A 144,179-nucleotide genomic window follows, 5' to 3' on the forward strand; every position below is an offset into this window, starting at 1 on the left:
TGAAAATTTAGGCACAGATGTATCAACAGACTCCAAAAGGAATGGCAACTAATATAATATCCGGGAAAATTATATGAATATTATATGTTAAATAAATAAATATTATGTGTTTTATAAATTTGAAATGATTATTGCCATGATATTAGATGTTATAGCTGTTATATGTGTTCCCGGGCAGACCAGAAAATTTTTCGACTGATTAATATGTGTTAAAACTGCAATTATATGAATCGGTCTGCAATTTGGACTCGTATTTAATTGCGTCTTTATCAAGGTACCTGTTTTAATTTGATGTATGTGCATGTGATTGTATTTTACGTGTTTTGGAATTTTCTGGTAATTTAAGTATCATTGTATTTTTGAAAAACGAATAGACCGGGACCCCACCGGGACGTCAAACCCCACAAAATATGTGTTTTTATATTTATAAAAAATTTCGTATTTCAAATACCCAATATTTTTGCATTTTTGCATTATTCGCAATTTTTGGGAAATTTCGATATAAATTTTATATTTTACTGTTTTTTAAAATTATTCCCCGTATTTATTATTATTATTTTTTTTATTATTATTTTTATTGTAGGTAACCCGCAACCGCTACCCTTCGGATGCGCACTGGGTAAATCCTACGGGCTCACGCAATAGCCTGCAAACCACGTGAACCAAGGTAAACCGCATTTAAGCGACAGGCTCTGACTTAGGAGGAATAATTATAAATTCTCCTCCCGTGGGATTCGAACCTGTGACCAAGAGGATAGTTATCCCCTCTTTAACCAGCTGAGCCAACCCTTGCGGGCCGTATTTATTATTTTTGGCCCTAATTATTATAATTAGGGGATAAAAACACCATTAATTTATTTTAGGATATTAATTTCTGTAATAATATAAATAGCTGATCAGAAATTATTTTATTCATTTTATTTTATTAAATTTCAGAAAATAGAATTATTCAAGAACAAACTTTGGGGGTGAAATCCTTTTCTTCAACTTCAATCAAGGTTTTTGATCGATCTAGCAAACCATATCAAACGCTCTGCATATCAATTTGATCCTCATTTCAAGCCCTTTCTACCCATACCAGTTTCAATATTTGAGGTACTGTAAATTGAAAAATCGATTTTTATGCTTTTGTTCTTGAAATCTTTTTTGGAGTTTTGCTGATTTTTGATTGATTTTGATGCTACCAGTAGCTTTAGAATAATATTTAGGATCGATTTATGTATTTGGTTGCATCGTTTTAGTCCAGAATTGTTGAACCCGAGTTTTTAAGTTTTGAGTTTTTTTATTCGAATTTCTGATTAATCCGGATGTTCTTGATGATTTTTAATGATGGGGATAGTTTGTAATTACTCTAGGCTTTATTTTGGTATGTAAATATTGATTTTTTGTTGAGTATTTGGTGACCTCGAATTCTCGCCGGTTTCTTGGCTGGAGAAGAACTTGGACTCGTCGGAGAAGACGAAGTAGAGATGGGTTCTTGTTGTTGTTGTGCGTTCTGGGTTGTTGGGCTTGTGTTGTACTGATTCGAGGGGTGAAACGAAGAGAACGAGTGCTAAATGGGGGAGAGTTTGAGTCGCCGGAAACTTCCGCTGTGGCCGGAAGTTGTGGCCGGAAGTTGTGGCCGGAATCTGGGCTCACAAGAACTCTGGTGGATGTTCTTGATGACCCAGAAACCCGACCCGTTTGTTTTTATTAAAAACCCGAGTTCAATCTTTATAAACCCTAACCCATTTCCCTAATCTGTTTCCTAGTTTTTTTTATTTAAGATATTTCAAAAATCCTTTTTCCTATTTTCAAAAATTATTTTATTTATTTCTAAAAATCATTTAATAATTATTTTAAATACTAAAAATTATTTTCTTAATTATTTTAAATTCCTAAAATTATTTTCTTTTAATATTTTCAAAATTCAATTTGGTTTAATTATTTATAATTTATTTTAGTTAATTATTTATGAGTTTAATTAATTGATTAATTCATTTAATCAATTAAATTTATTTATAAATAGTTAAATAAATGTAAATTATTTATAATTAATTAAAATAATTCCTAAAAATTATTTTTAAGCTTTTAAAAATTATATTTTGGTACTTAAAAATCAATTAATATTGTTATTAATTGATTTAATTCTATTTATATCTTATTTTATTCGTAATAATGAAACCGTTCGTCCGTTTAATAAAAAAAGAACGTGTATAGACTAAGAAAAAACATTACGCTTTCAATAAAAATACTTTTGATTCCTACTTTCTTTTGTATTGCAATGTCATTTGATTTGTTAGTTCTTTTGAGTCGGTAGGTGATCGGTAAACGCTAATATTGACCTGATTTTAATTCTGAACGTACTGAAACCAATACTTTGGCAACCTGACTTATGTGGTACATGCGGGATATATGAATGACATGATTATGTGTTACGTGATATGCATGTTATCTGTTTACAGTTTTAAAATGCCATGATTAGTTATAAACGATTGGGTAGATGTCAAGACGTATAGTTACGTCGATTGAGTTTGGTTCTCTCAATTAAGATAGTCCTTTTGTTTATAGAATCGAGTTGCAAAGAGTGCGGTCAATTGTTAGATGGGGATAGTAACCAGCAGCTATAAGCAGAGTTATAGTAAGAGGTCATCGAGCATACCAGGCAAGTACCTCTAACTTCACTTATCGTTCAAGTGACGTTTATTTCAAATTATATGATGCAAGTATACCTACCTTCACTTATTGTTCAAGTGATACTATTATAAATTTTATTCTGTAAATATCTATATCTTCACTTATCGTTCAAGTGATGATTATTTTGACTGTATTATTCAATTTCTATATTATTCTAAGTTTAAAATAGTTAAACGTTTTTACATTTTGCTACAAATTACTCTATATAGTAAAACTTTGATTTGAGATTAGCAAATAACTAATTGTTCTAGTTATTTCGCCATCGGTTGTTGAGATAACTCGGGACCATGAGAAGTGGGGAGTTATATGGTTAAGGATGTCATTTGATTCGACTCCTTTGATTGAAAATTGTTTTATGGATTGGATAGTAGCGTAAGAGGCCGCGACGGCGGTCCAGTGTGAGCCATGTATTATACTTGATTATAATACCTCACTAGGCCAATATGTGCCTTAGGTGCCTTGTTTGTTTTGTTGAATATGCTTTGGCATACCGGTGTTGCTCCGCGGCTGATCACCAGCGGCAACATACCGTCATTCGAGGATTCTAATCCAAAATAAAAAGATTTATAAAAGTATTATTTATTATCAAAACGTATATCAGTTTTTGATATTATTCAGGTATTGTTGTTTGGTTTTGCTCCTCAAATAAATTGTTTTTCCTAAATCATTAGTTATATACTGCTTGTTGAGCATTTCTTTCACTCATGCTTGGTTATTATTCCGATTCTTTCAGCTAGGTCAGGGCAAGCTTGAGTTCCAGGTATGACCAGAAGTTGTGTCGTTGTAGATAGTTTGGTGTTTTTCAGGTAGACAGTTTGGGATATTTAGCTAGTCTAAAGGTTTGTAATAAAATTTGAATAAGTTGTAAAACTAATTAGACTTATAGTTTGTGATAACATTTGGTTTGTAATAGTGCATGTTCCATACTATAACCTGTGATCGATCCAGTTGCATGCAAGGGGTCATATTTATTATATTATTCCGCTGTGATTATTTTATTATAATTTATTTTGGGCTAGTGACCCCCTATTCTAGACCCCGGGTTTGGAGGGCATCACAGGTTGGTATCAGAGCTACAGGTTATGGTCACTGAAACAAGCTTAGGATTGTCACAGGTGAGTCATAGGAAGATCACATAAGATAGGCGAGTGTAATTTAGCTCTTATAGGGTTAAATTTAGGTTATTAGGCTGGGTTATAGTTAAGTTGTTCAGGTTCCCTGTTTTGTGTTTAGCTCTTCAATTTTGTGCCATTGCTTTGCTATCTTTTTGGTTTCCGACAATAGTAAGAATTGATGAAAGAGGTTGGAAGGTTGTGTTGCAACCCTATCCACTGCTTGTTGGTTAATTTGAGATTTCGAGCAAGAGTTGGAAGGTTTGGATAATTCTTTGTCAATTTTCTTTGTGTTATTATTCTTTGAGATAATAAGCAGGTTATGTGATAATCATGTCGCATGTGTTAATATGGTAGCAAGTTTATGATATTTTTGGAAAGAGATAATGCTTGAGAATTTTGATATGCTAAAAGATTGCTATATATTTGACACCATGCTTGACAGATTATTATATAAGTTGCTTGTTTTCTTACCCGAATAATGGGTTCGAAGAAGAAGAGTAACCTAGCAGAAGGTCAATTTCAGGATCCCAATCAGCCAAATTCCAACTATCCACCGCAGCCATATTACAGAACTTGTAGAAGAAGGCACTTTGGGGTTTGTAAGGCTAATATATCATGTTTTAAGTGCAATCAAAAAGGACACTATGCGAATAGATGTAAAAATCGAATATCTGCTGAAAAGTCGAGGATTACATATTTCAAGTGTGGGAAGGTTGGACATCGCTACGGGAATTGCCGTGTATCACCAAGAATTAAAGGACTAGCAGCTGGAAAGAAAGGTCAAGGTAATCAATCTCAGAACCCGAATCAACCAAAGATTAATTGTCCATCAGTTCCAGATTGTAGAGTGTGCATTAAGAAGCATTATGGACCTTGCAAGGCTAACGCTATTCGCTTCCGGTGTAACATGAAAGGACATCTTGCTTATGAGTGTCATAACCAGATGCCAGACATTATATATTTCCGATGTGGGAAGATAGGGCATTATGTTAACAACTGTAAGGAGCAAGCTCCAGGAACAAATCTGCCAACGACTGCAGGACCATCTCAGATGATGCTAATGAGTGAAGGACCATCAGCTCAACCCAAAACTGGGAAATTCAATATGACCATGCTAGATGTTGTTCAAAGTTCCGATGTGGTTGCAGGTACACTTCTAGTCAACTCCGTAGGTGCTAAAGTTTTAATTGAGTCTGGAGCTACAAGGTCATTTATTTCTCAAAATTTTGTCGATAAATTGCATTGCAAAGTTGAATTGTTAGAACAAGCATTAATGATAGAACTAGCTAATAAGAACCAAGTTTTCGTCGACCGAGTGTGCCTGAAATGTGACATTGAGATAGGGAGACATCATTTTTATGCCAATTTAATACCTTTTAAGTTGGGAGAATTTGATGCTATCTTAGGAATGGATTAGGTGTCAGAGAACAACGCTCAGAGTGATTGTAAGAATAAGAAAGGGGGACATCAGACTTTGGATAGTAAGATGGAAGTAATATTTCGAGGGAGTAAGCAAGAGAAAGAGTTCTTAACAATAACTCAAGAGAATAAGTTATTGCGTCAGAATTGTGAGGCATATTTGGCCCATGTGGTAGACACTAACAAAGAAGTTCCAGTACTCGAAGCGATTCCAGTTGTCAATGAGTTTCCAGATGTCTTTCCAAATGATCTACCAGGATTACCTCCTGACAGAGAAATTGAGTTTGCGATTGATTTAGCACCCGGAACAGAATAGTTTCAAAAGCTCTATACCGGATGGCTCCAGTGGAGATGAAAGAAATAGCAACTCAACTGCAAGATCTTTTAGAAAAAGGAGTGATAAGACCCAATATATCCCCGTGGGGCATTCCAGTACTGTTTGTCAAGAAGAAAGACAGGAGTATGCGACTGTTTATTGACTACCGAGAATTGAATAAGCTAACTATTAAGAACAAGTATCTGTTGCAAGAATCGATGAATTGTTTGATCAACTGAGAGGTGCTGTATGGTTTTCTAAGATTGATTTAAGATCAGGATATCATCAACTGAAGTTTAAGCCAGAAGACATTCTGAAGACCGCATTCAGAATCAGATATGGGCATTATGAGTTTCTAGTGATGGCATTTGGATTAACCAATGCACCAAAAGTTTTCATGGATCTGATGAATCGAGTATTAAGGAAGTATTTGGACAAATTCGTGATTATGTTCATAAACGACATTCTGATCTATTCCAAGACGGAAGAAGAGCATGCAGAGCACTTGAGGATAGTTTTGGAGATACTGCGACATGAGAAATTATACGCAAAGTTTTCTAAGTGTGAATTTTGGTTAAAAGAAGTAAGATTTCTTGGGCACGTGATTAGCAATAAAGGAGGGGAAGTGGATCCGGCAAAGATTGAAGCCATAATCAACTGGGAGAGACCAAAGACACCAACGAAAGTAAGAAGTTTCATGGGATTGGCAGGTGACTACAGAAGATTCGTGGAAGATTTTGCGAAGATAGCTACGCCGTTGACAAATCTCACCAGGAAGAACCAGAAGTTTGAATGGGATGAGAAATGCGAAGAGAGTTTCCAGGAATTGAAGAACAAATTAGTATCCTCTCCAGTGCTAGTCTTACCAGATGATCAAGGAAACTTAGTGATCTACAGTGACGCGTCATATAAAGGATTAGGATGTGTTTTGATGCAGCATGACAAAGTAATAGCCTACCTTTCAAGATAGTTGAAACCACACGAAGAGAAGTATCCAACTCATGATCTGGAATTGGAAGCTATAGTGTTTACTGTAACACCCCCAAATCCGGGGTCGGGGATCCGGGTTGTCACGAGTTCCATTTCCCTTAATAACACCCAATCTTAATAAAGAATCAACTACTTCGTACTGTGACCCCACAATAAACACACACACCACAAGTTATAGTCTCAGAGATGAATATCCAAAAATAACACGAGTCATTTTATTCCACAATTATATGCCATTACACCTTAAAAGCGTTTCTGAATAAATTTACATTTCTTTGCCATTATTACAATTCATAAAGAAACATAAGTCTGGTACATCAAAAGTTGAAAGCCTAGCCTATTGGTAGTTCCTACCTCAGCTACAATGACATCAACTCCTATAGGAAACTGCGGAACATTTCCTATCCGCTCGCGAATTGGGAGCTTGGTCCTATTCATCTTGTCTATCTGATGTTGTGTGATGAAAGAAGAAAGAAAGGGTGAGCAACAAGCCCACCGAAATAGTATGTATGATAATTTACAATATATGAGCTTTCTCATAGTACTCAAGAAAGTCTTGGTTAAGAAGAAATGAACCAAGTTGATATCTTAACGCGACCAAGTCGCAAAATATTCAGTATATACATACATATATACTTTTCACAATCTTTGAAATCCTCTGACATGTATAATATACACAGAGTTCCAGTTTATAACTGTATAAAAATATTGTTGCAAGGTGATCTCATATATCTAACCTTGTCTCAACATTTTTCTGAAAATCTTTGACATGCATAAGATAATCATTTACTAGATATAAGTTCAAAAGATGAAGTTACAAGATATTCCAATATACTTATATCTTTTCCGAATACTACTTGAACTACCACTATTCAAGTTATAATTAGTTTCAAAAGTTCATCACACTGATGAGACTACAAGATAATACTTGAATAGATTCAATCTTTGAAATATCATTTGAAAGAAATGAAGTTACGAGATACTTCATTAAGTCCCGATATATATATATACATTTCATTCACTCCTTGAAAACCTCTATTATGAAAATTATAAACAGAGTTGCAATATCCAATGAATTTTGGAAAGGAGAAAACCTTGGCATAAACCTGATATCTTGCTGATCGGGCAAAGATACCAATAAGTAACCTTTTCTACTAGTAGATGGATGAATTCCCCACTGGTCATCACCCTGGCCGCAATAGGACCTTATGCTGGACTGCCACTCAGCCACTTACGCATTTGATGGACTCCCACTGAGCCACTTACACTTTCATGGATACCCACTGAGCCCATGTTGCTTATGACGACTCAAATAGATGAACTTACTTCCCGAACGATGGGCAAGTAATCAAGATATTTTCTCAAAACAGCAACCTCATTGCGAATGCCACTGAGCCGGATCCCTCAGGTTTTGAGCAAGTATTTAAATCCCCTTCGAAAGGAAGATCTTAAATATCAAAATGAGTTTTGGGATCCGCTCTAACTTTTAAAAATCGTTTTGAAGATTCGAAAACATTTTTAAGAATGTTTGGAGTAATACTGATTTAATGAAATAAATCAGTCCCGATATATTAGAAAATATTTGAATATTATTATTAAATAATATTCCCATAAAGGATAATCTTTATAAAAATAATTGAAGTAGAAGTTTTAAAAAACTCATACTTGAAATGAATAACGAATAACCAAAGATATACTTATACGAAAGTAAGATCTTTATTTGAATAATCGAAAATAAGTTTGATTATCGAAACACTATTCTTTAATAAAATAAAGAATATTATTTAATAAATAAGCGGAGTCATAAGTCCTCGAATGAATATTTGAAATAATATTCAATAAATAAAATAAACGGAGTCATAAGTCCTCGAATGAATATTCAACTAATAATATTCATTGAATAAAATAAAGTTATCGAATAAACCATATTCAATTAATAGTTTTGAAAACTATATCCATATATATATAAATATATATATATATATATATAAATATATATATATATATATTATACTCGGGAACATCGACTCCCGGTTTAAAAAAATGTTCACCTTTGGGTCCCCTATACTAAGGGTATACGCAACTACTGCTTATCTCTAACATATGTATTATGCAACTTATAAGCATTTAAATCAACAATTAGATATCAAGATTACGAAACAGACATGCATATATACCATATCAGCATGCTCCAATATATCGCAAAATTTGCTAATAACAATCATGCACTTATCACAAGATAATGCATATACATATATTTACATCACAACAACAATATAACGGGTAGAAAACTTGCCTAAGTGCTCCGGGGTAGACTTAAGCTTAGAGTGGGTCCGGTAACCTATGAAAAATAACATTAGCCAGAATTAAACCACGGTCGCTTAAGAAACTAGACTTTAACCAATTGAACCCTAACGTTTGCTTATGGTCATTTCTACGCTTAACAAATCACATAAGTCGTTCGAGTACCCTCGGCTCCACCCTTTTTAATAAATTAACCCTTACGAATTTTAAGGCGACGCTTTCGCGAATACCCTACGAACTGCCTAGTCCACTTTACATAATTGTTTCATACTCCAATTAGACATTTAAGGGCCTTAACCAAGGTTTCAAAGTAAGGTGAGGGGTAATGGTTCATTCGCGAAATGTCGTTACTTAAAACGGTCGTTTCTCCTAAACCGTACATCGGATTCAAGCGAACCACATATCAAAACGAAGCTCGTAACATTAACTATCTAAAAATGGCAAAGGTTAGAATCTTTCAGTGAGTTTATGGGTCCTAAAGTTAAGAACAGAACAGTTAAGGAAAATTGGGCATTATGACACTTATGTTTACGCGATTTCCAATTTAATTAACACTCTAAATTATCATCAATTCACTCACAACCACCAATACAACAATATTAAACCATCATACTACAAACTCAGTCCCCAACACCAAGTTTTACCAATTTATCCAACCAATTAAAGACCCAATATTCAAAACCAATACAAATCCACCAAAACTACTTATAATCAAAGATCAAGCCTTAATACTAACAATGCTTCAATAAAACTTAATGGAATAATAAAATCAAAGCTAGGGTTTGAAGTTGATACCTTCCTTGGTAGGTGTTAAGTTGCTAGGAAGCCTTAGGGATCCTTAATCTAACCTCCTACAAGCTTGATATTTCCAAAGAAATCAAGAACACAAAGTTAGGTTTTAAAGTTTTTAAAAATCCAATTTAAAGACCTATACAAATGAGGGTCTTACATGCTTATTTGGACGAGACTTATGAATAAGAGTTGTAGGCCATCTCAATACCTTTCCAACGAGATATAGAATACAACATTTGAGTGAGTATTGAAGGAGATATGGTAGTTTTAAGTTGCTGCTCTAGTTTTGGCCGAGAGCAAGGGAAGAAAAAGTGAAGTAAAAATGTTTCTAGTTTGATTAAATGATTTGTGTGGTGTTTAGCTTGGTTAGTTCCTTTTGTTGTTAATTAGATTGTTACCATGGTAAAAATTGTGTGTCTCACAATCAACCAACCAATCCCTCCATTTATCATGCTTATGTCACCATGCCTATGTCATCTTTCTCATGTCATGCTCTTACACTTGTCTTCTTCTTATTGGTGTGATGACATCATCATCCACTAGCCTCTTTGATTAACCCCTAATTACTTGGCTAATGACCGCTTATCTGTTGTAATACCCCTAAATCCGGGGTCGGGGATTCGGGTTGTCACGAGTTCCATTTCCCTTGTCAATACTTAATCTTAACAGTCAACCAACTACTGCGTACTGTGACCCCACAATATACACACACACCACAAGTTATAGTCTCAAAGATGAATATCCAAAAATAACACAAGTAATTTTATTCCACAATTATAAACCATTTCACCTTAAAAAGGGTTTCTGAATAATTTACATATTCTTTGCCATTATTACAATTCATAAATATACATAAGTCTGGTTCATCAATAGTTGAAAACCTAGCCTATTGGTAGCTCCAACATCAGCTACGGCGGCATCAACGCTTCCAGAAAACTACAAAACATTTCCTAACCGCTTGCGAATTGGAAGCTTGGTCCTGTTCATCTTTTCTATCTGTTGTTGTGTGATGAACGAAGAAAGCAAGGGTGAGCAACAAGCCCACCGAAATAATATATATAATAATTAACAATATATGAGCATTCTCATAGTACTCATGAAAGTCTTGGTCAAGAAGAAAAGAACCAAGTTGATATCTTAACGCGACCAAGTTGCAAAATATTCAGTATATATATATACATATATACTTTTCACAATCTTTGAAATCCTCTGACATGTATAATATACACAGAGTTCCAGTTTATAACTGTATCGTTGCAAGGTGATCTCATATATCTAACCTTGTCTCAATATTTTTCTGAAACCTTTGTCATTCATAAGACTATCATTAACTAGATATAAGTTTAAAAGATGAAGTTACAAGATGCTCCAATATACTTATATTTTTTCCGAATACTACTTGAACTACCACCGTTCAATGTATAAATAGTTCATCCCATAGATTAAGCTACAAGACAAAACTTGTATAGAATTAATCTTTAAAATATCATCAAAATAAAATGAAGTTACGAGATACTTCATTTGATGCAAACATCATTTTGAAAACTCGACCCTGCCAACACTCAACAATCGCCCAACCGTAGCCTTTCTATCGAAGTGCTCTGGGTAGTGTTGCAGAAATATCCAATTGGATGATGAACTCATTACGGGAGTTTGCCGCGCCAGGAAGACCACTTACGATGATCAGTCGTAGTAGTGCAACCCCACCATTTTCTACATGTAGAGGAGAACCTGTCGGATTTACTTGTAAACCGAACACTGGACTCCTAAGGAATGTACCGTCTTAGCGGAACTTCCAGGCCATTCGGGCCAATATAATAAGGCTGGGCCGACGCCACTCGACCACTTACGCCACTCCTAGTTCAGATGAAATCCATGACTCTGAAATGTAAAGCTCGTCCTCACTTTCCCCAAGTAGAAACTTGTTGATACGGCTCCACCAAGAAGTCGTATCTAGTTGGAAAGGAAAACTCACCAATATTTCCCAGGCGATGCCTGCTAATGGATTAACTTGTTCCAAGAATTTTACCATGCTTATGTGGACGAGACTTGTGAACAAGAGTTGTAGGCCATCTCAATATCTTTCCAACGAGCTATAGAACACAACATTTGAGTGAGTATTGAAGTAGATATGGCAGTTTGAAGTTGCTGTGTTTATTTTGGCCGAGAGCTTCTTCTTGCCAAGTCAACTCTTCTCTTTTTGATTTATGTTATTTGCTTGGTTGATTCTTCTTTTTGTCTTGAAATTTGTTTTAACCTTTTTACCATGGTTAATTTTGTATGGCCCAAAATCACCCAACAAACAAAACTCCTTTGTCATGCTTATGCAAGCAAGCTTGTGTCATGTGATGACATCATCATCCACTACCTTTTTGATTAATCCCTTAATTACTTGGCTAATGACCGCTGATCTGTTATACGGTTCGCTTATCTTTTGTTTTCGTTCGTCGTTTGAGGGATCATATCCGAGATCTTATTACTTGGGTTCCCTTAAACCTTTCTCAATATTTTATATTCCTTTTATGTTCCTCTCTTATAATCCTTGAATTTAAATCCTTTTAATCATGTTACCTTATACTCAATTCTTTCGGTATTTGGTGGATTTTCGGGAAAAATCAAAGTGTTCGGATTTGGATTCTGACGATCTTTACATACACTTATATATCATATAGAGTACTAATAAGATCTCAGAATAACAATAAAAGAACCCCTACATAGTGTGGCATGAAAAGTTTTTCTTATTCAGCATAATTAGCAAAAGCACTATTCATAAGGGTTTCAAAAATTCCAAAATTTGGGGTTATTACAGTCTCCCCTCCTTAAAAGGATTCCATCCCGGAATCAGATAGAAAATGAATAGGGATACTTTCTTAACATTGCACTTTCTAACTCTCAAGTAAATTTTCCCACATTGTGGTTCTTCCATCAAACTCTGAATAGTTTGATAACCCTTCTTCTAAGTACTTGTTCCTTTTTCAATCTATAACCCTTCCTGGTTGCTCCATATAAGTTACGTTTGGTTACATGTCTATGCGCTTATAGGCCCTTATTTGTCTGGCATCCGAATTATACTTCCTTAACATTGATACGTGGAACACGTTATGAATTTGCTACAGGTTCGGGGGTAGGGCTAGCTCGTATGCTAACTTCCCAATACGTCTTAATAAATCCAAGGGTCCAACAAATTGTAGACTTAGCTTCCCTTTCTTTCCGAACCTCATCCTTCCTTTCCAAGGGGATACCTATAACAACACTAGGTCCCCTACTTCCTATTCCTTGTCCTTTCGTGTCAAATCAACATACTTCGTGTTCCCATCTTGGGCTACTACCAGCCGTCCTCTGATTAAATCTATTATATCCTTGGTCCTTTGGACCACTGCTGGTCCGAGCATCTTGCGCTCTACAACTTCATCCTAACATAAGGGGGATCGACATTGTCTTCCCTCAAAGATCTTATAAGACGACATCTCGATACCTGACATACGATCTATTATCGTGAGAAAACTCAATCCGCGTTAAGTGATCATTCCATTTCGTCTCAATACCCATTCTTTTCCAGTTCGTAATCGCTACTACCTTTCGTTCCTAATATTATACTGGTTATACTTTTGCTCGTTAGCGTTCTATAACGTTTTAATAACCACGTCAACCTTAGTATCACGAATGTGTTTCTATTCCGAATACCACCACAACTTTACTACTCCTTTTTCAGCTGTTTATATTTTCCAAAGTTTGATCAATCATATAGAAGTAAATGAATTTTTTGAGAGATCACTATGATCATGAACACTTGTTATATCGCATAGTTAGTACAGAGTGTGGCCAGCTTTTAGTACTTGACAAGCAATTAAACAATAAATGGTATCCTACTAGGCTTCTATCACACAGATAGATAGTCATTCGGTAATACCTCCCCTTCTTGAAGGGTAGTTCTTCTCAGCTTATATGAAATGAAAAGAAGAGAAAAGAACGAATTGAAGAGAATTGTATATATGAAAAAAAAATATACTGCCACAAAATATCTGGCTTGGAACCTACCTCTGAACTATAGAGGTTTGTCATAGGAGAACAAAACATATGTGTATTTATATCAACATCAAGTATTATAGCATTGTATTTCACGTGCTTAAAGATTATTTTTTTTGCTATTCCGTCCATCATTCTACGGACCCATGCTCTTGCTCGAGCTCATAAACACTCACCTTTGAAACTCCCTCGACATCGAAACTCGAATAAGGGATTTCATTCTAGACATCATAGTTACTAGAATCCATTGCTATTCCGTAACCTTCTTCGTATAGTAATATTACTCTTTATCGATAAGAAGGAATAAATATATCATAGGTAAATGATCGCCTTAGTTAGTCTATCGATGATTACTTATACACCACCACGACCCGATTAGTGATACTCAATCTCAACATCCATTTCAATACAACTCTCACGGTTGTAATCGACTCATTACTCGCAGAATCATTGTTGCATTACTATGGTTCATCGCTGACCTACTGTAGTCATTCATTTTCCTTGGAATCTTAAAACCTAACCATACGGAGTCCATACCTGTCGTATCAAATTCTTCTAAGGAGTTAACATAATCACCATTCATAATTCATGAAGAACACTCCTGATCCTGACGTACTTTCATGACATGAAGCATATAAAATTTCAGAAGAGTTTCAATCAAAGCAACGATAGCAGGTTAATACCATTCTTAATCATATGCCTTCAATAGAAGACTTAACTCAAAGATTCCTTTAGTCTTTTTGAAACATGGTCCTGCATTATTCTCAAGATAGGACCTTCTAAAATAGATAGCCCGCTCACAGTGCTAACACGAATTAAATCTTTACCAAACTACTATTACGGTTGAGTATCGTATAATCATCAGAAGAAATGTCAATCTTTCAAACCATAATACAACCTTCACGGCTTTAACCATTATTACTGTATCCCTCTAGCACATGTGCTTATAATTGTCCTCTTACACTTAAAGTGTCGGCCACCTCTTTGACCTTTTCTGATAGTAAAATTTCCTTACAATCAATGTCATTTTTTTTAACCACCTCCAAATAAATTTTCTGCCTCATTTCAATCACTGCTTATGTGAAAATGCTTTTCTTAAGTCCTGGTGAGAAGAAAAAAAAATAAAAAAATCACCATTTTTTTTCCAAAAGTCATTGCCTTAGTTATTAGATGTGAACATTGCCACGACAGACTCTCGATCATACTTAGGACGTCTCTTATCTTGGGTCCTTCTTCTTTTCACCAATCTCGACCCTCATTGGGTCGATCTACACTTTCTTATGGTTCAACACGTGCCCCACCTGACATTATTATAATTACGTCATATTTCCTTTATCAAAATTTCTATTCTTGAGAACTTTGAATATTACCTTTTCTCCTTGTAAGACCTCTAAGGTTATCCTTGAATTGTTCCTCCTGTATTCCCTAGATACAGGGCATATCAAAATACCATTTACTAATACTAGAACCATTGTATATATACTTTTGAAAAATTTATCCACTGATCCTTAAAGATTGTTGTTACCTTAATCATTTCCAATTCATACTGTCAAAACTCATACTATCCCTATTAAGGGTGAAATGCCAACCTTTATGCATTCCCCTAGGATTCATTTTAAGTTACTGAGGTTCTATCCTTAATTCCACCTTTAAAAAGGTACATGCATCCTTCCAAGGATAAATCAAGTCATATATCCCTGATAAGGGTGTCTTATTCAATCATTTCCACCTCGATAGTATATGCCTAATTTCAAAATAACATCTGTATTCAAAATGAGGTCAATCAATATGGCCTCCAAAAGATAACAGTGGTTATCCATTTTCTTGTCTAATTTGGTAACGATAACAAGGATGTTCTGGAAGATATTGGTCGTGTTCAACATGAACCTCTTCTTAATAATTCCTTATTTACTTTTGTTGTTTATCTCAACAGTCATCTCAATGTTGGGATATCTTTCATACATGGCGTCTCCCTTTCTGGGTATCAAGCCACCAGTCTTACACTTCACATTCTTGAAGGTCACTTCCTTCATCCAATTTTCCTAATTTTTTACTTTCTTGTCTCCTTAGTCTATCCGCGTCTCATTATTTATCCTTCGAACTATCTCAAGGTTTCCTCGAATCTTCTCAACCTACAGGGAATAAAACATATATATCTCTTATGCCTTCAACCATCAATTTTAACTCATGGTGAATCACCCTCATCCTGACGATTACATACTTTTCTATTTCTATTGCTACGAGTCTTTAGGGTTTCCTCATACCCAACTCCCTTATCATTCCTCAAACTATATTGCCTTTATATTCCTTTCCACTTCAATTCCTTTTTATTTTCCTTTCTCTTATCATTATTTCATGAACCCACTAATCATTGGCTTCAAACATCACATCATTCTGGGATTCTTGTCATCAGAACGAATCTTGACAACTTTTACAACTTAGCTTCATATTTCATCATACTCGTCTGCCTTTGTTCTGGCTCTAAAGCTTTTACACTATCTCCATAACCTTGGGAAGTACTTTCCTGAAAACAATTGACTGAACTTAAATCAGTTTATTATAATCTCTTGCTCCGTGCCTTCCTTGGCCTTTCACCAGCGGGTGGCCTCTCTCTTAGGAGGGTAAGTGACAAAAACAGTCTTTTGTGATTCGTCAATCATTTAGAATCTCAAATGATTCCTATATTTCCTCTAGCCAGGCTCTTGCCTCGACTGGGTCAGCTTGTTTCTTGGAACTCTGAGAGCTTAGCGACTTAAAGGTCCTGAAAGAATTTCTCACCACATTGTTTCCTCAGGGTGGTGGTTGGGGATAATAGTCTAAGTTCTGTCTAGAAAGGTCCATAAATTGTCGTATAGGAGTACCGTCTCGGTTCTCCTTTCCTTACTCGACTTCTGTTTCCTTACTCTGAACGTTTCCTCCTCCTCCCCGTAATCGAGGTCATCCTTCATGTTTTAAATCCTCATTTTCCACTTCATTATGTTATGGGTTCTTTCTATCTTGATGGCGACCTCTCTGACTATCACGTTCAGGGTTTGCTCTAAATCTTATTCCTCAAACTATCTTTCATCTAAGATCTCATCTTTAAGCTCTTGAACATTTGGAACCCAAATTCTGTAGGAATACCTCATTATTCCCTTATCATCTTTCTCGGTATTAATCTCTTATCTATTTGTTGGATCTCTGCCTTCATTCATCACTTTCTCTGGCATAATATGTTCTTTTCCAATAATTCGGGCTGTATTGCAATCTCAAACATCTTTTCGATACCGGCTCCGGTTACCTTCACTTCTATTTCCATTTTCTCAAAATCTCTTATAAACTCTCCCAAAGACATTATCATCTTGAGTTTCTCCTTTTTACTAAGGGCATCAGCCACCACATAGGCTTTCCCCAAATGATAAAGAATCTCCCAATCAATATTCTTGATTAGCTCTAACCGCCTCCTCTGACATATGTTGAGCTCTTTCTACGTGAAAATGCACTAGAGCACTGATGGCTTGTGTAAATCTCGCACTTCTCTCCATACAAGTAGTGCCTCAAATCTTTAGGGCAAAAACTATTGCCACGAGCCCAAGCTCATGGGTGGGGATATCGAATTTTATATTCCCTTAGTTGTCTTGACGCGTACACGATTACCTTGATGTGCTGTATAAGAAGCACCTTAATTCCTTATGCGAAGCGTCACTATAGATCACAAAATCTTCTTTTCCATCCGGCAATGCCATCATAGGGGCCGTCACCAATCTTTGCTTCAGTTCTTAAAAGCTGTTCTCGCATTTCTCTATCCATTCGAACTTCTCAGTCTTATGAGTAAGCCGCGTTAAAGGGGCTACTATCTTTACAAAGTTGAACGAACCTCTGGTAGTGACCGGCCAATCCTACCTCTGGTAGTTACCCTAACCATCGTCATCAATTCCTCAGTGGTCCTTTATTCATTCTTGTCAGGATCCTTCATAGGATCCTTCTCAGCGATAATCCCTTCTAGGACAACATCCTCAACAGCTACATCCTCAATATGAACATCATCCAGTCCCGTGTTAGGACGCTCTATCGGATCCACAATCTGATCTCCAATAACTAATAAAACATCATCGCGTTGTTGCTTCTCAACCTCAGGGTTCGGAGTCCCGCTACCATATACGATAACGAACTACGCTCCTATCACGATATTTATAAGGGTTCCCATAAAGGTTTTAACTGTCAGTGCTACTTTAAGTAGTCCGACTATGAACTTGGCAAGAGTTCTTATTATCTTAGTGAACTTATTATCATAACGCCACATCATCTCTGAGGTTTATAACGCTTGGTTCTGATACCATTTCTGTAACACCCCCAAATCTGGGGTCGGGGATTCGGGTTGTCACGAGTTCCATTTCCCTTGTCAATACTTAATCTTAACAGTCAACCAACTATTGCGTACTGTGACCCCACAATATACACACACACCACAAGTTATAGTCTCGGAGATGAATATCCAAAAATAACACAAGTCATTTTATTCCACAATTATAAACCATTTCACCTTAAAAAGGGTTTCTAAATAATTTACATATTCTTTGCCATTATTATAATTCATAAATATACATAAGTCTGGTTCATCAATAGTTGAAAACCTATCCTATTGGTAGCTCTTACCTCAGCTACGGCGGCATCAACGCTTCCAGAAAACTACGGAACGTTTCCTAACCGCTTGCGAATTGGAAGCTTGGTCCTGTTCATCTTTTCTATCTGTTGTTGTGTGATGAACGAAGAAAGCAAGGGTGAGCAACAAGCCCACCGAAATAATATGTATAATAATTAACAATATATGAGCATTCTCATAGTACTCATGAAAGTCTTGGTCAAGAAGAAAAGAACCAAGTTGATATCTTAACGCGACCAAGTCGCAAAATATTCAGTATATATATATACATATACACTTTTCACAATCTTTGAAATCCTCTGACATGTAAAATATACACAGAGTTCCAGTTTATAATTGTATCGTTGCAAGGTGATCTCATATATCTAACCTTGTCTCAACGTTTTTCTAAAACCTTTGTCATTCATAAGACAATCATTAACTAGATATAAGTTTAAAAGATGAAGTTACAAGATGCTCCAATATACTTATATTTTTTCCGAATACTACTTGAACTACCACCGTTCAATGTATAAATAGTTTATCCCATAGATTAAGCTACAAGACAAAACTTCTATAGAATTAATCTTTAAAATATCATCAAAATAAAATGAAGTTACGAGATACTTCATTTGATGCAAACATCATTTTGAAAACTCGACCCTGCCAACACTCAACAATCGCCCAACCGTAGCCTTTCTATCGAAGTGCTCTGGGTAGTGTTGCAGAAATATCCAATTGGATGATGAACTCATTACGCGAGTTTGCCGCGCCAGGAAGACCACTTACGATGATCAGTCGTAGTAGTGCAACCCCACCATTTTCTACATGTAGAGGAGAACCTGTCGGATTTACTTGTCAACCGAACACTGGACTCCTAAGGAATGTACCGTCTTAGCGAAACTTCCAGGCCATTTGGGCCAATATAATAAGGCTGGGCCGGCGCCACTCGACCACTTACGCCACTCCTAGTTCAGATGAAATTCATGACTATGAAATGTAAAGCTCGTCCTCACTTTCCCCAAGTAGAAACTTGTTGATACGGCTCCACCAAGAAGTATCTAGTTAGAAAGGAAAACTCACCAATATTTCCTAGGCGATGCATGTTAATGGATTAACTTGTTCCAAGAATTTTACTTCCCGAGTGTTGGGTAAGTAATCAAAAACTCTTTTATCAAAACAGCAACCTTGTTGCGAATATAAAACACCCCACAGAGCCGGATCCACCAGGTTTTGAGCGGATATTTAAATCCCCTTTGAAAGGAAGATCTTAAATATAAAATGAGTTTTGGGATCCGCTCTAACTTTTAAAATCATTTTGAAGACTCGCAAAACATTTTTAGGAATGTTTGGAGTGATGCTGATTTACTAAAATAAATCAGTCCCAATATATTAGGAAATATCTGAATATTATTATTTAAATAATATCCTCATAAAGAATAATCTTTATAAAAATAAATGAAGTGAAAGTTTTAAAACTAATACTTGAAACGAACAATAAATAACCAAAGATATAATTATACGAAAGTACTATCTTTATTTGAATAATTCAAAGTGAGTTTGATTGTCGACACATTATTCTTTAATAAAATAAAGAATAATAATTAGTAAAAAATCGGAGTCATAAGTCCTCGAATGAATATTCAAATAATAATATTCAATAATAAAATAAACGGGGTCATAAGCCCTCGAATGAATATTCAAAATAATATTCAATAATAAAATAAACGAGGTCATAAACCCTCGAATGAATATTCAAAATAATATTCATTAATAAAATAAGGTTATCGAATAAACCTTATTTGATTCATAGTTTTAAAAACTATTCATATATATATATATAAATATATATATATATATATATTATACTCGGGAGCATCGACTCCCGGTTTTAGAAAAAAGTTCACCTTTGGGTCCCCTATACTAAGGGTATATGCAAATTACCGCTTATCTCTAGCATAGGTATTATCAACTAAATCAACAGATATATGTATCAAGAATATGAAACAAGCATGCATATATACCATATCACATGCTACAATATATCGCAAGAATTTTCTAATTAACCATCATGCATCTATCACAAGATAATGCATATACATATGTATACATCACAACAACAGTATAACGGGTAGAAAACTTGCCTGAGTGCTCCCGGATAGACTTAAGCTTAGAGTGGGTCCGATAACCTATGAACAACAACATAAGTCAGAATTAAACCCCGGTCGCTTAAGAAACTAGACTTTGACCATTTAGAGTCCTAATGTTCGCTTTCGCGCTTAACGATTCACTTAAGTCGCTCGAGTACCCACGGCTCCACCATTTTTAGTAAATAAACCATTAAGGGTTTTAAGACGATTCTTTCGCGAGTACCTTACCAATGCCTAATACACTTTACGTAAATGTTTCATACCCCAATTAGTCATTTAAGGTCCTTAACCAAGGTTTCAAAGTAAGGCGAGGGGTAATGGTTCGGTCGCGAAACGTCGTTACTTAAAACGGTCGTTTCTCCTAAACCGTACATCGGATTCAAGCGTACCACATATCAAAACAAAGCTCGTAACATGAACTATCTAAAAATGGCAATGGTTAAAACCTAAAAGTGAGTTCAAGGGTTCTGATGTTAAGAACAAAAACAGTCTAATGTTTACGCGATTTCCCAAATTTTTACCATTCCAAATCATATCAATCCAACTACCAATCAACAACAACTCAAGATACACATCAATGCTACTGATTTCAGTCATAATAAGCTCAAGTATCTCAATCCAATCATATATTATAACATCTCCAAATTCAACTAAACTACTTAAAAATTATGCTCGAATCATGCTTATCATTCAAATTACTACTCATCCATCCAAACCATCTCCAAACTTCAACATTCAAACTTATTACTAAAGGGTGTGAAGATTTATACCTTTCTTGGAGGTGTTAAGTTTCTAGGAAGCCTTATGGAGCCTCCTACAAGCTTGATCTTTCCAAAGAAATCAAGAACACAAAGTTAGGCTTTAAAGTTTCTAAAAGTCCGATTGAAAGAACTGTAAAAACGAGGGTCTTACCATGCTTATTTTGACGAGAATTGTGAACAAGAGTTGTAAGCCATCTCAATACCTTTCCAACGAGCTATAGAACACAACATTTGAGTGAGTATTGAAGGAGATATGGCAGTTTGAAGTTTCTGTGTTTATTTTGGCCGAGAGCTTCTTCTTGCCAAGTCAACTCTTCTCTTTTTGATTTATGTTATTTGCTTGGTTGATTCTTCTTTTTGTCTTGAAATTTGTTTTGACCTTTTTATCATGGTTAATTTTGTATGGCCCAAAATCACCCAACAAACAAAACTCCTTTGTCATGCTTATGCAAGCAAGCTTGTGTCATGTGATGACATCATCATCCACTACCTTTTTGATTAATCCCTTAATTACTTGGCTAATGACCGCTGATCTGTTATACGGTTCGGTTATCTTTTGTTTTCGTTCGTCGTTTGAGGGATCATATCTGAGATCTTATTACTTGGGTTCCCTTAAACCTTTCTCAATATTTTATATTCCTTTTATGTTCCTCTCTTATAATCCTTGAATTTAAATCCTTTTAATCATGTTACCTTATACTCAATTCTTTCGGTATTTGGTGGATTTTCGGGAAAAATCAAAGTGTTCGGATTTGGATTCTGACGATCTTTACATACACTTATATATCATATAGAGTACTAATAAGATCTCAGAATAACAATAAAAGAACCCCTACATAGTGTGGCATGAAAAGTTCTTCTTATTCTGCATAATCAGCAAAAGCACTATTCATAAGGGTTTCAAAAATTCCAAAATTTGGGGTTATTACATCTGTTATACGGTTAGCTTAACTTTCGTTCTCGTTTATCATTTGAGGGATCATACCTAGGATCTTATTACTTAGATTCTCCTAAACCTTTCTCAATATTTTATATTCCTTTTATGATCCTCTCTAAAAATTCTTGAATTTAAATCCTTTTTATCATGTTACCATATAATCAATTCTTTCGGTATCTGGTGAATTTTCGGGAAAAATCAAAGTGTTCGGATTTGGATTCTGACGATCTTTACATACACTTATATACCATATAGAGTACTAATAAGACCTCAGAATATCAATAAAAGAACTGCTACATTGTGTGGCATGAAAAGTTTTCTTATTCAGCATAATCAGCAAAATCACTATTTATAAGGTTTACAAAAAGTCCAAAACTTTTTGGGGTTATTACAGTCTCCCCACCTTAAAAGAATTTCGTCCCGGAATCAGATAGAAAATGAATAGGGATACCTTCTTAGCATTGTACTTTCTAACTCTCAAGTCAATTTTCCCATATTGTGGTTCTGCCATAAACCCTGACTAGCATGATAAACCTTCTTCTAAGCACTTGTCCATTTTTGATCTATAACCCTTCCTGGTTGCTCCATATAGGTTACGTCTGGTTGCATGTCTATGCGCTCATATGCCCCTATTTGTCTGGCATCCGGATTACACTTCCTTAACATTGATACATGAAACACGTTATGAACTTGCTAAGGTTCGGGGTAATGCTAGCTCATATGTTAACTTCCCAATACGACTTAATATATCCATGGGTCCAACAATTCGTGGGCTTAGCTTTCCTTTCTTTCCGAACCACATCCATCATTTCCAAGGGAATACCTATAACAGCACTAGGTCCCCTACTTCCTATTCTTTGTCCTTTCGTGTCAAATCAACATACTTCTTATGTCCATCTTGGGCTACTACCAGCCGTCCTCTGATTAGATCTATTATATCCTTGGTCCTTTGGACTACTGCGGGTCCGAGCATCTTGCGCTCTACAACTTCATCCTAACATAAGGGATATCGACATTGTCTTCCCTCAAGGATCTCATAAGGCGATACCTCGATACTGACATACGATCGATTATCGTAAGAAAACTCAATCCGTGTTAAGTGATCATTCCAAATTTCTTTCAAGTCTATTGTACAGACTCTCATTATCTCATCTAGATCTATAGCTTTTGCTTCTCAATACCCATTATTTTCCAGTTCGTAATCGTTACTATCTTTCGTACCAAATTTTATACTAATTACACTTTTGCTCGTTAGCGTTCTATAACCTTTTAATAATCGCGTCAACCGTAGTATCACGAACGCGTTATAAAAGGAATACCACCATACTTGGTACCACTTCATCTCTAGCTGCCTCCATTTCGAAAGCTTGGTCCTCCATATAGAAGTAAAAGAATTTATTGAGAGATCACTCTGATCATGAACACTTGTTACATTGCATAGTTAGTACAGAAGGTGGCCAGCCTTTAGTACTTGACAAGCAATTAAACAATAAATGGTATCCTACTAAGCTTCTATCACACAGATAGATAGTCATTCGGCAATACCTCCCCTTCTGGAAGGGTTGTTCTTCTCAGCTTATATGAAATGAAAAGGAGAGAAAAGAACGAATTGAAGAGAATTGTATATATATAAAATATACTTCCACAAAATATCTGGCTTGTAATCTACCTCTGAACTATAGAGGTTTGTCATAGGAGAAAAAACATATACGTATATATATCAACATCAAGTATTATAGCATCGTATTTCACGTGTCTGAATATTTACTATTCCGTCCATCATTATATGGACCCATGCTCTTGCTCGAGCTTATAAACAATCACCTTTGAAACTCCCTCGACATCGAAAATTGAATCTGGGATTTCATTCTAGACGTCATCAATATTAGAATTCTATGCTTGCATCGCAACCTTTCTCGTATAGTAATACGACTCTCTATTGATAAGAAGGAATAAGTATTCAATAGGTAGATAATCAACTTAATTAGCCTATCAATGATAACTTATACACCACCACGACCCGATTAGTGGTACTCACTCTCAACATCCATTCCAATACAACTCTCACGGTTGTAAGTAATCAGCTCATTACTCGCAGAATCATTCCTCCATTACTATGGCCCACCGTTGACCTACTGTAGTCATTCGTTTTCCATGAAGTTTTAATAGCTAACCATACAGAGTCCATTCATATCATATCGAATCCTTCTAAGGAGGTAACATAATCACCATTCATGATTCGTGAAGAACATTCCTGATCCTGACGTACATACATGATATGAAGCAGATAAAATTGCAGAAGAGTTTCAATCAAAGCAACTATAGCAGGCTAATACCATTATTAACCATATTTCTTTACTGGGAGACATGAAGCTCAAAGGTTCATTTAGTCCTTTCGTAACATGCTCCTGGCTTATCTCAAGATAGGACCTTCTAAGATAGAAAGCCCGCTCACGGAGATTACATGAATTAAATCTTTACCAAACTACTATTACGGTTGAGTACCGCACAGTCATAAGAAGGAATGTCAATCTTTCACACCATAATACAACCTTCACAGAATTAACCATTATCACTGTATTCCTCTGGCATGAGCGCTGATAATTGTCCTCTTACACTTAAAGTGTTGGCCACCTCTTTGGCCTTTCCTGATAGTAAAATTTTCTTACAATCAATGTCATTTTAACCACCTCCAACTAAATTTTCTACCTCATTTCAATCACTGCTTATGTGAAAATGCTTCTCTTAAGTCCTGGTGAGAAAAAAAAATCACCATTTTTCCATAAGTCATTGCCTTAGTCTTTAGATGTGAACATTGCCACGACTGACTCTCGATCATACTTAGGACGTCTCTTATCTTGGGTCCTTCTTCTTTTCACCATCTCGACCCTCATTGGATCGATCTATACTTTCTTGTGGTTCAACACGTGCCCCACCTGGAATTATTATAATTACGTCATATTTCCTTCATCAAAATTTCTAATCTTGAGAACTTTGAATATTACCTTTCTCCTTGTAAAACCTCTAAGGTCATCCTTAAATCCTTCATCAGGTACACCCTAGGCACAGGGCATATCAAGATACCATTTACTAATACCAGAATCATTGTCTATATACTTCTGAAAAATTTCTCCACTGATCCTTAAAGGTTGTTGTTACCTTAATCCTTTCCAATTCATACTGTCAAAACTCATGTTGTCCCTATTAAGGGTGAAATGCCAACCTTTATGCATCCCTTAGGATTCATTTCAAGTTATCGGGGTTTTATCCTTAATTCCACCTTTAAAAGATACTTACACTCTTCCATGGATAAATCAAGTCATATATACTTGATAGATTACCTTATTCAATCATTCTCACTTCGATAGTCTATACATAATTTCACAATAGCATCCTTATTCAAACTGAGGTCAATCCATATGGCCTCCAAAAGATAACAACGGTTTTTTTTCGCTTTGCTTTCCTAATTTGGTAATGACAACAGGGATGTTCTGGAAGATATTGGTCGTGTTCAACGTGAAATTCTTCTTGATAATTCCTTATTTACTTTTGTTGTTTATCTCAACAGTCATCTCAATGTTGGGATATCTCTCCCTTCCTGGGTATCAAGCCACCGGTCTTACACTTCATATTCTTGAAGGTCACTTCCTTCATCCAATTTTCCTAATTTCTTACTTCCTTGTCTCCTCAGTCTATCCGCGTCTCATTATTTATCCTTCGAACTATCTCAAGGTTTCCTCGAATCCTCCCAACTTACAGGGAATAAAATATATGTATCTATTATGCCTTCAACCATCAATTTTAACTCATGGTAAATCACCCTCGTCCTAACGATTACATACTTTTCTATTCTATTGCTACGAGTCTTTAGGGTTTCCTCATACCCAACTCCCTTATCTTTCCTCAAACTCTATTGCCTTTATATTCCTTTCCACTTCAGTTTCTTTTTATTTTCCTTTCTCTTGTCATTATTTCATGAACCAACACAACATAAGCATTGATTTCAAACATCCCGTCATTCTGGATTCGTGTCCTCAGAACGAATCTTGACAACTTTTACAACTTAGATTCGTAATTCATCATACTCGTCTGCCTTTGTTCTGGCTCTAAAGCTTTTACACTATCTCCATAACCTTGGGAAGTAGTTTACTGAAAACAATTGACTGAACTTAAATCAGTTTATTATAATCTCTTGCTCCGTGCCTTCCTTGGCCTTTCACCAGCGGGTGGCCTCTCTCTTAGGAGGGTAAGTGACAAAAACAGTCTTTTGTGATTCGTCAATCATTTAGAATATCAAATGATTCCTATATTTCCTCTAGCCAGGCTCTTGCCTCGACTGGGTTAGCTTGTTCCTTGGAACTCTGAGAGCTTACCGACTTAAAGGTCCTGAAAGAATTTCTCATCGCATTGTTTCCTCAAGGTGGTGGTTGGGGATAATAGTCTATGTTCTGGCTAGAAAGGTCCATAAATTGTCGTATAGGAGTACCATCTCGGGTCTCCTTTCCTTACTCGACTTCTGTTTCCTTAGTCTGAATGTTCCCTCCTCCTCCACATAATCGGGTCATCTTACATGTTTTAAATCCTCATTTTCCACTTTATTATGTTATGGGTTCCTTCTATCTTGCTGGCGACCTCCCTGACTATCACGTTCAGGGTTTGCTCTAAATCTTATTCCTCAAACTAGCTTTCATCTAAGATCTCATCTTTAAGCTCTTGAACATTTGGAACCCAAATTCTGTAGGAATACCTCATTATTCCCTTATCATCTTTCTCGGTATTAATCTCTTATCTATTTGTTGGCTCTCTGCCTTCATTCATCACTTTTTCTGGCACAATATGTTCTTTTCCAATAATTCGGGCTGTATTGCAATCTCAAATAGCTTTTCGGTACCGGCTCCGGTTACCTTCACTTCTATTTCCATTTTCTCAAAATCTCTTATAAACTCTCCCAAAGACATTATCATCTTGAGTCTCTTCTTTTTACTAAGGGCATCAGCCACCACATTGGCTTTCCCTGAATGATAAAGAATCTCCCAATCATAATTCTTGATTAGCTCTAACCGCTTCCTCTAGCATATGTTGAGCTCTTTCTACGTAAAAATGTACTAGAGCTCCTATGGTTTGTGTAAATCTTGCACTTCTCTCCATACAAGTAGTGCCTCTAATATTTAGGGAAAAACTATTGCCACGAGCCCAAGCTAATGGGTGGGGATATCAAATTTTATATTCCCTTAATTGTCTTGACGCATACGTGATTACCTTGTTGTGTTGTATAAGAAGCACCCTAATTCCTTATGTGAAGCGTCACTACACATCACAAAATCTTCTTTTCCATCTAGCAACGCCATCATAGGGGCCGTCACCAATCTTTGCTTCAGTTCTTGAAAGTTGTTCTCGTATTTCTCTGTCCATTCGAACTTCTCAGTCTTACGAGTAAGCGCGTTAAAGAGGCTACTATCTTTACGAACTTGAACGAACCTCCGGTAGTAACTGGTCAATCCTACCTCTGGTAGTCGCCCTAACCATAGTCATCAATTCCTCAGTGGTCCTTTATTCATTCTTATCAGGATCCTCCACGGGATTCTTCTCAGCAACAATCCCTTCTAGGACAACATCCTCAACCGCTACATCCTCAATATGAATATCATCCGGTCCAGCATTAGGACGCTCTATCGGATCCATAATCTGATCTCCAATAAGTAATAAAACATCATCGTGTTGTTGCTCCTCAACCTCAGGGTTCGGAGTCCCGCTACCATATACGATAACGAACTACGCTTCTATCACGATATTTATAAGGGTTCCCATAAGGGTTTTAACTGTCAGTACTACGTTAGGTAGTCCGACTATGAACTTGGAAAGAGTTCTTATTATCTTAGTCAACTTATTATTTTAACGTCATATCATCTCTGAGGTTTATAACTCTTAGCTCTGATACCATTTCTGTAACACCCCCAAATCCGGGGTCGGGGATCCGGGTTGTCACGAGTTCCATTTCCCTTAATAACACCCAATTTTAATAAACAATCAACTACTTCGTACTGTGACCCCACAATAAACACACACACCACAAGTTATAGTCTTAGAGATGAATATCCAAAAATAACATGAGTCATTTTATTCCACAATTATATGCCATTACACCTTAAAAGGGTTTCTGAATAAATTTACATTTCTTTGCCATTATTACAATTCATAAAGATACATAAGTCCAGTACATCAAAAGTTGAAAGCCTAGCCTATTGGTAGTTCCTGCTTCATCTACAGCGACATCAACGCCTATAGGAAACTGCGGAACGTTTCCTATCCGCTCGCGAATTGGGAGCTTGGTCCTATTCATCTTGTCTATCTGATGTTGTGTGATGAAAGAAGAAAGTAAGGGTGAGCAACAAGCCCACCTAAATAGTATGTATAATAATTTACAATATATGAGCATTCTCATAGTACTCAAGAAAGTATTGGTTAAAAAGAAATGAACCAAGTTGATATCTTAACGCGACCAAGTCACAAAATATTCAGTATATACATACATATATACTTTTCACAATCTTTGAAATCCTCTGACATGTATAATATACACAGAGTTCCAGTTTATAACTGTATAAAAATATCGTTGCAAGGTGATCTCATATATCTAACCTTGTCTCAACGTTTTTCAGAAAATCTTTGACATGCATAAGATAATCATTTACTAGATATAAGTTTAAAAGATGAAGTTACAAGATACTCCAATATACTTATATCTTTTCGGAATACTACTTGAACTACCACCATTCAAGTTATAATTAGTTTCAAAAGTTCATCACACTGATGAGACTACAAGATAAGACTTGAATAGATTCAATCTTTGAAATATCATTTGAAAGAAATGAAGTTACGAGATACTTCATTAAGTCCCGATATATATATACACCTATATATATATATACATTTCATACACTCCTTGAAAACCTCTGTTATGAAAATTATAAACAGAGTTGCAATATCCAATGAATTTTGGAAAGGAGAAAACCTTGGCATAAACCTGATATCTTGCTGATCAGGCAAAGATACCAATAAGTAACCTTTTCTACTAGTAGATGGACGAATTCCCCACTGGTCATCACTCTGGCCGCAATAGGACCTTATGATGGACTGCCACTGAGCCACTTACGCATTTGATGGACTCCCACTAAGCCACTTACACTTTCATGGACGCCCACTGAGCCCATGTTGCTTATGCCGACTCAAATAGATGAACTTACTTCCCGAACGATGGGCAAGTAATCAAGATTTTTTCTCAAAACAGCAACCTCGTTGCGAATGTAAAATACACCACTGAGCCGGATCCCTCAGGTTTTGAGCGAGTATTTAAATCCCCTTCGAAAGGAAGATCTTAAATATCAAAATGAGTTTTGGGATCCGCTCTAACTTTTAAAAATCATTTTGAAGACTCGAAAACATTTTTAAGAATGTTTGGAGTAATACTGATTTAATGAAATAAATCAGTCCCGATATATTAGAAAATATCTGAATATTATTATTAAATGATATTCCCATAAAGGATAATCTTTATAAAAATAATTGAAGTAGAAGTTTTAAAAAACTCATACTTGAAATGAATAACGAATAACCAAAGATATACTTATACGAAAGTAAGATCTTTATTTGAATAATCGAAAATAAGTTTGATTATCGAAACACTATTCTTTAATAAAATAAAGAATATTATTTAATAAATAAGCGGAGTCATAAGTCCTCGAATGAATATTCAAAATAATATTCAATAAATAAAATAAACGGAGTCATAAGTCCTCGAATGAATATTCAACTAATAATATTCATTGAATAAAATAAAGTTATCGAATAAACCTTATTCAATTAATAGTTTTGAAAACTATATCCATATATATATAAATATATATATATATTATACTCGGGAACATCGACTCCCGGTTTAGAAAAATGTTCACCTTTGGGTCCCCTATATTAAGGGTATACGCAACTACTGCTTATCTCTAGCATATGTATTATGCAACTTATAAGCATTTAAATCAACAATTAGATATCAAGATTACGAAACAGACATGCATATATAGCATATCAGCATGCTCCAATATATCGCAAAATTTGCTAATAACAATCATGCACTTATCATAAGATAATGCATATACATATATTTACATCACAACAACAGTATAACGGGTAAAAAACTTGCCTGAGTGCTCTGGGGTAGACTTAAGCTTAGAGTGGGTCCGGTGAACAACAACATGAGCCAGAATTAAACCACTGTCGCTTAAGAAACTAGACTTTAACCAATTAAACCCTAACGTTTGCTTATGGTCATTTCTACGCTTAACAAATCACATAAGTCGTTCGAGTACCCTCGGCTCCACCATTTTTAATAAATTAACCGTTACGAATTTTAAGGCGACGCTTTCGTGAATACCCTACCAACTGCCTAGTCCACTTTAAATAATTGTTTCATACTCCAATTAGTCATTTAAAGGCCTTAACCAAGGTTTCAAAGTAAGGCGAGGGGTAATGGTTCGTTCGCGAAACGCCGTTACTTAAAACAGTCATTTCTCCTAAACCGTACATCGGATTCAAGCGAACCACATATCAAAACGAAGCTCGTAACATGAACTATATAAACATGGAAAAGTTTGGAATCTTTCAGTGAGTTCACGGGTCCTAAAGTTAAGAACAGAACAGTTAAGGAAAATTGGGCATTATGACATTTATGTTTACGCGATTTCCAATTTAATTAACACTCTAAATTATCATCAATTCACTCAGAACCACCAATACAACAATATTCAACCATCATACTACAAACTCAGTCCCAACTCCAAGTTTTACCAATTTATCCAACCAATCAAAGACCCAATATTCAAAACCAATACAAATCCACCAAAACTACTTATAATCAAAGATCAAGCCTTAATACTAACAATGCTTCAATAAAACTTAATGATATCATAAAATCAAAGCTAGGGTTTGAAGTTGATACCTTCCTTGGTAGAGTTTCTAGGAAGCCTTAGGGAGCCTTAATCTTACCTCCTACAAGCTTGATCTTTCCAAAGAAATCAAGAACACAAAGTTAGGTTTTGAAGTTTCTAAAAGTCCGATTTAAAGAACTGTACCAATGAGGGTCTTACCATGCTTATTTGGACGAGACTTGTGAACAAGAGTTGTAGGCCATCTCAATACCTTTCCAACGAGATATAGAACACAACATTGAGTGAGTATCGAAGGAGATATGGTAGTTTTAAGTTGCTGCTCTAGTTTTGGCCGAGAGCAAGGGAAGAAAAAGTGAAGTAAAAATATTTCTAGTTTGATTAAATGATTTGTGTGGTGTTTAGCTTGGTTAATTCCTTTTGTTGTTAATTAAATTGTTACCATGGTAAAAATTGTGTGGCTCACAATCAACCAACCAATCCCTCCATTTGTCATGCTTATGTCACCATGCCTATGTCATCTTTCTCATGTCATCCTCTTACACTTGTCTTCTTCTTGTTGGTGTGATGACATCATCATCCACTAACCTTTTTGATTAACCCCTAATTCCTTGGCTAATGATCGCTTATCTGTTATACGGTTCTCTTAACTTTCGTTCTCGTTTATCATTTGAGGGATCATACCTGGGATCTTATTACTTAAGTTCCCCTAAACCTTTCTCAATATTTTATATTCCTTTTATGACCCTCTCTAAAAATCCTTGAATTGAAATCCTTTTTATCATGTTACCTTATACTCAATTCTTTCGGTATCTGGTGGATTTTCGAGAAAAAACAAAGTGTTCGTATTTGGATTCTGACGATCTTTACAACACTTATATACCATATAGAGTACTAATAAGACATCAGAATATCAATAAAAGAACTGCTACATTGTGTGGCATGAAAAGTTTTCTTATTCAGCATAATCAGCAAAATCACTATTCATAAGGTTTACAAAAAGTCCAAAATTTTTTGGGGTTATTACATTTACATTGAAGATACGGACCATAAGAGTTTGAAGTATATCTTTACCCAGAAGGAATTAAACATGAGGCAAAGAAGATGGCTAGAACTGATCAAGGACTATGACTGTACCATCAACTATCATCCAGGCAAAGCAAATGGGGTGGCCAAGTATGAAGAAAGAAATTGCGGAATGGGTAAGTAAGTGTTACACTTGCCAGCGATTCAAAGCGGAACATAAAAGACCTAGTGGACTGTTACAACCATTGGATATAGCAGAATGGAAGTGGGAACATATTGCGATGGATTTTGTAGTTGGATTACCAAGGACCAGGTCAAATCATGATGCTATTTGGGTTATTATTGACAGATTAACAAAGTCAGCGCATTTTCTTCCTATCAACGAGAGATTTTCTATGGATAAATTGGTTCGGTTATATCTGAAGGAAATAGTGACACGACATGGGGTTCCAGTATCCATAGTTTTAGACAGAGATCCTCAATTTAATTCAAGATTTTGGAGAAGTTTCAAAATTGTCTCGGAACAAAGCTGAATATGAGTACCGCGTATCATCCGCAGACATACGGTCAAAGTGAAAGGACAATTCAGACTATTGAAGATATGCTAAGGGTATGTGCCCTAGATTTTTTATAATAGGCAACTACTGTAACACTAAAAGGCCCAAATTTAACACAAAATGAGTGATACAATAGCTTGATCAAGATTGCATAAATGGGACCCACTGGTGGGGCCATGTGGGGGCCATTTTTGTTGTGGAGTCCACATTCCCTACTGTAACACTATATTATATATATTGTAACAAGAATTTGTTGTAATTAACGAACATTAAATTTTATAATGCCACACTATATCTAAATATACTTTATACTAGAATAGGCAAATGCAACAGTTAAAATAAAAAATTTTAAGATATATGCTCTATGTATACAATAATCCCAATACCAAAATAAAATCTCCAATATATATCCAAAATACTACAAGAACCAACTAAAATTACAATAATTTTATCGATCAGTAAAATTATATATGCAATTCAAAATAGTTGAATCAGCAGATCAGTAAAATTCATTATCAAAGTTTGGTGACTGCGGCGTAAACCTAAGACCATGACTGCTAAAAACACGTGATGGTGTGCCATTCTTGACCTTGTTCCTGAATCTACACATAGGAATAAGAATAAAAAAGGCACATAAACTAGCATAGGAAAGAATGAAAATTGATGGTTTTTAAACTTATACCTGTAAGCCGAATAAGCAGAACCTGTATGCAAATAAATCTAGTGAGTTATGTAGCTAGTATTAACAATGAAGCAATGGTTTATATCCCGAGTAAGATTAGTGTTTTGAGCCGAAACAAAAATCACAAACATAGGAAAATATAATAATATTAATGCAAATTTAAACATAAATCCCTTTATCAACCTCGTATGGAGCTTTTCTAGTACTGATTGCATCATTTTCATTAAAAATGGGAATGCTCCTCAAAGCTGCTAAAGCGTTCACTGTCTGACCAATCTGTACTCTAAAGTCTGCATTCTTGAAATCATTATCAGTGACCAAGGATTGAGATGATGTCACATCCAACTGCAAAAAAAATTGTTTGAATACAAAAAAGCTCCTTCTTAAGCTAATAAGTCTATGATGTATAATATGTCAGCAGAATGCAAATATATATCAATATTCTTCTATTTTTTGAAAACTTGAAAATTATAATAGTATACATATATCTTAAATGTACCTGGCTGAATAATGTGTCATAGAGTGCCATGAGGCCATTCCGTCCAACAGATGCACATGCTTTTCCAACAAGTTCAACTTGAGGATTTTGGAGACCAGCAAAACTGTGAGAGAAAAAACTGTAATAGACTAATTAGGTTGTTGGTTAATAATTATTAGAATATAAAGCAAAGCTCATCTTAAGCTCTGTTAATTAAGCAGTAATCATGTTTTCTTTCTGTTGGGTATTCATCTTCATCGTGCTCAAGCATGTCCAGCCAACACAAAAGAGAATCAAAGAAAGTCCATTCATGGAACCAGACCTAACATTCTTCTACATACATATTATAATATCAAACATTAGTCTAACTATGCATCAACCAATCATACTCCATCTAACTATGCATCAAGTACCTCAAAGAGATATACACCCCAATATTCCACTTCTTTATAAATTCAATAAAGACAACCTCTACTCGAAATTTAGTAATAGCATATCTGGACAGACAATAGCCTTGCATGACAAAAAACCAAGTTATAACCAAATTAATTAAAAATCAAATCAAGAGAAATTTAGTATTTCTCCTGATTCTCGGGATTCCTTTCAACTTGCACACTTCTTGATACGGTTGCTGAATTCATGTTAAAAATTTTATGAATGTACCCAAAAATACTATACAAAATAATCAAAGTCGAAACAAAGAAGGGAATTCAAGAACTTGCAAAAGTAAAAGGATATATACGGAAACTTGAGGGTCTAAAGAATTTATTCAGAGCTGATATTTGAATAAAGGAAATCAGCAAGATGCAACTACTAACCAGAATATCCAAAATTCACATTTATGGTATTCATCAATCACCTAATATCCATCACTGCTACATAATATAAATACATGCAGACAAATGGGATAAGTTTTATTCATCATGTTGAGTTTAATATTTTGACTTTGTTTATCTTCTTTTACCACATTTGAACCAAGCAAACAAAAAAATGTCCAAAATGGTATAATACTACTGCACAAAGTTGGAATGCTATAATGCTATAAAGAAACATACTTTCCATGGACCTCCTGAATAAAAAATGCATATATAATATGAGTCAGATTTAGGCAGAATAACAATACTTGCCATCACATTAATGGATTCTCGAAGTGAAAATTATCTCCCTCGAGCAATTCTTGAAAAACGTCTTGAGCCTTGGTTTCTTTTGGCAGAAACTGAGTGAGCAAGTTCCTCTCCTTCTCAGATAAATGAGTTTTCCAGACCTATAGAAAAAATATATCAAACTTTAACATGTACAAAATAATGAACAATATCAACTGCTTGTGAATTCAAACATACTGCAAATAGAACACGAGACAATATTAACCTCATACGAAGGCACATCAGTTAAAATTTTCAAGTCAAAGGTTTCTTGAGGAACATTGACTATGTCATCCAAAATACTATGGCAACTGGGAACAACATAAATATTAGGTGATATATGTCTTTATGCAATTCCAACTTGCTCCTTCTTTGCCACAACACTCTTCCTACTGTCATCCCATTCAAGAATCACATCGTGAAGATACTAACTTCTTCATTTTCACACTATGTTACCGGCGAGAAGTGTAACCAACAACACTCACAGAGCCTAAACATTTTTTCCACTAATCATCAGCCATTTCCAAAAAATTGCACCAATTACAAGCAGAGCTCAACCAAAAAGGTAATTAAAGACACACTATCAATCAGTCAACATATTACTTTTCTCCATGTCACTGGATTATGTCAAGAACACTAACTAAAGGTTATAACAAAGTGGTAAAAAAAGAATACCTTAACGAAACCCATCTGAACATGTCTTTACAAAAGCTTGAACACTTAATCGAACTAAAGCCCCAATTTGAAAAGCCCAATTGAGAGATGTTACAATAGGACAAAAATTTCTTAGTTAATGTAACGCTCATTGTAACACTTGCATTATAGTAGCCCACTTATGGCGTAGTGAAAAGATGATGCTCACTTGCACTATAGTTTGGCTTCCCCAACAGAGTTAAAGAAGGGGAATCAGGAATTGATGTGTTGATCATATCCACATCCAGAGAATTTGTGGGAGAGTTTGGTGTTTGTGGTGCTTCTATGATTAAAGATTTTTGTTGTGACTCCACATTTATTGGAGCCACATCAATCTGAATTTGTGATGGTTCATGTACTGAGTCTTTGACTGCAGTAGGCACTGTGTGTGCACCCTGTGTGTTCCCAATTGGTTCAGATTTCTTCTTATTAGCATATGTTTGGGATGAGCTAGTGTCCCTTACCCTCTTGGCCTATGCTCTTGGCTAAGAGATTTGTTCAATAGCTACATCCTTTTGGGAGGATGCAACTAGCAGTGAGCTTAAATCCTTTTTAAGCACTGCGGTTTGTTGGGAAACTGCAGTGTGGCTAGGCTGGAAAACACTCACATGTCCAACCTTATCCTTAGGGCTTCTTTGATGTTCACCCTGTCCCTCACCTAACTCACTCACCTTCACACTCCCCTCTTGGTGTTCGGTAGATTTTGTAACTGGTTTCTTTTGAGAGAAACCAGAGGGGGTTTTCTTTGATTTGGTTTTTGAAATTTTTGTTTTGGTGGCTTGGGTAGGCATCTGTTTGGTCATTGACACAGATGTCATGGCCACACTCAAAGGCAAAGAAATTTGAGAGGTTGGAATAGTAGAGACAGTGGTGCGTACCTCACTTACCTGAGGGTCCTCCATGATTGGAAAATAGAAAAGGGGCACCTCATTGTGATGACTTGCTATGTTAAGATCTGCAAGCACTCTACTTTCTTGAACCCAACAATCCAGTTTGTTGGTTGGGTTCTCAATAACAATATCCTCAACAAAATGGTTAGCAAGAATCATAAAGAATCTAGCATAATAGATATTTTTAGTTCTCTTTTTAATTTCCCCTAACTTGTAACCTAACTCAAACATGATCATGTCACTGAAGTTATGGTATTTATCAGTAACTAACATATAAAGCATGTTAAGCATGGCAGTGTTGACGGAACCAAAGTTACTTATCTTACCAGAAAACACTTTGGTAACTACATCACACAAATAACTCCACTCTTTCCTAAGACCTAGCTTGAGTTTGTGGATCTTTGACTTAAAGATTGGGTTCTTTCAGTAAGTGATCTGTTTTGACTCTCAGCTTCTCTTATTGTTCCGACGGATAATGCACTTTGTATCTTAATGGATGAAGCTGATTGTCTACCAACGGATGAAGCATTATGTAACTCGATAGATGTTGAGTTATATGCTTCATTAGGTGTAGATTTTTCTGTATTTTCCTTAGTCACTATTTCTTGATCACTTTCATCATCACTGTCATCACTAACCATCTCAACATTATCGAATTTAAGGCTTTCATGGAAATCTCCATCTTGCAGTCCTTCAATCTTTTTATCATCAAACACAACATGTACAGATTCCATATCAATGTTGGTTCTTAGATTGTAGATTCTATATACTTTTCCCACAGCATATCCAACAAAAATTGCTTCATCTGCTTTGGCATCAAACTTTCCATATTGATCAGTTTGATTCCTTAAGATATAGCATTTGCAGCCAAAGACATGTAATAAATTTAGAGTTGGTTTCCTATTCTTGAACAATTGGTAGGGTGTCATGCATTTTGCTTGATTAACCAAAGAAATATTCTTAGTGTGGCATGCAGTATTTACAGCTTCAGCCCAAAAATATGTTGGTAACTTTGATTCTTCTAGCATTGTTCTTGCAGCTTCAATGAGAGATCTATTTTTCCTTTCTACCAATCCATTTTGTTGTGGAGTTCTAGCTGTAGAAAACTAATGCATAATCCCATTATCTTCACAAAATGATCTCATCACAGAATTCTTGAACTCAGTTCCATTGTCACTCCTGATTCTTCTTACTTTGAAGTCAGGATGATTGTTGACTTGCCTTATATGATTGATGATGATTTCACTAGCTTCATCTTTGGACTTTAGAAAATATATCCAAGAGAACTTTGAGAAATCATCTACAATTACTAGGAAATATCTTTTCCTTAAGATGGACAATACATTGACTGGTCCAAACAAATCCATGTGCAACAGTTGCAAAGGTTCTTCAATTGTTGAATCAAGCTTCTTAAATCCGTAAATCGGATTTGGGTAAAATGAAGGGTAGATAAAAGCTTATGACGTCTATGTGACGATTAGAATGATATGAAATTGAGTATTGATAGATACTTGTGATGCCTAGAAGAATAAGCGAGGCATAGAAAAAGAAAGTCAGTGATCCGTAAATAGAATTGAAGCGTAGAAAGAGAAGGTAATTGATTGACGAATAGAAGCAAGGCATAGAAAAAGAAGGAAAGTGATTGATGAGTAGAACTGTTAGATGAGTACAATTAAAGTTAGAAATTATCTATGATAAGGCAAGTACTTCTGCACCTTTCTTCGAGATATATTGCAAATATTTCCGAACTTTCTCATAACATGTTGCTAGTATTCAAAATAAATCTTGTTTTATATTGCAAGTGCTTTAAACTATTCAACCTTGAACCCTGATCGTATCATTGAACTTGAGTCGTAAGCTTTATTTCTTGTCAACTAAACCACCAACAGCTGATTTCCCAAATATTAAACCATACAAATACAATACTACTCCACAAATACATACACACCATTAACCAAGTATCTCAAAAGAATTTCTTAAGCATACAGAAACTTATACACCTTGGAATACCCTATCACATGAAAGATCAATACCCTGTATTATCATTGAACCATTGTTCTTCAGATACTTGATTCTTCATCAGGCTTGAAGTTGTTCTTCATATTTACACCATAATACACCCTGGTGATACCTGTGAAATGTTTTATGCTCTGAGATAAATGCTTTATCAATGTTAATCATTATTCTTTTATTATTGAATTGCAATGGTTATCATATTGAATTGATTTAGAATTGGATGGTTTTATAAATGTGGACCAGATTGGTGGTCATATTAGGCCAATGCGTGCCTTGGATCCAGTATATAGAGCAAAGCTGGGAGCCTTGCTCGGGGTTAGTGCGTGACTGATCAGTAGCCTAACCTTGGTTTTTAAAAATAAAAAGAAAATATCCAATTATATTCATTGCTTATCCAGAAACTTGATTCTTCTGAATCATTTCAACTGATCATTGTTAAACCTCAGTTATTGCTATTATGACTTGCTGAGCTAGTTAGCTCACTCTTGCAAACCTTTATGTTATTTTACAGTTGAAAAGGAAATTGTTGGTAACGAGGATTCCCAGCCCAGTGTGCAAGCTAGGATTCCAGGATAAGATGGACTGAGTTAGCAGGAGCTTTATAATGTAGATGAGTTATGTAATATTGTAAGAATGATATCATTATCAGTTATAAGCAGAACTAGTTGGGATTTGGTAAGATGTAATAAAAGTTAAGGTTGTGGCTTGTTTTCATACTTTAACCTGTTGCGATCCATGGTTATGGTAAGTAGGGTCGTTACATATATTACTTTTATAAGCAAGTATATATATTGAGTGTGTGTGTTGTGAACCCCAAACTTCTGACCCGAGTTTGGAGATTTAAGAAGGCATTTCAGAGAATTCTTTTTAAAGTCAATGTATTTCTCGGAATGGGATATATTGAATCGAACAAGCATTGCAGCTGTAAATAGATGAAATGTGGATGGCGACCAAAGATATCATTCTTTTCTATAAAACTATATATATTCTTATGAATCTTGAATAAAGTATGAACTTCTTTCATAATCAGCTCTATGAGGTGATAAGAAAATTTTTGTATTCCTTTCAAAAATCATTTTTCCCTCAAGACTTATTTTCTGATTGAGACAAGCAGTGTTATGGTGTGACTCTTTGTCAAAATAACGAAGAGTCTGGTGGGACGCCACCTAATCATGTGTTGTATGCCATATAGTATGAAAGACTGGCCATCTTGAGTACAAATATGGTTGTCTCATTCATATCTAAATCATTATACATTCTTTCTTCTTCAATCATGATTTGTTGATTTATGGATCCTTCCGATTGTTTCCTTGTACTGTTATTCTATACAAAAGTTTCCAATCAGAATCATATACACAAATTCCCTTCTTATGTAAGGTCTATTCTTTGAATGTTTTAAAAGGAAGTGAAATGAACCCGTGTAGCAGATGGAGTTATGTGATGAGTGTGGATAATTGTAAGCCAATAAATGATGGACATTTACGCGCAGAGAAGAACCATTATACCGATAACGAGATTATTGCGAGGACATCAAATTAGAGGCGGACGTCTATACGCATGATACGTTGCAAGTATGAGATTTTGGCGTGAATTGGAGTAGTTAGCGAACCATGTGAGGAAAATTAACTAGAGAAATAAGAAATGAAAGTTGCGTATATTGGATAAGGCAAATGATTGATTGGACAACGGAAACAAATGAAGAAATTTTAAATAGTAACCAGATGGACATTCAAATGAAGATATTTGAATGTATCATTATCGTTGCAAGTATGATTGACGCACAAATAAAGAATAAAACGTTATATGTGACTAGACGTCAAGAAAGTGCATTGTAGTCAGTTCGTATGAGAACTCCCTAAAACCAAAATAAATGATAATATGGGTTAGAATATGCGGGTGATGCCTCCAGATTAATATATTTTCTTCTAAGTAGTAAGAGAATTTCGCTCAGCAAATATACTCGATTGTGATTCAAGGAAAATAAGATATGGGGATAAGTTTGTGCGTCAATCATATTCAGTCAAGATTTTCTCGTTAATTTTTAATTTTGGAGTAATTTCGAGAACGTTAGAAATCGAATACGCCATGGTTTCAGTATATCATTCGCAGATGGACGAGAAGATTAAGAAGACGATTAAAGATCCTCGAATGTGATTGGAAGCGATTATAAACTAGGTTAATTAAACAGAGAAACATGTGGGAATGGGTTTCAATAACCAGTAACAATTGCAAACGTTCATGAGCACGAATTACAAGAATTAGAAAGAAAAGAGGATTAATAGGCTTTTGAAACATTAAAATAAGCAAGATAAGTGTAAGTGAGTTGGCTTCACTGCCACATGTATAGCTTGTTCATAGGGTGTTTATGTGTGTATATTCAGGAAAAGTAATTAAGCTCCATTATATATAAAATGGGGACTTAAGTTGAATTATATGAGCAACTAAAAGAATATGATGTCAGCGAGAGGCTGTTAAGTAATGAGTGATGCTGCGAGTAAAAGTTTATAAAAAGTTGTACGGTTGAGGGTTCAACCTAAGAAAATGGAGGTGAGATATTTGAATGTATCATTATCTGATCCTTAGTGTGATTCTGAGGACAGAATCCTTTTAAGGGGAAAGGATGTAATATCCGGGATATAGCGTGTAATTATTTTTTATTGATAAATAATTATTATGTGATTTTTGGTGAATTATCTGATGATTGGTGTTGATATGTGGATATTTATACGTGGTAAAGTATAAGTATGTTAATGTTGTTATGACCAGAATACAATATAGATAATTAAGGTATTTTTCAGGTAATTTTTGGACTGTTATATGATTTTATATTGATTTAAGAATTTATTAATTTTTTCTGAATAATTACAAAACTATTTTATAAAGCCAGGAATCGTCCAACTTCAACCGTTTTTGAGTTTTTATAACCCAAAACTCTTCTGAAAACTCCTTCCTAACCTAACCTGATAATTCCGGATATTTTTCGTATTTTGATCTTTTCGATCCGGATTATGGTTTGACCCGTGCGCGGCCCCACGCAAAATTTTCGATACGATAACCCTTTTGGATAACATTATCTTCGTACAAAGCATTTTATAAAAGCCCGATTTTGATAATTATCCAAAACCGTTTATGCTTATCCAAAATAGTATAATATTTATCCAAATCAGGATAATGCTTATCCAAAACAGGATAATATTTATCCTAAACGTTATCCGATCGGATAATTTTTATAGTTACTTAGCGGCTAAGCAACATATCCAACACGATCCAAAATGTAATAATATTCCATAAATATAAATAGCCAATACCGTATTGTATTTTGTATAGATAATCATTTGCAAACAGTAAAACTATATAGTTTCCATAGAAAAACCTTAAAATTCACCGCGTTCTTGAAAATTAATCGCACAAACGAAGGCATTATCGAACTCCAGTTTGTGCGTGCAATATATCAAAATGAAGCTCTCGAAAAATTCTTTCTGAATCAACTATCTATATTTGTGCAAAAATCAAGGTATTTTTCTTATTTATTTGTTTCAATTAGAATTATTTATGGATTAAAATATTAATTTTTATTCTTGATGTTGTTTATGTGATTTGATGGCATAATCATGTAGATCTTTTATTCCCGGTCATTTTGGTATATTATATGACTAATTTGGAGTTTAATAACATGTTCAAATTGTTGTTTGATTCTCGGATTGGTAAATTAGGGTTTATAGCTATGAATGTTCTTAATTGGAATTTAGGCATTTTTTATTCAAGGGTTATTAGTTAAAATTGTTTATACCAAGTTGTGGATCGTTAAAAAACAAAATGATTGGTGCTAGTGGCTTAAACAGAGGATAACAGGATCGAGCTCGCCGGAGTTGCGAAGCTCTCCGGAAACGGGGACGTTCCTGCCGGTTTTCCGGCCAACTGGAACGTTGTTTGTAAATTTGGAGACGACGACAAGAATCCTGGCTTCAAACACTTCTAATCTGCAGTTTTTGGTGAAGTTCTAGGAAGGTTTAGGCGGCCAGCGGTGTCGCCGTCGGTGATTCGCCAGAGAAGACGGCAAAATTGCGATTTGGTCCCTCTGCTTTGCAAAAGTTTTTAAACCTTGTACTTTAGTTTTCAAAACTTACAAAAACAGGATTGTTGTTTTTAGAATTTTCAAAATTAAAATTTCTGTTTATTTAATTTCCAGAAATTGATTTTTATTATTTTAAAATTTCAAAAATTCCTTATTTAATTTCTGAAAATTATTTTTAAAAATAAAAATAAATCTTAATTATTTAATTAATTAATTTTGGTTGATGATTAATTATTTACTTAGTCAATTAATTTAAATATTAATTGATTAATTAATTTAATTTTTATTAATTAATTTTAATTAATTATTTAATTAGGTTTAATTATTTATTTGGATTTAAAAATTTCAAAAAATAGTTTCGAGTTTTAAAATATTATTTTAAATTATTTTCAAGGATCGATAATTATTATAAAATTATTTTAAAGTCAGATTCGGGTGTTTGGACTCTATTATTTAATTATAAAATGATTCGGAGATACGTTTTAATTCCGAAAAATGTTCAAAAATACCTGCAAATTCATTTTAACACTGAATCTTCTTTGAAAAATTATTTTGATCGAATATCTTGTGTGCTATGTGCTACGTGGTATCTGATTGATGTGTTGTATGCCTATTTGGTTATTGTTTAACAGTTTTTGCTATAACTTTCAATCCGTAAATCAGATTTGGGTAAAACGAAGGGTAGATAAAAGCTTATGACGTCTATGTGATGATTAGAATGATATGAAATAGAGTATTGATAGATACTAGTGATGTCTAGCAGAGTAAGCGAGGCATAGAAAAAGAAAGACAGTGATCCGTAAATAGAATTGAAGCGTAGAAAGAGGATGCAATTGATTGACGAATATAAGCAATGCATAGAAAATGAAGGAAAGTGATTGATGAGTAGAACTGTTAGATGAGTACAATTAAAGTTGGAAATCATCTATGATAAGGCAAGTACTTCTGCACCTTTCTTTGAGATATATTGCAAATATTTCTGAACTTTCTCATAACATGTTGCTAGTATTCAAAATAAATCTTGTTTTATATTGCAAGTGCTTTAAACTATTCAACCTTGAACCCTGAACGTATCATTGAACTTGAGTCATAAGCTTTATTTCTTGTAAATTAAACCACCAACGGCTGATTTCCCAGATATTAAACCATATAAATACAATATTACTCCACAAATACATACATAGCATAAACCAAGTATCTCAACAGAATTTCTTGAGCATACAGAAACTTATACACCCCGGAATACCCTATCACATCAAAAATCAATACCCTATATTATCATTAAAACCATTGTTCTTCAGATACTTGATTCTTCATCAAGCTTGAAGTCTTTCTTCATATTTACACCTTGATACACCCTGGTGATACCTGTGAAATATTTTATGCTCTTAGATAAATATTTTATCATTGTTAATCATGATTCTGTTTTTATTGAATTGCAATGGTTATCATATTGAATTGTTTTAGAATTGGATGGTTTTATAAATGTGGACCAGATTCGTGGTCAGACCAGATTCGTGGTCATATTAGGCCAATGCATGCCCTGGATCCGGTGTATAAAGCAAAGATGGGAGCCTTGCTCGGGATTAGTGTGTGACTGATCATCAGCCTAACCTTGGTTTTTAAAAATAAAAAGAGATCAATATCCAATTATATTCATTGCTCATCCAGAAATTTGATTCTTCTGAATTATTTCAACTGATCATTGTTGAACCTCAGTTATTGCTATTATGACTTGCTGAGCTAGTTAGCTCATTCTTCCAAATCTTTTTATGTTATTTTATAGTTGAAAAGAAAATTGTTGGTAATGAGGATTCCCAGTCTAGTGTGCAAGCTAGGATTCCAAGATAAGATGGACCGAGTTAGCAGGAGCTTTATAATGTAGATGAGTTATGTAAGATTGTAAGAATGATATCATTATTAGTTATAAGCGGAACTAGTTGGGATTTGGTACGATGTAATAAAAGTTAAGGTTGTGGCTTATTTTCATATTTTAACCTGTTGTGATCCATGGTTATAGTAAGTAGGGTCTTTACATATATTACTTTCATAAGCAGGTATATATATTGAGTGTGTGTGTGTTGTGAACCCCAAACTTCTGACCCGGGTCTGGAGGGCGTCACATTTTTCATCTTTGAACTCCATTATCCAGTAAGGCCTCAAATGCACCATATCTCCAGTAAAAGGAATTGTCAATACTCTTAGGACTGCATTTGGTCCTCTCCAGCTATTCCTTATCTCCTCAATCTTGTTTCGTACCATCTTCTTAGAAATTATGTCGAATCCAAAGTTTTTCTTGATTGCAGAGAAGATAGTCACCAAAGTGGAATAGCCTTCATTGAGAATACTGTGAAGGGGCCATGTTATTTCTCTTCCACCCTTGTACCTGCAGACTAATCTTTCTGGAAGATGTATATAGGCATCAATAGCTCCAACTTCATTTATTTCTCCCAGATAGAGATTTATGTCTGAAATTTTTTTGATGTAACAAATGTAGAGTTGATCTCCCTTGTTGACAATAGGTTTGGGTTTGGCCACTGACTTGGATTGAAGTTTGATAGGCTTGATTATTTTGACTGCTCTTTTTTTATCTTTTTTGGTTTGGCAAAGATTAGAATGTTTAGGTCAGGAAGAGGCAAGTTGTCCCAATCTATAGGTTAATCCTTAGGAATTACAGGTTCACTATAAAAGGTTATGTTGAAATTAACCTTGAATTCATCCTTCTTCATTGTAGGTATGGCTGGTTGGCTTGAAGTTGTAGATTAGGTTGGCATGTAGTCTTCCTTATCTTCATTAAAATCTAGCTTCCTCTTTGCTGGGAGTTTGTACCTAAATTTCCTCTTAATCTGCTTTGGTTTTTCTTGCTTTTCTTCTATTAGATTCTCAGATGTCACAGCAGGCAATGCAACTTATGTGGTTACGGGCTTCTTGGCTAGGTTCTTGGCTTCTAAAGCAGCTTGTTTTTGTTGTTGTTTAAGCCTCACATTTTCTTCTTTTTAGCCTCTGCAAACTGTGGATGTCCAGCCACTACACAGATTAATTTACCATTCCTATAGATCTTAGCAATTATGTTCTTTGACACTATGTCTCTGGGATCTTTAGATAAGGCAATAGACCTTACAAGCAGCTTCTTTTCATCTGGCCTAGGGGTTTCATAGGATAGATCCAGTGGATTTTTGTCTGAATTTTTTGGATAATTTCTTTTTGGCTGAAAAATCACACTGGCCTTTGGAGACTTGATTGATAAGGGTTGACCCCTTTCCATGTTCCCTGAGCTCATTTCATTAGCTGAAATTTGTCTCAACTGGGAGAAGTGAGAAAAGACCTTGTCTTGCTTCCCAATTGGACCAAACTTCTTCTTGATGTTTTCATTAAGCTTCTTCCATTTTACATCTAGCTCTAGCTCAATTGCTGCTATATCAAGCTTTTTCAATTTTTCATTTGACTCCAACTTAGCTGCTGCTATCTTGATCAGATTAATGTTATCAAGAGCTGGTGGCTTAGTGAAAGCAATTGTCGGCACAATCACTTTGCTAACTTGAATGTTGAGCACTTTCTCCCCCTCACTTGTTGACTCCCCTGGCTAACTGGAATAATTGAGTTTTTCTCCCCCTTTTTGTTAGCATCAAGTTGAGTGGAGGTTGAGGTTTGTGCAGCAACCAAATGTTATAGTAGACTAGTCTAAGTTTCCTGATGTGCAAGTATCTTGGCCACTGATTTCTCCACATTTATCAGTCTTAAATCCATGGCCTTAACTTTCCCGTTTAAATCAGCTTCCTTTCTGAGCTTTTGAGCTATTTCTGTCATGGTGGTTCTTAGAAGCCTAGCATTCAACCTTGCTACAAATTCTCGTTTAATTTTACCAATTTCCTGTTTGATGGCAACTATATTTTGACTTTATTGGAGGGCTTGAATTTTGTGCAATTAGAGAGATTCCAGGTGAGCTATAAGTAGTTTTTTGGTGCTGGAACTAGTGGATGCTTGAATTGCTATTTGGGTGTCATGAATTAGCTTGAATAGTGTGGATTGGAGATGGGGATAAGAGCATTCCTTGTACAGCATCCATGATGGAATGTCTGCATCTCCCCCTATGGTCATGCCTTCTAATTCATCATCATCCTCACCATCAACCCTAAATGAATCTTCAGCATATTCAAAGTCATTACCAGCTGTGGAGAGCATGGCAGTTATAGTATCCTTTACTCTTTGCATAGAGGCAGTTGTGTGCACCAATTTCAATGTCTTCTCAACCTGCTCATTGCCCTATCCAGCCAGAATTTGATATGCTGGAACATGATGAGTAAATGTCTTAGCATCCAAAGAGATAGAATCTATGACATCTTGATATTCTTGCTGAAACAATCTCTCTTTTTCTGCATCACTGACACTCATTGACTCACTAGCAATGGTTTCCATCCTTATTTCTCATGTACCTACTTTTCTCTCATTTTCTCTTTATTTTTGCATCAAGGGCTCCCCTTGGCTTCCCATCCTCACACCCTCACTTTCACCTACTAAGGTGGGACTCCACTAACTCACTTTTGCCAAGCTGGAAGAGATAGCTTGCAAATTTTCACTCTTTTCCTCTCCTTTTCTCTGAGAGCAACTCAACCTCTCACTCTGTTCACTCCCTTCCCTCAATCCTAAGAGTGATTGTACAACTACTAAACCATCTACACTTGTGACAACAATTGAGATTTCAAGTTGTGTAGTGATTGTCAACGGATGAGAGACATTTGTCGAGGTAGTAGTTAAGAGTTTCAACGGATGACTGCTCTTAAGCACATCGGTCGAGATACAATCACTAGTCGACGGATGAACAATATCCGTCAAGATAGTGGAAATGACAGTGTTTGGAGTAGAGACTATTATAGAATTTGTGGTGATTGATTTTAGATTTTTCACAAATTTCTCAGTGGAATCAGAAAGAAATGGTAAGTGAGCCAAACAATCATCTAAAAGATGATGCTCACTTGCTGTAGATTTTGGCTTCTCCATGATAGTTAAAGATGGAGAATCAGGAACTGATATGTGAATCATGTCCACATCCAGAAAATTTGTGGGTTAGTTTGGAGTGTGAGGTGCTTCTATAACTAAAGATTTTGGCTGTGACTCCATATTTACAGGAGCCATGTCAATCTGAATTTGAGAAAGTGTTGTAACTGAGTCTTTGAATGCAGTTTGCACAGTGTGTGCACCCTCTGTATCTCTAAGGCTTTTTGATTTCTTCTTTCTAATATAAGTTTGAGGTGAGCTTGTGTCCCTATTCCTTTTGGCCTGTGGTCTTGGCTAAGAGCTTTGTTCAATAGTCACATCCTTTTGGGAGGATGCAACTAGCAATGAGCTTATATCCTTATTAAGCACTACAATTTGTTGGGAAACTACAGTGTGGTTAGGCTGGGATGTACTCACCTCTTTATCCTTATTCTTAGGGCTTCTTTGATTTTCACCCTATCCCTCACCAGACTCACTTCCCTCCACACTCCCCTCTTGGTTTTTAGTGGATTCTACAACTAGTTTCTTTTGAGAGAAACTAGAGGGGGCTTTCTTTTACTTGGATTTGGAAGATTTTGGTTTTGTGGCTTGGGTAGGCATCTGTTTAGTCACTATCACAGATGTTATTGCCACTTTAGATTGCAAAGAAGTAAGAGGTTGAGAAGTAGTAGGGACAAAAATATTTACCTCACTTACCTGAGGCCGTTCCATGATCGGCATGTAAACAAGGGGAACATCCTTGTGGTGATTTTTCCTGTTAAGATCAACAATAACTCTTCTCTCGTGGACCCAACAATCTAACTTGTTTGTTGGGTTCTTAATTGAGAGATTCTCATAAATTAAATTAGTTATCATCATGAAGAATCTAGCATAATACTCCCTAGCTCATACATAACCGATGTCCTAAAATTATAATACTTATCACTTAGAAACATATAAAGCATGTGAACAAGTGAATAAGATACAACATCAAAGTTGCTAACTATACAAGAAAATACCTTAATAAATGAATAATACAGAAAACTCCATTCTTTCCTAAGACACGTCTCCTAACATCACCTAACTTAGTGGCATTAAGAGCATAGCCCGTAGAAACTAGCATGTTACTTACATCAGTGTCTGTGTGTGGAGAAAGTGTGTTATTTTTAGGCAATTTAAAACATTTTTCAATTGTATCACAGTTAATACAGTGTTCATTACCTTTGGGAGTGAAGGTAATAGTTTTTTCCATTAAATTGAAGACTTTTGTAGACAAGATTTCCTCGACAACTTCACAGTAAATGTTTGGAGACTCAAGCATGACATAATTTAGTTTGCAGTTTTAAATGAAGTCCATCATTTTGTGATAATCTTCAGATGCCGAAATTTTCTTGTTAACTAGAGCCACAAAGTTGTTCTTCTCATAAGCGTGCCCAGTTGAGGACATGATTTTGACAACCGGTGCCATATATGTGATTGAACTGAGTTGCAGAAAGAGAGTTTTTGCTTTTAGAGAAGAAGAGAGTTAGAGAAATTGTGGCGATCCAAAATCCGGGGTCAGGAATCTCGGAGGCCACGCCATCTAAATTATTACAACCACACCAATCACATTACAATATATAAATACTCACGCTTCAAGACCCCATACTTATCACACACACATACACACACAGGTTATTGTCTTGGAAATGAACCATCATATCTGGAGTAATTTCAACCATCAAGTGATTATTATTACAACCCAAAAGTGATTTAGTCTTACCGGGGAGTAACCTTTAAGTAAGGCTAGTCCTCCGGCCAAATATACGTTTCTTGTTTATTACCTTACATAAGTCATACTTATAAATAGGCCGAAATAAAAATAACTGAAAACTAATCCATCTTATTCGGACTACCTGTGGTACAACACCAAACAATCTACGGAACAGCTGGCCATTTCCTACCCGTTTCTTGGTTGTGGTTCTCATGGTAGACATCTTGATTCACTGTTGTGTTGTGTCAATTTAAGAAAACAAGTGTGAGCTATAATTCCCAGCATAATAATGTACAGTATGAAAATGACTGTATGATAACTTATGTAAAACATCATCTATGATAATTATGTTTTATTCGAAAATAATTTTCCTTGGTGATACACACCTTCTTATGAAACCAATTCTTTTAAGGGATTTTAATATCATGTGAATACCTTGATAGTAATCCCGGCACCTAGGCTTGGGTTACGGTATTCCAATTGGAAGAATTAGGACATTCGTTGGAGCCACCGCATATGATGATCAGTCGTACTGCGATAAAAGTAACCTTTTCTACTAGTAGAAGGACGACACCTTCGTATCCCGGTTATCACCCTTGCCGCATATGTAATATCCCATATTTTCAAATATTATTATTATTATTTGGAATTGTTTATGTGATTTTATATGAATTTTGGTAAATTATCTGATAATTGGAATTGATGTTTAGATGTCTATATGTGATATTCCTTGAGTATTCTAATTTTTATATGTTCAGAATAAAATATAGATAATTGTGATATTTTTCTGGTAATTTTTGGATTTTTATGTGATTTTATAATAATTTATATATTTATTAATTATTTTCTGAATAATTATAAAACTATTTTATAAAGCCGGGAATCCTTCAACTTCAACTGTTTTTGCATTTTTACAACCCGAAACTCTTCCGAAAACTCCTTCCTAACCTAATCTGGTAATTCCGGACATTTTTCATGTTTTGACTTTTTCGATCCGGATTACGGTTTGACCCGTGCACGGCCCGGCGCAAGATTTTCGGTACGATAACCATTTCGATAAATCAACAAAACCCGTATTCTCGAGAGTCGGGATATTTTTACATTATTTTCGTATATGGTGTTTTATGAAAAGCCCGGTTTTGATAATTATCCAAATCTGGTATTAAATTGTATCGTTATATAGTTACTTAGCGGCTAAGTAATCTATTTTCGGATCCAATGTGTAAATGTGATTCTGAATTATTAAATATAATATGTGTATGGGTTCAGTTAGCCGGATATTATTTTATTACTAGTCATATGTGATTATTGGTGTTCGAGGATAATTGTGTAATTAGTTGTGAAGTTAGGTTGTTTTGTTTTTTGTATTTAAAGGTGATTTTATTCAAGATTTATTTTCATAAATATGGGGATTATCTCTAAAATATTTTTATGACTTCATAATTTTATTAATTATTATTAGGAATTTTTAAAATTGAGAAATCAATATTTTATTGATTATTTACCCTTAAATGATTTTCTGATTGTATTTATTTGTAAAATCCGTATTAAATCCAGAAAAGTTTCAAAAATTTTGAAACTCAAATTTATTTAAGTTTGGAATTTTTCGAGAATTTTAAAATTATTTCGGGAATTTTTCCGATTAAATTCACCCGCACGTTTAGTCGTTAAATAGTTAAATGCGGGTATAAGTTGCGAAAAAAATGCTTTAAAAACTATGAAAATTTTATTTTGTTAGTTTTTAATTATTACGAAAATTTTAGAGTTTATTTGATAATTTTTCTGATTAATTTCACTTGCGAATTCGTATCTTTATTTTGATAATTGCGAGTCAAAATCAGGCTTGCAGTCAACAGGGAGAGAGGTGTTGAATTTTCAGGATATACACTTCCCTGTTCCCATCTCTCTCTCGTTTTTATCTCTCTCTCTCCTTTTTATCTCTCAAAATCTCTCCTGTATTCTCTCCCTTTCTCAAATCTCTTCCCCTCATCTCTCTATTTCTTCACCCTTCCCCTCCTCGTTTTTCCCTTGTTCTTCCCTTCCCACTGCATAATTTCTCCGGTTGTTTTCCGGTAATTGTTCTTCCGCCGCCGTGAATTTTCCGGTGAGCCGCCTTATATTTTTCCGGCTTGAATTTGTTTACAGTTGTGTTGTGTGTTTTGTGTGTTTGTTATACGGTTGCTGTGTTGCTCCCCTGTTCTGATTCATTCTTGCTTCCCGTTCTTTTCCGGTTGCCGCCGGTCCTTTTTCCGGTAAGGCGGCCGGAGCGTTGTGCTGCGCTTCCGCGCGTGTTCCTGTGTTGCCTTGTATTGTATTGTTGTTTATTGACCTGGTTATTGTGGGTTGAATTTAATTATTCTCTTTTGCAGGAAATTAAATTGATAAATATTCATGAAATGAATGATTCCGTGTAAGTTAAAAATTTAATTAATTGGTGAAATTCGCGTCAGGAAACCTGAATTCAATCGGGTACCCGTGAATTTTACCACCATCGGCGATGAGCCTCGGCGAGCCGATGGTGGACGGTGATGAATTATTTCTGAGTCCTACGATTTAAAACACAAAATACAATTTTAAAATACAAAATACGATTTAAAAATACAAATGATGAATAAAATTATAAAATACGGATTAAAACATAAAAATACGGATGATAACGATTAATAATTGTATTTAATTGGTATTGGTGAAATTGCGAATTGGCATTGTTAATTGAAGTTGGTGATTAGATTTTTGAATTGCGATTGACTGTGTTGTGATTGATTTGACGTCGGGATGTTCGACGGGTAGGCCGATAAACAAAGGAAACGCTGCCCGATTTTCAGGAAAGTAATTCCGAAAATACGGGAACGTAACCTGCGATTATTGGAGACGTCGAACGAGGATATATAATTAATTTTTTTTTATGAAACCTAATTACGTGTTGGGACAAGATATTTTTATAAATAAACCGTTCGTCCGTTTAATACGAAACGAACACCTCTAGACTCAGAAAAATATTCCGCTTTCAATAAAAATACTTTCGAGACCCAAATCCTTTTGTTTTGAAAGGTCGCTTGTTTTACAAGTCATTCTGAGTCAATTTTGATCGATAAATCATATTTTGACCCGATTTCAGTTTGAAACGTACCGAGTCAAGCCTTTTGACAAACCGAGTCATATGTGATATGAATTAGGTGATATAAGAGTTATTTGCTTATGTACTATATGAATTATGTGTGTATGTAGATCAAGAGTCTTGTGTTTGACTGTTTGAATTATATGTGGGCTATCGTATGGGTAGACGATAGGCTTTTGACGCATAGTTCGTCGAGTGATTATCGATTAGATGATTAAAGTTCTATATTTTAATTATAGATGCGGATCTCTCGAGTTGATCGGGACAAGACTTTGGATAAAGAATGAGATGAAATGGTATTGGATATCTGGCTTCTAGCAATCGCAGGAGTAGCATATCAGTAAAGTGTTGAAAAGCAGGACGATGATGCTTTGAGACAGAATGTCAGAATAGATGTGTCTTTGCGAGTGTGACTAACTACTAAAACCCAAAGGCAAGTATCCCTATCATCACTTATCGTTCAAGTCATATTTATTTTGAATCTTATCATGCAAGTATTGCTTTCCCTATTCAGTTCGTAATAGATAAATGTTTTACATATCGCTGAATTAAATAATTCTGTTATGCAAATACTCATCTACTATTCTATGTTCAGAATAGTTAAGTAATTTTACTTATCCCATTTAGCGGATTTATAAATGTTTTGGATTTTGAGAAAAATGATTTGGTTGCGAATATTCTCACTCAAGAATTGGGGGAATAAAATTATTTCGGGTGTCGATTATTATGACCCCATTTCAATAAAAGGTTTTAAGATTGGATCATAATTGCGTAAGTGACCGGGACGGACGGTCCAGCGGAGGGCTATTTCTAAGTGCCATATGGAATATTATGACACAATTTTTGCCACAGGCAGGTATATTTTTAGTACTCGTGTTTTGGGGGTCACGTTTCTACGAATCATGACCTTGTGCAATCACACGGGCTGATCAGCATGTGATAGTGCGTCCGTCGGAGAATGATCCTAATCTAAATTATCATATCGTTTTTGATATTCATAGAATAAATGATATATCAACTGTTTCTATTTTGAAATAATGGTGAAAAGCGGTTTTGATTCAGATTCTAATTTATGCTGATACTTACGTTGTTGTTAAATATCAAAGGTGGTATTAGTATAGATGATTGATGTTGACTTCAGTATGGGTGTTGTGAGCATCAAAGTTCGTATTGATATCCAATTTGATATGACAGCAAAATAAGTATTAATTTGAAGAGTTCGGTTTTGAATAAAGTTTATGATTCAATCCATAATCATTGTTTCTTGTTATTATTGTTTACGATATTTCTGTAAACACTATTTTACGAGTTTTATTCTCGTCAAGATTCAAAGTATTGCTGAAGCATTTCACTCAAAAATACCAAAATGGTTTTGAATACAATTAAGGAATCAATTCTGGGGTTCTTCAACTAAAATTTTATGATTCAACAATTATGATTTTAAATGTTCTGCTCTAATGCAGATGTCGATTTTATATCAAAACGACCCTATACATGCTATAAAGAACTTGCTGAGCATTTCTTTCGCTCATACTTTCCTGTTTTTTTTAAATTTAACCTCCAGTGAGGATTAGCTTGCGCTGTTTAGCTACATAATTCGAGGAAGCAAAGAAGAAGCTTTTCGAAGGTGGTTGGTCCAGGGTTTGCGGACCAGTGTAAGTTTTATTATGTAAAGTTGTTTATATTATATTATATTATAATTGTGTATTGTATTTGGGCCTAGTATACTTCTTTTCGAAGTTATACTAGCGGGTTAAGTTTTAAGGTTGAGAATTATTGAAAAGAGTTTTAAAAGAAAGTGAAAAATTTATTTGTGGAATTTGGATATCTTGTTTCTAAAACTGTAACCTGAAAAGATCTTGGATTAGTTTGGGGTCATAGATGCTAAATATCTTCCGCTGGCATTTGTTTATTGATTAAACATGTTAATTTGGATTGAGGTTTCATAGTGACGACTAAATCCCTTGACCCCGGATTTGGGGGTGTTACAGCATACGGGCTATGTGTCCTCATTTTGGGTATACACACACTTCACAGGTCCTTAGGTACATATTGTACCGTCTCCTACGGTACCAGTAGTCTATCCAATACATGAAGTACTTGGATCCTACCCATCCCTTGTCCTTTAGGAAATCCTATCATATCTCGAGAATTCGAACCACATCGAAGTTTCCCCCAAGCGTTTTGCTTGTTGGAAAGGCATAACTTTACTTTATATATACATATGTACTTCCGAAGATTTCGGAGGAAGTACTAGGGATGTGGGTTGACCGTTGTCAACAGATAATTAAATAAGGGGGAAAAAGTTTCTCCTTGAAACTATATTCAAAATACTAAATAAGTCGGGATAATATTCTCCAACGATCTTAAATTATTTGAATTATCTTCGAAATCAGAAAGTAGTTTAAATCCGGTCCCATGATTTTTAAATCAATGATAACCCTTTAATAAATAAATAAATAATATTCGATAAATAATCAAACCTTGAATGAGTTTACTCTCTAAAAGAATATTTAAAATAATCTTCCTCTACTAATTTATGTCTACAGAGTTAATAATCTTTAATAATTAATCAGGTTTGAAATAAATAATTGTTGGGGTATACTACTCCCATGATAAAAGAATATGTACATAATATTTATTATTCGAACAATAAAATATAGTTGAGGGAATATGATCGTTAGGAAATCGTTTTAATAAAAGTTCGAGCTATTTTTAATGTCTCGTAAGTGGACGTTGAGTCCCTTTAAAACGTACTATTATGGACTTATAACCATCCTATAAAATCACCGAGATGATTCCTGGGTTTTTATCTTAAATCCCGACCGACTCTCGGTCTTATATAATATGTCACCCTTATAGCGGAATAAACATTTCACGATATATACTTATCGTACAACATCGCTAAATTATGCAAAAATTCAACAACTATGTATCATGGCAAGCATGGTATTTATGCAATGATAGTAAAACAATCCTTTCGCAACACAACAGTAAAATGGAGTTGGGTTCACAAACTTGCCTGGGTATCTCGAGGTGGAGGATGCTCTAGGTTCCGCTCGGAAATCTATAGCCATAAACACAATTCATTTCGTTAGATCCCGTTCTAATTTACGGTGACTCGCACTCATATGCTACTTATTATGCACCCTCTCAACTTATACTACCCTTATTATTCCTTTAAGTCATTATTCACATTATGATCACTTTATTTTTCTAAGTATCTTAGGTTCATTCTCATTATCGCCGTCGGCTCCGCTTATGGATTCTACGGTTTCTAATCTCGCGGTCTCGGCTCCGATATTTTTATAAAATTGAGAAATCATTATTTTCACTTGAAATTTTTATGTCAGTTAGGAAACTAAATATTTTACTCTCTGTAAAAATTTCATGATTTATGAACACATTTAAGTTGATCCTTTATATTTTCAAAATTCGTAATTCGTAGCAGTTTTTGTCGCGTAAATCACTTTTAGTAAAACGACCATAACTTTTGATCCGCAAATCGGAATCAAGTGATTCAAGCGCCTAAACGATCCTTATAACATTTTCTATCATAATCAAGGGTTATTTTTCAAGAAACTACAGTTTACAACTTCGGGACTTTCTGCAGAAACTTAAAGTTACGATTTGTTGGTTTTAACGGAGTTACGTTTACGATCGGGGTTTCGTTTACGCCCTAACTCTTAACACAACCACCAACAATCATCAGCACACAAAATCCTCTCAATAAGGTCATGTTCTTAAGGCAACAACAATCAACATTAAATCTACTTAACTTAAAAACCAAGATTTCATCAATACCACTCATTGAACTAGGTTTACTACCACATACTAAATGGATCTTAAAATGAATCTTAAATCAAGTTGGGCCAAAGATTTTTACCTTTCTCGAAAGCTTGAGATGTGTTCTTGAGGATGGTGGAGGCTTGGAAGTGCTTGGTATGATTTTTGGAACCTAAAACCACCATTGAAATCAAGAAACCAAAGAGAGGTTACTATTCATACTATTCACTAGTGACTTTCTTGATTTTATTTCACCCATCAAACCTTGATAAAAAGAGATAAAAGAATTTTCTTAACTTAGTTTAATTGCTAGGAAGCTTGGGAATTAATGGGATGATTTTACCATGGCTTGAACTTGAGTTTTGATTTTTGAATTCCTCCCCATTTTTGAAATTGCCGAATGAAAGAAGTGAAGGGGTGGGGGGTATTTATGCTTGCTTCTCTTGGTTGCTTCTAGAAAATGGGGTGTGATATCTTCCACTTGATTTTTATTCTTCTGGGTTGAATCCTAGGTTTATTCTTGTTGCAAATCTTGGGGATAAAATCTAAGTAACTTACTAGGTTACAAGCTAACTACATGGGTTAGCTTCCTTAGCACACTATTTTTCTAGCTAGCTTGATCATCCTATGGTTAGCTCACCATTTGATGAAGTAACCATGGTTACTTTCTTACCATGGTTTAGTTAGTGCGTTACGTTTATTTAATCGTTTACGCGTTCGCTCGGTCACTTAAACGTTTTCGTAATACTTACTCGTAAATGGTTCGGGACGTAATTCCTTTAGTATTTATTCCTTATATTTTTAATTATCATACTTGAATATAAATCTGTAGGGTTTTAATCTCATAATTATATTGTGATCCCCGTAATCCTTGATGAGTCGTAAATATGGTCATTTTTCAAAGTTCGTTTTCTTCGAAAACTAATAGCGTTTACACACATTCATTTAGTACGTATAATCGTAATATCAACTCCGAAACTCATTTCCTCATGTACTACATAGTGTGGCTAAAACATTTTTCCCGTCCGTCAGGATTACTATTCATTAAACGTTTTACAAAGTCTCAAAAATTCGAGATATTACAGTCTTCCCCTCTAACAAGGATTCCGTCCCGGAATCAATTAGAAAATAAGTGGGGATATCTATTCCTCATGGCGTCTTCAAGTTCCCAAGTTGACTCTTCGACATTTTGATTTCTCCATAAGATCCTAACCAGCTTCACAGTCTTGTTCCTCAGCACTTGTTCTTTTTGGTCCATTATCCTTATTGGTTGCTCGATGTAGGTCAGGACTGGTTGTAAATCTACCTGCTCGTATTCTATTACATGTTGTGCATCTGCATGGTACTTCCTTAACATGGACACGTGGAACACGTTGTGCACTTGTTGCAAATTAGGAGGCAAGGTGAGCTCGTAAGCTAGAGGTCCTATTCTCCTTAAAATTTCAAAGGGTCCTATGAATCTGGGACTCAGCTTCCCTTTCTTCCTGAATCTCATCACTCCTTTCCACGGGGATACCTTCAATAGCACCGAATCTCCTACTTCATATTCCCTATCCTTCCTGGTCTGGTTGGCGTACTTCTTTTGTCTGTCCTGGGCTGCTACCAGTCTTTTCCTACCATTTCCATGGTCTGCTGGACTAACTTTGGTCCTAATATCTTCTTGTGTTCTCCAACTTTGTCCCAACACAGGGGAGAGCGACATCTTCTTCCGTAAAGAGCTTCATACGGGGGCATTCCTATGCTAGCGTGATAGCTATTGTTGTAAGCAAATTCGATCAGGGGTAAATGGTCATCCCAATTTCCTTTGAAATCAATGGCACACACTCGTAGCATATCTTTTAGGGTCTGAATAGTCCTTTCGCTTTGTCCATCAGCATGGGGGTGGTAAGCGGTACTCATGTTTAGTCTGGTGCCTACGCATTCCTGGAAGCTTCTCCAAAATCGGGAATTAAACCTTGGGTCTCTATCTGACACTATGGCTACCGGAACGCCGTGTCTAACTACAATTTCCTTCAAGTAAATATCCACCAACTTGTCTATGTGTATCTTTCATTGATTGGTAGGAAGTGTGCGGACTTGGTCAATCTATCTATGATAACCCATATGTCATCGTGATTGGTCTTTGTTCTTGGTAAGCCTGTCACAAAATCCATGGCTATATGCTCCCATTTCCATTCCGGAATTTTCAGGGGCCGTAATAGTCCACTAGGTCGCTGGTGTTCAGCCTTCACTCTCTGGCATGTCAAGCACTTGCTGAACCACTCTGCTACTTCTCTCTTCATGTTAGACCACCAATAATATTCCTTAAGGTCACAGTACATTTTCGTACTTTCTGGGTGGATTAAATATCTAGAGATGTGCCTTTCGTGCAGCAGCTTATCCTTTAGCTCTTGCACATTTGGAATCCAAATTCGGGACGCATACCTCATGATCCCTTTCTCGTCCTTCTCGCATCTCACTTCTTCACCGGTCAATGTTCCTCTTTCTTCACTCATCTTCTTTTCCTGACATACTCGTATCTTTTCAGTCAGCTCTGGAACTAGCTTAATCTCAAATAATCCTTTCGTTCCCTTACCGGTCATTCTCACGTCAATTTCCATATTCTCAAATTCTTTAATTAACTCCTCCGATGTCATTATCATCTTGAGTCTTTCCTTCCTACTAAGGGCGTTAGCCACCACATTGGCTTTACCAGGGTGATACAAAATTTCACAGTCGTAGTCTTTTATCAACTCTAACCATCTCCTCTGTCTCATATTAAGTTTCTTCTGAGTGAAAAATATATTTGAGGCTTTTATTGGTCAGTGCAGATCTCACATTTCTCACCGTACAGGTAGTGTCTCCAATTTTTTAGGGCAAACACTATGGCTGCTAATTCTAGATCATGCATAGGGTATCTGCTCTCATATTCCTTCAATTATCGAGAGGCATATGCTATAACTTTGTCGTGCTGCATCAGTACACATCCTAATCCTTTAAGCGATGCGTCGCTGTATATCACAAACTCTCCCTTTCCATCGGGAAGAGGGAGCATTGGTGCTGACACCATCCTCCTTTTCAGCTCTTGAAAACTTTCTTCATATTTCTCTGTCCATACAAACTATTTTGTCTTCCGGGTAAGTCTATTCAGTGGACCGGCTATCTTAGCAAAATCTTGCACGAACCTTCGGTAATATCTTGCTAAACCCACAAAACTCCTAACCTCTGTTGGGGTAGTTGGTCTTTCCCAATTGGATACCGCCTCTATTTTGGCAGGGTCAACTAAAACTCCTTTGCTACTCACTCCATGTCCTAAAAACTGAACTTCTCTCAACCAAAACTCGCACTTTGAGAACTTGGCATATAATTTCTCATTCCTCAAGATTTCTAAGACCATCCTCAAATGTTCTGCATGTTCTTGCTCTGTCTTTGAGTAGATCAGAATATCATCTATAAAAACTATCACATATATATCCAGGTACTTTTTGAACACTCAGTTCATCAAATCCATAAAGGCTACGGGTGCATTGGTTAACCCAAATGACATGACTAAGAACTCATAGTGCCCATACTTAGTGTGAGAAGCAGTCTTTGGTATATCTTCCGGTTTGATTTTCAACTGGTGATATCCTGTTCTCAAATCTATTTTGGAAAAATGTACAGCTCCCTTGAGTTGGTCGAATAGGTCATCAATTATGGGGAGAGGGTACCTATTCTTAATAGTTAGCTTATTCAGCTCTCGATAATCTATGCATAATCTCATACTGCCGTCCTTTTTCTTTGCAAACAGTACTGGCGCTCCCCATGGTGACACACTGGGTCTTATCATTCCATTATTTAATAACTCTTGCAGTTGAGAAGCTAGTTCCTTCATCTCAACCGGGACTAGCCTATATGGGGCCTTGGATACTGGTGTCGTTTCTGGTGTTATTTCTATAGTGAACTCTATTTTTCGGTCTGGTGGCAACCCTGGTAAGTTCTCTGGAAATACATCCTCGAATTCGTTTACTACGGGTATGTCCTATATATTAGGGAATTCCTTTTTGGTATCTACCACATAAGCCAAATAGGCCTCGTTACCTTTCCTTAACAATCTTTTTGCCTGTAGCATGGTTAGAAATTTCTGGTTCTGTCGTTGACCTTTAAACACTACTTCTTTTTCATTCTGCACTCTTATCTTTACTCTCTTCTGTTCACAATCTATTTACGCTCCGTTACTGGATAACCAATCCATTCCTAAGATTACATCAAATTCTCCTAACGCGAATGGGATTAGGTCAACTTCGAAGACTTTCCCTTGTAATTTCAACTTGCACTTAGGGTGTACTTGATTTACAGGAATTATTTCTTTGTTTGCTATTTCCACTTGTAATATCTCGTGTAAAGGTATGGCATTAAGTTTTAACTTTTTAGAAAAATCTTGAGATATAAAAGATTTGGTTGCTCCAAAGTCAAATAGGATATTTGCATTTTCGGAATTTAACAAAAGGGTACCTGCTATCACATCAGTATTTCGAACAGCATCCTGAACAGTCATGTTGAAGGTCCTAGCAGCTGGGGGTCGGTTGGATGCAGCTCTGCTCATACCTGAGACTGGGGGCTTCATTATCAGGCAATCCTTCCTCATATGTCCTACTTTCCCACATTGGAAGCACGTCTTGCTATATTGGGGACAGTTGTTGCAAGGTGTCCGGGTTGGTCGCACCTGTAACATTTCAGAGGGGCTCTTGCCTGGTTGCATATCCCAAGGTGTCTTCTCTTACAGGTCTGGAACTCTGGTATTGGGGCGCGGGGTTGACTATGAAATGTTGCCCTAGATTGTCCGCCGCCCTGGCCAACATTCTCGCTTGGGGCCTTTCTGAATCCGGGGCCTCGCGCAGGTTGGGACACCGCTCCCCTGACGAACCTGCTTGGAAGGCTCCTGTTCCCGGTTCCTATTCCTTGGCTTCCTATCTTCTTTTTCCTATTTTCCTTTTCCTTCACACTCTGCTCACTGCCATCTTCAACAATCGAGACTTTCTGCAGTAAGGTGGTATAGTCTGTCAGCTCTAACAATGCCACTCAGTTTTGGATCCATTATTTCAGACCAAGCTGAAACCTTCGCGCTTTCTTCTCTTCGGTATTCACAAATTCAGGCACAAATCTCGACAACTCAGTAAATTTGGCCTCATATTCTGCTACAATCATCTTATCCTGTTTCAACTCCAGAAACTTAATCTCCATCTGGGTCTCCATAAATCTAGAAAAATACTTGTCTAAGAACAGTCGGGTAAATCTATCCCATGGAACCACATCATCGGTCTCTAGGTTTCGTTTGGACTCCCACCAGTAGTTAGCTTCTCCTTTCAATATGTAAGACGTGAAAATGGTCTTGTGTCGTTTCTCAACACTTAGTATCTCGAAGGACTTTTTATCTCTTTGAGCCAGGCCCGTGCTTCCACGGGGTCGGCAGATCCTAGAAACTTTGGGGGTTTGAGAGATTTGAAGGCCCTAAAGGCAGTAGATGCAGTCTGTTGGGCAGCATGTGGTTGTGGTGGAATAGGATGTTGGTTCATATTTGCTCTTAGCAGTTCCATAAATTCATTCATGGGGTTTCCTCCCTGATGGATATCCTCAGCCTCTTCTTCTACATATTCTTCCTCATCGTATTCATTATAGTCTAAGTCATCCTCATTGTCTTCATTTATTACAGGGTCATGTTCATTCCGTTATTGGTTAACAGATTCTGCGGGCTGTGCCCTGGTTCCTCTTCTACGGGGTGGCATTGTTCTGATAATGAAAATTGGTCAATATGGTTGTAATTATGACAGTTGGATTATTTTATTCATATGTAAGCATGCCATTTATTATCTAGCATGTTTTTATAAAGTGCAATATTATGGACATCAATTTCTTAATAACTGCTTAGATATATATTTCATAAGGTCTCCCACTTATATCTGGGAGATGAAACAACTAGCTGAGTTCATACATGCCTGATTACAACACATTGCTACCTGTCCTGAATACTGAAATGAAAATACATAAGTCGTGTACCCTGAAGGGCTAGGAATGCTATCTACTACTAGTTATCCTATCAAAATTGGTGACAGGTCAGCCAGCCTTCTTCAAGGTCTATATCTAGTCACTAGTCCCTCAGTCACTATCACTGCGTGTGAGGTCCCACACCCTCCTCATCGCTCCTGCCAACATCAGCTCTGCATCAACTACCGGGATGTATCCTCCAATCGCTGTCATCCTCATCTGAACCCTGGTACGTAGCTCGATCCCATCGATCTCTCTGCGGACTATGGCTGGGGAAGCAGCTCTGAAATCTCCTGCATATCCTAGTCGGGTGGCTCTCTCAGCTGTCAGTGCCTGGCGTAACTCCACAATGTGAGCAGATGCCGCAGTGATCTCAGCATTAAGCTGAGCCACTATCCAGTCATGTACAGCTACATGTATTGTGGCGCCCTCCAAACCAGGGTCAGAAGTTTGGGGTCCACATACACACCTTGATTATAACCTGCATATAACAATAATAAAGATAATAATAATATATGCAGTGACCCTACTTACCAACCACCACGGACCGCAACAGGTTAAAGTATGCACACAAGCCAAACACACTAATATATTACAAACCGTTCAAATCCCAACTATTTCAAACTCAAACTAAGTATTAAACATTATTAAAAACTTTTACAAACTTAAATTATCCCAAAAGAAGCCTACTAGCTCAGCTTTCTCAACCTGAACCCCTAGCTCTCGCACTGGACTGGGGATCCTTGCTACTAACTGGTTCCTTTTTAACTGGAAAGAATATAAACAACATCGCATAAATGAGCTAACTAGCTCAGCAAGTCATAATGACAAAACTGAGAATAATGATCATCAGGTGAATATGATTATGATATCAAGTGAACAATGGATTATGATTTAGAATTGGATATTATACTTTTAATTTAAAAACCAAGGTTAGGTTGCAGATCAGTCAAGCACTAATCAATGATATATTATTTATAAAGAAGTCTCGGGTCATAAATAGGCTTTCTGGTATTTAAAATGATTTTTAAAACATTTTTCGGAATTAAAACGGGTCGTTGGATCAATTTCGGTATAATAAACAGGGTTCGGTGGGCCAATTCTGGCTCCGAAATAATTTTAGAATAATTATCGAGCCTTTGAAATAATTTAGAATAATATTTTAAAGCTCGAAACAATTTTTCAGAATTTTTAAATCATTTGTAAATAATTAAATCTAATTAAATAATTAAATAAAATCAATTAATAATTAATTAAATCAATTAATCAATTAATTTTCGAATTAATTGACCAATTAATCAATTATAAATTAACTGAAATTAATTAACTAATTAATTTAGATTTATTTGTGAGTTAAAAATAATTTTCAGAATTAAAATAATAATTTTTAGAATTTTCAGAAATTAAAAATGAATTTTTATAATAAAAATAAATAGGAAATATGATTTTTAAACATTTTATAAACAGGAATCCTAAATTTGCAAAGTCTGGAAACTTCAGGGACCTAACTGTATCGTCCCCAAAAGTCCAGGGACCAAACTGCAATTTTTACACCCCGTCGCCGGAAAACACAGAGGTGGCCGGAGAACACGTTCCCGACGTCCTCACCCCACCAACACCTCCAGATCACATCTACACAACACCAGGAATACAACCATGCAATCAATTCATCCTAACAATCCCTGAGTTGGCCGGAATTTGGCCGTGAAATTTTCCAGTTTCCGGCGAACATCGGAAAACTTCAAAACACAACTCCCTTCTCTACAGACCTTGTTGGTTCATGAAACTTATATGACTAGATTGCAAATTTCACAGAGAACACAACCCACTATAACACAACATCAATCTATCACAGAATAAGAAACCCCCAAATTTCAATTAAGAACATTCATACGGGTTATAAACCCTAATTTTAAAATTCGAAAATCAAACTCAAATTTGAACATGTTATTGAACTCCAAATCAGACGTATGACATATGAAAATCATCAGGAAAACAAGCTCTACAACATGCAATCATCAAATCATACAAACAATCATCCGAACAAAAATTCATATTTTTAATAAAATAAATTTGAAAATAAATAAATTTTTAGAAAAATAACCTTGATTTCTGCAGTGAAACAAAGCTCAGAACCTGATAGAACACTTCAAATCCTTCGTTTTGGTTACTCAAGCTTTGAAAACAGAGATCGGTAACGCCTTCGTTTTGCTGTTTGATTCTTAGAACATTTTATGTAATTAGGGTTTTTCTCTGAAAATTATAGAATTAACTATCTGCAAATGACTTTTGATACGAAATAAAATACGGTAAAAGGCTATTTATAATTACGGAAAATTTGTATCCCGTTGGATCATTCCGGATATAAAACGATACGTTTATTTGTAAAAACTGATCCAAACGGTATCGGTTTTCGGGATAATTATCCAAATCAGTACAATTTGTACTGCGGTCTTGGTCTCAGCGCCTAGTTACACGTATTACGAAGTGATAATTGTGATAGTTTAATAAAAAGCTCCCGTTTATCGAAAATACGGGTTTTATTGATTTACCGAAACGAATATTGTATCGAAAATATTGCGCCGGGACCCGCGCAGGAGAAATTGTACGCCGGATCGAAAAAGTCGAAACATGGAAAATGCTCGAAATATTACAATTAGATTAGGAAGGAGTTCTCGAAAGAGTTTCGGGTTCCAAAAACGTAACAACGGGTGACGTCGGTTGGTTCCCGTTTTTATAAAATAGATTTTAATTACCCGGAAAAAGATTTTAGAAATTTCATATGATTCTAATAAATCCATTAACCAACATAAAAATAGTTAGGAAGATATGACAATTATCTATATTTTATTTTGGACATATAAAAATTAAAATACTCAATTAATATTATTTTTGAATATTCGAGTACAGATAACACTTAACGATTATCTCACAAAATAGATACTGAACACACATAATAATTATATAATAGCAAAAATAATTACACGATATATCCCGGATATTACATCCTTCCCCCCTTAAAAGGATTCTGTCCTCAGAATCTCTAAGAAAACAAATGAGGGTACTTTTCTCTCATATCACTTTCTAACTCCCAGGTTGACTCTTCAACCTTTGGGTTTCTCCACAACACTCTTACTAACTTTACCACTTTATTTCTCAATACTTTCTCTCTTTCCTCTAAAATCTTTATCGGATTCTCTACATATGATAAATCTGCTTGAAGTTCTATTGGTTCATATTCTATTACATGCCTGGAGTCTGGATTATATTTCTTAAGCATTGATATGTGAAAAACATTGTGAATGTGCTCCATGTGCGGAGGTAACGCCAACTCGTAAGCTACCTTGCCAATACGCTTTAGGATTTCAAAAGGTCCGACATATCTTGGGTTTAGCTTCTCTTTCTTCCCAAACCTCGTTAGTCCTTTCCACGGTGATACTTTCAATAATACCAAGCTTCCTTCTTTAAATTCCATGTATTTTCTTGACTGGTCTGCATATTTCCTCTGACGATCTTGTGCGGCTATTAATCTTTTCTGGATAATTTCAACAACTTCCTTTGTCTGCTGCACCAATTCAGGTCCGAGTATTTTGCGTTCTACTACTTCGTCCCAATATACTGGAGATCTACATTTGCGTCCATAAAGGGTTTCATAAGGTGGCATCCCAATACTGGCATGATAACTGTTGTTATAGGCAAACTCTACCAGGGGTAAATGCTCGTCCCAACTTCCTTTGAAATCAATAGCACAAACACGTAGCATGTCTTCGATTGTCTGGATCGTTCTTTCACTTTGGCCATCCGTTTGGGGGTGATAGGCTGTACTCATATTACATCTTGCTCCCAAACATTCTTGAAAACTCTTCCAAAATCTTGAATTAAATCTTGGATCTCGATCAGATACAATAGACACTGGAACTCCATGACGAACTACGATCTCTTTCAAGTACATATGAACTACCTTATCGAGCGAAAATCGTTCATTTATAGGCAAAAAATGAGCTGACTTAGTAAGTCTATCTACTATAACCCAAATGGCATCATGATTAGTCCTTGTCCTTGGTAATCTAACTATGAAATCCATTGTAATATGTTCCCACTTCCATTCTGAAATCTCCAATGGCTGTAGCAATCCGCTTGGTCTCTGATGCTCTGCTTTAACTCTCTGACAGGTATAGCATTTGCTAATCCATTCCGCAATTTCCCTCTTCATATCTGGCCACCAATAATTCTTCTTTAAATCTCTGTACATTTTGGTACTCCCTGGATGGATGGAATATCTTGAACTATGTGCCTCTTGTAAAATTTCATTTTTCAGCTCCGTTACTGGTGGAATCCAAATCCGTGAAGAAAACCTAAGAATACCTTGATCATCTTGTTGCGTACATAATTCCGCACCTACCAAACTATTTATATCTTGATCCATTACCTCTTTCTGGCATTTCTTTATTTTCTCCAATAACTCCGGTTGGAAAATCATACCGTACACTTTTGCTTCCTCAGGCTTGCAAATTCTAATCTCCAATTCCAATTTTTGAAATTCTTTATATATCTCTTCAGGTACGGATAACACATTTAACCTTTCCTTCCGACTTAATGCATCTGCTACAACGTTCGTCTTACCGGGATGATAATTAATCGAGCAATCATAATCCTTGATCAATTCTAACCATCTCCTTTGTCTCATATTAAGTTTTTTCTGGGTAAATATATATTTCAAACTTTTGTGATCCGTGAAAATCTCACACTTTTCTCCATACAAATAATGTCTCCAAATCTTCAAAGCGAAAACTATAGCTGCTAACTCCAAATCATGAGTAGGGTACTTCTGTTCGTGTGGTTTCAATTGCCTTGACGCATACGCATTCACCTTATCGTGCTGCATAAGAACACATCCTAATCCTTTGTAAGAAGCATCACTATAAATTACGAAATTCCCTTGATCGTCTGGAAGTGACAAAATAAGTGCTGTGATTAATCTCCGCTTTAATTCCTGAAAACTTTCTTCGCACTTGTCATTCCATATAAACTTTTCATTCTTTCGTGTAAGCTTTGTCAATGGTGTTGCAATTCTTGAGAAATTCTGAACGAATCGTCGATAATATCCTGCCAATCCCAAGAAACTTCTTACCTCAGTGGGTGTTCTCGGTCTTTCCCAATTCATAATTGCCTCGATCTTTGCCGGGTCCACTTTGATCCCTTCATTACTGACTATGTGTCCTAAGAACTGAACTTCCTGTAGCCAAAACTCACACTTCGACAATTTAGCATATAACTTCTTTTTCCTTAAAATCTCTAAAATTGTCCTTAAATGTTTCGCATGATCCTCCTCCGTCTTTGAATAGATCAAAATATCGTCTATAAATACTATAACGAACTTGTCCAAATATTCCTTGAAAATTCTATTCATCAGGTCCATAAACGCTGCTGGGGCGTTGGTCAATCCAAAAGACATTACTAGAAATTCATAATGCCCATACCTTGTTCTGAAAGCTGTCTTTGGTATATCTTCTGGTTTGATCTTCAGTTGATGATATCCCGATCTTAAATCGATTTTGGAGAAATACTTGGCTCCCTTTAATTGGTCAAACAAATCATCAATTCTGGGTAACGGATACTTATTCTTGATTGTCAACTTGTTGAGCTCCCTATAGTCGATGCACAGTCTCATGCTTCCATCCTTCTTCTTGACAAATAATACCGGTGCACCCCACGGGGATACGCTGGGTCTGATTACTCCTTTCTCTAACAGCTCTTGTAATTGCTTTGCTAACTCTTTCATTTCAACGGGCGCCATTCTATACGGGGCCTTGGATACTGGTTCGGTTCCAGGTGCTAAGTCGATTGCAAATTCAATTTCTCTATCTGGAGGAAGTCCTGGTAACTCGTCAGGAAACACGTCTGGAAATTCCATCACAACTGGAATATCTTCAAGTTTAGCTGGCTCCTAACTTCTGTCGATCACATATGCTACGAAATGCTCACATCCTTGTCATAGTAACTTCTTGGCTTGAATCATCGTTAAGAACTTCTTTACCTGCTTCTGTCCCTTGAATGTTACTATTCTTTCGTCTGGCGTTTTCACCATTACTTTCTTATTTCGACAATCTATCTGAGCATCATGCTTAGATAACCAATCCATCCCTAATATAACGTCAAATTCTCCTAACTTAAACGGTATAAAATCTACACAAAACTTACTACCAGAAATCTCAATCTCACAATTTCCACAAACTTGATTTACAGTTACACGTTCTTGATTTGCTAACTCCACAGTCATTATTTCATTTAAATACCCAACTGGATAATTTAACTTACTAACAAAATCTTGTGAAACAAACGATCGAGTTGCTCCCGAATCTATTAACACTTTGGCACATAAAGAATTTACATTAAGCGTACCTGCCACGACATCCGCATCCTGGATCGCATCCTTCACGGACATGTCAAAAGCTCTAGCCCTCGGAGTCTCATTCACTGTTGGGGTAGATCCCATAATCCTTAATGCATTACTGACTGGGGTTGGTGTCTTGCAATCCCTGGCCATATGTCCTGGCTTCCCACATTTAAAGCATGTAAATCCAATGGCTGGAACCTTCACTGCTGGATTCCGGATAGGCTGATCCTTATTTGTTGGCTCTCTTGCTGGCTGATTTCGGCACTCCCTCGAATAGTGCCCTTTCTGGTTGCATTTAAAACATACCACATTCAACTTGTTACAAACTCCCCCATGCTTCTTTCCACATACTTGACAATTTGGAAAAGTTAATCTCAATTGATTCGGATGATTCACATTAGCTGGACGATTGCCCTGGCCTCCGTCTCCTGCATTTTGTCTCCTGAAATTAAAACTTCTCCCTGGCTGAAACTTGCCCTTCTTAAAATTTGGAAACTTCCCTGTTTGTGACTGACCCTCACTTCCCTCAACTTTCCTTTTCTTGCTTTCCTTTTCTTTCTGGAACATCTCACTCTCTATCTCTGCGATCATAGCTTTCTGTACAACCCCGACATAGGTATCCAATTCAAAAATAGCTACCTTCCCTCTGATCCATGGCTTCAAGCCTTGCTGGAATCTCTTAGCTTTCTTTCTATTAGTATCAACATACGACGGCACATACCTTGACAATTCCTCCAACTTCCCCTCATAATCTGTTACCGACATGTTCCCTTGCTTTAATTCTAAAAACTTCAGCTCTATTTGATCCTGAACAAACTGAGGAAAATACTTTTCTAAAAATAATTCCTTAAACCTTTCCCAAGTAATAACATCTGTGTTTTCCAATGTCTTCACCATCTCCCACCAATAGGTGGCCTCATTCTTCAGATAGTAACTTGCAAATTCAACCTTCTGCTCCTCTTTCACTTTTACCAAGGCAAATGCCTTCTCTATTTCCTTTAACCACACATTTGCTTCAATTGGTTCTAAGGAATCCTTGAATTCTGGTGGGTTTACTGCCTAAAAAGTTTTGAAAGTTACCTGGGGATTGGTCTGTCTCTGCTGTTGTTGTGCCAGGTGAACTGTTTGTTGGGCCAAGATTTGAAGAATCTGGGCTATTGCTGGGTCCATGGGTCCTGGGTTCACATTCTGGTTTGTATCATCTTGGTTGTTATTGTTGTTGTTGGTTTCTTCATTCTGGGTGTTGGGGCGGGTATTTCTTCTGGGAGGCATTTTCTGTAAAGAATCAATCAATTTATTTAGCTTTTGAATCAAATCTTTGTATAAAAGAAAAGTTTTGTAAAACAGGAATATCTCTTTTTGAAAACAGTTATACTAAGTAAATTACATGCTTCTTTACAGAATATAAACAGTTATGGAAAACAGGGTACATGGTATCACAGGGTATACTGGTGCAATAAATAAGGTAAAGTAAAACAGGTGTAATAAAGTAAATGACAGTGTTGGAAAAGAAAAAGGTACTGATATATATAGATCAAAAGTTTTAGGTAGTACAAGCATAAAGACGCTTCGGGAGTAAAAGCAAAAAGGGTACAACAACCTACTCACTAGTCAGCATCGCTAGTCTATAAATACAACTCAAAAGTCTACTAATACACGCTATACACTACTGTCCATACTACATAATCATAACAACACTGCTCAGCATCTCCATCTCAGAATCTCTAACTCAGCTCCAAGGAAACTCTGGTCCTGCCAGCCTCTCAAAGTCCTCCATCACCTCAGTAGCCCAGCCCAGCAGTGCATCAGGGCCTCTGCCAGGTAGTGTAGCTCCATGTAGCCTAGCCTCAAGAACCCTCCGTGTCACATGAATCTCCTCTCGAAGCTCCCTCACACCACGATCAATATCTGTAGTCCTGATGATATGCTGTAACTCTCTAATCTGAGCCAACAAGGAATCACGCTCTAATAGAAGAGTCTCATACCGGTAATAAGGAACTGGGGGCAATGTAGACTGGAATGGGGCACTCGCTACTGAATGCCTAGTGGAATCTGAATCAGCTGGTGGGGGTCCTCTGACAGGTGGCCTCATGCCTGGAGGTGGAATGGCCTGCAATGGTACGGGCTACAACACCGGTGGGGGTAGAATAGCCAATGCTGGTGGAATAACAGGACGTGGATCCGATGCTGGTGCTCCAACTGAAGGCTCTAAGTGATCAGCTGATACGGGAATAAAAGAGTCGGTCATCGCTGTTGTCTGAAATTATATCGCAATATAAGAATCTCGTACCACGACGCAAACTATACTAATACCGGTTATACCATAACACCCAATATCTCGATGTTCTATCATCCTATACCTTACTTCTAATCCTATCCCTCTACCCATTCCCGTCAACCTAGGCTTGTGTCAGTGACTTATAACGTGTAGCTCTGATACCACACCTGTGGCGCCCTCCAAACCCGGGTCAGAAGTTTGGGGTCCATATACACACCTTGATTATAACCTTCTTATAATAATAATAAAGATAATAATAATATATGCAGTAACCCTACTTACCAACCACCACGGACCGCAACAGGTTAAAGTATGCACACAAGCCAAACACACTAATATATTACAAACCGTTCAAATCCCAACTATTTCAAACTCAAACTAAGTATTAAACATTATTACAAACTTTTACAAACTTAAATTATCCCAAAAGAAACCTACTAGCTCAGCTTTCTCAACCTGAACCCCTAGCTCTCGCGCTGGACTGGGGATCCTTGCTACCAACTGGTTCCTTTTTAACTAGAAAGAATATAAACAACATCGCACAAATGAGCTAACTAGCTCAGCAAGTCATAATGACAAAACTGAGAATAATGATCATCAGGTGAATATGATTATGATATCAAGTGAATAATGGATTATGATTTAGAATTGGATAGTATACTTTTAATTTAAAAACCAAGGTTAGGCTGCTGATCAGTCACGCACTAACCCCGAGCAAGGCACACAGCATTGCTCTAACTACTGGATCCAAGGCACACATTGGCCCAACTTGACCATTATATGGTCTGACCAAGAATCTGGTCCACAATTTTATAAAAACCAATCCAATTCTAACATAGTAACAGAATATGCAATAATAAACTATTAACCGAAATCATTATCAACAATAAATGTTTAACAATGAAAGGGTTTCAATCCTTGTAAGGATCAATAAGGCAATTTAAAAACTTGGATGCTGGGTAATGAAAGAATTGGATAACAAAGGAATCAACATTTCAGGGTTTCAAAGATTTGGGCTTTCAATGCATAGGATACAATGATTGAATGTACAAGTAATTCAGTTCAGTGTTTGGGATTTTGTTTGCATGTATTTGTGGAGTAATATCGTATACTTGAGATTTGTGTTTAGGTATACAACAATCAATGGTCTAGAAAGAATAAGGTTTATGGCTCAAGAACAATAACTGGAATCAGAGTTTAGGTTTCAGTGCTTCAAAGCACTTGCAATATCAATCTGACTATCAAATACTACAATATCTCGAGAAAGTTCAGAACACTTGCCTGATATTAGCTTACTACACTGCACTTATTTCCAATCACAAGCGTCTTACTCTTCAACTATCTGTTTCCCTTTCCTACGTCTTGCCTCTTCTGCTCACATATCATAAGCATCTATCAATAATTTACTCATGGAATTCTATTCAACACATACTTCTATCTACCCTTCGTTTTACCCAAATCCGATTAACGGATTGAAAGTTATGCAATAATCAAGTAAACACCGAATATATAGACCAATAGTCAATCAACAAGTCACATATAGCACATAATACATCACGTAATCAATGATATATTATTTATAAAGAAGTCTCAGGTCATAAATAGGCTTTCTGGTATTTAAAATGATTTTTAAAACATTTTTCGGAATTAAAACGGGTCGTTGGATCAATTTCGGGTTAATAAACAGGGTTCAGTTGGCCATTTCTGGCTCCGAAATAATTTTAGAATAATTATCGAGCCTTGGAAATAGTTTAGAATAATATTTTAAAGCTCGAAACTATTTTTCAAAATTTTTAAATCATTTTTAAATAATTAAATCTAATTAAATAATTAATTAAAATCAATTAATAATTAATTAATTAATTGACCAATTAATCAATTATAAATTAACTGAAATTAATTCACTAATTAATTTAGATTTATTTGTGAGTTAAAAATAATTTTCAGAATTAAAATAATAATTTTTAGAATTTTCAGAAATTAAAAATGAATTTTTATAATAAAAATAATTAGGAAATATGATTTTTAAACATTTTATAAACAGGAATCCTAAATTTGCAAAGTCTGGAAACTTCAGGGACCTAACTGTATCGTCCCCAAAAGTCCAGGGACCAAACTACAATTTTTACACCCCGTCGCCGGAAAACACAAAGGTGGCCGGAGTACACGTTCCCGGCGTCCTCACCCCACCAACACCTCCAGATCACATTTACACAACACCAGGAATACAACCATGCAATCAATTCATCCAAACAATCCCTGAGTTGGCCGGAATTTGGCCGTGAAATTTTCCAGTTTCCGGCGAACATCGGAAAACTTCAAAACACAACTCCCTTCTCTACAGACCTCATTGGTTCATGAAACTTATACGACTAGATTGCAAATTTCACAGAGAACACAACCCACTATAACACAACATCAATCTATCACAGAATAAGAAACCCCCAAATTTCAATTAAGAACATTCATACGGGTTATAAACCCTAATTTTAAAATTCGAAAATCAAACTCAAATTTGAACATGTTATTGAGCTCCAAATCAGACGTATGACATATGAAAATCATCAGGAAAACAAGCTCTACAACATGCAATCATCAAATCAGACAAACAATCATCCGAACAAAAATTCATATTTTTAATAAAATAAATTCGAAAATAAATAAATTTTTAGAAAAATAACCTTGATTTCTGCAGTGAAACAAAGCTCAGAATCTGATAGAACACTTCAAATCTTTCGTTTTGGTTACTCAAGCTTTGAAAACAGAGATCGGTAACGCCTTCGTTTTGCTGTTTGATTCTTAGAACAGTTTATGTAATTAGGGTTTTTCTCTGAAAATTATAGAATTAACTATCTGCAAATGATTTTTGATACGAAATAAAATACGGTAAAAGGCTATTTATAATTACGGAAAATTTGTATCCCATTGGATCATTCCGGATATAAAATGGTACGTTTATTTGTAAAAACTGATCCAAACGGTATCGGTTTTCGGGATAATTATCCAAATCAGTACAATTTGTACTGCGATCTTGGTCTCAGCGCCTAGTTACACGTATTACGAAGTGATAATTATGATAGTTTAATAAAAAGCTCCTGTTTATCGAAAATACGGGTTTTATTGATTTACCGAAACGAATATTGTATCGAAAATGTTACGCTGGGACCCGCGCAGGACAAACCGTACGCCGGATCGAAAAAGTCGAAACATGGAAAATGCTCGAAATATTACAATTAGGTTAGAAAGGAGTTCTCGAAAGAGTATCGGGTTCCAAAAACGTAACAACAGGTGACGTCGGTTGGTTCCTGTTTTTATAAAATAGATTTTAATTACCCGGAAAAAGATTTTAGAAATTTCATATGATTCTTATAAATCCATAAACCAACATAAAAATAATTAGGAAGATATGACAATTATCTATATTTTATTTTAGACATATAAAAATTAAAATACTCAATTAATATTATTTTTAAATATTCGAGTACAGATAACACTTAACGATTAGCTCACAAAATAGATACTGAACACACATAATAATTATATAATAGCAAAAATAATTACACGATATATCCCGGATATTACATGTATGGTCGCCGGTGGTGGTAAAGGTGAATCTGGGTCTCTAGAGGATATGTCATAAACCTCGTGGATATGTGCACGTATCACCTCCTCATCATCATCAGTATAGGGCGTAGGGCTCTGAATCCCTGGGGGTGGTGTAGGAGAGCGAATAGTCGGGTGAGGGTACATCTCTACATCCCTCTAGCCTATGCCAACTCCCTGAGTCATCTCAACGCCATTAGCTATGGGGACAGGAAGGCCAGTCTCCTCCTCTAGGACATCCTCAGTAAGGTCATCATCTGAATCATCAATGGGTGGGCTCTCTGGCTCGGGAGTAGGGTCAGCTCAGGAACCATGACATCATCAACAGGGTCAATCTCCCTCCTAGGCTCCACTGGTACCTGACACAATTGGTAAGGTGTTACTAACTTCGAGTCAGAATTCCCTTGAGGGTAAAACTATCAAGACTACCCATGTAGCCCGACGATGAACTCGAGTTGAGTTCTAATTGATTATTTTATTATTCCTATGTGTACGTATTTTATGTCCTATCATTTCCAAGATTTGATAACCTAAGGCTTTGATACCATTTCTATGGCGCCCCAAAATTTGGGGTCAGGAATCTCGGAGGCCATGCCATCTAAACTATTACAACCACACCACTCACACTATAATATATAAATACTCACGCTTCACGACCCCACACATATCACACACACACACTTACAGGTTATTGTCTTGGAAATGAACCATCATATCTAGAGTAATTTCAACCATCAAGTGATAATTATTACAACCCAAAAGTGATTTAATCTTACGGGGGAGTAACCTTTAAGTAAGGCAAGTCCTCCGGCCAAATATACGTTTCTTGTTTATTACCTTACAAAAGTCATACTTATAAATAAGCCGAACTAAAAACAACTGAAAACTAATCCAGATTATTCGGACTACCTGTGGTAAAGCACCAAACAATCTACGGAACAGCTGACCATTTCCTACCCGTTACCTGGTTGTGGTTCTCATGGCAGGCATCTTGATTCACTGTTGTGTTGTGTCAATTTAAGAAAACAAGTGTGAGCTATAATGCCCAGCATAATAATGTACAGTATGAAAATGACTGTATGATAACTTATGTAAAACATCATATATGATAATTATGTTTTATTCAAAAATAGTTTTCCTTGGTGATACACACCTTCTTATGAAAACAATTCTTTTAAGGGATTTTAATATCATGTGAATACCTTAAGGTAATCCGAGCACCTAGGCTTGGGTTACGGTATTGCATCACAATTCTAATTGGAAGAATTAGGACATTCGTTGGAGCCACCGCATACGATGATCAGTCGTACTGCGATAAAAGTAACCTTTTTTACTAGTAGAAGGACGACACCTTCGTATCCCGGTTATCACCCTTGCCGCATAAGGTCTATGTGTCCTCATTTCGGGTATACACACACTTCGCAGGTCCTTAGGTACATATTGTACCGTCTCCTACGGTACCAGTAGTCTATCCAATACACGAAGTACTTGGATCCTACCCCTCCCTTATCCTTTAGGAAATCCTATCATATCTCGAGAACTCGAACCACATAGAAGTTTCCCCCAAGTGTTTTGCTTGTTGATAAGCATAGATTTACTTTATATATATATATGTACTTCCGAAGATTTCGGAGGAAGTACTAGGGATGTGAGTTGACCGTTGTTAAAAGATAATTAAATAAGGGGGAAAAAGTTTCTCCTTGAAACTATATTCAAAATACTAAATAAGTCGAGATAATATTCTCTGACGATCTGAAATTATTTGAATGATCTTCGAAATCAGAAAGTAGTTTAAATCCGGTTCCATGATTTTTAAATCAATGATAACCGTTTAATAAACAAATAATTAAATGATATTCGATAAATAATTAAACCTCGAATGAGTTTACTCTCTAAAAGAATATTTAAAATAATCTTCCTCAACTAGTTTATGTCTACGTAGTTAATAATCTTTAATGATTAATCAGGTTTGAAATAAATAATTGTTGGGGTATACTACTCCCATGATAAAAGAATAGGAACATATTATTTATTATTTGAACAATAAAATATAGTTGAGGGAATATGATCGTTAGGAAATCGTTTTAATAAAAGTTCGAGGTATTTTTAATGTCTCGTAAGTGGACGTTGAGTCCCTTTAAAACGTACTATTATGGACTTTTAATCGTCCTATAATATCACCGGAATGATTTCCGGGTTTTTATCTTAATTCCTGACCGACTCTCGGTCTTATATAATATGTCACCCTTATAGCGGAATAAACATTTCACGATATATACTTATCGTACAACATCGCTTAATTATGCAAAAATTCAACAACTACGTATCATGGCAAGCATGGTATTTATGCAATGATAGTAAAACAATCCTTTCGCAACACAACAGTAAAATGGAGTTGGGTTCGCAAACTTGCATGGGTATCTCGAGGTGGAGGATGCTCTAGGTTCCGCTCGGAAATCTATAGCCATAAACATAATTCATTTCGTTAGATCCCGTTCTAATTTACGGCGACTCGCACTCATATGCTACTTATTATGCACCCTCTCAACTTATACTATCCTTATTATTCCTTTAAGTAATTATTCACATTATGGTCACTTTATTTTTCTAAGTATCTTAGGTTCATTCTCATTATCACCGTCGGCTCCGCTTATGGATTCTACGATTTCTAATCGCGCGGCCTCGGCTCCGATATTTTTATAAAAGTGAGAAATCACTATTTTCACTTGAAATTTTTATGACAGTTAGGAAAATTAATATGTTACTCTCTGTAAAAATTTCATGATTTATGAACACATTTAAGTCGATCCTTTATATTTTCAAAGTTCGTAATTCGTAGCAGTTTTTGTCGCGTAAATCACTTTTAGTAAAACGACCATAACTTTTGATCCGCAAATCGGAATCAAGCGATTCAAGTGCCTAAGAGATCCTTATAACATCATAATCGAGGGTTATTTTTCAAGAAACTACAGTTTACAACTTCGGGATTTTCTGCAGAAACTTAAAGTTACGATTTGTTGGTTTTAACGGAGTTACGTTTACGTTCGGAGTTTCGTTTACGCCCTAACTCTTAACACAAACACCAACAATCATCAAAACACAAACTCCTCTCAAGAACATCATGTTCTTTAGGCAACAATATTCAACCTTAAATCTACTTAACTTAAACACAAGGATTTCATCAATACCACTCATTGAACTAGGTTTACTGCCACATACTAAATGGATCTTAAAATGAATCATAAATAAAGTTGGGCCAAACATTTTTAGCTTTCTTGAAAGCTTGAGATGTGTTCTTGAGGATGGTGGAGGCTTGGAAGTGCTTGGTATGATTTTTGGAACCTAAAACCACCATTGAAATCAATAAACCAAAGAGAGGTTACTATTAATACTATTCACTAGTGACTTTCTTGATTTTATTTCACCCATCAAACCTTGATAAAAAGAGATGAAAGAATTTTCTTACCTTAGTTTAATTTCTAGGAAGCTTGGGGATTAATGGGATGATTTTACCATGGCTTGAACTTGAGTTTTGATTTTTGAATTCCTCCCCCTTTTTGAAATTATCGAATGGAAGAAGTGAAGGGTGGGGTATTTATGCTTGCTTCTCTTGGTTGCTTCTAGGAAATGGGGTGTGATATCTTCCACTTGATTTTTATTCTCCTGGGTTGAATCCTAGGTTTATTCTTGTTGGAAATCTTGGGGACAAAATCTAAGTAGCTTGCTAGGTTACAAGCTAACTTCATGGGTTAGCTTCCTTAGCACACTATTTTGCTAGCTAGCTTGATCATCCTATGGTTAGCTCACTATTTGATGAAGTAACCATGGTTAATTTCTTACCATTGTTTAGTTAGTGTGTTACGTTTATTTAATCGTTTACGCGTTCGCTCGGTCGCTTAAACGTTTTCGTAATACTTACTCGTAAATGGTTCGCGACGTAATTCCTTTAGTATTTATTCCTTATATTTTTAATTATCATACTTGAATATAAATCCGTAGGGTTTTAATCTCATAATTATATTGTGATACCCGTAATCCTCGATGAGTCGTAAATACGGTCATTTTTCAAATTCGTTTTCTTCGAAAACTAATAGCGTTTACATACACTCATTTAGTACGTATAATCGTAATATCAACTCCGAAACTCATTTCCTCATGTACTACATAGTGTGGGCTAAAATACATTTCCCGTCCGTCAGGGTTACTATTCATTAAATGTTTTACAAGGTCTCAAAAATTCGAGTTATTACAGAAATTGCTTTGAGAAAGATAAATGTAAAGAATAGAAATGAAATTAGTTTTTATACTTTCTCAGAAATAAACTGTCAAAAATTAAAAAGTAACATAAAGTAACCAATCAAATTAGCCCAAAATAGCCGTTTAAAAATAAACTAAGTTAGTTCTTGTTACGACCGGTATTTCTAAAACTTATCTATGTATATAATTGTGTGTTTATAATTGAGATTTAAATTGTGTTGAATTATAGATGTGGGTGATCTATATGTTGAGTGCCTATAAATTAAGTGTTTAATGTATTAGTTTATACAAAATTTATGAAAGGGGAAAATCGTATTATTTAGAATTTTTAAATGATAATCTAAAGTATTTCATTCTATAAGAAAAATCGATTTTTAAAAATCTTTCAACAAATATTTTCAAATTTTATATCATTAAATTTCTAAAATCATAAGCTATTTTATAATATATATTTTGTGATTTATGGAAGTGTATTTATATTAATAGAAATTGTTTTATATAGATTAGTTGATTTTTAATTTGCAAATTACTTAGTTGCCCAGGCATGCATTTTACACCCAACACAAGATAAGGGCAAATTTGGAAATTCCAACCCCACTAACTACTACTTCACTAGCCAAGTTACTTCTTTATCATTGCATGCAAAATGACACAAGCTTGCTTGAGGGTTACTTTTATCAATTCTCAATTCCACTCACATTTTAGTCAAATCAAAACCATAAAAATAAGGACAAGTTGTCATAATTTTCACCTCACTCTCACTTCACTCCACTCCACTCTCACCTCCCTCCTCCCTCTCTCGGCCCTCTCTCTCGGCCTCTCTCGGCTGAAGCCCTCACCCCCATTCTACTTCATTTTTATTCAAACATCCACCCTCCATTTAAGTAATCTCACTTCCCATATATTGTTCATTTATAATCCAAAAAGTTAATGATGAAAAACCTATGTTTTGATCTTGCATGGTAGTGTTTTGTTAAACTCAAAGTGAACACCCTTGATTCTTGTGAATCTAAGGCTTTCACCATAAGATATATTATCATGCGGTTGAGAATTGCTAGACATGAGTGTGTCACACTTATTCAAATATTGTAGTCACTCTAATCCATTCGGCCATGACTTGTGGGGTTAAGAATGGCTAGCTTGATGGATTTGAAAATAAAAACTTGATAAAACTTTTTGCATGCTAAGTGATCATATTAGTTATGGTTAATTCTAGGCTTGCATGCATAGGTTCAACTAATGATTTTCGAAAGTTCCTGATCATTTGGATTGATTTTTGTTAATAAACTTTAATTTTAGTTGAGTTAAGATATTGATTATGATTTGTGCTCCTTGTTATGTGATTTTGATTCGTATATATATGGAGGATTTAAGTTGTTATTTTTGAAATTGTGATGACTTGTAATTAGTGTAATGTTTTAACTCTTGTTTTGCTATATTGCACCTTAGGTAAGGATGATCTCCACCAAGACAATATTGGGTGTGGGAGTGTTAGTTCAGTAGGTTACCTTGGTTGAGGTTTAGTTTGGATTTTGGTTGATGTTTGGTTTGGTTTTTCAAGTGGGAAACATGGTGGAAAGGTGTACATTAGATTCTGCAGATTTTCAGTTTGGTATCATGAGGTTTAGGGTGAGATTTGACCTCGTCATTGTAATGCACTTTGTGGCCCAAGTCACCAGAACCTAGTACTAAGGGTATACTTCAGATTTTAGGTGTTTATTAGATGTTTTTAGGTCGTTTGGTTAGGTGCACGAGTGAAAACACTAAATCTGTCCAGCAGGGGATAGTTTTACCGCAACCTAGAAATGGAGAGTTTTGACCGGGTAGGCCCTCACTAGGCCTTGGTTGGCCCTAGTTAGAGGGAGTGTCAGAGGTGTTTTCCAGCCATAGTACATAGGAATTGAGTTAGAAATAGGTGTCACAAGTTAGTGCAAATCAGGACACTTTTCTGTCTAGAAAATAGGGGAACCTTGGACTTTAAGCTTAGGCCTAGGGAGGCCCAAGCTAGGACTTTGAGTCACACCAAGTTTGGGAGTTGCCTTATGATCAGAAGAGTCTAGTGTAGAAGTTTAGGAGGTTAACTTGATGTGTGAGGGTGTCAACTACACTCAAGAAACCATTGATGTCATCCTGAAATTACTATATTGAGCACATTCACTTATCGCATAGTTTCAGAGCACTTATGAGTGAGGCTTAGGTTGACCATCATAGTTGTAAGATAGTATAAGGTCAGTAGAGTGTAAGTCCTAAGTCAGGGTCAATAGTAACTTGATGGTTTAGAAAAGCACTTGGAGTTATGAGGTCAATATTTGGAGTTTTGACTAGTTTAGCACAACTAAATGACTTAAGTAAGTGGAGTGAGATCATCCAAGCTTAGTGATGCAATATAGTGTGTTGATATATAATTATGTACTTAAATGTGTTATTTGAGCATATGTGGCTATGTGAAATATTATGTTTATAAGGTAATTGCAAGCATGTATGTGTATATAGGCCTAAGTGCCAATGTGCTTAATTTCAATTTATAATTAGGTTAAGTTAGTGAGAATATATTATAATGAGGTTATTATTATTTTGTTTAGGCTCACGAGACGAGGGTAAACTTGCCATTAAATTCGAGTAAAGCTCCCAGTTGTTCCTACCTGCCAGTCAAGTCAAGCATTTCTCAATGCAAGTATTTCAACCTACCTTTTTGTTTACACTGCAAGTATGTGTTCACCCAGCTTTTATAAATGATTCGAGTAGTCTAATTCATCTTGATATACATGTATACATGATCCAAGTGGTGTCAAATCTACCTTCTATATTATATGTGAGTAATTCAAAAGTCATACCATGCTAGTATACCAAAGTAATTGTGATGTTGAACCCTGTATGAGTTATACTCAGTAACCTTATCTTAACACCTAAAAGTCAGTTATTCCTTAAAGTTGTTCATGATTTCTTGATAACTCTATTCTTACCCCTAAAATATGATACCTTGTTACACTTTGAAATGATGCTTACTTTTTTTATATTTTAATAACTATGTCTTATCTGGAACCACTACATTGAACCTAGTTTGAGTTAGTTCCTTTATGCTATTCAATAACCCCGTTGAACCTCATTACTAAACCCCTTGTGGTTAGAAACTTTGCAATTCCATTTGATAAGGTATTAGCCTAGTTGATCATGGCCTTAAAATTGATTGAACCTACCCCATATGCTTCGAAGTTGATCTAGAACCCTTGTTAAGATGTTCACTGTTTAAGAATTTAACTGTCGCTTGGCATCAATTTATATAATAAAAACTTAAAAGTAGATTTTCAGTCCCAAAGGGGGACGAATGTTTTCTTTAAATAGTGGACCTGGATTGAGACGCAAGTCCTTTCCGCCGTTAAATTGTAGGCTTAAAGGTTGCCTAGGGATCCCATCAATATTCTAGAACCCAGCGAGGTTCGGGATTGCTTCGCGGCTGATCATCGGCTGTAATCCGTAGCGTCATTAAATGGTTTTTGATAAAGAAATGGTTTTTAATTATTTTGTTATAAATAAATGATGCTATCACCCTGAAAGTTTATCTCTTGTTATTATATTATTGGATCTTTCATTTCCACTATTATCCTTCCATTTTTGTTTATGTATTATATAGCACTTGTTGAGCATTTGGCTCACTACTTGCTTTCACCCTGATATTTCAGCTAGATATGGTTAGATTCAAGCAGACCGCGTGTAAGAGTTATGATGCCGATTCGTATGTTCGAGCTCAGGTAGTCTAGCTATCGTTTGTGTGAGGACTCGATATTGAAATCAGTTGTAACATTCTATAGTGTTGGGCTGTTCCAAACCCCAAACTGTAAGGTATTGGTTTCGGATGTATTCTTTTCCTTTTGATAACTATTGTAATTATTCTTATAGTTTCTTTTGTTAAAGTTGGGGTGTGACAGGTTTTGGTATCAGAGCTACGGTTTAGAGTCCCTGAATAGCCCAAATAGGTTATAGGATATATGCATAGGTTATAGAATATTATGCGAGAGTGTGAGTATAGTTTAAGCGAATCAATCGTTAATAATTCTCTTATATCTATATCTATACATTGTTTGGCAGCAAAGGGCACATTCCTCATCATCCTCTGAACCGACTGACACAATTGCTTTCTCCGTGTATGCTGAGTTGAGGCGTGAGTTCGACAGGCTTCAGGGCAAGTACGATCGACTATTAGAGCGATTGAAGAACATATATCCGGACAGCCGAAATTATGGGGGAAAGCCTAAGGAGCAGATGACTGTGAGACTTGAGACTTTGGTTCAGTACGTTAACACTAAGCATGATGAGATGCCATCGTACCGAGACCGTACCAGCCAGTATACTACCAGATGATTGCGGATGAGCTCCAGTGTATTATGAAGACGCTTCATGAGGAGAAGACTACCAGACCCCGTTCTCATGGAGTGGAGCCTTAGTTCTTTCTATTATCTATTTTTCATGTTATTGTGTTGTTGGTTGTAGAATTCCCTGTTGTTTTTCTTTAATTAAGCATATTATCCCTAGATTCAGACTCTATTCTGATCTTGATGTACCTTGACACTAAATTCGATAATTATGCACTATCGTTCTATTTGCTTTCAATTGTTTTTACGCCTTTTTATGCATCACCCTTATTGTTTAATTTGAAACCCGATCGTATATGTGAATATAATGACATGTGACACCCTAACCTTGAATTATCTGTATTGTATATACCTGTTTTGATATAACTTTTATTTCATGATCATGCCACCTAGAAAGAAGAACCCAACAACAACTTCTACCACAGATCCTAATATTCTTCGATTGCTGGAAACTTTACAACAGCAAACAAATGCTATAGCTCAACAACAAAGAACTCTTCAACAACAATTTGAAAACCAAGATAATCGTGAACCACACCAACCACCTGATCCACCAGTACCACCTCGACAAGTTGTCACTTTTAAAGCTTTTCAGAATGTGAATTCACCTGCATTTCCTGATACCATTGATCATAATAGCTAACACATGGATTAAGGAAATGGAAAGAGCTTTTGAATTGGTACAACTAGGAGAAGATCAGAAGACGCCATATGCTACTTATTTTTTGAAAGGTGAAGTCATCTATTGGTGGGATTCAGTGAAAGCTATGGAAGCAAATCAGCCGGTTTCTTGGGAAAGGTTTAAGAAGTTATTTCTGGAAAAGTATTACCCTAAGTATATGCAGAATCAGATGGAGCTTAAATTTCTTGAATTGAAGCAAGGAAGTATGTCTGTATTGGAGTATGAGAAGAAGTTTATGGAGATGTCAAGGTTTGTGACGAAGTATGTGAACACTAAGGAGGAAAAAGCAAAGAGATTCCAACAAGGATTAGAGCCTTGGATCAGAGATAGAGTGGCTATGTTTGAACTTGATACTTATGCTGGATTAGTACAGAAAGCTGTTATAATTGAGAGTAACGGGATACAGTCAAGGAAAGAAAAGGATAACAAAAAGAGAAAGATTCCATTTTATGGAGAGAAGTCTGAAGCTGGAAGCTCACAAGAAAGGAGTGTGAAAAGGATTGGATTCCACAAAGGTGGAAATTTTCAGAAGAAGGGAAATTTGAATAAGAGACAGGATCATAAGGGGAACAGCCAGTCAAGCCAAAGACAAGTTGGAGAAAATAGATTTCAGAGACCAGAGTGCAAGCATTGTGGAAAAAGACACCGAGGAGTGTGTAATAAGTTGAACATGACATGTTATAGATGCAACCAGAAGGGACATTTGGCTAATGAGTATAAGGTACTGAAGTCGGAGTTACATGCTATAAGTGTGGAAAGATTGGACATATAGCTAGGGAATGCAAGTCAACTGGACCAGTCAAGACTTTGATGAATGTGGCAAGTACCAGTGCAATCATGCCAGCTAAGGTATTGGCATTACCCCCACCATCTACAACAACTCCACAAGCAACATCAAGAACATTTGATTTAAATATGAAGGACGATGTTCAGAATTCTGAGGTGATAGCAAGTAAACTTTTTATGAATATTGTTGAAGCTAAGGTATTGATTGATTCTAGAGCTACTAGATCTTTTATATCAGAAACTTTTGTTGATAAACTTAAATGAGATAAAATGACCTTGAACAAGGTAAGAGATGTGGTAATTGTGAACCAAGAGAAGATTCATGTGAGTCAATTCTGTCCAAAGTGTGACATTGATATCTCGGGACATAAATTTTCAGTTGACTTGATACTTTTCAAGTTAGGGGAGTTTGATATAATGTTAGGCATGGACTGGTTAGGAGAGAATAACGCTCAGATAAATTGTAAATCTAAGGAGGTGTATTTAAAGACGGAGAGTGGAGAGAAATTGGTATTTAAGGGACAGAGGCAAGAACGACTATTTTTTATAATCGTCCAGGCTAAGAAATTGCTTAGGAAAGGTTGTGAATCGTTCCTAGCCTATATAGTAGATTCAGAAAGAGATAGCCCCAGCATAGAAGATATTCCCGTAGGTAACGAATTTCCAGATGTGTTTCCAGATGAACTACTAGGTTTACCGCCATATCGATAAATTGAGTTTGAGATCAACCTTGCTCCAGGTACGGAACCAGTTTCGAAGGCACCTTATAGAATGGCACCAGCATAAATGAAAGAGTTGGCGAGCCAGCTACAAGAATTGTTGGACAAAGGAGTGATACGGCCAAGTACGTCACCATGGGGAGTACTTGTTCTGTTTGTAAAGAAGAAAGATGGAGGCATAAGGTTATGTATAGACTATCGGGAGTTGAATAAGATGACGATTAAGAACCGTTACCCGCTACCAAGGATAGATAATTTATTTGATCAGCTGAAAGGAGCTAAGTGCTTTTCCAAGATTGATTTAAGATAAGGATACCATCAACTGAAGATCAAAGAAGACAACATCCTGAAGACAGCATTCAGGATAAGATACGGACATTATGAATTCTTAGTGATGCCTTTTGGGTTGACTAATGCTCCTGCAACATTTATGGATCTGATGAACCGGGTATTTAAAAAGTATTTTGACAAGTTTGTAGTTGTATTCATTGATGATACTCTTATCTATTCAAAGTCAGTTGAAGAACATATGCAGCATCTATGGATAGCATTGGAGATACTCCGACAAGAGAAGTTGCATGCCAAGTTTTCTAAATGTGAGTTCTGGTTAAAGGAGGTTCAATTTTTCGGACATGTTATTGGAAGTGAAGGAGTTAAAGTAGATCCGGCAAAGATTGAGGCAATTATGAGTTGGGAGAGACCAAAGACACCTACGGAAGTGCGAAGTTTTTGTAGGATTGGCGGGATATTATAGAAGATTTGTTAAAGATTTCTCAAAAATCGCCACGCCATTAACTAAGTTGACTAGAAAGAATAAAAAATTTGAATGGAATGCAGAATATGAAGATAGTTTTCAAGAATTGAAACAGAGGTTCGTTACAGCTCCGGTGTTAGTATTACCAGACATTCAAGGAGACTTTGTGATTTTCAGTGATGCTTCGCATAAATGTCTGGGTTGTGTGCTAATGCAACATAACAAGGTGATTGCATATGCGTCAAGATAGCTAAAACCACATGAATTGAAGTATCCTACACATGAATTGGAATTAGCAGCTATAGTATTTGCACTTAAGATTTAAAGACATTACCTTTACGGAGAAAAGTGCGAGATCTACACGGATCACAAGAGTTTAAAGTATATTTTCACTCAGAAGGAGCTCAACATGAGGCAAAGGAGATGGTTGGAATTGATTAAGGACTATGACTGCTCGATAAATTATCATCCGAGAAAGGCGAATGTGGTAGCTGATTCTTTGAGTAGGAAGGAGAGGTTGAATATGGTAGCAATACCAAAGAAATTATCTGAAGAAATTAAGAGATTTGAATTAGAACTTTGTGATTGCGGAAAAGTTGAAGAGATTTGCCATACTATGATCTTTCAACCAACATTGTTGGAAAAGATAAAGAAATGTCAGGAAGAAGTGATGAAATAAGGCAATAATAAACTAACCGGGGAAGAGATTTGTGCTCAAAGGGATGAGCAAGGTATACTAAGGTTTTCCTCAAGAATTTGGATTCCTCATGTAACTGAATTGAAGAATGAGATATTGCAAGAAGCTCACAATTCAAGATTTTCAATCCATCTGGGAAGCACCAAGATATACCAGGACTTGAAGCAGGAATTTTGGTGGCCGAATATGAAGCGAGAAGTAGTGGAATTGGTTGTGAAGTGTTATACTTGTCAGAAAGTGAAGGCAGAACATCAAAGACCAAGCGGATTAATTCATCCCTTAAAGATTCCAGAATGAAAGTGGGAAAATATTGCCATGGACTTTATAGTAGGATTACCACGAACGAAATCCGGACATGACGCTATATGGGTTATAGTTGATCGCCTTACGAAGTCGACACATTTTCTTCTAATTAATGAGAAGTCTTCATTGGACAGATTGGGCCATTGTATGTACGTGAAATCGTATTACGACATGGCGTGCCTATATCGATAGTTTCCGACAGAGATTCACGATTTAACTCGAGATTCTGGAAGCAATTTCAAGAAAGTCTTGGCATAAAGTTAAACATGAGTACGACTTATCATCCGCAAACTGATGGTCAAAGCGAAAGGGCAATTCAAAAATTGAAGACATGTTGCGTAGTTGTGCGATTGATTTTGCGGGAAGTTGGGACAACCACCTGCCATTGGTAGAATTCTCCTATAAAAATAGCTATCACTCCAGTATTGGCATGCCACCATACGAAGCCTTATATGGATGGAAGTGCAGATTACCAACTAGTTGGGATAAAGTGGTAGAAGGAAAGATTCTAGGTCCGGAATTGGTACAACAAATACATGAGATGGTCAAATTGATTCAGAAGAGATTATTTGCTGCTCAAGATAGGCAAAGAAAGTATGCGGACCCAACACGTAAAGATATCAGATTCCAAGTACGTGAAGCCGTATTACTGAAGGTATCCCTGAGGAAAGGATTGTCTAGATTTGGAAAGAAAGGGAAGTTAGTGCCTAGATATTTTGGTCCTTTTGAAATTTTGAGTCAAGTGGGGAAGGTGGCATATGAATTAGCTTTGCCGCCCCAGTATCAGTATGTGCATAATGTGTTTCACGTGTCATTGCTTAAGAAGTATAATCCTGATGTCGACCATGTGATAGAATATGAACCTATAGAGATTCAGGCAGACCTGTACTTTGTGGAGCAACCTGCCAAAAATACTCGACTGGCAAGAGAAGAGTCTTAAAAATAAGTTGGTCAAGTTGGTAAGAGTACTTTGGAAAATTTCCAGGGTTGAAGAGTCAACATGGGAACAAGATTCGGATATGCGTAGCCGATATCCTCACTTATTCTCCTAGATTCTGAGGACAGAATCCTTTAAAGGGGAGAGGATGTTACGAACGGTATTTCTAAAACTTATCTAAATATATAATTGTGTATTTATAATTGAGATTTAAATTATTTTGAATTATAGATATGGGTGATCTATATGTCGAGTGCCTATAAATTAAGTGTTTAATGTATTAGTTTATACAAAAATTTTAAAAGGGGAAAATCGTAATATTTAGTATCTTTAAATGATAATCAAAAGTATTTCATTTTATAATCTTTTAACAAAAGAAATCAAATTTTATATCAAAAATTTCTTAAATCATAAGCTATTTTATAATTTATATTTTGTGATTTATGGAAGTGTATTTATATTTATAGAAATTTTTTTATATAGATTAGTTGATTTTTAATTTGCAAATTACTTAGTTGCCCATGCATGCATTTTAGTCCCAACACAGGATAAGGGCAAATTTGGAAATTCTAACCCCACTAACTACTTCTTCACTAGCCAAGTTACTTCTTTATCCTTGCATGCAAAATGACACAAGCTTGCTGGAGGGTTACTTTTGTCAATTCTCAATTCCACTCACATTTTAGTCAAATCAAAACCATAAAACTAAGGACAAGTTGTCATAATTCTCACCTCACTCTCACTTCACTCCACTCCACTCTCACCTCCCTCCTCCCTCTCTCGGCCCTCTCTCTCAGCCTCTCTCGGTCGAAGCCCCCACCCCCATTCTCCTTCATTTTCATTCAAACATTCACCCTCCATTTAAGTAATCTCACTTCCCATATATTGTTCATTTATAATCCAAAAAGTTCATGATGAAAAACCTATGTTTTGATCTTGCATGGTAGTGTTTTGTTAAACTCAAAGTGAACACCCTTGATTCTTGTGAATCTAAGGATTTTACCATGAGATATATTATCATGGGATTGAGAATGGCTATACATGAGTGTGTCACACTTATTCAAATATTATTTTTACCCTAATCCATTTGGCCATGACTTGTGGGGTTGAGAATGGCTAGCTTGGTGGATTTAAAAAAAAAACTTGATAAAACTCTTTGCATGCTAAGTGATCATATTAGTTATGGTTAATTCTAGGCTTGAATGTTGATTTTATGATGAAATTTATATGGAACCATAGTGTTTTTGGCTTGTAAGTTCGAAGGCACGCACAGGTTCCGCTCATGATTTTCGAAAGTTCTTGATAATTTGATTGATTTTTGTTAATAAACTCTAATTTCAGTTGAGTTAAGATATTGATTATGATTTGTGCTCCTTGTTATATGATTTTGATTCGTATATATATGGAGGATTTAAGTTGTTATTTTTGAAATTGTGATGACTTGTAATTAGTGTAATGTTTTAACTCTTGTTTTGCTATATTACACCTTAGGTAAGGATGATCTCCACCAAGCCAATATTAGGTGTGGGAGTGTTAGTTCAGTAGGTTAACTTGGTTGAGGTTTAGTTTGGGTTTTGGTTGATGTTTAGTTTGGTTTGTCAAGTGGGAAACATGGTGGAAAGGGGTACATTAGATTCTGCAGATTTTCAGTTTGGTAATATGAGGTTTAGGATGAGATTTGACCTCGTCATTGTAATGCAATTTGAAGTCCAAGACACTAGAAGCTATTACTAGGGGTATAATTCAGATTTTAGGTGTTTGTTAGAGGTTTGTAGGTCGTTTGTTTAGGTGCACGAGTGAAAACACTAAATCTGTCCAGCAGGGGACAGTTTTACCGCAACCTAGAAATGGGGAGTTTTGACCATGTCATGTGTAGGCCCTCACTAGGCCTTGGTTGGCTCTAGATAGAGGGAGTGTCAAAGGTGTTTTTCCAGCCATATTTCATAGGAATTGAGTTAGAAACAGGTGTCACAAGTTAGTGCAAATCAGGACACTTTTTTGTCTAGAAAACAGGGGAACCAAGGACTTTAAGCTTAGGCCTAGGGAGGCCCAAGCTAGGCCTTTGAGTCACACCAAGGTTGGGAGTTGCCTTATGATCAGAAGATTCTAGTGTAGAAGTTTAGGAGGTTAACTTGAGGTTTAAGGGTGTCAACTACACTCAAGAAACCATTGTTGTCATCCTGAAATCACTATATTGAGCACATTCACTTATCGCGTAGTTTTAGAGCACTTATGAGAGAGGCCTAGGTTGACCATCATAGTTGTAAGATAGTATAAGGTCATTAGAGTGTAAGGCCTAAGTCATGGTCAATAGGAACTTGATGGTTTAGAAAAGGCACTTCGAGTTACGAGGTCAATATTGGGAGTTTTGACTAGTTTAGCACAACTAAGTGACTTAAGTAAGTGGAGTGAGATCATCCAAGCTTAGTGATGCAATATAGTGTGTTGATATATTATTATGTACTTAAATGTGTTATGCGGGAATATGAGGCTATGTGAACTATTATGCTTATAAGGTAATTGCATGCATGTATGTGTATACAGGCCTAAGTGCCAATGTGCTTAATTTCGGTTTATAATTAGGTTGAGTTAGTGAGAATATATTATAATGAGGTTATTATTATTTTGTTTAGGCTCGCGAGACGAGGGTAAACTTGCCATTAAAGTCGAATAAAGCTCCCAGTTGCTCCTACCTGCCAGTCAAGTCAAGCCTTTCTCAAGGCAAGTATTTCAACCTACCTTTTTGTTTACAATGCAAGTATGTGTTCACCCAGCTTTTATATATGATGCGAGTAGTCTAATTCACCTTGATATACATGTATACATGATCCAAGTGGTGTCAAATCTACCTTCCATATTATATGCGAGTAATTCAAAAGTCATACCATGCTAGTATACCAAAGTAATTGTGATGTTGAACCCTATATGAGTTATACTCAGTAACCTTACCTTAACACCTAAAAGTCAGTTATTCCTTCAAGTTATTCATGATTACTTGATAACTCTATTCTTACCCCTAAAACATGATACCCTATTACACTTTGAACTGATGCTTACTTTCTTTATATTTTAATACCTATGTCTTATCTGGAACCACTACATTGAACCTAGTTTGACTTAGTTCCTTTATGTTATTCAATAACCCCGTTGAACCTCATTACTAAACCCCTTGTGGTTAGAAACTTTGCAATTCCGTTTGATAAGGTATCAGCCTAGTTGATGATGGCCTTAAAATTGATTGAACCTACCTCATGTGCTTCGAAGTTGATCTAGAACCCTTGATAAGATGTTCACTGTTTAAGAATTTAACCGTCGATTGGCATCAATTTTTATAATAAAAACTTAAAAGTAGATTTTCAGTCCCAAAGGGGGATGAATGTTTTATTTAAATAGTGGACCTGGACTGAGACGCAAGTCCTTTCCGCTCTTAAATTGTAGGCTTAAAGGTTGCCTAGGGATCCCATCAATGTTCTAGAACCCAGTGAGGTTCGGGATTACTTCGCAGCTGATCACCCGCTGTAATCCGTAGCGTCATAAAATGGTTTTTGATAAAGAAATGGTTTTTAATTGTTTTGTTACAAATAAATGATGCCATCACCCTGAAGGTTTATCTCTTGTTATTATATTATTAGATCTTTCATTTCCACTGTTATCCTTCCATTTTTGTTTATGTATTATATAGCACTTGTTGAGCATTTGGCTCACTACTTGCTTTCACCCTGATATTTTAGCTAGCAGATATGGTTAGATTCAAGTAGACCGCGCGTAAGACTTGTGATACCGATTCATATGTTCGAGCTCAGGTAGTCTAGCGACCATTTGTGTGAGGACTTGGTATTAAAATCAGTTGTAATAGTTAATAGTGTTGGGCTGTTCCAAAACCCTAAACTGTAAGGTCTTGGTTTCAGATGTATTCTTTTCCTTTTGATAACTATTGTAATTATTCGTATAGATTCTTTTGTTAAAGTTGGGGTGTGACAGTTCTCCCATCATGCTCATTTCATATTTACTTTGCATCAATTTGGCAAACTTTTTACAAACTTTTTCATCTGTAGAGCCAAATATAATATCATCTACATAAATTTGAACAAGTATACTAGAGCCATTAACATTTCTAAAGACTAAAGTTTTATCAACAGTACCTCTGGTGAAATGATTTTCTAAGAGAAACTTCGACAAAGTGTCATACTAGGCTCTAGGTGCTTGCTTCGGTCCATAAAGTGCTTTCAAAAGATAGTAGACATATTCTGGAAAATTTGGATCTTAAAAACCAGTAGGCTGACTGACATAAACTGTAATAACCCAATTTTTGGAAATTTTTGAAACCCTGATGAATAGTAACTTTTGTTGACTATGCTGATTAAGAAAAAATATCAGCCACGCTATATAGGGGTACTGTTATGGAAATTCTAAGATCGTATTAGTATTACACAAAGTAAATGAGTGTATGTAAAGGTCGTTAGAATTCGAATCCGGACACTTTGATTTTTCCCAAAAATCCACCAGATACCGAAAAAATTGAGTATAAGGTAACATAATTAAAAGGATTTTTATTTAAGGATTATAAGAGATGATCATAAAGGATTATAAATTATTAGGAAAGATTTAGGGAAGCTCAAATAATGAGATCCCGGATATGATCCCTCAAACGGATAACGAGAATGAAAGTTAAGCGAACCGTAAAACAGATAAGTGGTCATTAGTCAAGTAATTAAACAATAATCAAAGAGGTTAGTGGATGGTGATGTCATCACACCACAAGGAGGAGACATGTGTTAAAAAGGATGACATAGGCTTGATGATGCAAGCATGGTTAAAAGATATTTAGCTAAGATTGATTTATGGCCAAGTATTGGAACCTTGGTCAATTAAATCAAGGTTTAATTTAACCAAGCAAATAAAACAACACACAAAGTGAACCAAGCAAGGATCAAAGAAGCATTTTCACTTCCTTCTTCCTCCAAAAGCTCTGGGCTCCTTTTGTTCTTCAAGGAAGAAATTTTGCAACTCCAAGCTCCACTCCATAAAAAAATCCAAGGTAATTATGTAAGCTTCCCTATGATTATATAAGTATATCCTAGGAGTTTAAGCTTGTAATTCCTTGTAAATCTCTTCCATAAAATTATGGAAGGAGATGGTGAATAGTAATTTCCTGAAATTAATTTTGTGTTCTTGATTTCTTTGAAAATATCAAGCTTGTAGGAGTTTAGATCAAGGCTCCCTAAGGCTTCCTAGCAACTTATCACCCACCAAGGAAGGTATAAACTTCAAACCCTAGCCTTTACTTTTATTATTAGTGAGTTTGATGGTTGGTTTTGTAAATGAGAAGCATGATCTTTGATTATTAGTAGTTTGATTGAATTTGGAGTGATTTGGTTAATGAATCTTAAGATATAGTTAGTAGTTCATGTTTGTGGTTGAATAAGTTGGAAAACCTTGAGGTTATTGACTGATGTGGTATGGTTTAGGTGAAGTTTTGTAGTATTGATGGTTATGAGTTGGTTGGTGGTTAATTAGAGTGGTATAACCATTGGTAATCGCGTAAACATAGCTGTCGTAATGCCCGTTTTCATTCAACTGTTTGTACTTAGTGTTTGGGACAGAAAGCTCACTGACCAATCTGTAACTTTTCCATATTAAGCTAGATCGTGTCGTAAGCTTCATTTTGGTATGCGGTTCGCTTAGATCCGATGTACGGTGTTGTGGATATGTTGTGAACTTGATGATTTCATTAACAAAACACCTTGGCAGAAATGTAGCACTCGACGGATAAGGATTATAGTCCCGACGGATAACTCAATATAGTCTCGACAGATGATGATTTATTATCCATTGAGTGAGTAGCTTGTGTAACAATAAGTCTGTAGCACATTTCTGCATACACATTGTTTAGATTCTGTATTAGTACTCAAGTCATGTTGACTTTAACTAGATATGCAGAATAGGTTGATTAATTGTACATAGATGATGTCTTGTAATTCTGTATAAATGAAATGAAGTCAAGTGCCAGATAGCTATACGATGGATAAACAACAATGCCACTCGACGGATGATCAACAAGGCAACCTGACAGATGATCATGAACCCGACGGATAAAGAATTCAAACATCTGTTGACAGTGACAACACAGTCACATGCGTCGAGTGTATGTAAATGGAATGTGGAAGCCTATTCAACTGGGTTTTAGAGAACAAATTAGCATTGCCATTTCCATGCTATTATGAAGATATTCAAAGATGCTGGAATAGAGTAATAAAGCAGCATAGTATTAGACTTGATAGATTTTGTTTTATTATCTTGTCTTATTACTTTGTAATCTTGATGATATATAAACCAAGAAGTATCAAATAGAACAACAAGAATACTAAGCAAGAAATTCTCAGAGAAACATTTGTAAGCTGTATTTTTAGCATTTCTCTGAAAACTTAGTTGTTCATATTTGTAAGCAGCTGTGAGCTAATTGCTACAAAGAGTTCTCTTGATATAATATATATCTCTGGTGGATACATTCAAATCCACCAAAAAGTTTTTAAAAATTTGTTTTTTTAATTACTTGTGTTTTTGATTCATTCCAAGTTATTATTCCGCACTTTGCAAATCAATTCATACAGGTATATATTTTAAGTTAGAACACTTTTAAACCAAGAAAAAGTTTCAAGAATTCCATTCAACCCCCCTTCTGTAATTCTTGTTGCATTGTTAGGGACTAACAATTGGTATCAGAGCAAGCTCTTGAAGAACAAAGAGTTTAAAGATCACAACAAAATAGCAAGATGAACAAGAAGGATGTTGGAGTCAAGATTCCTTTTCTGGATAAAGATAATTATCATCACTGGAAGGTAAAGATGCATCTTCATTTACTTTCTCAAGATGAGGGTTATGTAGATTGCATAGAGAGAGGCCCTCATGTACCAATGAGAGCTGCAACTGGAAATGAGCCATATGTCCCCAAGCCAAGGCATGAATGGTCTGATCCTGATATTGAACAAGTCAGGAAAGATAAGAAGGCCATGAATATCCTGTTCAATGGAGTTGATGGTGACATGTTTGACAACATCATCAATTACAAAACTGCCAAGGAAGTTTGGGATACAATACAGATTATCTGTGATGGCACTGAGCAAGTTAGAGAAAACAAGATGCAGCTACTTATTCAGCAATATGAGCATTTCCATAGTGAAGAAAGTGAGTCTCTCACTGACATTTTTAGTAGGTTTCAAAAACTATTATGCTCTGAAGTTGCATGGAAGGGTGTATCAGACAAAAGAGCCCAATCTGAAGTTCCTTAGATCTCTTCCAATCTCTTCCAAAGGAATGGAAACCAATGACAGTCTCATTGAAAAACTCTCAAGACTATAAGGAGTTTACTTTGGAGAGACTATATGGCATCCTAAAGACTTATGAGCTTGAAATAGAGCAAGATGAGAGGATGGAGAGAGGAAAGAATAAAGGAGGGTCCATTGCACTAGTTTCTGAGTTAGAAAAAGAGAAGGAGATGAATATGGAAGCTGTTGAATCAACTTCAAAGGTCTGTGAAAATAAGGGCAAGGGGTGGTAGCAGAAAATGAAGATTCTTTGAGCCAAGATGATATGGAAGATATTGATGAACATCTAGTATTTATTTCCAGAAGATTTTCGAAGCTCAAGTTCAAGAAGAACTTTGGAGCAACCAAGCCAAATAGAAACATGGTGGATAAATCAAAATTCAAATGTTTCAAATGTGGCTTGGCAGGGCACTTTCCCAGTGAGTGTAGAAAGTCAGATTCCAGCAAGAAAAAGTTTGAGCCTATAGATTATAAACATAAATATTTTGAGTTGCTCAAACAAAAAGAAAGGGTTTTCATTACATAATAAAATGACTGGGCAGCAGATGGTCTAGATGAAGATGAAGATGTCAGCTATGTCAATCTAGCCCTAATGGCCAAGTCTGATGAAACAGAGACAAGTTCTTCAAGCAATCAGGTAATCACCACTAAACTTACTCATTTGTCTAAAGCTGAGTGTAATGATGCAATAAATGACATGTCTACAGAATTATATCATTTGCGTGTTGCACTTAGTCTCTTACTAAGGAAAATGCTAAAATCAAAGAAAACAATTTATTTTTAAGTGAGAGGAATAATGTGCTAGAGTCTCGGTTCATTAAATTTGAAAAATTAAGAATTGAGTGTAAAATTGCTAAGGATGAACTAATTGAGTCCTTGAAAAAAGAAGAGATCTTGAAGAAGCAGCTTGAATGAGAACAGGAGGTAATTAAGGCATGGAAAACATCAAGAGAATTTCATGCTCAAATCACCAAAGTTCAAGGTATTTAGTCCTTTTGTGATGCAGCCTGGAAGAAGAACAAGGAGAAGCTAGAATCCAATTTGGTGGAAGGATTGCTAACAGATATAGACTTGACTGATGATGAGGGTCATCCTTCGGATAACAAAAAGGGTTATCCGTCGAGTGATATAAATCCTCATCTGTCGACTGTGAGCAAGCCTGTGAGTAAAGTCAAGCTTATCAAGTTAAATGAAAAAAATATGGATCAGTTTCCAAGAATTTTGTTCCAGGAGAATCTAGTCAAGTGAAGAAGGAGAAGAAGGCTAATGTTAGTCATATGACTGTCAAGCAATTGAGTTACAGACTTGAAAAGATTGAGGTTAAAACAGAGGCTAAAAAGAAAAATAATAGAAATGGTAAAGTAGGGATTAACAAACACAATAACTACACACCTGATAAATATGCTCCTAGAAAAATCTGTGTCAAGTGTGATAGTGTAAATCATTTGTCTGTTAATTGCAAATTTTCCATGCCTACTTCAATATCTGTGCCATCTCATTTTCCCAACATGAATGCCATGCCTTCTATGCCTATGAATGCTTTGTCTACACAGAATATGAATGCACAGTTTGCTAATATGTCATTTGCACCTAATCCTTATTATGCTGCATTTAGTATGCCACAAATGCCATTTAGCATGCCTTACAGGAATAACATGTTCACTAGTAGCATGCCATTTCCTGTTAATCAAAATATGCATGATAATTTTGTTGCAATGAATGGTTTCAAAGGTCCAACTCAAATGACTAAGGATAAATCTGATACCCCCAAGTCAAATGAGATAAAGCCTAAGAAACAGAAAAACAAAGCTAACAAGGCAGGACCCAAGGAAACTTGGGTACCAAAATCAACTTGATTTGATTTTGAAGTGTGTAGGGAAACAGTAAGAATCTATGGTACTTGGATAGTGGTTGTTCAAGACACATGACTGGTGATTCTACCCTTCTCACAAAGTTCAAGGAGAGAGCTGGCCCAAGTATCACTTTTGGAGATGACAGCAAGGGTTATACTAAGGGATATGGCTTGATTTCAAAAGACAATGTAATCATTGAGGAGGTTGCCTTAGTGGATGGTCTCAAGAACAATTTGTTGAGTATCATCCCGCTTTGTGATAAAGGCAATTCAGTAACCTTCAACTCAGAAGCCTGTGTTGTGACTAACAAGAGGAGAAACAAAGTGGTTCTCACTGGTGTGAGAAAAGGAAATATGTACCTAGCTGACTTCAACTCATCAAATGCAAAATTTGTTACTTGTCTTCTCAGCAAAGTAAGTCAGGATGAAAGTTAGTTATGGCACAAGAAGATATCCCATCTAAACTTCAAGACCATGAATGAACTAGTAAAGAAAGAACTGGTTAGAGGCATTCCTCAAGTGGAGTTTTCTAAGGATGGATTGTGTGATTCCTGCCAAAAAGGAAAGTAGATCAAAGCATCATTCAGAAAGAAGCTTGATTCAACAATTGAAGAACCTTTGCAACTGCTACACATGGATTTGTTTGGACCAGTCAATGTGTTGTCCATTTCAAGGAAAATATTTTTCCTAGTAATTGTAGATGATTTCTCAAAGTTCTCTTGGACATATTTCCTAAAGTCTAAAGATGAGGCTAGTGAAATCATCATCAATCACATAAGGCAAGTCAATAATCATCCTGATTTCAAAGTTAGAAGAATCAGGAGTGACAATGGAACTGAGTTCAAGAATTCTGTCATGAGAGCATTTTGTTAAAAAAATGGGATTTTGCATGAGTTTTCAGCAGCAAGAACTCCATAACAAAATGGAGTAGTAGAAAGGAAGAACAGCTCACTTATTGAAGCTGCAAGGACAATGCTTGAAGATTCTAAGTTACCAACATATTTCTGGGCTGAAGCTGTAAATACTACATGCTACACTCTTCTGATTAATCAAGCAAAATGCATGACTCCCTACCAATTGTTCAAGAACAAGAAGCCAACTCTAAAGTTTTTTCATATCTTTGGCTGTAAATGTTATATCTTGAGAAATCAAACTGATCAGAATGGAAAGTTTGATGTTAAAGCAGATGAAGGAATTTTTGTTGGATATGCTGTTGATAAAGCATATAGAGTCTACAATCTAAGAACCAACATTATTGTGAAATCAATACATGTTGTGTTTGATGATAAAAAGATTGAAGGACTGCAAGATGGAGATTACCATGAGAGTCTCAAATTTGACAATGTGGAGATGGTTAGTGATGACAGTGATGATGAAAGTGATCAAGAAGTAGTGTTAAAGGATAATATAGAAAAATCTCCTACCAATGAAGCACCAAATTCAACATTTGTCGAGTTGCAAAATGCTTCATCCGTCGGGAGACAATCTACCTTATCCGTCGGGAGACAACCAGCTTCATCCGTCGGTACTCAAAAGATTCACCATCCGTCGGGTCATCAAAAGAAGCTGGAAGTCAGAATAGATCCCTTACAGAAAGCTCCCATTTTTCAATTCAAAGATCCATTAACTCAGGGGGAGTTTCTAACAATCAAAACTCAATCACACATCAAGACAATAATGAGGCCTCTTCATGTAGAGCTAATCTACCTCAACAAAGAAACTGGACAAAGGATCACCCCTTTGAGCTCATCATTGGTGATGTATCTTCTAAAGTTCAAACAAGGAGAGCAACTCAAGAAGAATGTCTGTACAGTAGCTTTTTTTCTAAGGAAGAACCAAAAAAGGTAGAAGAAGCTTTGTTAGATCCTGATTAGATTTTAGCTATGCAGGAGGAGCTAAACCAATTTGAGAGGAATAAGGTATGGAAGCTGGTGCCCAAGCCTAGAGGAAAGAATCCAATTGACACCAACTGGGTATTCAGAAACAATATGGATGAAAATGGCATAGTAGTTAGGAACAAAGCTAGATTGGTTACTAAGGGGTATTGTCAACAAGAAGGAATAGATTTTAAGGAAATATTTGCTCCTGTTGCAAGCTTGAAGCCATCAGAATCTTCTTAGCCTATGCAGCCCATGCCAATTTCAAGGTCTATCAAATGGATGTCAAAAGTGCCTTTCTGAATGGAGACTTGGAGGAGGAAGTCTATGTCATTCAGCCTCCTGGTTTTGAAGATCCAAATTTTCCAGAATATGTCTACTATCTTTTGAAGGCACTTTATGGACTGAAGCAAGCACCTAGAGCCTGGTATGACACTTTATCAAAGTTCCTTTTGGAAAATCACTTCACAAGAGGTACTGTAGATAAAACTTTATTCTTTAGAAATTTTAATGGCTCTAGTATACTTGTTCAAATTTATGTAGATGACATTATTTTTGGCTCTACAGATGAAAAAGTTTGCAAAAAGTTTGACAAATTGATGCAGAGTAAGTATGAAATGAGTATGATGGGAAAACTAACTTACTTTCTTGGTTTGCAAGTTAAGCAAGTTGGTGATGGAATATTCATTAGTCAAACTAAATACATTTATGATCTTTTAAAAAAGTTTGATCTAATGGATTGCACATCTGCAAAAACTCTCATGGCCACTGCAACTAAGATTGAATTAAACACTACTGAAAAATCTGTGGATATTTCAAGTTATAGGGGCATGGTTGGCTCACTTCTATAGTTAACAGCTAGTAGGCCAGATATAATGTTTGCTACATATTTGTGTGCTAGATTTCAGGCTGATCCTAGAGAATCTCACTTAGTAGCTATTAAGAGAATTTTCAGATATCTCAAAGGAACACCAAAACTTGGCATTTGGTACCCTAGAGATTCTGGTTTTGATCTAACTGGTTATTCCGATGCAGATTATGCAGGTTGAAGAATTGATAGAAAGAGTACAACAGGAACCTGTCAATTTCTAGGAAACAAGCTTGTGTCCTGGTTCAGTAAAAAGCAAAATTTAGATAGAGTAATGAAGCAGCATAGTATTAGACTTGATAGGTTTTGTTTTATTATCTTGTCTTATTACTTTGTAATCTTGGTGATATATAAACCAAGAAGTAGCAAGTAGAACAACAAGAATACTAAGCAAGAAATTCTCAGAGAAACATTTGTAAGCTGTATTTTTAGCATTTCTCTGAAAACTTAGTTGTTCATATTTGTAAGCAGTTGTGAACTAATTGCTACACAGAGTTCTCTTGATATAATATATATCTCTGGTGGATAAATTCAAATCCACCAGAAAGTTTTTAAAGACTTGTGTTTTTAATTACTTGTGTTTTTGATTCATTTCAAGTTATTATTCCGCACTTTGCAAATCAATTCACACAGATATATATTTTAAGTTAGAACTCTTTTAAACCAAGAAAAAGTTTCAAGAATTCCATTCAACCCCCCTTCAGTAATTCTTGTTGCATTGTTAGGGACTAACATACGGTTTAGGAGAAACGACCGTTTTAAGTAACGGCGTTTCGCGAGCGAACCATTACCCCTCGCTTAACTTTGAAACCTTGATTAAGGTCCTTAAAGGACTAATTGGAGTACGAAACAATTATTTAAGATTAATTGGTCAGTTGGTAGAGTATTCGCGAAAGAGTCCCCTTAAAATTCGTAACGGTTAATTTATTAAAATTAGTGGAGCCGAGGATACGCGAGCGATTAACGCAAATTGTTAAGCATATAAGCGACCATAAGCGACTGTTAGGGTATGAGTGAGTTTTGACTAGTTTCTTAAGCGATCGTGGTCTAATTCCATTTTATGTTGTTGTTCATAGGTTACCAGACCCACCCTAAGCTTAAGTCTACCCCGGAACGCTCATGCAAGTTTTCTACCCGTTATACTGTTGTTATGATGTAAATATATATATGCATTATCTTGTGATAAGTGCATGATTGTTATTAGCAAATCTTGCGATATATTGGAGCATGTCAATATGATATATATATATGCATGCCTGTTTCATAATCTTGATTATCTCATTGTTGATTCAATTGATTATAAACTGCATAATACATATGCTAGAGATAAGCAGTACTTGCGTATACCCTTAGTATAAGGGACCCAGAGTTGAACATTTTTCTAAACCGAGAGGCGATGTTCCCGAGTATATTATATATATATATATAGTTTTCAAAACTATTAATCGAATAATATTTATTCGATAGTTTTATATTATAAGTGAATATTATTTTTTTGAATATTCATTTAAGATTCCAATTACGATCAAAGACTAGTTCAATTATTTGAATAAAAACTTATGAAACTTATTTTATTTCTATTAATAAATGAATATTAGTCTGAATATTCATTCGAGGACTTATGACTCCGCTTATTTTATTTTATGAATATTAGTCTGAATATTCATTCGAGGGCTTATGACTCTGCTTATTTTATTTAATGAATATTAGTCTGAATATTCATTCGAGGACTTATGACTTCGCTTATTTTATTAAATAATATTCTTTATTTTCTTTAAGAATAATGTTTCAATATTCGCCAAGTATTCGAAAAATGATCGATACTATCAAATCATTCTTACTTTAAATATTTCCAGAGATTATTTTCAAACTTTATCAAAAAAGGTAGAGCGGATCCCAAAACTCATTTTCAAATTTAAGATCTTCCTTTCGAAGGGGATTTAAATACTCGCTCAAAAATCTGAGAGATCCGGCTCCGTGATGTATTTTTATATTCGCAACAAGGTTGCTATTTTGATAAAAGAGTTTTTGATTACTTACCTAACATTCGGGAAGTAAAATTCTTGGAGTAAGTTAATCCATTAACAGGCATCGCCTAGGAAATATCGGTGAGTTTTTCTTTCCAACTAGATGCGACTTCTTGGTAGAGTCGTATCAACAAGTTCCTACTCGGGGAAAGGGGAGACGAGCTTTACGTTTCAGAGTCATGAATTTCATCTGAACTAGGAGTGGCGTAAGTGGTCGAGTGGTGCCGGCCCAGCCTTATTTATTGGCCCAAATGGCCCAGAAGTTCCGCTAAGACGGTCCATTCCTTAGGAGTCCAGCGTTCGATCGACAAGTAAATCCGACTGTTCTCCTCTACATGTAGAAAATTGTGAGGTTGCACTACTGCGATTGATCATCGTGAGTGGTCTTCCTGGCACGCCAAACTCCCGTAATGAGTTCATCATCCAGTTGGATATTTCTGTAACACTACCCAGAGCACTTCGATAGAAAGGCTACGGTTGGGCGATTGTTGAGTGTTGGCAGGGTCGAGTTTTCAAAATGATGGTTTTATCAAATGAAGTATCTTGTAACTTCATTTCATTTTGATGATATTTCAAAGATTGATTCTATACAAGTTTTGTCTTGTAGCTTCATCTATGGGATGAACTATTTATACCTTGAACAGTGGTAGTTCAAGTAGTATTCGGAAAAGATATAAGTATATTAGAGTGTCTTGTAACTTCATCTTTTCAACTTATGTCTAGTTAATAATTATCTTATGCACGTCAAAGATTTTCAGAAAAATGTTGAGACAAGGTTAGATATATGAGATCACCTTGCAACGATATTTTTATACAGTTATAAACCGGAAATCTGTGTATATTATACATGTCAAAGAATTTCAAAGATTTTGAGAAGTATATATGTATATATATACTGAATATTTTGCGACTTCATTGCATTAAGATATCAAACTTGGTTCATTTCTGCTTGACCAACACTTTCATGTGTACTATGAAGATGCTCATATATTATTAATATTATACATATTATTTTGGTGGGCTTGTTGCTCACCCTTGATTTCTTCTTTCATCACACAACAACAGATAGACAAGATGAATAGGAGCAAGCTCCCAATTAGCAAGCGGATAGGAAACGTTCTACAGTTTCCTGTAGGCGTTGATGCTGCTGTAGCCGAGGTAGGAACTACCAATAGGCTAGGTTTTTAACTGTTGAAGTACCAGACTTATGTATATTATGAATTATAATAATGGCAATGAATATGTAAATTTATTCAAAAACCCCTTTTGAGGTGTAATGACTTATAATTGTGGAATAAAATGAATTGTGTTAATTTGGTATTCATCTCTGAGACTATAACTTATGGTGTGTGTGTGTGTATATTATGGGGTCACAGTACGCAGTAATTGGTTGTTTATTTAGATTAAGTGTTGTTAAGGGAAATGGAACATATGACAACCCAGATCCCCGACTCTAAATTTGGGGGTGTTACATAAACTTCCTCCTCCAAATCTCCATTCAGAAAAGCACTCTTGACATCCATTTGATAGACCTTGAAATTGGCATGGGCTGCATAGGCTAAGAAGATTCTGATGGCTTCAAGTCTTGCAATAGGAGCAAAAGTTTCATTAAAATTTACTCCTTCTTGTTGACAATAGCCCTTGACAACCAATCTAGCTTTGTTCCTGACTACTGTACCATTTTCATCCATCTTGTTTCTGAATACCCATCTGGTGTCAATAGGATTCTTTCCTTTAGGCTTTGGTACCAGCTTTCATACTTTATTCCTTTCAAATTGGTTTAGCTCCTCCTGCATTGCTAAAAACCAATCAGGATCCAACAGAGCTTCCTCTACCTTTTTAGGTTCTTCCTAAGAAAGAAAGCTGCTATATAGACATTCCTCTTGAGTTGCTTTTCTTGTTTTCACTCTTGAAGATGCATCACCAATGATTAGTTCAAATGGGTGATCTTTAGTCCATTTTCCCTATTGTGATAGATTAGCTCTAGATGAAGAGGCCTCATTATTGTCTTGATGTGTAAAAGAGTTTTGATTAGAAGAAACTTTCCCTAAGTTTGTGGATCTTTGACTTGAAATTGGGGTTCTTTCTGATTGTGATCTAACTTGACTTTCAACTCCTATTGATGGATCAGCGGATGTTGTTCTTTGCCTTTTAATGGATGATGCAGATTGTCTTTCAATGGATAATACACTTGGTCTTTCGACGGATGTTGAATTATGTGCTTCATTAGTTGTAGAGTTTTCTGCATTATCCTTAGATATTGGTTCGTGTTCACTTTCATCATCACTATCTTCACAAATCATCTCAACATTATCAAATCTAAGGCTTTCACGGAAATCTCCATCTTACAGTCCTTTAATCTTTTTATCATCACACACAACATATACAGATTCCATAACAATGTTGGTTCTTAGATTATAAACTCTATATACTTTTCCAACTGCATATCCAACAAAAATGCCTTCATCTGCTTTGGCATCAAACTTCCCATGCCGATCAGTTTGATTCCTTAAGATATAACATTTACAGCCAAAGACATGAAGGAAGTTTAATGTTGGCTTCCTGTTATTAAACAATTGGTAGGGTGTCATGCATTTTGCTTGATTAACCAAAGAAATATTCTGAGTGTAGCATGCAGTATTCACAGCTTCATCCCAGAAGTATGTTGGTAACTTTGATTCTTCCAACATTTTTCTTGTAGCTTCAATAAGGGATCTGTTCTTCATTTCCATCACTCCATTTTGTTGTGGAGTTCTTGCTGCTGAAAACTCATGCATGATCCCATTTTCTTCACAAAATAATATCATCAATGAATTCCTGAACTCAGTTTCATTATCACTCCTGATCCTTCTTACTTTGAAATCAGGATGATTGTTGACTTGTCTTATTTGATTGATGTTGATTTCACTAGCTTCATCTTTAGATTTGAGAAAATATGTCTAAGAGAACTTTGAGAAATCATCCACAATTACTAAACAGTATCTTTTTTTTTGAGATGGACAATACATTGACTGGTCCAAATAAGTCCATATGTAGTAGTTGCAAAGGTTCTTCAATTGTTGAATCAAGCTTCATTCTGAATGATGCCTTAATCTGCTTACCTTTCTGACATGCATCATACAGTCCATCCTTTGAGAATTCCACTTGAGGAATACCTCTTACCAAATCTTTTCTGACAAACTCATTCATAGTCTTGAAGTTAAGGTGGGACAGCTTCTTGTGCCATAGCCAACTTTCATCTTGACTTTCCTTGTAAATAGACAAGTGACAGATTTTGTATTTGATGAGTTGAAATTAGCTAAATACACATTTCCTTTTCTTTTCCAATGAGAACCACTTTGTTGCTTCTCTTGTTTGTCATAACACAGGCTTCAGAATTAAATGTTACTAAGTTGCCTCTATCACAAAGCTGGCTGATACTCAACAAATTATGCTTGAGTCCATCCACTAGGGCAACTTCCTCAATGATGTCATTATCTTTTGAAATCAAGCCATATCCCACAGTATAACCCTTACTGTCATCTCCAAAAGTAATACTTGGGCCAACTCTTTCCTTGAACTTAGTTAGCAGGCTATAATCTCCAGTTATGTGCCTTGAGCACCCACTATCCAAATACCAAAGATTCTTTCTGTTTCCCTGCACACAAGAAAATCAAATCAAGTTGACTTTGGTACCCAAGTTTCCTTGGGTCCGGTTTTATTAGCTTTTTTCTTAGGTTTCCTTGCAAGATGCCTACGTATCTCTGTGTAGTAGAGAATCAAGCCAAAAATGTAGTTCTAGGTTAAAGGGTAGAGCCCTTTATATAGAGGTAAGTCTAGGGTTAGACTTGTGTTGGGAGACTTGATGGACAAGTCTCCAACTTAGATGGCGATTAGGAATCCTTTAAGGGAAGGAACTCCAGAACCTTTTGTGTAGGACCTTTCAGTCCGTTTAGGACACATGTCTCTATTCTTCCAACCGTATTGGGCATAGTCCGTGAACAACTTATGTTCGTGCACCTTGGCGACCTCTGCTGGTGGGACTTGTCTACAGGGGCCATCTTGAGTCTGCTACGAGCTCGGACCAGACAAGTCTATGCTGGACTTCAGACAAGAAACCCAAGTGTAATTAATGTGACATTTAATGTGTCTTTAAGATGTTTTTTATCTATATCAATAATAATATTCATATTTACTAATATTAATTATGAAATTTATTTGTTAAATAATTAAGTGAGACTTAATTATAATACAAATAGAAATTTCGAATAAATAATAACTCCTAATTAGTTAAGAGTTATAATTCATTTTTCTACCCTCTATATAATATCTCTTGTGTGGCTGATTTTGTATGCAAGACTTTTACTAAAACCCTAGCCACCAAGAGAAGATGGAGAGAGAGTAAGAAGAAATGATTTTGTGCTAGTACACATTCAATCCTTGCGTTCAAGCATTCGTGTGGATACCGATAGAGCGTAGATCGCGAGAGCGGGATGTATATTGATTGAAAATGCTTTGGATCTTCATTGGTCAACGAATTTATAAAACTTCATAAGGTAAACAATCTGATCTATGAATTAAATATATATTTTCGCATGGATCCTACGGCGGGTTACGAAAATTCTAGTTTTTCACATTTTTAATTACAGTTTCCGTTGTGTTTGATGCCTGGAAACCCTTCATTGAATATAAATTAAAATTTTCAAATTAATTTGCACATGCAAGAAGAAAGATAAACACAGATGTTTATAATTTCAGGTGGTTTGCTTTTAGACTTGCCACCTGAGTTTTATTTTTAAAGAAATGATCTATTACAATTACAAGTGTAAACTCACAGTTGTAGTTTATAGTGTTTCACTCGGATAATGATATCTCGCTCAAGCCCTATGAAAATGTAAAACCTATTTCTTAAATGAAACACTGCTGCTGCTTGGTTTATATATCACCAAGTTACAAAGCATGCTAGATAATACATATTGTAGTCTTCGAGGTTTAGCAAGGTTGCTTCTTCATTTTCTTTTCCATGATGCTTGACAAATGAGGATAGATATTATCTTGATATACAGCCTTGTATATCTCTCCAAATTGCCATACACGGAAATGGAATATTTTTTCTTCTTCTTCAGAATTCAAGATCACATGCAAAGTTAGTCTTGACTTCTCATCTTATTTTCTAAGATACCTATTTGCCCATATGTTATGACAATCCTAGGTTTTGACCACTATCACATCACTATCATTAGTTATAATCTGCATTAGCCATTGATAGCTGTTAACCGTAGAATTCCTTAGCCATTGGAAGTCATTTTGCTATAGCTTCCCTTGGTCATTGATAGTTACTTGTTTAGTAATTGATCGGCTGACGTAGATAGCAGTTGATGCTTCCCTTCATTTAGCAGTTGATGATTCACTTCCCTTAATCTGAATTACATGGCATCAAATATTTACACTTAGTCATCCTATTCAAAATTATTCATCGAGTCAACATGACTTCTGAATGAATAATTGCATCGCTATCTTTTTATTGAGTTCTCATAGAAGATGTTATAATGTTCACATTATTTGATGGGCTACTCTTTCAATTGTTATCCCTTAGAATAGCTGGCAGTTGGAGGTTACATTTCGTCTTAACATAATTATACAAATATGGTTTTGTTTATCATCAAAATTTAGGCTTGATTTCTAACATGTACTTTCTTCCATGATACCATATTTGGCTGTTAGGTCCAAGTACCAATTACAGATAGGGTGGATGTAATTTGCTCATTCTTAACAGATATATGCAACTAAATAAAATTAAACGAAGAAACACACAAGTTTTAAGAAAAATTCTTTATAAGAAATTTAAACCATGTAGGGTTTCTAACACCTTTAAATATTGATGATTTAAAGTATCACCAAGAAAAGGAATCAATACAAGATTAATTATGAAAGTAAAATCCATTTTCTATCACTCTAAAAGCGATAACTCTATATCAAATGATTAAATAATACAATAAAAGAAGCTATATCAATGAGTGTATCTAGGTGTGTAAGTCTTTACAACGAGTATAAAATTGGGCATCACTTCCCTTCTTTTTCCTTAAAAAAGTTAAACAATTCTCTCGAGAAATGAAGTTACAGGAGCTTTGCTTAACTGTTGGGCAAGAAATACTTGAATAGCTTCCATTTTGATTGAATATATAGGCTGTAGGGGTAGGTAGTAGCTTGTAGATGGAGGCAGGTGATGTGGTAGCTTTATTTCTAAAAAATTTGAATGGCAAGTTATCTCATGTTGTTAGAAGGAGACCATTTGACCATCTCGGAGGCGACGTAATGTTGTTTTCCTTAGAATATATAGCAAGAGTGTTGGTGAGACTGCGTAGCTGTATGAACAGTTACGTGATAACTCAACACGATAACAACATTAGAACAGGACAGGTTAATGATACTATGTCTACACAAGAAATCAGAAAGAATGAAAACAAGGCAAATACAAAGAACCAGAAGATTAGAAGAAGGCCTGAAGTCTATTTACAGGTTACTGAAAGAAGTTCATTAATATGATCATGCCTCAGTGAAGAACAATGGTTAAACACTTTCAGGGTTTCTGAAATGTTGAAGATTCAGTGTATAAGTGCTATCAGAAGATTTCAGTGTATTGGCATTGATTTAAGATATACAGTGTATGAAGTATAGGAATCCGAAGAAGTGAAGACATGGTATAGACAGAGGTTAATGAAGACGTTGTCTAAAGTACCATAAAGGATTCCAGTAGAAGTACAATTGTTTATTGACAGTCAGTGTCTGAAGCGATAAAGTTGTTGCAAGCTTAACAATTTAATTAAGGCCATAATACGAAGACCTGAATCGGGGTTAGTCATCTGTGAACCAGACCGGTTGCACAAGGCGTCAACATCTCGTGAAAGGAATCTAAGTATTATTTATAGAAGGATTGTTAAGTTGAGGAACGTACTTGGATTAAACGTTTATATGTTAAAGTACGAGAAGAGGTGCGCGGGGTATACAGCTAAATGGCTCAGGGGATTGGCGAAGCTCAAAGTTTAATTGGTAAATTAAATAAATTTATTTAATGGACTTTAATATAAATTATTTATTAAACTTAAAATGATTTATCTTATAAACTTTTAAAAGTTTATTTTATAAATCTAAATTAGTTTATTTATCTAAGTTATATTTTAGTTTATTTTATAAATTAATTTAGTTACAATTTAAACTTAAAAGGAAAAAGAAAAAGAAAATAGAAAAAGGAAAAAGGAAACAAAACAAAAAGGAAACAAAAGAAAACAAAAAGAAAACAAAAGAAAACAAAAAAAAGAAACAAAAGAAAAAGAAAAAGAAAAAGCAAAAAGGAAAAACAAATTAAACAAATAATCAAAACGTGTACATGTAGTTCATTTTGTTTAGTTTTGTTTTAGTTGGTCGCCACACATGTTTTCTACCTCCTGGTCGCCACAGCTTTTGTTAAGTTTGGCTTAGTACAAACAAATGTACTAGTAGAAATAAAACATGTCGACATAGAGCTATTTGGAGTCTCCATAGAGTGTGAAGTAAACTCCCTGTATCTCCTTGATTGCCACAGAGTTCTCTCTCCTCGGCCACACAATTTTATTGGATAAAAGACTATACTTTGCAGTAGAAGAAAGAGCCATTCATTTTTGGATCAAGTTCTGTTCATCTTCTCTCGCAAGAGAGTAGTGAAAATGGGAGCAAAGATTTACAGAGAAGCTCAAGCTTTTTGTATATCCCCTTAACTTCTCACCGGAGAAACGTTATAATGCCCGATTTAATTCTTGTATATTCATAGGGGAATTATAATTATTTTCCGGTAATTAGATCCTTAGACAAACAAAAGCTAGATCATTATATAAGATTTAATTTGCATATCTTTGTAGTAGCTAGGAACTTTGTTGTTCTTAGATTGTAACCGGTTAATTTATTTACCGGAGTGTAGCAACACCCCTCGAGGATTTATATACAAATATATATTTCCCTGAATATCTTGTGTTCCTTGGTTTTATCATTCCAAACATTATTCCTCTCAAGAACAAGAAACCACTAACCGAGCACTAAATCTATATCCGCTAAAGATTCAAAAGAATTTTTAATTTAATGATTATCTTATTCAATCCCCCTCCTATCATAACTCGGGACCTAACAATTGGTATCTGAGCTGACTGATTGATACACAAATCAGGATCCTTAAAAATAATTTATTTTATTAATTTTTCATTTACATAAATTTATTAGGTAAATTTGATTTAGAAAATTTATTTTATAAATTTAATTTAAATAAGTTTATTATAAACTTAATTTAAATAAAATTTACTTTATAAATTTAACTAAATTCATTTACTATTTAAATTTTAGTAAATAAAAGTTTTTAATTTAAATTTATTTTTATTTTCATCTTTTGATTGTATTTTTAGCTGTCAGTTTTTCACAATTCGTAGCTGCCATTTTGATTTTGGGTGTACAAAAACCAGGGGTTTGTTTTCTATGCTTTGGTGTCCACCGTGGGACCCAGGAGGAAGTAATGTAAATTGGCAGCCATTTCTGTGATTTACAAAGAAAATACATGTACAGCAGCAAATGGAATTAGAGGGCTGCCAAATGTTTTGATTAACCAGTGGTGTACATGGCTGGACACAAACGCGCGCATCTCCTGCTGTCTAGTATAGTCGCCGCAGAGTCTTCTGTTAATCCAGCCAAGGCAACTCTTTAGTCCTTCTATTTGGTCGCCATACAATTTTTTTAGTCATCTACTCTGGTCGCCACAGCTCCGGGTTCTAAGGGAAAGATGGCGCAAGAAGGCACGTCGCCACAGAGAATAAAACTCACCTGTAGTCGCCATTCGCCTCTGATTTTTGTAACCCCTTATTAATTATTTTTGATATATTTATTTTTCCATAAAATTTAAAATTCTTAAATTTAAATTTTTCTTAAATAATAATTTGCATATTATTTAATTTTTAAGAAAATTCAAAACTCTTGAAAACTAGATTTTATGTAAATATTTATTTTTGATTAATTTATTTTCTAAGAAAATTAAAAATATTGGAAATTTAAATTTCTCTTAAATATTAAATTAATGATACTTAAGGATTGGTAGACTCATGATTCCTCCGGGCTTTAAAAGTGGATTTTAATCTTTTGAAGAAAACGAAGACCATGTGCTATTCAGACGGAAAATTCCCGTACACAGAAATTATAGATAATGGTTTTCTTACTCCAATAGAACTGATTTCAAGACCTACAGAGGAAAATTGTGGAACTTCCTCAAAGGCTTCCTCCATAGGATACCACTGGGTTTTTAGACGCAGGAATTGAATGAAATTTCTACGGGTACAGTTTTTATCGGAGATTTTGAGACAACTCTATGATTCCAGATTATACAGTCACACAGTGGTTTGTATCAATGCTACATTTATCAGGGAATCAATGAGATCAAAGAGGCAGGAATTGTGGAGGTCAGAGAGAATAGTGGGGACATACAAATGTCTCAGTTACAGGCAGTAAAGTTGGAACCTCTGGACAAAATATAAGAGTTATTGATAGCTGAATCAGAGGAAACTCAGGTAGAAGTACTTGAGGGACTGGACGTCAGGGAAGTGTTTCACCTGTCAAGGAAGTTTAGTCGCACCAGATTCACGAGGAGTACATAAGCTATATCCAAGGATCAAGCCTATCTATTCTGAAGCAGAGATTCTTACAGATTCGGTTTAAAGGGTGATTACAAGACTGAGAATGGGACATAAACAAGATTTGATTGCTACAGTTATGACAAGAGTAACTATCAGGGGTTTTGCTATAACAGAACAAGAAGCTTGATAAATAAGGATGAGTAGGGATTCAGTTGAAGAGTTGAGACAAAGGTGGAATGTTTTCTTAGGGAAGCAGCAAGTCAAAACTTATAATGCACGGGAAAGAGTTGGGATGGATCAGATGACGAAAATCATGAATATCTTGCTTTCATAGCAATCTCCGAAGATGGTCTAACTCACATATCTCAGGTTTTAATTTTATGAACCACTGCAATATTTTTCTCTCAATATTCAATGCATGATAAAGATCTTAGTGTTTAAATGTTTAACACTCGCACAAGCATGATAGCATCACATAGATAATGCTGAACTAGTTCACTAGATCATTTTTCTGGTAACTAGAATTGATGTTTAACTTGTGCATGTTACTTTATATGATCTTAAATATGTGTTTGAATATTTGTTGAACATGATTAATTGCTTTAGTGAGGTATATGTTTTTCCAGCATATAAGACCTTTGTTTATGCTTATCTCTTGTATCCTACTACAATGTGATTTATTCATTTGATCTGAATTGTTTGTTAAGATGTGTTAGTTTATAATTGGATTGAGATAACTAGATGAGATACATCAACATGATTGGACTAGATAGAATTAGTGATTTATTTGATAATTCTGTTTGTTCAATATCATGCCTATCTTGCTTAATTATTATATATCATATTTCTGAATGAATGCCATGTATTCCTAATACAATGCTTGTTTATTAATTATAGAAAGCATGTTAAGAATTATAATAGCGCAAAGACTGCTAGTCCTCCTTATGTAAGGTTGAAACCATTTTTCCCCTAGCCTAGAGACAAATTTGTCAAGGGTATTAAAATGGAGAAAATGGTCAGTCAAAGATAAGAATTAGCATGATAAGGTTACAACAGTTGTTATCTCTGATTATAATAATATCTCTAATCCATATCGACCCAAACTGATAGGTTGGGTACCAAGAACTGTTAATCCATTTGTGAGTGCAGGACATAACAGGTTAATTGTTTTATATGTATTCTTGGTAATTTATACTCAAGGCATATGATCAAAGAAAAAGAGCCTCACAATCAAATATGATTGACAAAAGCCATTCCGTCAATAATCTTTGGAGATGACAACAAAGTTTTCATTACGGGACAAGCTTTACAGAAAAAGGGATGTCATCATGGATTCAACAATTGCTATCACTAATAACAACTAATCATTGGAGTCGCTGATAACAGTTGAAGCAACTTCCTTGTTGGAGAATCAAGGCACAAATCCTCTTATCAGACAGTTCTGCATCAAAAGATAATATGTCAATTTAATGAAGGATTAGTGTCTCATCTGAAGCAGGAAGATTGAGAAACTTGCTCTTCTTAGAGTAAGGAAAGGATATGCTCGTGGCTAGACTATCAGGAAAGGTGAAGTCAATGGTTTCTACTATAAAGCTTCATCTGACAAAAGTTTAGCTATGGCATTGGAAGCTCTCACCCTTAGACATCAACTCAAGGAACTCTTTTGTGAAAAGGCGTTTGTGAGAGGACTACCTCATCTGGAATTCAGAAGGATGATAAATGTGAGGCATGTCAGGAAGAGAAGTCAAAGACAACATCACATCAAAGTAAAGATATACCTCAGTGATGGTGGCTGACTACTCTTAATAAACAAAGTTGTTGTTCGTGCGTTCTCAAGACAAGACATCATAAATGGTGATTGATCGTATCTGTTAGGTCCCAATGTGTTTGTAGAAGGGGGGGTTGAATACAAACAGTACCGAATAATCGAATAAAATGCGGAATAAAAAATGAAACAAAATTCAAGTCAAATAAGAATATTATTAAACTTGAAAGGTGTTACAACAACTATATCGATTACAAGGAATTAATCTCAAATTAATTATCACAAATCTAGAATAAATTCGACATGAACTTTTTCTATTTTTGCAATAAAAAGATTCAAATGCTAAACGCAATTTGAGATTAAGTTCTAGGGATTTTGATCCACTAGACAGTTACACAAGAACAAGATAAAGATTTCTAGTGGTTTGGATTTAACTTTACAAACTAGAAATGGATGATCTTGAATTAGCAGAGAAAATGAAATATTGCTTCTGCTTCTTTTCTTTTTGCTGTGTTCTTGACTTCTGTTTGTTGGATAATTTGTTGAATGGTTGCTTCTGTCTTTTAATCAATCAACAGAATGGAATGAACTGGAATGATAATCCCATAGCTGGCAAGACTTTCGGTAGGATAATGGATTGAACTAGCAAGACAATCTGATTGAACTACAATGACTTTCGGTATGACAATCAGTTGAACTAGCAAGACTATCTCCTTCCCAGTAGAACTTTCGGTAGGACAATTGAAATGACTTGGCATGACAATCGGTATGACAATCCTGATTGTCATGCTAGTTTATTTTCAATTGTCTTGCTGATTTAAGACTGTTTTTAATCCAATTAAACTTCTGAAAATTCTTAATATTAATTCTGAATTAATTAATCAATTAATTCAATTAATCAATAAATTAATCTTTGCAGATATAATTTATTTTATTAATTAAATTATATGACTTAATTACTTAATAGAGAATTAATACTAACCTTGAGCAGCAATCATTCTTCTGAATATCTTCTGAAAATTACTGAAAATTATGAATCAATTCCACCACTTCAATGTTGACACTCGATGTACTGTCTGGTTCATGAGTGACTAACTTCCGTGACGTTTCTTCATGTCTTGACTTTGATAATTGATTTTCTACAGATTAAATCCTTGTAATTATCTGATACCCTGACGAGATCTCTGTCATTTGATTAAATCCACAATCTTGATTTATATCACTGAGGCATGATCAATATCTTGAACTTCTTCCAGTGAATTAATTCCTCAAGTCTGTAGATGAACCTTGTTTCTGAATCCTTTGACAGATATTACTTTGTGAGATCTCTTTGACGGTAGATCCACTATTTACTTATTACATTCTTATTTGAGTTGAGTTAAATCATCGAATATACAAATAGGCTATGACATATGCCTTACAATCTCCCCCTATTTGTTTGTTAGACAATAACACACAAATACCTAGAGGATAACTCAACTAACAAATAAGAAAAAGATATAAACAGAAATGCAAAGTAAATAGCAGAAAAGTTCTGGATAATATTTAACATTTTCCAGATTCTAAATAGATGTTCCTCTAGACTGAACATATCTTCAAGTAGTTTCATCTTCTTTTGTACAACCACATTTCCTGTTGAGAAGCACATATCTCTTTTGCTTCTCCCCCTATGAGAATCAACTAATTAAAGAAGATCACATTCGTTTACCACCTCTCCCGTACAATAGGATCCGCAGATAAAAACCAATGGTACTCCCCTAATAGCTTCTTCCCTTACTAGAAAATCACCTTGTGTTTACCACCTCTCCCGTACAATAGGATCCGTAGTTACAAACAACAATGGTGTGGTGTAGTGTACATATGCTTCATCTTTTTCTTCCTCCCTGCTATTTCTCCCCCTTAGTTGAGGAATCCTCCAAACTATTACTTAAGCTTTTATTTCCCCCTTAAAGAAGGAATGTATGCCGTCGTCTGAAGGAGTTCTCATATTTCACTTGGTTGGAAAAGAAATAACAAGTAGTTTCTCTTTCTTCCTCACTTTGAGTGTGTGATTCTATTTTAGTGTACCTCACATGTGTTTCACTCTTCTCTCCACTCGTGTTTAAACTCATTCTCACAAGTGTATCACTCCTCTCATAGCTCCAACATTCAGCTGTACCTGCAAGGAAAATCACCTTAGACATCCTTAAGGAGGTCACAGGTGGTGCAATGGGAGTTCGCAAATCCCCATCCTTGTTAAACTCGTCAGATGAATCTGAGTCATAATCTACAAGTTGCTAGTTTCCCTTTTAGGGTTCCAGATTTGAATTCTGGGAAGGTAAACAATAATCCAACGAATTTAGCATAAAGATCAAAGTTCCCTTCTAATGTCTGTGAAGACATTTACTTGTGACTCATCAGGTAATATCTGAATCATTGTCAACAAGTTGCCGATCTGCGCTTATGTCAGATCCACTATCCGCAGATGCATCCAGGGGATTTAAGCCTGGGGAGGTAGACACTGACAACTGACATATGGCTTTTGGATCAGTATCCTCTCCTAACACCTGTAAAGGCAATTGGTCCATTAACGAACCTTAAACAATCGAATCTGACCTTAAAATGGTAGAAACTCTTGTTTCCGTCAACTCATCCTTTGTGTGTGTAACCTTTCCTTGTGCATTAAGAATTGTTTATGTTTGAGGTGGTGACACTACATCGGATACCCTGGCAGACAGGCAAATTTCAATAGACGCACCCTGTTGAGAGAATGAATCTAGTAACTGTTTTTGTGCCTTTTCAGCCATTACATCTTTTTGAGAAGATGTATGGGGGCTAGCAGTTGTCTCAGTTTAAATACTACTCATCTATGTAGGAGACAGAGCTACTGGGTTGACTACAGAACCTTCCTTATGTGGTGCACTAAGGCAGTATCTCCCTCACGCTCATTCATACTACATTTAGTGGTAAGAGAGTGTTGGTTGGTTCTGTTTCTGTGTTTATCTTTACAGTCTGGGATAGACGTTGTGGGTTTTCAACCTCAGGACTGTCAATGAAAGAAAATCATTGGAGACTGAAACTGTATCACAGAACATAGGGCAATATAGAGAGATAAAATGTACTTAAGATCTATAATGAATGAAAATTATACATTTAATCTTTTGAGAGAGATGATGTACAATAGTGATTTCAAAGGATTTTACATGAAATAAGAAATCACTAATGTAGAAAGAAGTTTGATTTACTCCTAAAACTCACTACACATATTAAATAATATGATTGTGCCTAGTGATTAGAGAGTTATAAATATGACGATTGCTTGAGCAGTACACTAGTTCATACCAACCTGAAGTGAGATTATGAAGAAGAGATTGCATAGTCCAATAGATCTGCAGCTGCAAAGTCCATGAACTGTGGTGCACTGACTTCCTCTTTTGACTCACCAACTAGGAGTACACTTGTACACATCTTACTAGAGTCCAATTCCAAGTGTAATGTGCAGCAGGTGCCTGATATGTCATAATATTCTCAAGTCTCGTCACTGGTGCTATATGTTAGATACTGCTTCCTGATAATAACCTAGCACAATATACAAATTTTCAATGATAACATTCCCAGCTTGCAAACAGCCATATCCCTCAGATAAACCTTCGATGTTATCTCCAAAGGTAATCAGTGGGCCAGCTTTTTCAATCCACATTTGATAGCAGGGCTCTATCTCCGGTCATATGTCTTGATGATCCACTATCAAGAATCCACACTACCGGTTACACCTGTTTAATACCCTGCACTACAAATGGATTAGACCTTCTTCGGAACCCAAATTTGGTTGGGCCCGGCATACTTGTAGAATTGTCCTTTGTCAGGCAAAACAACTTCTTTAACTTTAATGGTCTCAACTTTCTCACTGACTGAACATTTGACCTTGTAAACAGCCTTAACAAATTTCTGTTTAAGCTTAGGCACAAATGTCTCCTTTCTAGCCTTAGAAGGACTAGTAGTCTTAGACCTATCATGCTTCTTGTTATTCACATGCTGACGAGGAGTAGTCTTATCAGTAGAAACATGCTTACCATTAAAATAAGCATACATCAAATTAAAAGCACAAGAAATACAATTAGCAACACCACATGCTTTATGAGAGTGATTAACAGCAGGCAATTTATGCATGGTAGACATGGCATTTTTGTTATCCAACTCATGTGTGTCTGAGTTAGTCTCAGTTGCTTTCACAATTTTGACTGGAACTTTCGACACAGTTGACTTGGAAACAACCTTCTCATTAGCATGATCTTCAGCACGTATTTCTTCTTGAATAACAGAAGAGGTCGCATCAAATGGTTCAGCAATTGATGCTTTATAGAGGGGTTCATCAACACCCTTAAGCACATGTGGTACTTCCCTCCCTTTAGCACAAACGTGAGGAGGGGAGTTTATGCCTAATTCTCCAATAGCAGCATTGTAATCATAACCTATTCCATATGTTTGATTAACAACTTGCATACTGTAGAACTCTTTAGCCTTCAAACAAGAATTAAAGTAGGCTCTAACCTTAGTCTCAAGACCGGTGATCTTGTCTTTGAGAATAGTTTCGAGTTGTCTATAACAGTCAACTCTATTCTCTAGAAAAGATACTTTTTCTTTTAACTTGTCTTGATTAATGTGCACAAGTCTTAATTCATTGACCTCTTTCTCAAGGTCTTTGATCTGCTGACTTAACAGTTCATTATCACGACGAGCACAATCTAAGGAACCTCCTAGATGATAAACTAATTCAGCATCAGTAAATTTTACCTCTTTTATTGACGATGAAGCTTTTCCATCAATAGCCATAAGAGCAAGATTCTCATCTTCTTCATCTTCACAATCAGTATCATCCCAGCTTCTTCCCCTTGCCAGGTAAGCCCTTTCAGAGTTACTCTTCTGATTTGAATCATAAGAGTTCTTCCTTACTTGCTTTGGCTTCCTGCATTCTATGGCAAAGTGTCCCAACTCATTGCAGTTATAGCATCTAATGGTGCTCCGATCAACCATCTCTGTTTTATATCCACCACTACTGGTGTTAGAGGATGAAGATCCACCTGTCTGGAATCTGTTATAGTTGGACTTGTACTTGAACTTGGGATTTCTCTTGAATCTGACATTGGAGAATCTCTTGACAATTTGGGCCATTGACTCATCTTCCAATTGCTCCAGCTCTTCCAAGGAATAAAAATCATCACTGGATTGATTTGTAGTAGGAGGATCATATTCTGCTACTATCATATTTTCCTCAGCCTTGGAAAACTGTACCATTCTCTCTGACTGTTGAGATTGTTGTTGTTGTTGACCTTCAGCTACAAGAGCAGTAGATGTGCTGACCATTCTATCTTTCCCGTAGACTTCCTTCTGCTGAATCTGCTCTAACTCATAGGTTTTCAACACTCCATAGAGTCTATCCAAAGAAATCTCACTCAGATCTCTAACTTCTCTAATGGTAGTGATTCTATGTTCAAGATGAGTTGGCAGTGTTAAAAGGAACTTTTTGTTGACTGGATTGATTTGTAGTAGGAGGATCATATTCTGCTACTATCATATTTATGTTCAGGTTATTGATCAATGCATTGTACCTCTCAAACACTTCAGAAATTCCTTCTCCTGGATTTGATTTAAAATGTTCATACTCAGAGGTTAGGATCTCCAACTTGTTCTCCCTAACTTCCTTTGTTCCTTCATTAATCACCTCAATAGTTTCCCACATGTGTTTGGAATTTTTACAGTTCATCACATGTCTGTTCATCAAGGGATCAAGGGAATCAATTAATATAAATTGAAGGCTGGCATCCAAGGAGGCTTCTTCCTTTTCAGCAGGAGTAAAATCTTCAGGCTCTTTTGGATAGGTTCTAGCTTTGGTAATCACAACATCATCTTCTATCACCTCTGGTTCAATAACTATCGGAGTTTTTGGACCCTTCTTTAACAAGTTCAGATATTTGGGATTTGTAACTTGTAAAAATAATAGCATCTTCTTCTTCCACATGATGTAATTTTCTTTATCAAATAGTGGAATTTTAACGGTTCCAACTTTTTGTGAATAAATAGTGGAATTTTAACGGTTCCAACTTTATCAGATAATTGTGATAGTGTAATTTTTGAACATGATTAATTGCTTTAGTGAGGTATATGTTTTTCCAGCATATAAGACCTTTGTTTATGCTTATCTCTTGTATCCTACTACAATGTGATTTATTCATTTGATCTGAATTGTTTGTTAAGATGTGTTAGTTTATAATTAGATTGAGATAACTAGATGAGATACATCAACATGATTGGACTAGATAGAATTAGTGATTTATTTGATAATTCTGTTTGTTCAATATCATGCTTATCTTGCTTAATTATTATATATCATATTTCTGAATGAATGCCATGTATTCCTAATACAATGCTTGTTTATTAATTGTAGAAAGCATGTTAAGAATTATAATAGCGCAAAGACTGCTAGTCCTCCTTATGTAAGGTTGAAACCATTTTTCCCCTAGCCTAGAGACAAATTTGTCAAGGGTATTAAAATGGAGAAAATGGTCAGTCAAAGATAAGAATTAGCATGATAAGGTTACAACAGTTGTTATCTCTGATTATAATAATATCTCTAATCCATATCGACCCAAACTGATAGGTTGGGTACCAAGAACTGTTAATCCATTTGTGAGTGCAGGACATAACAGGTTAATTGTTTTATATGTATTCTTGGTAATTTATACTCAAGGCATATGATCAAAGAAAAAGAGCCTCACAATCAAATGTGATTGACAAAAGCCATTCCATCAATAATCTTTGGAGATGACAACAAAGTTTTCATTACGGGACAAGCTTTACAGAAAAAGGGATGTCATCATGGATTCAACAATTGCTATCACTAATAACAACTAATCATTGGAGTCGCTGATAACAGTTGAAGCAACTTCCTTGTTGGAGAATCAAGGCACAAATCCTCTTATCAGACAGTTCTGCATCAAAAGACAATATGTCAATTCAATGAAGGATTAGTGTCTCATCTGAAGCAGGAAGATTGAGAAGCTTGCTCTTCTTAGAGTAAGGAAAGGATATGCTCGTGGCTAGACTATCAGGAAAGGTGAAGTCAATGGTTTCTACTATAAAGCTTCATCTAACAAAAGTTTAGCTATGGCATTGGAAGCTCTCACCCTTAGACATCAACTCAAGGAACTCTTTTGTGAAAAGGCGTTTATGATAGGACTGCCTCATCTGGAATTCAGAAGGATGATAAATGTGAGGCATGTCAGGAAGAGAAGTCAAAGACAACATCACATCAAAGTAAAGATATACCTCAGTGATGGTGGCTGGCTACTCTTAATAAACAAAGTTGTTGTTCGTGCGTTCTCAAGACAAGACATCACAAATGGTGATTGATCGTATCTGTTAGGTCCCAATGTGTTTGTAGAAGGGGGGGTTGAATACAAACAGTAACGAATAATCGAATAAAATGCGGAATAAAAAATGAAACAAAATTCAAGTTAAATAAGAATATTATTAAACTTGAAAGGTGTTACAACAACTATATCGATTACATGGAATTAATCTCAAATTAATTATCACAAATCTAGAATAAATTCGACATGAACTTTTTCTATTTTTGCAATAAAAAGATTCAAATGCTAAACGCAATTTGAGATTAAGTTCTAGGGATTTTGATCCGCTAGATAGTTACACAAGAAGAAGATAAAGATTTCTAGTGGTTTGGATTTAACTTTACAAACTAGAAATGGATGATCTTGAATTAGCAGAGATAATGAAATATTGCTTCTGCTTTTTTTCTTTTTGTTGTGTTCTTGACTTCTGTTTGTTGGATAATTTGTTCAATGGTTGCTTCTGTCTTTTTAATCAATCAACAGAATGGAATGAACTGGAATGACAATCCCATAGCTGGCAAGACTTTCGGTAGGACAATGGATTGAACTAGCAAGACAATCTGATTGAACTACAATGACTTTCGGTATGACAATCAGTTGAACTAGCAAGACTATCTCCTTCCCAGTAGAACTTTCGGTAGGACAATTGAAATGACTTGGCATGACAATCGGTATGACAATCCTGATTGTCATGATAGTTCATTTTCAATTGTCTTGCTGATTTAAGACTGTTTTTAATCCAATTAAACTTCTGAAAATTCTTAATATTAATTATGAATTAATTAATCAATTAATTCAATTAATCAATAAATTAATCTTTGCAGATATAATTTATTTTCTTAATTAAATTATATGACTTAATTAATTAATAGAGAATTAATACTAACCTTGAGCAGCAACCATTCTTCTGAATATCTTCTGAAAATTACTGAAAATTATGAATCAATTCCACCACTTCAATGTTGACACTCGATGTACTGTCTGGTTCATGAGTGACTAACTTCCGTGACGTTTCTTCATGTCTTGACTTTGATAATTGATTTTCTTCAGATTAAATCCTTGTAATTATCTGATACCCTGACGAGATCTCTTTCACTTGATTAAATCCATAATCTTGATTTATATCACTGAGGCATGATCAATTTCTTGAACTTCTTCCAGTGAATTAATTCCTCAAGTCTGTAGATGAACCTTGTTTCTGAATCCTTTGACAGATATTACTTTGCGAGATCTCTTTGACGGTAGATCCACTATTTACTTATTACATTCTTATTTGAGTTGAGTTAAATCCTCGAATATACAAATAGGCTATGACATATGCCTTACAGTATCAGAAGATCAAGCTGGAAGCAACTGTAAAAGAAATGATCTTGTAATCAGATAATGGGACTGAATTCAAGAAGCAGTTCTGATTAATATATGTAACATCGAGAATATTTTGAGACATATTCAGCACTGGGAGCTCCGTGTTAGAATGGAGTGGTACAAAGGAAGAATCAGAACTTGATTAAAGCTTCAACGGAAATATCAAGCTAATCAAGACTTTATAAATACCAAAGGGCTGGAGCAGTCAAAACAGTTTGCAACAAGTAAGATCAAGCCTTGATCTGGATGTATACAAGAAGACCACTAATGAGTTAATGACCAACAGAAGTAAACACTGGATAACCTGAAAGTGTTTGGAGAGAATGTTCTACAGAAGCAAACAATTAAATGTTTTCATTTGTTTGAAGATCTTGGCATTTGCAGCTAAGACTAGTTAGGATATTTTTCAAGGCTACTTAGTGGAGTCTACAACCTACCGGGAATTTGTGGTTGATCAACAGAAGGTGATAGACAGTCTAAGTGCACAGTTCAACAACTCCATGCTCCAAGCTGTTAAAGGAGAAACTAATGGTATTGATAATTCATATCCGAGCAGTGGAATGGCAGTGTATAACATAACTCATTATTTCAATGAAGCCAGACAGCAAGGGTAAGGATTTTCAGAAAATCCCAGCAACAGCTTAGGGGGAGCAATAGAAGGATCAACTAGTCAGACACAATACCACATTGAAAATTCAGAGGACACAACAAGAACATATCTTTTGAGACAAAGGTTTTGATGTCAAGTCTATTCCCAGAGTCTAGTTCGTAAGTGATTCAAATGGTGGAGTAATGATTATCAAGGCTACTGAGTGTGAATGATTATTTCTCTAGTTTTCTATCTGAAGAAGAAAATAAGAAAGGTATAGAAGCTCTGATAGATCTAGATTGGTTGGATGATTGCAAACCAAGATGAACTCAATCAGTCAGCAAGAAGATTGTAGGGAAGTTGGTATCCAAACTAAATGACAACTTTGTAATTGGTACTAGGATAACCAGAAGTAAATAGTGGATGATAATGGCATTATCACGAGGGACATGGCCAAACTAGATGCTAGGTTATTATCAGGAAGTAATATTTAATAGATAGCACCAGTAACGAGACTTGAGGATATTATGACATATCAGTCACCTGATGCACATTACACTTGGAATTGGACTCTAGTAGATGTGTACAAGTGCAATCCTGGTTGGTGAGTTAAAGAAAGTAGTCAATGCATAACAGTTTATGGACTTTGCAGTTGCAGATCTATTGGACTCTGTATATCTCTCCTTCACAAGCTCACTTCAGGTTGGTATGAACTAGTATACTACTCAAGCAATCATCAAGGACATGGTATGGCACTCTAACTAAAGTTACAATTTAATGTGAACTAGTAGAGTCATCATATTAATAACTCTCTTATCACTAGGCACAAATATATTCCTTTATATGTGCAGCGATATAATGATAATGTTATATGTTGGTCTACTAACAAAGACTTATGCAAGATTAATTGCTAAGTCATTGCAGAGTAGGTATGAAGGAGCATGTTGAAAAGGTAACAATTTTTTTTTGGGATTACTTCAAGCAAGCCATTACACTAATTCTTTTAGGAGCTCAAGCAAGCCAAAAGAACAATTCTTTTAGGAGCACAAGTAAAACAAAAGAATGATGGCAATACAAGTAAGTTAAGGATCTTTTGAAGATGCAAAATTTGGAAGATTCTGAACATGCCAAGACTACTTACCAATAGAAACTACTAAAGCTTGATCAGTGAAACTCAGGTATAATGATAAGATATAGAGGTATGACAAGCTCACTCTTTTACTCTAATGCTAATAGACAACATGTAATGTTCTCAATATGCCAATATGCAGGGTTTCAAATGGATCCTAGAGAATCCAATCATATAGCTATTAACAAGATTATTAGATATCTTAAGGGACTATCAACTCATGGAGTAAAGTACCCTAAAGATATTGTGCTTAACATGTTTGGATATATAGATATAGATTACGCAGGTTGAAAGAAAGAAAGGAGAAGCATCTCTGAAGCTGTCAACTTAAGTGACAGGAGAAGCATCTCGAGAAGCTGTCAACTTCGTGGAAGAAGATTAATTTCTTGTTATGCTAAGAAATAACTTCAAATCCAACAACTTCGTGGAACACTCTATGACAAGGCACCTTCACACCAGGTATCATTACTTTCGAGAACATTTTTTTGTCAACGAGTCACTTGCAGAAATACTTATTAAATCACTTGTTAAAATTAATCTTTCAAGACTGGTTTGTAAGTGTGGGATAACATTCATTGCATATTAGTTGGAAATCCAATCTGTAAGGAATTCTTCATATAAGTTCACAAGTATTAAATCTTCAATATTTAAAGGACTTGTGAATTTATCAATAATCCAGTACCTCGTACTTAGTGCTAATATCTTGATTATCATGATTACAATGTCATATATATTTGTGGTAGTTAAGTATTATAACATTAAGTTTGAACTTTATTTTAATTGATTTAAATTATGACTATAGACAATTCCATTCCATATCAGTCTCATAATTTAAATTATATTAAAATAACATGAAACATAGTTATTTGTATCATGTATGAATAATTGTGATACTTTTAGTATTAGTGATATTATTTAGAATTTTAATTCTAAGTAATCAGTGCTTATTTCTAAAATCACTAATATTGAAAGTTGAAGTATTTTCTAAGTGATGTGTACAAAATTCTCAATATTTTATATGCTTCGAAAGTATTTCTAAAATTACTAATTATCCAGAGAGTGATTACCATGTATATAAGTCATATATCCTATTGGTGATTATTCAAGGATAATAATAAAAAATATTTAAGTTCTAATATCTACCTCATAGATGTTTAGAATTTATTTATTTAATATTTAATTTGGGTAGTTTGGATTATGGAATTTGAAGCAATTCAATGATTTTATTTGCTCCATAATTCAAACTAACTTAAAATAAATAAGCATCATGATTGATTATAACTAAATGTGTCAACAATTAATATATAGTATATTGATTGTAACTTATGTGTTATAAGTTAATTATGAGATTTTGGTTTTAGTGAATTTAGCTATGTTACGTCTCAAGAATTCACTGAGATCAAAATCATGATTGTAGCATGATTAGTTGTGTGCTAATTTTTGACTTATATCAGTTAATGATACTTAGTTAAGAGTTTAACTATGAACTAATTGTGAAGTATTAGTATTTGTGACATTACTTAGAATTCCTCTAAGTAATCAATGTTTATCTTCAGTCACTTATACTAATATATAAAGTGTGGAAATTTTTCTTAAGTACGACTATAGTTAGAATGTTTGATTGCTTTATTGGAAGTAACCATATGTTGTCAAGTTAGAATAATTTTTATACTTACTTGCAAATTCCTAAACACTTTGATAATCGATGTAATACTCAATGGATCAAAGTATATGGAACTTAGAATACTTTCTAAGATTGCAAACAAGTCAATGTTGGTTAATGTTACTTTATTTATCGAACCAATATTGTTTGAGATATTACAGTTGTTAAGAGTTAACAGTTGTATGATATATGAAATTGAATACTGATGTCTTTTCGATAGATAATTGGTATTTAGTTTATTGATATCTTATTTTAATATTTAAAATATGATGCAACATAATTATTAGTATCTAAAATACTTGACAAGTATCAATCAATGATATATTGTTAATATTATGTTGCAGATAATTGTGAGATTTTGAGTTCTAGTGAATTTATATGACTTGCTATATCTGAAAGATTCACTACAATTTGAAATCAGCAGCATAGTCATTTTTATTAAGATTATTTATCAATACACAATTTTGTTGATTATAATCTTATAAAGATAGATTATGGAGCTTTTGACATGAATGAGAATCGCTTAGACTTTATCCTAAGTGATCAATGCTTTTACAAAAACTCATTCATATTAAAAGATAAATCTTTCTTTCTCTTCTTAATACTGATAGGTCATCAGTCTGTGTCTTATCAAATTATTTATCTTCTTAGGCATAAAAACAGACTTGTGCACTCGAACAGTTTTAAGAGAAAAATCAAACTTCTTTCTACATTGGTGATTGCTTATTTCATTAAAATCTTTTGAAATCACTATTGTACATCATTTCTCTCAAAAGATTAAATGCATGACTTTCATTCATTATAGATCTTAAATGCATTTTATCTCTACATTGCCATATATTCTGTGATGCAGGTTCAGCCTCTAATGGCATTCTTTCATTTGATATTCATGAGGTTGAAAACCCACAACTTTTATCCCAGAATGTAAAGACAAACACAGAAACAGAACCAACCAACACTCTCTTACCACTAAAATGAAGTATAAATGAGCGTGAGGGAGAAAGTGCCTTAGTGCACCACATAAGGAAGGTTCTGAAGTCAACCAAGCAGCTTTGTCTCCTACAAAGTTGAGATATATTTTAATAGAGACAACTGCAAGCCCCCATACATCTTCTCAAAAAGATGTAATGGCTGAAAAGGCACAAAAACAGTTCTTAGATTCATCCTCTCACCAGGGTGCGTGTATTGAAATTCGACTGTCCGCCAGGGTATCCGATGTAGTGTCACCACCTCAAACATAAGCAATTCCTGATGCACAAGGAAAGGTTACACACACAAAGGATGAGTTGACGGAAATAAGATTTTTGACCATTTTACGGTCAGATTTGATTGTTCAAGGTTCTTTAATGGACCAATTGCCTTTACAGGTTTTAGGAGAGGATACTGATCCAATAGCCATATGTCAGTGGTCAGTGTCTACCTCCCCGGGCTTAAATCCCATGGATGCATCTGAGGATAGTGGATCTAACATAGGTGCATATCGACAACTTGTTGACAATGATTCAGATATTACCTGATGAGTCATAAGGAAATGTCTTCACATACTTTAGAAGGAAACTTTGATCTTTATGCTAAATTCTTTGGATCATTGTCTACCTTCCTAGAGTTCAAATCTGGAACCCAAAAAGGGAAACTAGCAACTTGTAGATTATGACTCAGATTCATCAGACGAGTCTAACAAGGGTTGGGATTTGCGAACTCCCATTGCACCACCTGTGACCTCCTTAAGGATGGCTAAGGCGATTTTCCTTGCAGGTACAGCTGGATTTTGGAGCTATGAGAGGAGTGATACACTTGTGAAAATGAGTGTAAACACGAGTGGAGAGAAGAGTGAATCACTTGTGTAATATCCGGGATATATCGTGTAATTATTTTTGCTAATAAATAATTATTATGCATGTTCAGTATCTATTTTGTGAATTATTTGTTAAGTGTTAAATGTGTTTGGATTTTTAAAAATGATATCAATTGAGTATTTTAATTTTATATGTCCAAAATAAAATATAGATAATTGTCATATCTTCCTAATTATTTTTATGTTGAATTTATAGGAATCATATGAATTTTATAAAATCTTTTTCCGGGCATTCAAAATCTATTTTATAAAAACGGGAACCAACCGACGTCATCCGTTGTTACATTTTTAGAACCCGAAACTCTTCCGAGAACTCCTTCCTAACCTAATTGTAATATTCCGAGCATTTTCAATGTTTTGACTTTTTCAATCCGGCGTACGGTTTGTCCTGCGCGGGTCCCGACGCAACATTTTCGATACAATATTCGTTTCGGTAAATCAATAAAACTCGTATTTTCGAGAAACGGGAGCTTTTTATTAAACTATTACAATTATCATCTCGTAGTACGTGTAACCAGGCGCTGAGACCAAGACCGCAGTACAAATTGTACTGATTTGGATAATTATCTCGAAAACCGGTACCGTTTGGATCAGTTTTTATAAATAAATGTACCATTTTATATCCGGAATGATCCAACGGGATACTAATTTCCCGTAATTATAAATAGCCTCTACCATATTTTATTTTGTAATGGAAATTATTTGCAAACAGTATTTACAGAATTTTTACAGAGAAAATACTATAATTCTATTTTGTTCTTCGTAATCAAACAGAAATTCGGAGGCGTTATCGATATCCGATTTTGGCATACATATACTCAAAACGAAGATACTGAAATCTAGAATCCAAATCTTCCATCAATTTCAACCCAGAAATATCAGGTGATTTTCTATTTAATTTTTTATATTCGAATTACTTGGTATTTAAATTATGAATTTTTGTACGGATGATTGTTTGAATGATTTGATGATTGTATGTTGTAGAGCTTGTTTTCCTGATCATTTTGGTATGTCATATGATCGATTTGGAGTTCAATAACATGTTCAAATTAGGGTTTGATTCTCGAATTGTATAATTAGGGTTTATATTCGTTTGAATGTTCTTGATTAAAATTGGGGGTTTCTTATTTAGGGATTATCAGAAGTTCTAAAGGGGTGGGTTTTGTTCCCCTTGAAATTTGCAATCTAATCATATATAGCATGTTGTCAGACGATCTCTAGATTGAACGGAGTTGTCATTTGAAGTTCTCGCCGGAAAAATGAACCCAGGCGGCGGCGGGTTTTTCTGGTTAATTTTCCGACCAAAACTTGCGTTGTTTGTTGATTCTGATCCCATAATCGGGTTCGTGGTGATTCATACTTAAAATCTGCAGTTTTTGGGGAGTTTGTGAGAAATTTCCGGCCGCCGGAAAAGCTCCATGGAGTCCGGCCGGCTGTTCGCCGGAGAAGACGACCGGGGTGTGCAAATTGCAGTTTGACCCTCGGTGGTTTCTCTGATTTACAAAACTTATATTTCAGATTTAAAATATACAAAAGTTATATTCTTGTTTTGGAAATACTCAAAAATCAGATTTCTGTTTCCATAATTTACAAAAATTGTATTTTCTTTTTTATAATTAATTTCAGAATTTGTTTTAATTATTCAAAATTCCAAAAATTATTATTTTAATTCCAAAAATTATTTTTAATTTAAAAATAAATTTGAATTAATTAGTTAATTAATTTCAGTTAGTTTTTATTTGATTAATTGGTCAATTAATTTGAAAATTAATTGATTAATTGTTTTAATTAATTCTTAATTGATTTTAATTAAATATTTAATTAGATTTAATTATTTAAAAATGATTTAAAAATTCCGAAAAATAGTTTCGAGTTTTAAAATATTATTTTAAATTATTTCTAAGGCTCGATAATTATTATAAAATTGTTTCGAAGCCAGAATTGGCCGACCGAACCTTGTTTATTACTCTGAAATTGATACAACGACCCGTTTTAATTCCAAAAAATGTTTTAAAAATCATTTTAAATACTTGAAAGCCTGTTTACGACCCGAGACTTCTTTATAAATGATATATCATTGATTATTCGACGTGTTATGTGTTATATGTGACTTGTTGATTGACTGTCGGTCTATATATTTGGTGATTACTTGTTTATAGCATAACTTTCAATCCGTTAATGGGATTTGGGTGAAACGAAGGGTAGATAGAAGTGTATGTCGAATAGAATCGTATGAGTTGAATATTGATAGATATTTATAATGCCTAGCAGAGTTAGCAAGGCGTAAGAAAGTGGAAGCAGGTGATCATAAAATAGAATTGACATGTAGAAAATACAGCAAGTGATCAGAGGATAGAAGCGAGGCATAGGAAAAGCAGATGAGTGGTTGTTGAATAGAGTCGTTAGACGAGTACAAGTGAAATTGAAATCGATTGTGATAAGGCAAGTACTTCTAAACCTTTCTCGAGATATATTGCAAATATTTCTAAATTCTCTTCTGACATATTATTAATATTCAAAATAGCACTATTTTATATTGGAAATACTTTGAATCCTTCAGCCATGAACCTGAGCCACATCATTTGATCTTTGAGCCGTAAGTCTTATGCTTTGTGAATCATTTCTTATTGATTTACCAGATATTAAACCACACAAATACGATACTACTCCACAAATATATAACCATCATATACCAAACACTGGAACATAATTGTTTAATCATATAGAAACTTTTATACTCAACCATACCTTGTGACATCAAAGTATTAAAACCCTATAAAAACATTATCCATTTAATACCCGATTATCCTACAGGCTGGAGGCCATTTCTTTTATATACTTTGACATACCCTTTCTGGTACCCATGAATTTTCACCATGCTCTTATACAAATGTTTTATTGCTATTGATTATGATCTAGTTTTATTGAATTATACTGTTTATCATATTGAACTACTTTAGAATTGGATAGTTTTCTTTGTATGGACCAGATTTGTGGTCAGACCATATCGATGGTCAAGTTAGGCCAATGTGTGCCTTGGATCCAGTAGTTAGAACAATGTTGTGTGTTTTGCTCGGGGTTAGTGCGTGACTGATCAGCAGCCTAACCTTGGTTTTAAAATTTAAAATGAATATCCAATTCTATTTGTTGTTTAGCAAGAAACTTGATTCCTTTAAATCACCTCGTTTATTATTGTTTAACCTCAGTTATTGATAATATCACTTGCTGAGCTAGTTAGCTCACTCTTGCGAATCTTTTTATGTATTCTATAGTTAAGAAGGATACGGTTGATAGCGAGGTTTCCCAGTTCAATATTCGAGCTAGGATTCCAGATTATGATTGATCGAGCTAGCAGGAGCTTAATGCAGTAGTGAGATAGTAAGGTTGTAAGAATAATTTCATATCAGTTGTAAATTAAATTAGTTTAGATTTGGTACGTTGTAATAAAAGTTAAGGTTGTGGCTTGTTTCCATACTTTAACCTGTTGCGATCCGTGGTTAAGTAAAGCAGGGTCATTGCAAATTATATTTTATATACGAGTTTATATTTTGTGTATGTGTTGTGGACCCCAAACTTCTGACCCGGGTTTGGAGGGCACCACAGGTTGGTATCAGAGCTACATGTTATAAGTCACTGAAACAAGCCTAGATTGTCGGGATTGGTTAGAGGGTTAGGATTAGGAATAGGAAATAGAAAGATAGGTTATTGTGAGGTTGAGTGCGACTGTATAGTAGGTCTCCGGCACGGTTCGTGTTGCGATTCGGGATTCTTAACTAGCGACGTGATATCCAGGCAACGGCAATGGCAGATCCTGATTTCTCTGCATCAACTGATCATTTGGAGCTTTCCGTTTAAGGATCGTCATCTTCTCTCAGATTTGATTTGCGCCTCGTTCCTCCATCAGTATTAGCGGTATTACCTTCTGTTATGACAGTTGCGCCTCTCTAAGTTATTCAACGCTATTCTATCATCTCTCGATATAAGACTACCTATTCAAGAACCTTCATTTGCTTATTCTTGTTCTTTTGAACATTCAACTATGAATGTATCTTTTCTGTTTACTATACACCATATTCTATATCCTCAGTTTAAAAACTTTCCCAATGAAACAACAGCAATTACGAAAAAGTACACGATAGTTGTAGTAAATGGTGAGTATTGCGATACAAATTAAGGTGAGAAGGAGTTTAGAAAGAAGATTCAAGTGTTCTGGAGGATGGCTGTTATCAGGTTACAAGAAGTTATTAGTAATTAAGCCACTCATGACTAGCTTGTGGAATGGAGTAGATAAGTGTTGAAGAGAGAGAGTTAGAGGAGATTAGGGATCTGGAGATTTCTTGAAATTAATGGTGTTGTAATGATGTGATATATATCTTAACAAGATGATGTGACATTAGCTGATTTGTTGATTATTGGATAGTCTATTTTACTTAATGATTGTAAAGTGGTTAACGGGAGTACTACCAGTATGGGAGCCTTAAGGTGAAGCTACGAATAAGATAACGTGCAACAACAGCGGAAGTTTTTATTGATTAAGGAAAGTAATAGACCCAATGAAGGAGAGAAGATAAATGGAAGTGAATGGACCCTTGAGTGATCGTTTCTTTAACTTGGAATCTGGTCATAAGAAGGACAACAACCGACTCATACAGTAAGAATAACCGGAGGTGTGATTTTTAAAATTTTCAAAATTTTTAACAAGTTTTCGAAAAAGATTTTCCTTACAAAATTTCTAAAAGCCTTTTTGAATAAAATAAGTTTTAAACATCGGATGTCAAGTTACTACTTGAGTTTCTTGTCTATCAAAAGACTCAGATTAGCTAAAAGGATATTATTTTAGATTTAGTATTGTTAATTCAGGGGACGAAGTAATCCGCGATTATGAGGAAGTTGGTTATTCCTAACAGAAATGTACAAATATTGTTTTATAAGATTAACATCAAAACCAGCGTACGGAGTAACTATTCATCCAATTACTGGGATTATCAGAGTTTGAAGAATTTATTGATTTAACGAAAGCCTGAGCATGACCGAAGAATATTGGGAAGATTTCCAGATTTTTTTTAAGAAGATTATTATTAATAAAAGATCGCTATGTTGAATGATTCATCATTATTCCAAATTAAAAAGAGGAAACTCAAGGTTATCTGATAAGAACGCTATTATAATCGAATTGTTGAAGTATTATGCGTGTAGGTGCGACGTTACAGACGCGAGACTTAACAAGTAAGAACCTGCCATAATGCTTAGTTGTGAAGGCATTTTAGCATACTTCTAAAGTTGTTATATGATACAATTGGGATATGATCGATCAAACTCGAAAGATGAATACAAGTGAAATGTGGATGGTGACCAATGGTATCATTCTTGTCCTCAACATTACAGCGTATATTCTTTTTTTTAATTCCCAAAAGTGTATGAACTCCTTTTCTTAATAAATTCTTTCTGATGATATCAGAATGGAGGATTTTGCATTCCTTTCAAATTTAATTGTTACCCTCAAGTTTTGCTTTCTGATTGGGACAAACAGTGTTATGATGAGACACTTTGTCGGAATGACGAAGAGTCGGGTGGGACGCCACCTAATCATGTGATGTATGCCATACGGTATGAAAGACTGGCCATTTTAAGTACCAATGTGGTTGTCTCATTCATATTCAAATCACTACTTCTTCTTTCCCTTCAACTCTAAGTTTATTAAAATTATGAATCTTTCTAGTTGTTTCATTGTACCGTTGTTCCTTGCGAGAGCTTTTCAAACAAAAGTCAACATATTATACACCCAGCAGGAAAAGTCTCATCTACCTCTCATGCATGGAAAGGAAACAAGGGCATATGGTGAGAATTGCAAATCACTGGCCCTAGCCAGGGATGCATTAAGAGCCAAGGGAATCTACTTCAATAAGGAATACGTCTCCGAGAACGAGAATTTGTGATATTCCTCAGAAATATGTTATTTAAAATATGGATGTGATGACGTGGAAGATTATTGCAGATACCTTATGCATTAAAGTATTGAAAGATGTGGGAGCAACTTGATCGTATATCTCTCAAGGTTTTATTGATAAGATAAAATATCTTGTCGAATCAATAAGCTTATGACTAAAGGACTAGCAAGTTAAGAACGTGCAGTTATTGAATAAGTAAGTACCAATGGCGGAATCGATATTTCTGGCAATAAGTTATGAAGAATTGATATCATCTGAGATAAGAGGATTTGACATTATTCTAAGGAATGGATTAACTATTCAAGTGTGATGCCTAGGTAGACCGTCGTGATCGAAGATAGTTCCAAAGACGCCAAATGAGAACATGAAGAAGTTTAAAGGATAAAGGAAAGTAAAGAACTTGTTAAGAATGATTTAGGATTATAGTGACCAAAATATACGTGCTATGGCGATTATAAATAAGAGTCAGGAGCAAACCGAACTTGAAGATTTTACAGTCTCAAGATATGTTTTCAGATGAGTTACCAATATTTCCTTTAGATAAAGAAAATGTGTTTATGATTGATTTAGCACCTGAAATGAAGCCAGTGTCCAACGCCCCACACAGAATGGCACTAGATAAAATAAAGGAGTTACCAGAGCAAACGCGGGAGATAATTAGAAGAAAAAGCAATTGGACCTAGCGTACCCCCTAAAATGCACCGGCACGATGTGTTAATAAGAAAGATGGAAGTGTGAGATTATGCGTTAACGAAAGCTCAACAAGTTTACTCTCAAGAGCAGATATCTGTTACCTCGAACCAATGGTTTGTTTAATTAAATGAATGAAGCAAAGTATTTTTATAAGATTGATTTAAGACTGGGTATATTACCAAGTAAAGATTGAACTTATGGACATATCCAAAGATAATTTTCAGAACTCAATACTGCTGTTATAAAATCCTAGAAATGTTAGTTGGGCGAACTGAAATACCAATGATATTTAAATTGGGTGAGTAGAATCTTGAAAGAGGAATTTGGACAAGATATACTTGTGTTAATTAAGAAGAACCATACAACATATACAATGATAGCTGAGCAGTCAAAGAAGAAAGAAGCGGTATAAAAAGTTTACCAGGTGAAAACTTTAATGGCAGGAAGTATAATTCTTAGTATAGACAGTTAGTAAGGAGGAAACAAAAAGGGGATTCAGCAGAAAAATTTAAAGATAGTATGAATGAAGAAAGACCAGAGGCACCAACAAAAGTAAGAAGTTTTATCATGGGCCAGTTACTATCGGAAATTTGTGCAAGATTTCTTGAAAGTTGCAATATTTTAGATGAAGCTAACTAGGAAAAACAAGAAGGTTATACGAAATGGAGAAGGGTAAAGAAAGTTTTGCGGAGTTAAATGAAAGAATGGTTACAACACCTATTTTATCATTCTGAAAGTATCAGGGAGATTTGGTAGTTTATAGTGATACTTCTTGTAAGGGAATAGGATGTGTGTTGACGCAAAGCAATAAAGTTATTGCATATGCATCCAGACAATCGAAACCTTATAAGCAGAAGTACCCTACTCATAACTGGGAATTAAAAGCAACAATAATATTCATTTTGAAAGATTGGAAAATATTATAAGTATAGAGAAAGATGTGAGATATATACGAACCATAAGAGTTGAAGTATGAACTCTGGAGGAAAAGCAAATGTAGTGACAAGAGATGAGTAAGAAGGAGAGAGAATGAACATAGAGACCGTACCAGAAGAATTATCTATGGAACTCTAGAAGTTGGAATTGGAAGTCAGGGTTCATGATCCAAAAAGGAGTAAGAATGTATAAGTATAACTTTTTAGTCGGGATTGTTAGAGAAGATAAAGAAGTGTCAGGAAGAGGTAATGAATCAGGATATAAATCATTTAGTAGGTGAAGAATTGTGCACACAAAAAGAACGATCAAGGTATTCTTAGGTTTTCTTCTAGAATTTGAATTCCACCAGTGACGGAACTGAAGAATGAAATTTTACAGAAAGCTCATAATTTAAAGTATTCAATCCATTTAAAGAGTACCAAGATGTATAGAGATTTAAAGGAAAATTATTGGTGGCCATATATGGAGAGGGAAATTGCGGAATGAATTAGCAGATGTTATATATGTCAAAAGAGTTAAAGTAGAGCATCAGAGATCAAGTGGATTGCTACAGCCATTGAAGGTTCCAGAATGGAAGTGGGAGCATATCGCCATGAATTTCATAGTTGGGTTACCAAGCACAAAAGCTAATCATAATGCCATTTGGCTTATAGTGGACAGACTTACCAAGTCAGCTCATTTTCTGCCTATAAACGAAAGATTTTCGCTCGATAAGTTGGTCCATAAATACCTAAAGGAAATTGTAGTTCGTCATGGAATTCCAGTGTTTATCATATCTAATCGGGATCCAAGATTTAATTCGAGATTTTGAAAGAGTTTTCAAGAATGTTTGGGGAACGAGATTGAATATGAGTACGACTTATCACCCACAGACGGACGACCAAAGTGAAAGAACGATCCAGACAATAGAAGACATGTTACATGTTGGTGCTATTGATTTCAAAGGAAGTTGGGGCGAGCATTTACCTCTGGTAAAATTTACTTGCAATAACAGTTATCACGCCAGTATTGGGATGTCATCCTAAGAAGCCCTTTTATGGACGCAAATACAGATCTCCAGTGTATTGGGACGAAGCAGTAGATTGCAAAATACTTGGACCTGAATTAGTACAGTAGACAAAAGAAGTTGTTGAAGTTATCCAGAAGAGATTGATAGCCGCCCAAGATCGTCAAAGGAAATAGGCAGATCAATCAAGGAAAGACATGGAATGCAAAGAAGGAAGCTTAGTATTACTAAAAGTATCACCGTGGAAGGGATTAACGAGGTTTGGAAAGGAAGAAAAACTGAACCCAAGATATGTCGGACCTTTTGAAATTTTAAAGCACGTTGGCAAAGTAGCTTACGAGTTGTCATTACCTTCGCACATAGAGCATATTCACAATGTTTTTCACGTATCGATGATTAGGAAATATAATCCAGACTCCAAGCATGTAATAGAATAGGAGCCAATAAAGCTCCAGGCAAATTTGTCATATGTAGAAAGTCCGATAGAGATTCTAGAAGGAAGAGAGAAAGTATTGAGAACTAAAGTGATAAAGTTAGAAAAAGTACTGTGGAAAACCCAAAGGTTGAAGAATCAACCTGGGAGTTAGAAAGTGATATGCAAGAAAAGTGCCCTCATTTATTTTATTAGGAGATTCTGAGGTCAGAATCCTTTTAAGAGGGAAGGATGTAATATCCGGGATATATCGTATAATTATTTTTGCTAATAAATAATTATTATGCATGTTCAGTATCTATTTTGTGAATTATTTGTTAAGTGTTAAATGTGTTTGGATGTTTAAAAATGATATCAATTGAGTATTTTAATTTTTATATGTCCAAAATAAAATATAGATAATTGTCATATCTTCCTAATTATTTTTATGTTGAATTTATAGGAATCATATGAATTTTATAAAATCTTTTTCCGGGTATTCAAAATCTATTTTATAAAAACGGGAACCAACCGACGTCATCCGTTGTTACATTTTTAGAACCCGAAACTCTTCCGAGAACTCCTTCCTAACCTAATTATAATATTCCGAGCATTTTCCATGTTTTGACTTTTCCAATCCGGCATACGGTTTGTCCTGCGCGGGTCCCGGCGCAACATTTTCGATACAATATTCGTTTCGGTAAATCAATAAAACTCGTATTTTCGAGAAACGGGAGCTTTTTATTAAACTATTACAATTATCATCTCGTAGTACGTGTAACCAGGCGCTGAGACCAAGACCGCAGTACAAATTGTACTGATTTGGATAATTATCTCGAAAACCGGTACCGTTTGGATCAGTTTTTATAAATAAACGTACCATTTTATATCCGGAATGATCCAACGGGATACTAATTTCCCGTAATTATAAATAGCCTCTACCATATTTTATTTTTTACTGGAAATTATTTGCAAACAGTATTTACAGAATTTTTACAGAGAAAATACTATAATTCTATTTTGTTCTTCGTAATCAAACACAAATTCGGAGGCGTTATCGATATCCGATTTTGGCATACATATACTCAAAACGAAGCTACTGAAATCTAGAATCCAAATCTTCCATCAATTTCAACCCAGAAACATCAGGTGATTTTCTATTTAATTATTTATATTCGAATTTCTTGGTATTTAAATTATGAATTTTTGTACGGATGATTGTTTGAATGATTTGATGATTGTATGTTGTAGAGCTTGTTTTCCTGATCATTTTGGTATGTCATATGATCGATTTGGAGTTCAATAACATGTTCAAATTAGGGTTTGATTTTTGAATTGTATAATTAGGGTTTATATTCGTTTGAATGTTCTTGATTAAAATTGGGGGTTTCTTATTTAGGGATTATCAGAAGTTCTAAAGGGGTGGGTTTTGTTCCCCTTAAAATTTGCAATCTAATCATATATAGCATGTTGTCAGACGATCTCTAGATTGAACGGAGTTGTTATTTGAAGTTCTCGCCGGAAAAACGAACCCAGGCGGCGGCGGGTTTTTCTGGTTAATTTTCCGACCAAAACTTGCGTTGTTTGTTGATTCTGATCCCATAATCGGGTTCGTGGTGATTCATACTTAAAATCTGCAGTTTTTGGGGAGTTTCTGAGAAATTTCCGGCCGCCGGAAAAGCTCCATGGCGGTGGCCATGGAGTCCGGCCGGCTGTTCGCTGGAGAAGACGACCGGGGTGTGCAAATTGCAGTTTGACCCCCGGTGGTTTCTCTGATTTACAAAACTTATATTTCAGATTTAAAATATACAAAAGTTATATTCTTGTTTTGGAAATACTCAAAAATCAGATTTCTGTTTCCATGATTTACAAAAATTGTATTTTCTTTTTTATAATTAATTTCAGAATTTGTTTTAATTATTTAAAATTCCAAAAATTATTATTTTAATTCCAAAAATTATTTTTAATTAAAAAATAAATTTGAATTAATTAGTTAATTAATTTCAGTTAGTTTTTAATTGATTAATTGGTCAATTAATTTGAAAATTAATTGATTAATTGGTTTAATTAATTCTTAATTGATTTTAATTAATTATTTAATTAGATTTAATTATTTAAAAATGATTTAAAAATTCCAAAAAATAGTTTCGAGCTTTAAAATATTATTTTAAATTATTTCTAGGGCTGGATAATTACTATAAAATTGTTTCAAAGTTAGAATTGGTCGACCGAACCTTGTTTATTACTCTGAAATTGATCCAACGACCCGTTTTATTCTGAAAAATGTTTTAAAAATCATTTTAAATACCTGAAGCCTGTTTACGACCCGAGACTTCTTTATAAATGATATACCATTGATTATTCGACGTGTTATGTGTTATATGTGACTTGTTGATTGACTGTCGGTCTATATATTCGGTGATTACTTGTTTATAGCATAACTTTCAATCCGTTAATCGGATTTGGGTGAAACGAAGGGTAGATAGAAGCGTATATCGAATAGAATCGTATGAGTTAAATATTGATAGATATTTATAATGCCTAGAAGAGTAAGCAAGGCGTAGGAAAGGGGAAGCAGTTGATCAGAAAATAGAATTGACATGTAGAAAATACAGCAACTGTTCAGAGGATAGAAGCGAGGCATAGGAAAAGCAGATGAGTGGTTGTTGAATAGAGTCGTTAGACGAGTACAAGTGAAATTGAAATCGATTGTGATAAGGCAAGTACTTCTAAACCTTTCTCGAGATATATTGCAAATATTTCTAAATTCTCTTGTGACATATTGTTAATATTCAAAATAGCTCTGTTTTATATTGGAAATACTTTGAATCCTTCAGCCTTGAACCTGAGCGACATCATTTGATCTTTGAGCCGTAAGCCTTATTCTTTGTGAACCATTTCTTATTGATTTACCAGATATTAAACCACACAAATACGATACTACTCCACAAATATATAACCATCATATACCAAACACTGGAACATAATTGTTTAAACATATAAAAACTTTTATACTCAACCATACCTTGTGACATCAAAGTATTAAAACCCAGTAAAAACATTATCCATTTAATACCCGATTATCCTACAGGCTGGAGGCCATTTCTTTTATATACTTTGACATACCCTTTCTGGTACCCATGAATTTTCACCATGCTCTTATACAAATGTTTTATTGCTATTGATTATGATCTGGTTTTATTGAATTATACTGTTTATCATATTGAACTGCTTTAGAATTAGATAGTTTTCTTTGTATGGACCAGATTCGTGGTCAGACCATATCGATGGTCAAGTTAGGCCAATGTGTGCCTTGGATCCAGTAGTTAGAACAATGCTGTGTGCTTTGCTCGGGGTTAGTGCGTGACTGATCAGCAGCCTAACCTTGGTTTTAAAAATTTAAAATGAATATCCAATTCTATTGGTTGTTTAGCAAGAAACTTGATTCCTTTAAATCACCTCGTTTATTATTGTTTAACCTCAGTTATTGATAATATGACTTGCTGAGCTAGTTAGCTCACTCTTGCGAATCTTTTTATGTATTCTACAGTTAAGAAAGATACGGTTGATAGCGAGGTTTCCCAGTTCAATGTTCGAGCTAGGATTCCAGATTATGATTGATCGAGCTAGCAGGTGCTTAATGCAGTAGTGAGATAGTAAGGTTGTAAAAATAATTTCATATCAGTTGTAAATTAAATTAGTTGAGATTTGGTATATTGTAATAAAAGTTAAGGTTGTGGCTTGTTTTCATACTTTAACCAGTTGCGATCCGTGGTTAAGTAAAGCAGGGTCATTGCAAATAATATTTTATATACAGGTTTATATTTTGTGTATGTGTTGTGAGCCCCAAACTTCTGACCCGTGTTTGGAGGGCGCCACAACTTGTGAGGTACATGAAACAAAATCACACACTCACAGTGAGGAAGAAAGAGAACCACCATATCCCATTCCCTATCCCTAAACATGGTTCTTGTTACTTCGAGTCTCGATTCTGTTTATGATTGGAACCTAACACTTAGGAACCTAACATTTACAGACTGGTTTAGAATACTTCGGGACTTAACTAGTTGGGAGCTAACAATTTGTAACAATTGGTGATCTCATAGTTGGGAGGTATAAGGAGTTGGGAATATTGGTTAACGAGATGATAAACAGTGAAGCCATTTTGCAGAATTTCAAGGGACGCGGTTGATCAGACTATGACTTGTTATTTCTTTTCCAACCAAGTGAAATATGAGAACTCCTTCAGACGATAACATACATTCCTTCTCTAAGGGGGAGATAAAAGCTTAAGTAATAGTTTGGAGGATTCCTCAACTAAGGGGAGAAATAGCAGGGAGGAGGAAAAAGGTAAAGCACATGTACACTACATCACACCACTGTCGTTTATAACAACGAATCTTATTGTACGGGAGAGGTGGTAAAATACAAGGTGATTTCCTAGTAATCAGAAGAAGTGGTTGAAGGGTTTTTAGCACATAAATACAGCAAAAACGTAAATTTAAATCTTAAAAAAAACCAAAACCCTCCGCAGGATCCATGCGAAAAATAATATTTAATTCGTAGTTCAGTATGTTTACCTTAAGAAGCTTTACGTTAATGGAAAGATGGAGGTCTTTAATGGCGATCCAAAAATTATGAACGGAGATCCTTAGCAACTGCTCCTCAAGTGTGAAGCACTCCACCGGTATCCACCAAGAAAACGATGTAATGAAGGAGGAGGAGATGAAGAGAATTAGGGTTTTGTAAATCTTTTTTTTGGTTGAGGCAAAAATAGGGTCTATAATAGTATATTTATAGGCAAAATTTTCAGCTGAAAATTTTCCTATAAAATATTATTATTATTAACCCTTTATTATTCTCATTAATAATTAAAACACTTTTTTAATTATTAATCATTTTTCTAAACTCTTTAGAAATAAATTTCTCACTTGATTTAATTTCCAAAAATTAAATTCTTAATTAATAATATTAAGAACCTTTTCTTAATTAATTTATAATCAATTAAATCTCATTTAATCGATTATTAAATTTTCCAATTAATTATTTATTTCATAAATAAATAATTATCAGCCATTATTAATTAATTCCTCCACCATTAAATCATTCTCTTTTATGGTGTGACCCTGTAGGTTCAATATTAAGCCGGTAGTAGAAATAAATAATAATAAAACTATTTTATCATTATTTATATAAATTCTCTAATTCATTAAATATGAGTAATTAATTAAGCATATTTATTCTACATCGTGAGGGATGCTTCTCAGCATATCGCGACTATCCGGATAATACAAATTCACTGCTTAGAATACCAAGAACCTATTCAGTGAGTAGTTACCGTACAATAAATTCCTTCTACCCTACAATGTCACGATTAAATATAAGGCATGGAACTTGTGTCAAGCCTATCTTATTTAATCACTTGCTTTCCCATTCACTATGCTTAGTTCTATTTAATGTAAATTAGAAACTCATTTCTAATTTCATTCACTCTGGCCAGAGATTCCTGAACTAGCATAAGTGGATCAACATTGAACATTCTCTTCCTTCACTGGAAGGGGTAGATCCTTTATTGATCATACACTATCTTCGTGTACAAATTCCTATACCCAGTAGAGCCCTTATAATTGTCCCTTGAGACTAAGAACTAAACCAAAGCATAGTTCAGTGTACACAAGATGACTACGATGACCTCAAGTCTAAGGATACTTGTACAACTATCACTATGTGAACAACTGCTAACACGTGAGTGAACTCCATCAGTTGTTCAGCTGTGTGAGTCATGTTCAATGAACTTATTCTATAATAAGCACCTACATACTAGCTATAGTGTCACCACACAAATGTCTATGAGAACAGACATCCTTCATAATGAAGCAAACATAGTATGTACCGATCTTTGCGGATTATTAATTACCAGTTAGTAATCTTACAACCAGGAACTATTTAAGTTTAGAGTTATCATCTTTTAGGTCTCATTATTATGATCTCATCACAATCCATAAAAAGCTTTACTCTAAACTGTGGTATATCTTATTTAAACATTTAAATAGATAGAGCCCGCAATAAAAACAAAACAAGTCTTTTATTAATATCAATTAAATCAAAACAGATTACATAAAAGTTATTCCTAAATCCTCATACATGATTGGACTTAGGACATATCTCTTTCAGTGGTTTGGTTCATCATTATTCTTCATAAGAGGAGAAGTTGTTTTCCAAAAGGGGAGTACCATTAGTTCTTATCCGCGGATCCTATTGTACATGAGAGGTGGTAGACGAAGGTGATCTCCTTTAAGCAGTTGATTCTCATAGGGGGAGAAGCAAGAGAGATATGTGCTTCTCAACAGGAAATGTGGTTGTACAAAAGAAGCTGTTGATGATTACTTCAAAACTAAGAAGTATTATATGGTAGAGATTTGAAGAACCAAAGAAATGAAGATAAAACAACTTGAAGATCAGTTCAGTGCTAGAGGAACAAGCATCTTTCATTTCAGTTACTCAAGAAATCTGGAAATGCAGTATTTGATCCAGAAAACCAATAGCATTATTTATAAGTCATGGTACATTACTTTTTCTAGTTGTTAGTTGAGTTATCCTCTCTATTTAATTTGTTTGTTAGGTTTAACAATCAAATAGGGGGAGATTGTTGGTGAGACTGCGTAGCTGTATGAACAGTTACGTGATAACTCAACACGATAACAACACTAGAACAGGACAGGTTGATAATACTACGTCTACACAAGAAATCAGAAAGAATGAAGACAGGGAAAATATAAAGAATCGGAAGATTAGAAGAAGGCCTGAAGTCTCTTTACAGGTCACTGAAACAAGTTCATTAATATGATCATGCCTCAGTGAAGAACAAAGGTTAAAGACTTTCAGGGTTTCAGAAATGTTGAAGATTCAGTGTATAAGTGCTACCAGAAGATTTTAGTGATTTGGCATTGATTGAAGATAGACAGTGTATGAAGCACATGAATCTGAAGAAGTGAAGACAGGGTATAGATAGAGGTTAATAAAGACGTTGTCTAATGTACCATAAAGGATTCCAATGAATGTACAGTTGTTTATTGATAGTCAGTGTTTGAAGCGATAAAGTTGTTGCAAGCTTAACAATTTAATTAAGGACATAATACAAAGATCTGAATCGGGGTTAGTCATCTGTGAACCAGACTAGTTGCACTAGGCATCAACGGCTCGTGAAAGGAATTTAAGTATTATATATAGAAGGATTGTTAAGTTGAGGAACGTACTTGGATTGAACGTTTATCTGTTGAAGTACGAGAAGAGGTGCGCGGGGTATACAGTTAAACAGCTCAGGGGACTGGCGAAGCTCAAAGTTTAATTGGTAAATTAAATAAATTTATTTAATGGACTTTAATATAATTTATTTAATAAACTTATAATGATTTATCTTATAAACTTTAAATAAGTTTATTTTATAAATCTAAATAAGTTTATTTATCTAAGTTATATTTTAGTTTATTTTATAAATTAATTTAGTTACAATTTAAACTTAAAAGGAAAAAGAAAAGGAAAAAGAAAATAGAAAAAGGAAACAAAACAAAAAGAAAACAACAGAAAACAAAAGAAAACAAAATAAAAGAAAAAGCAAATAAAAAAAGAAACAAAAGAAAATGAAAATTAAAAAGGAAAAAACAAAATAAACAAATAATCAAAACGTGTACATGTAGTTCATTTTGTTTTAGTTGGTCGCCACACAAGTTTTCTACCTCCTGGTCGCTAAAGCTTTTGTTAAGTTTGGCTTAGTACAAACAAATGTACTAGTAGTAATAAAACATATCGCCACAGAGCTATTTGGAGTCGCCATAG

General features: G+C 35.3%; 1 protein-coding gene across 1 annotated transcript; it reads right to left on the reverse strand.

Moving 5' to 3' along the window:
- Positions 1–33,128: 33,128 nt before the first annotated feature.
- Positions 33,129–88,858, reverse strand: LOC141718495 (uncharacterized). The gene is made up of 14 exons (XM_074520878.1): positions 88,787–88,858; positions 69,531–69,695; positions 69,276–69,482; positions 68,345–68,351; positions 66,910–68,104; positions 48,297–48,354; positions 46,663–46,856; positions 35,158–35,242; positions 34,923–35,053; positions 34,203–34,286; positions 33,811–33,913; positions 33,518–33,656; positions 33,312–33,333; positions 33,129–33,231 (listed from the first exon to the last, which is right to left on the reverse strand). Exons 1-14 carry the CDS (start codon positions 88,856–88,858, stop codon positions 33,129–33,131), a joined length of 2,565 nt encoding a protein of 854 aa, XP_074376979.1.
- Between the last annotated feature and the right edge of the window lie 55,321 nt (positions 88,859–144,179).

This window comes from Apium graveolens, chromosome 4 (genome assembly GCF_009905375.1).
Source record: "Apium graveolens cultivar Ventura chromosome 4, ASM990537v1, whole genome shotgun sequence".
Classification (NCBI taxonomy): Eukaryota; Viridiplantae; Streptophyta; class Magnoliopsida; order Apiales; family Apiaceae; genus Apium; species Apium graveolens.

What these genes read in the sequence shown, in the direction of transcription:
- LOC141718495 (XM_074520878.1), bottom strand. Translation starts at nt 88,858, where the DNA reads ATGAAGGAGAATGGGGGTGGGGGCTTCGACCGAGAGAGGCTGAGAGAG. An exon ending in CCGAGAGAGGGAGGAGGGAG is followed by an intron (nt 69,696 to 88,786) that starts GTGAGAGTGGAG and finishes AAAACTTTTTAG; the next exon opens with GCAGTAAACCCACCAGAATT. An exon ending in CTGATGTGCCTTCGTATGAG is followed by an intron (nt 35,054 to 35,157) that starts GTTAATATTGTC and finishes TTTTTTCTATAG; the next exon opens with GTCTGGAAAACTCATTTATC.